Source organism: Odocoileus virginianus, unplaced genomic scaffold (genome assembly GCF_023699985.2).
Source record: "Odocoileus virginianus isolate 20LAN1187 ecotype Illinois unplaced genomic scaffold, Ovbor_1.2 Unplaced_Scaffold_28, whole genome shotgun sequence".
Classification (NCBI taxonomy): domain Eukaryota; kingdom Metazoa; phylum Chordata; class Mammalia; order Artiodactyla; family Cervidae; genus Odocoileus; species Odocoileus virginianus.
In genome coordinates this window covers 306,017-450,195 of record NW_027224290.1, presented here as the reverse complement: position 1 = coordinate 450,195, position 144,179 = coordinate 306,017, and the positions used below count along the sequence as shown (strand labels likewise).

Sequence of the window (144,179 nt, the reverse complement as noted above, 5' to 3'; positions counted from 1 at the left end):
TCAAAACAAGAAACACAGTTCTTAAAATTTGGAAATCTAAAAATGTAGCTTATGTAAACATATATGCACACATAGCATTAACAAATATCCTTTAAATTGGTCATGACTACAGTAATTATTAATTAGGAGAAAACAAAAATAAAATTAAACTAATCATTTAACTCTAAAATGTACTGATTATCAAACGAAGGATTCTCCAAACAATTTAATCCCACACATCCTAACTCATCAACACTAGCCATTCCTGTTGGTCCCTTTATCCTGAAAAGCTGGTTATTATTGTACTAATTTACTTGAATGGACATCCTCAATTTTACAATTGTAGCTGATATTATTTATGTCTGAAGGACTTTACTTACTGTGCAATGAATGACTTTTTCACTCTTGGGTGTGCCTGCTGGCAGGACTCCCTGTAAGGCACAGAAGCCCAAAGGATGTTTTGTATGAAGAACCTTATGTCTAGTACTGGGCTGTCAAATGGCACTTTACAAATCACAAGAGGGTCTCCTAGGGCCTAAACCTCTGCTAAAATTTAAGAAGCCCTGGGAATTCCCAACTTTCTGAGCCAGGGGCTTAAATTTATTTTCAACCCGAGGGATCTTTGAGAAACAAGTGAGCATGTAATAAATATTATACATCACAGAGCACCTTCTGAACTGGAAAAACCAAAAGCTCTCATTTAATTGGAACCCATTGGGTCCATTTCTTTCTATATTGTATGAAAAACAAATTGGAATGACAGCATACAAATAGAACTATATGGTATTGACTGTTTCTGAAACAGTAAGCTATTTAGTAAATAAAATAATAAATGCCTCAAGAATATGCAACGAGAACAAGGCAGTCTCTTCAGCAAGTGGTGTTGGGGAAGTTGCACAACTGCATATAAAGCAATGAAGTTAGAACACATTGCCGTATCATACCCAAAAATAGACTTAAATGGAATAAAGACTAAAATACAAGACACGACACCATAAAGCTCCTAGGAAAGAACATAGACAAAGCATTCTGTGCCATAAATTGTCCTGATGTTTTCTTAGGTCCATTTCCCAAGGCAATAGATATACAAGTAAAAATAAACAAACAGAACCTAATCAAACTTGCAAGCTTTTGCACAGCAAGGAAATCATAAACAAAATGAAAAGACAACTTATGGACTGGGAGAAAATACTTGCAAATGATGTGACAAATGAAGGCTTAAATCCCAAAATATACAAATGGCTCATACAATTCAACAACAAAAAAAACAAGCAACCCAATCAAAAAACCCAATCAGACATCTCTCTGAAGAAGACATACAGGTGGTCAGTAGGCACATGAAAATATGTTCATCAATGTAATTTGTTAAAGTGCAAATCAAAACTAAAATGAAATACCACCACACCCCAGTCAGAGTGGCCAGCATTAAAAAGCTTACAAATCAGAAATGCAGGAGAGTATAAAGGGAACCCTCTTACACTGTGGATGAGAATGTAAACTGGTGCAACCATTTTGGAAAACAGCCATTTTGGAAAGGCGCCTCAAAAAACTGAAAATAGAGTGCCATATGATCCAGCAATCCTACTCTTGGGTATATATCCAGACAAAACTATAATTTGAAAAGATACATGCACCCCTACATTTATAGCAGCAGTATTTACCTAAATGTACATTGACTGATGAATGGATAGAGATGTGATACCCACCCACACACAGAATATTATTCAACCTTAAAAAAGAATAAAATAATGCCATTTGCAGCAACATGGATAGACCTAAAGATTATCATACTAAGCAAAGTAAGTCAGAAAGAGAAAGGCAAACACCACATGATATTACTTATATATGAAATCTAAACATGACACAAATGAATATATCTAAGAAATGGAAACAGACTCACAGACATAGAGAACAGAACTTGTGGTTGCCAGGGGGGTGGGGTGGGGGAGGGAAGGATGGGGAGTTTGGGATTAGCAGATGCAAATTATTATATATAAGATGGATAAACAGTTATCCTACCATATAGCACAAGGAACTATATTCAATATCCTGTGATAAACCATAATGGAAAAGAATATAAAATGTATATGTGTATATATATATATATATATATATATATATATATATATATAAAACTGAATCACTTTGCTGTACAGCAGAAATTAACACAACATTGTAAATCAACTATACTTCAATAATATAAAAAATAATAACTGTCTAAAAGTATTCTGTACAAATATGCACTTGCACATTGTCAAAATTTAAAATATGCAGGATTGCTTCATGTAAGTTAGGGGCAAAAACACCAATGATTTTCCCCAGAAGTAACAAAACAAAACTCTCTAAATTTATTTTCCTGAGTAGATAATAAAATATATTAAAGTAATTTAGTACAGGACATCATTTGTATTCTTCCAAACCTTGTTTTTTTCTTCTCTCAAGAACTTATCATAGATGTATTTCTTGATAGTATAAAAAAAAGTCCCTGTGAGTTTTAAAAAGATACTAAATATTGCATAACAGGAAAGAAATATAGTGCATTAACTATTTTCCTGAATTTTAAATTGTTTCTAGTTCACCAATATGATAATTATGGAATCTTGGTACATATAATTTTTGTGCACTTTTTGTATGTTTCTGTGGGATAAAATGTTCAAGTTAAATTGCTGGACCAAAGTATATCCATTTTATAAATTCAATTTTTGTTCACTTTCCTTTCAAAATTGTTAGTCAATTTTAAAAAATATTAAAATATAGTATATACACAAGTATAAGTATTTATCTAATTTCTTTCATATTTGTCAAACTCTTAACTTTTCTATCATACTAGACTGAAAAAAGTACAGTGTTATTCCCTTAATTTATATTGTTGTATTGATTATTAGTGAAGTATTGTTGGACATTTTTGCATTTTCTTTTGTACATTGCCTGACCAGGCATTTCAAAAGATTAAAGTATATGGTTCATCTTAGCTCAGGTCTACTTTTTTAAAAAACTTAATTAATTAATTAATTTTTTGCTGTGCTGGGCCTTCGTTGCTGCTTGCAGATTTTCTCTAGTTACAGCGAGCAGTGGTTACCCTCTTCGTTGTGGTGCATGAGTCTCTCACTGAGATGCCTTCTCTTGTTGCAGAGCATGGGCTCTAGGCACACGGGCTTCAGTAGCTGCAGCATGAGTGCTTCAGTAGTTGCAGATCATGGGCTCTCTAGATTGTGGACTCAGCAGTTGTGGTGTACCAGCTTAGGTGCTCTGAGGCGTACGGAATCTTCCCAGAGCAGGGCTCGAACCCATGTCCTCTGCATTGGCAGGAGGATCCCTTTCCACTGTGCCACCAAGAAAGTCTAGGTCTTCTTTTATATTACAAAATAGAGGCATGTCAATTATTTTTTCAAAAAATGAGTCCAAAACTTATTTGATTAGGGAGCATGCTTAAATCCAGACCTCAAAACCAGGACCCCCTTCATAATCGACCTCACAATCATTTTATATCTTCATATCCTTGTCTTGATTCTGCCTCAATTGTGACAAAATATTTGCATTTAAGATTATCTGTGGAACACTGTATGATAAAACTCACAGTTATTATTTTTTCAAGAGCAGTTTATTTAGACATAAATTAAATATAGTAAATCTCAGTATTTGTAGGTGCACAATTCTGACCCTTAACAAATATGTACACTTTCACATAAACATCATTAATTTCAAATGCATATTTTAATCACACCAAAAATGCCCTATGTGCTATTTTGAGGAACCCATTGCCCCACAGACTCTAGGGTTTGGAAACCACTTCTTCCGTTTCTGTCTCTACAGCTTTAGTGTTTTCAGAATATCATATAATGGAATTCTACAGTATATAGCTATTCTATTTTTATTTCTTCACTTAGCCTTATGCTCTTAAAATTCATCCATGTTGTTGCACATTTAGGAAATTCACAGATTTTTTTTCCTACCTAATAACATCACAATATTAGCTACAAAATGATTTGTTTATTCATTCACCATTTGATAGACATTTGCATTGCTTTGAGTTTGGGACAATTATGAATATTTGAGTAACAGGTGTATCAATGAACATGATTTGATTTTAGTTGGTTAAATACCAATGAGTAAGGATACTATTTCTGACATACCATTTTGCATTCTTATCATAGATATGTAAGTGTGAGAGGTGCTCTAAATTCTTTTGAGAATTTATACACTGTAAAATTTGAGCACTGCAAAGAGGTATCAGTTTTAATTTGTATCTCTTTAATGACTAACAATATTGAGTACCTTTTCATGTCTTATTTTCTCTTCATACCTTTGCTACTGAGCAAAGGGCTGATAGAAGCCAATACTACAGCACCATCTGTTGAGGGAAGAAAATACTTTATTGAGAGGTCAACCCCAAGGGAGACATGAGACAAGATTCCATCAGAGGTTCAGTCAAACTTTCATGATTTAGGGGAGGAGGATTGGTATGCAGAAGTATTGGCTGGGCAAGTTCTGATTGAAGGGCTTTGGGACCTTTCATTTATGGTAAGGTGTGGTAAAGGGACTTTGGCACAGATTCTTCCTGGACAATGGACCCTTTGCTGCTGGAAGGATTTCAGTGTTCATATTCAGGCCATGTCCCAGTTCTTTGAATCCTTGCAGAAGAAATTTTGGTTCCAATTGTTGTTTGAGGTCAAAATTTTCTCCTCTTGCTCATTCTATGTCTTGCATGACTTAAGCTTTTACTCCGTTGAGTCAGAAAAAAATATCAGCATCTTATTAGAATCAGGATATGGCCAGCTTGGGGCTTGTTCTGCAGGTAAACCTTTTCTTTGGTAAACTGTTTTTTGTTTTTTGTTTTTTTTCCTTTTTGCCATTTTACGGTATTTATTTTCCAATTATTGATTTGTGACATTTTATTACATTGGGTCGGTCAAAAAGTTCCTTCAGATTTTAAGTAAAAAAGACACATTTTTCATTTTCACAAAAAACTTTATTGAACAATGTATTTACTATTTTGTTCTACTATCTTCTGCCATTTCTCAGGCAACTTGATAACTCCATGTTCCCAAAAGTTTTTATCTTTTTGAGTAAAGAGCTGTCCCAGGTGCCTTTTCTAGTTTTTCCAGGAATTGAAATTATTATTATTTTTTCTTCACAGTGAGAATTTTGTAAAGATCAAAATAAATGGAAATCCAAAGTTGCAATGTCTGGTGAATATGAATGAATCAGAACTACCCAGGCAAGCTGTAACAGTTCTTGCCTGGTCATCAAAGAAACATGTGCTATCCTGATGGAAGATATGTGTTTTCTGTTGACTAATTCAGACACCTTTTGTCGAATACTGCCTTCAGTTTGGTCTAGCTAGGAGCAGTACTTGTTGGAATTAATTGTTTGGTTTTCTGGATAGTGAAAATGAAGTCGCTCAGTCGTGTCCGACTCTTTGCGACCCCATGGACTGTAGCCTACCAGGCTCCTCCATCCATGGGATTTTCCAGGCAAGAATACTGGAGTGGGTTGCCATTTCCTTCTCCAGGAGATCTTCCCAACTCAACGATTGAACCTGGGTCTCCTGCATTGTAGGCAGATGCTTTACCTACCTACCACATTGTAGGTAGACGTTTTCTGGAAGGAGCTCATAATAGAGGACTCCCTTCCAGTTCCCACCATATACACAACATTACCTTCTTGGATGAAGACTGACCTTTGGTGTGGTAGATGGTGGTTCATTTTTCTTGTTCCATGATATCTTCTGTTCTACATTATTGTACAATATCTGCTTTTCATCACCCATCACAATTTGTTTTACAAATGGAACTTTTTTTTTTAATGTTTAAGTAGAGAATCACATGCAGAAATATGGGCAAGAAGGTTTTCTTCACTTAACCTATGTGGAACCCAAACATCAACACAATGTATATAACCAAGCAAACAATTTTCTTTTTTTCTTTTTTAAAATATTTATTTATTTATTTGGTTCTGTTGGGTCTTAGTTGTGGCATATGGGATCTTCCTTGTGTTTCACGGATTCCCTAGTTGTGCTCTGTGGGCTCCAGAATTCAAGGGTTCACTGGTTGTGGCACTTGGGTTTAGTTGCTCCACAATATGTGAGATCTTACTTCTCTGACCAGTGATAGAATCAATGTCTCCTCATTGCAAGGTGGATTCGCAACCACTGGACAACCAGGGAAGTCCCCATTTTCTGTATTCTTAATAAAGCAACTTTGCAACAAGGGAAAGCATTCTAATTCATTAAAGTATGAAAAGTTTACTTAAAAACAAATGTTCCTCATTTATAATAAAACAAATAATCTCAGTATCTGGGAACAAAATGCAAAGAAACTGGACCTTGCACACATGAGATTTAACCCACTATTACATCACGGAGATACCTAGACAAGTGACTCAAGAGTATGGCTCTTGAATCACAGTAGGAAGGCAAATATAAATTAGATCCATAATTTGGTAATTGCACTAAGAGGGAACACTTTAAAAAATAACTTGTTTATTTTTAATTAAAGGATAATTGCTTTACAATATTATGTTGGTTTCTACCAAACACAAATATGTATCATCCATAGGTTAATCCATGTCCCCTTCCCACCTAAATATCCCTTCTCGTCCCTCTCCATTTCACCCCTCTATCTGGTTACTGAGCCCCAGTTTGACTAAGGGAACACTTTTCTAACATAGTTTCATTAGTGTTTTAGAAGAAGGTGGTCAGGTTCAGATATTTGTAAGTTTTGGGAATCTGAGCTCAAGACCTGAGATATCCCTTTTAATGTGGGAACTGAATGGCAGTGGATAAAGTTTATGGCATAACAGCTGAGACTTGGTGGATATGATGTGCTCTGGAAAGTGAAGGTCATCTTGATAAATTAATTAGCTGTTGTCTAAGTGAAATGGCAACCCACTCCAGTACTCTTGCCTGAAAAATCCCATGGACGGAGGAGCCTGGTAGGCTGCAGTCCATGGGGTCGCTAAGAGTCGGACACGACTGAATGACTTCACTTTCTCTTTTCACTTTCTTGCATTGGAGAAGGAAATGGCAACCCACTCCAGTGTTCTTGCCTGGAGAATCCCAGGGAAGAGGCAGCCTGGTGAGCTGCCGTCTATGGCAGTTGGGCACGACTGAATCGACTTAGCAGCAGCAATTGATAAGCTGTTTTTCTATCTTTTTATTTTTTTTAAGCTCTTCTATGTGAGAAATCTGTTATTCTCAACTAATTTTCACTTGCCCAGAAAAGCATATTAAGTATTTGAATAAATTTATATTCAGGAATTCAATGAAATAAATGATACTATTTTTTTTTTCGGTGATACTATTTATTGTTTGACATCTATATCATTTTGGGCAAGAATTTTCTTGAACAAATAAGAAAGTTGACACAAGTATCATAAATTCATAATCTGGTTACAATCTATGTGGGTGTGGGTGGACTCAGTTCTGTTTATCATTTCATTGATAGGAACAGGAGTTTTTACATTTAGTAGAGATGGAGTTGGATGGTATGTTGTCTGTCTTTGTATATCTTTAGTTATTCTCAACAGCTTCCAAGAGGTTAAATTTATTGATAAATTCTGCAGTGCTATTTCATACAGTCATTATTCACTGCAACGTCTCAAGTACGGTCATATTATTAATACACTAATACACAGAATACTTCAATACATGTTGTGAATAATATATTCCTGAATTTGTAAGTATCAATATAAAATTTAATATCTTCTCTGTGCTAGGCCTTGTTATATCTGATAAATCAACAAAATAAAAAAATATAGGAGTAAGAAATATTTCTTTTTTTGGAGGTGATCAAACTCTATAAATTTGAACATCTAATCAAAGAATTTGTCCTCACATTTTAGGAAGAACTTATACGGGAAATCTCTGCCTTGTACCCAGTTTTTTATTTAACTTATACTTTTTCCAAAGGTCATGGGTCCTCATCAACTTTGAATAGAAAGGAAATTATTTATTTATTTTACTCTAAGGCATGAAGAAAATTTAATGAGTTAAGAGTTTATGAATATAATGTATATTTCAATATGGCTAACTTTAACTAGAAAAATGGCAACAAAAACACCTTTAAAAATGGCAAGTTGTTTCTTCTTTTGGGATGATACACATTTCTCAGTGGTTTCAATACTTTATTTTACATATGTTAGTGGCTTCAATTCCAGTGTTAATACGGCCATAGAAAGCCTCAGCTTGAGAAGAACCAAGCTTGAGGATAACTATTCAGCCTACATTTTCACTGATTTCCTTATAATTATTTCTGCTCCACAAAAGAGAAAAATAAGTACTCTGCAATCAAGGAGGAGATACTTTACCAATAACATTCAGACCTGCACCAATGATAATATCGATGTTATTTTAAAGTATATTTTGATAGAAGGGAAAAAATGCTCTGGATCATGAATGACCTTTAAAACCTAGACTGCCTACATATTAACTGTCTGACATGAAGTAAATGAATTAAATTGTTTTAATTTTTGTTTCTTCAAATATTGCAATAATTTGTTTGGTTGATATGAGGAGAAACAGTGACTTTGTATGTAAAAAAGTAAATGATAAAAGACACATGAAAGTACCTTTTAAGTCCCTGGTGTGACTCATAAGGAGGGTCTACTGCTATTATTACAATATTCCCAGCTGAACCCATGAAAATTTAAACAGCCCTGTTACTGAACTGTAGGTTTTGCTAGCCTAAGAGGTTATTTTTATTTTAAACAACATAACAAAAGTCTTTTAACATTCAGTTGTGTGTTAGTGTTTGTGTAAAGTGAGTGGTGTGTATATGGATAGGGTGTGGCATAATGACAGGAAAGTATATATATATAGTTTATCCTTTCATAAGTCTAAGGCAATTTATATATATATACATATTCAATTTGGTTTCATATCTTAAAACATATAATATGAATTTTAAAATATGTGGTGTGCTTTGGACTGTAGCCCACCAGGCTCCTCTGTCCATGGGATTTTTCAGACAAGAATACTGGAGTGGGTTGCCATTTTTCTCCTCCAGGGAATCTTCCTGACTCAGAGATAGAAACTGCATCTCCTGTGTCTCCTGAACTGCAGACAGATTCTTTACTTGCTAGGTTATTGGGGAAAGGAGAGTTCAAATGCCTGTAATTCAATTAACTTTTGAGAAATCTAAAAATATATGATAGAAAATATTAATAACTCCAAAAAATAGATATTACAGTTAAAAAGCAACTTCAGAATAAACTGAGATGACACCAAAACTTAATGAATGATTTTCAATCTACTTGATTTTAAAAACTACCCAGTACTGGGGCCATTTGTGGAATATTCCCTGCTAGCAATGAAAGGTAGACTTTAAATCAAGAAGGGGACTTCCAGGAGATTACTATACTCAGGGGATAGCTGCATCAGTAATAAAGAAATTCAAATTGGGGGACAGGGATTCTTGATTTGAATTTGGAAGAGAAAGCTGCTCCTATAGGACTATAGCAAACACCCTGCCTTGAGATGCCAGGTAAGATAGAAAACATTATTTACCTGGATTTGGGGGAAAAAAAACAGAAAGCAAAAAACTAAGATTAAAGATATTTTGAATAAATTAGTGAATAGAGAAAATCTAGCCTGCTATACAAGGAATTACAAAGGCCTAGAGGTGTTTCTTTCTGTGAAAGTATCCCTAAATTATTTCTTTCAAGAGCATGAGGTATTAGGACAATAAAATTGAACCAAATAAAAGGAAGCAGGTTTAGTGTAGTCCTGAATAGGGGAAGTGCAGAATTATCCAGACCCATGTCATCAGTGAACCTGGTATTCGGTCTTATCCCGGAACACCAACACCCTTCTACTGGAATATAGATCCAAAAAATCCTTAAAGATTCATGGATAAGCAAAGGCATTGAAAAGACATCTGTCCCCAAATCCTTAACACTGGAAACCACAGTGAGTTATCTGAGCAGAATGTGCTCTTATCCAACAATGGGTGCACTTCCTAGAGCCTCCCTCACCTTTTCCACTTATTGCAACAAAAGTCAAGATTTAAAAAAAAAAAAAGAAAGAAAGAAAAAAACTAATAAGGATTTTGAGGTTAATTCTAATTTTCTTATTTTCTAAAGATAAATGTGTAGAATTTTATTTTTTTAATTTTTTTAATGTGTAGAATTTTAATGGATACCTTATTATTTCTGAAAGTCTCATTCAAATTGACTCAGATTGACATTTTTGAAAACATGACTAGCCTATCATGTAAAGCAGGAACAGGTAGACAGGACCCTTATGTTTCTTGTCCCCAATATTAGAGCAAGCAGTGAGACTTAAAAAAAAAAAAAGATTTTGTTTTGTTTTGTTATTTTTCCCAAAGATCTTATCCCCACCAAAGATTAGACTCGTGGAGAAATTTCAACAGGAGCACCTGGGAAATACTCAGGCCACCACAGTGAAAGTCTGTATGCTCCATGCTGGGAACAAAGATTTCAAATTGTTTATCCCTACAGAGACTCGGGAGTAATATAAAGAATGACATTAGTGAGTGAGAATAGGTGAGACTTGGAACAGTTTGTATAAGCAAACTTTGTAATGTTATTATTTAATTTCATAAACACAGAATGTGGTGAGGGATGGTCTCAGAAAAACATGTGTACTTTGCTGTCTGTGGGAAGAGCATTCAGTATGCCCACAGTTGATTTTATCTGGATAAGTATGTATGGGTAAAATAGACTGTGAAAAAGGTCTCATCTCTGACATATGGCATATTACATTTGAATGTTAAACAGATTTCTTGCTTAATCAAGAAATTGATTCTTGCTGTCTATGGGGTCACACAGAGTAGGACATGACTGAAGCGACTTAGTATGCATGCATGTATTGGAGAAGGAAATGGCAACCCACTCCAGTGTTCTTGCCTGGAGAATCCCAGGGACGGAGGAGCCTGGTGGGCTGCCATCTATGGGGTCACACAGAGTCGGACACGACTGAAGTGACAGCAGCAGCAGCAGCATCTAATATATATCATGGTTGATGAAGGCAATAAGAAATACCCTAGAATGTTATACTACTGTAATTAAAATTACAGGTATGAATTTGCATAAAATAAATTTATTTAATGGGCATTATTTTTGGCATATCACTTTAAAATGCCATTATATCAATTAAATAACTTAGGTACATTAAGTATCAAGTGTATTTTTCTCATTTTTATTCAATAAATTGCAATATCTGTGGAAATTGATCAAAACAAAGTCTCACTTTCTAGTCCAAAGCCTCAAGTGCTCTATATTGGGAAACATCATTTACTCTCATATTAGACACATATCAGGGCCAGCTTAAAAGAAGCAGTATTATAAATAGTCAAATGCTCAAGTAAAATTTTAGCATCTGTGGAGACAATGCATTTCATTTCAGGAAAGACATGCAGTTCTGGCGTCAATAGCACCAGCTCCACATTCTCCACCTTCCTGGTGACGGGCATACCTGGGCTAGAAGCTGTTCACATCTGGATCTCCATGTTTCTGTGCCATGTTCTTGGTAACCCTGGTGGACAAAGTGACCATGACAGTTATCTGGAAGGGATATGCCTTCCATGTGCCTATGTACCTCTTCCTGGTCACACTAGCTGCCTCCGATCTGGGTCTGTAGCTCTTCACCTTCCCCACAATGCTGAGGATCTTCTGGCTGGATGCTAGAGAACTCACCTAATCTGTTTGCTTCACCCAAATGTTTTTTATTCACACTTTGCAGAATTTTGAGTCAGTTATCATACTGGCAATGCCTTTGACCACTATGTGGCCATTTCTCGTTCTTTGCACTATTCTTCCATTCTCACCAGCAGTGTAATTGCCAGGATAGGTTTGGCCATTGTAGGGAGAGCCACAATGCCCAAGTGCCCCTTCCTATCCTCTTGAGGAGGCTGTGCTTCTGTCATTTTAATGTACTTTCTCATTCCTACTGCCTGCATTCTTATGTCCTAAAGCTTTCTTGCTCCAGCACTAGGATCAATAGCATTGTTGGACTCTTTATGGTGCTTTCCAACATGGGCATTGATTTTCTCCTTTCTTACATATTGATTCTGAAAACCACCCTGAGTATTTTATCCCATGATTGCTACCTCAAAACTCTCAACACCTGTATTTCCCACCTCTCTGCTGTAGCCCTTTTATTCACACCCATGATCTGCCTGTATATACTTTACCAATTTGGCCCAAGATTTTCTCAAACATCTTTGTACTCATGGCCAACATGCATTTTCTCATTCCTCCTGTGATGAACCACATTGTCTATGTGGTGAAAATCAAGCAGATCCGAGATAAAATCTTAAAACTCTTCATCCGGAAAAGACCTGAAGAATCCTGAACAAAATTTATAACATGAATTTTGAAAAATAGATACGAGTAAATAGTCACTATCCCAACTCTTCCAGCTGAAATTGGTTTTCTTCATTGCTGTATACATAAGGAGGCAAGTAAAATGGCTAAATGTGTTTTATTTTCACAACTTACACTGACCATGATTCTCCCTTTCAGCACCAGCCTTTGGCTTAATTTATCATGATAATTTTCTGTGCCCAATTACTTTATGAATTGATGATTACTTTCATTTCAAACTTTGGAAGTTGTTAACAGTTTTTTGTGTTATTCCAGTTCTATAAAAGATACTTTTTTTTTCATTATCCCTTGTCCCATGCTTCTTTATCATTCTAATATAATAACAGTTCCATTAAATACTTCAGTATTTCAATCCAGATTTTCTACACATGTAAAATTCTCTCTTTCTTGAATTTTTGCTATTCATGATAATTAAGTTTGAGACATCTCATAAAGCAACACTGATTGATTAGATCAGGTAAGTAGAAGCTTAGGATATAGCGTAGTTATGTGAAGTGAAGTTGGGATGGTTAACTCTGGTTGGGACAAAATGGCAAGGTAAAAGTAACAGAAGAACTCAAATAACAGAAAATTGTTTCAAAATGATAATAAAGTCAATTACACAAAAATTGTAGTCTCTTTATATTTGATCAAAAACAAAAAAAAAAAGAGTCTTGATTGTACAGTAACATTTGTCACATTAGATGTGGCCTGGTTATTTCCATAATTGCATCAAGAGTATTAATTTATTATATGTATCTTTTAAAACCACCTTAATGGAAGTTTTCAGAAGTAATTTCAGGTTGGACTTTTGAAATCCTCTTTATCTGCTATACTGATGCTAGGAAACCGAGATAAGAATTTGTCATCAGATTCCACCTACCGTATAAGTAAAACTGGCAAAATTACTCTTTTCTTGCAATCCCCCAAATACTCTGAGATTTCAATGTTTGAGAGACAGCAAAATTCCTTAACTCACAATTTAGGCTAGAAACTCTGTATGTCGAAACACCTGCCAACTAATGTAAGATACCTTTGCAAGCATTGGCTACCTAAAGTTATCCTTAGCTTCTTAAAAGCTTCTTTTCATACCTGATTAAATAAGAATCATTTCAAATATGATATTTTAGCAATGGAGTGATTTCATTGCCAATATTTCCAATTCAGTTCAGTTCAGTTCAGTTGCTGAGTCGTGTCAGACTTTTTGCGACCCCGTGAACCGCAGCACGCCAGGCCTCCCTGTCCATGACCACCTCCTGGAGTTTGCCCAAACCCATGTCCATCGGGTCAGTGATGCCATCCAACCATCTTATCCTCTGTCATCCCCTTCTCTTCCTGCTCTCAATCTTTCCCAGCATCAGGGTCTTTTCAAATGAGTCAGCTCTTCGCATCAGGTGGCCAAAGTTTTGGAGTTTCAGCTTCAACATCAGTCCTTCCAATGAACACCCAGGACTGATCTCCCTTAGGATGGACTGGTTGGATCTCCTTGTAGTCTAAGGGACTCAAGAGTCTTCTCCAATACCACAGTTCAAAAGCATCAATTCTTTGGCACTCAGCTTTCTTTATAGTCCAACTCTCACATCCATACATGACCACTGGAAAAACCATAGCCTTGACTAGATGGACCTTTGTTGGCAAAGTAATGTCTCTGCTTTATAATATGCTGTTCAGGTTGGTCATAACTTTCCTTCCAAGGAGTAAGTGTCTTTTAATTTCATGGCTTCAATAACCATCTGCAGTGATTTTGGAGCCCAGAAAAATAAAGTCAGCCATTGTTTCCACTGTTTCCCCATCTATTTGCCATGAAGTGATGGGACCAGATGCCATGATCTTAGTTTTCTGAATGTTGAGCTTTAAGCCAACTTTTTCACTCTCCTCTTTCACTTGCATCAAGAGGCTCTTTAGTTCTTCTTCACTTTCTGCCATAAGGGTGGTGTCATCTATATATCTGAGGTTATTGATATTTCTCCCAGCAATCTTGACTCCAGCTTGTGCTTCCTCCAGCCCAGCGTTTCTCATAATGTACTCTGCATATAAGTTAAATAAGCAAGGTGACAATATACAGCTTTGACGTACTCCTTTTCCTGTTTGGAATCAGTCTGTTGTTCCATGTCCAGTTCTAACTGTTGCTTCCTGACCTGCATACAGGTTTCTCAAGAGGCAGGTCAGGTGGTCTGGTATTCCCATCTCTTTCAGAATTTTCCACAGTGTATTGTGATCCACACAGTCAAAGACTTTGGCATAGTCAATAAAGCAGAAATAAATGTTTTTCTGGAATCCTCTTGCTTTTTTGATGATCCAGTGCATGTTGGCAATTTGATCTCTTGTTCCTCTGCCTTTTCTAAAACCAGCTTGAACATCTGGAAGTTCATGGTTCATGTATTGCTGAAGCCTGGCTTGGAGAATTTTGAGTATTATTTTACTAGCATGTGAGATCACAACAAACTGGAAAATTCTTCAAGAGATGGGAATTCCAGACTACCTTACCTGTCCCCTGATAAACCTATATACAGGACAAAGAAACAATAGTTAGAACTGGACATGGAACAATAGACTGGTTCCAAATTGGGAAAAGAGTACATCAAGGCTATATATTGTCACCCTGCTTATTTAATTTCTATGCAGAGTACATCATATGAAATGCTGGGCTGAATGAAGCACAAGCAAGAGTCAAGATTGCCAGGAAAGATATCAATAACCTCAGACAGGCAGATGACACCACTTTAATGGCAGAAAGTAAAGAGGAACTAAATAGCCTCTTGATGAGGGTGAAAGAGGAATGTGAAAAAGCTACTTTAAAATTCAACATTCATAAAAGAAAGATCATGGCATCTGGTCCCCTTACCTCATGGCAAACAAATGGGGAAGAAGTGGAAACAGTGACAGATTTTAGTTTCTTGGGCTCCAAAATCACTGCAAACAGTGACTACAGACATGAAATTAAAAAAAAAAAAACACTTTCTTTGTGGAAGAAAAGCTATGACAAACCTAGACAGCATATTAAAAAGCAGAGACATCACTTCACTGATAAAGGTGGATATAGTCAAATCTATGGTTTTTCCAGTAGTCATGTACAGATGTGACAGTAGGATCATAAGCTGAACACCAAAGAATTGATGCTTTTGAACTGTGGTGCTGGAGAAGATTCTTGAGAGTTCCCTTGGACTGCAAGGAGATCAAACCAGTTAATCCTAAGGAAATCAACCATGAATATTCATTGGAAAGACTGATGCTAAAGTCGAAACTCCAATACTTTGGCCACCTGGTACAAAAAGCTGACTCATTGAAAAAGACCTTGAGGCTGAAAAATATTGAGGGCAGGAGAAGGGGGCAACAGAGAATATGATGGTTGGATGGCACCACTGAGTCAATGGACATGAGCAACTCTGGGAGATAGTGAAGGACAGGGAAGCCTGGTGTGCTGCAGTCCGTGGGGTCACAAAGAGTCAGACATGACTTAGCCACTGAACAACAACAACAACAACACAAAGAAGACAGACACTTACTGAACCTGTACAAATAATCACTGCCCTGAAAATAAGAATATTCACTGGTCAATATTTGACAAGATTGACTGTTGACTTGTTCTTAGATATCTGTGCTTTCTCAGCAACTCCAACACCTCTCTATGCTGGTTATTCTCTGGTCTCTCTGGATAAATCTACTCACTGTATTTTCTGGTCAGTCTCCAAATACATATGTTGCCTTTTTCAATTCCAAGCACCTCTCTCTACTAGGCTACACACAAATTGAGAACTGACTTGGGGATAATTACATGTGTCTGCTATACAGAAACCTTAAATCCCACAAGCCCAAGATAGAATTTCTTCCCTGCTGCTCCATCCTCAACTGCTACTTCCTCCTGCTCCAACTTTGGAGTCCTCTCTTTAGGTGAATGGCATGTCTGTTCTCTTCTTCACTCCAATCAAACTATATGAACTATTGGCCCTAGATGATCTTCATTTTCCCATAATTTCCAATCACTTACTAATATTATAGATTCACTTTCTTAATATTTCCCATAAATCTTCACTTCTACATTTCCATTGCTCATGCCTCAATTTTGATAGGGAACAGTTGCCTCAATTTAGATATTGAGCCATTCCACTGGTTGGTTTCCTTGTCTGCATGCTCAAACCACTCCAAACAGAACTGAAAAATCTAAGCATGATTATGCTGCACATGTATTTAAGCTCTTCCATCATTCCTCTTCCCTTGCATGTTTCTCTTTGCTCACAACTACCACTACTATTCATTGATAATTTTCTAGCTCAAAATGTTCATTTCTGATTATGTATTCTATGCTCTGAAATAAATAACCTGCCTATTTACCCTTCTGATGATCTCTAGCAAGTTACTATAATTGTTCCTGCTATACTCTCTTCTTTAAATATATTCCTTATTATTTAGGGGTCCATAATATTACCCATCTAGCTTTGAATTGATAAGCCATATTAATTCATGGTCCTTGACCAAACTCTGAGAATGAATCCTCTGAAATATTCATATAGTTATTAAGTAATAGATCATTATCTATGTCCAAAATAGTAACCCAGGATGATCCAGATTGGTAGCATGTTTAAGATAAATACAGAATTTATTATGTGTACTTGTTGCTTAGTTTGGGGCATATAACCAGAAACTTTTAAGAGCTCTCTCACTCTGGGCTTACCTGGATAGAGACATTTCTCATATGTCTCTGAGATTTGCTGATAGACTGATCCTTCAAGAGATAGGAACACCGAGAAGACGCTTATGTGACCTCTCTAGGCTTCCCTGGTGGTGGTAGTGATCAAGAACCAGCCTGTCAATGCAGGAGATGTAAGAGATGCAGGTTCAATTCCTGGGTCAAGAAGATCCCCTGGAGGAGAGCATGGCAATCCACTCCAGTACTCTTGCCTGGAGAATCCCATGGACAGGGGGGCCTGGGAGGCTACAATCAATAGGCTTGCAGAGTCAGACAGGACTGAAGTGACTGAGCACTCATGCATGAGACTTCTCTAGCCTTCACCAAAGTATATCTTTTTCCCACTGTCCTATGGAGTGTCCCTTGCTACATTAAATCTCAGCCACAAGACTAGGTTTATGATGAGTTTCACAAGTGCTTTTAGTGAATCACTGAACTCGGGAGTGGGTGTGGGACTCTTGAGATGGCCCCTCTATATCATGTGCAATTTGGTCCCTACATTACTTGCCAAACCACTTCTATAAGCTCCACACATTCTGTGACCAGGATCTGTATCTTATATCTCTCTCCTTTAAAACAAAACCCAGACCCCATTTCATATGCTCCTGGTGAATCCTTTTAATCACTTTCACCATCATAATCATATGCTCCTGGTGAATCCTTTTAATCACTTTCACCATCATAATCATTTCTTGGGAAAAATAAAGAACTCACTTTTAGGAATGAGGGAAGAGGATAAGGAACTCACAATGGAAAAGTAAACATATATTATTGTATCAAAGATCAAGCAGTACTAAATGAATTTATTTTGGAGGATATCTATTAAGATAATCACTTATGGAAGTAATGCTCTAGATATTCAACTCTCATCCTTCTGGATATTTATAAGTTAAGAAAATATTATCTGGATTTGGAGGAGGAGGGTTGGAGGATATAAAGGATTATATTTACTGCAGATCTAAAATGTATATGCTAAGTCACTTCAGTAGTATCAGACTCTTGCAAGGACTGTAGCCTGCCAGACTCCTCTATCCATGTGATTCTCCAGGCATGAATACTGGATCGAGTGGGTTGCCATACCCTCCTCCTCAAGGGGATCTTCCCAACCCAGGTATCAAACGTTCATCACTTATGTCTCCTGTATTGGCAGGTAGGATCTTTACCACTTGCGCCACCTGGATCTAAATATGATGTCAGATATTTCTGGGGCCAGAAAGCTATGATCTGTATGATAACTTTCATCTGCATGGACTTAAGAAAGTAAGCCTAAAGCACAGCTGGTTGTGTGTTCTAATCTTATACCGTACATCCTTTGGAGAGCTGGCAAAGATTTACAAAAATTAGCAATGGACAGTTCTGTCTGCCACATGCACATGTGATGCTTCTCTGAGAACCGATACCACAGGGACTGAATGTAAGCCTCCAGGGAGGGCCAGAATCAGTGTTTTATAAACCTACTCACTTGAAACTATGCTCAAGGCAGGAGCCAGACAAGGTTCCAACTGCACTTGATTTGCAGAAGTTGCGTCCCTGCACAGGGGTCAGGTGAGTGATCAATAAATCTTGAGCTAATTTAGCTGAAATCACACTATGTATATTGGGAATGGCAGTCAAGAGAAGTCATGGGCTATCCTAAGTATAGTTGCAAACTCGATTGTGAAGATTTCTGAGGCAGGATGGACATTTGTTGGAGGTATACAGCATCTCTTTTTCTCAGGTATGATACAATCTATATCTTTGGGAAACCATCCCTGGCCCCTCTTTTCTCACCCAATAATCACTCAATTCTTGCCATTTAGTTTAAGATCAAATGCAAGTCCATAATTAATGTAAGGAAGAAGTAATACCTAAAAGAAAAGAAAAGGAAGGCAGGGAGGCAGGGAGGGGGGCTTTCCAGGTTACTCAGTGGGTAAAGAATTTGCATGTGGTACAGGAGATGCAGGAGACATGGGTTTGATCCCTGGGTTGGGAAGATCCCTGGAGGAAGGCATGGCAACCCACTCCAGTATTCTTGCCTGGAGAATCCCTATGGAGAGAGGAGCCTGGTAGGGCCACAGTCCATAGAGTCGCAAAAAGTAAGACATGACTGAAGCTACTGAGCATGAATGAGGAAGAAGGAAGGAGGCAAAGAAGAAAAACAGGAAATATGGTTTGTAATTCTCACACTACATTGTAATAGAGGTGACACAAAGCATTTACCAATGAAGCCTTCATGATGAAGAGCTATGTAGAGGTCTTGTCTTCAAAGAAATCATTTATAGGACAGATAATATTAAATCTATTCTATAAGATTCTTTAAAAGTTCAATAGCTCTGCATTTATGCTTTGAAGAACTGATATGGTTTAGTTTATCTAGTGTTTCTCACGGCAGTGCAAGAAACTCCAGAACTCTGTGCAGTTTTAGTGCTCTGAAGCAACACTAACACCTTTAAAGATCTGTATGGCCAGAAAGCCACTTAGCATATTGGCAATGTAGCAACATTTCTCAGAAAGTTGAACATTTGGGGAAAAAAAAAAAAGACTTTTCAAATTCAACTTACACTATTTTCTATAAATATTAGACACAGATCAAAAAAATGTCATAACCCTTTGGTTTATAATGATGAGATACTTAAAGAAGAAACTATGGGTTATCCAGAGACAAGCATGCATTGGATTGTATTGCAAACTTACCTTTATATAGATGTGCTCTGTCTTCCATTGTTTGGTAACTCCTGTCATTTTAGCATTTCTTTGTGAGAAAGTCCAGACATTTTTAGTGTCTTCTGAAACTGTTCCTTTTGTGTATGTGTGTGTGTGTGTGTGTGTGTGTGTGTGCCTGCCTGCCTCCACTTTCCATGGAATTCTCCAGACAAGAATATTGGAATGGATAGCCTATCCCTTCTCCAGGGGATCTTCCTGACCCAGGAATCAAACCGGGGTCTCCTGCATTGCAGGTGGATTCTTTACCAGCTGAGCTACCAGGGAAGCCCTTGTAGAACTACACTTCTTCAGAATTTGGCTTCATATATACCATTACCTCTCTCAAAGCCCAGTTATGTGGCAGACCCATAATAATCTCTGAATTATGCTGGAAGAACTAGTTCATACCACTAACCAAACGCAGTACCCACTGCTGTTTTTCTTTCATGTATTCCTCTCTCTGGTAATTCTCTGCATTCCTAGTGTTTCTGTGATTTTAAACATAATGTGATTAAAACCATGTGTCCCACAGGGAATTATACTCAAGGCACTGTGGTGTCCTCAATGGGAAGCAAATCCAAAAGGCAGAGAGATGTATATATATATATATATTTATGGCTGATTCATTTTGTTATCCAGTAGAAACTAACAACATTGTAAAGCATCTATCCTGAAATAAAAGTCAATTAATAAAACAAAACTTATAAGTAAAATTTGTCAAAGGGAGGTGGATAATACTAAGTCCACTCATTGCCCATCTCTCCCTCTGTAACCACAACTGAGAAAAGTTTTACTAGGACAGTATAGATGAATCATAGCACTCACCCACCCTCCCATTTCAGAAGTTTACCCATTAAAAAAAATACAGCTTTCCTTTTTCTGTTACAGATCCTTTCTCAAATACAATAGCTTGACACATGCCATCTTTGCCTTTCTTACAGGTGTTTCTCCCTCTTATTCTCCTTCTCTTTCGTCTTATTCATCCTCTACTTGTCCTACCATCAGTGCCAAAATGTTTTCACTATTCAATTGCCATGCCTTGTTCTGGTTTTTACAACATTGCTCACCTTTCACAGAATATCTTTTCTGGATTTTCCCTAGACTAAGAGTTAACATGTGAAGTGGGGATGACAGGTATTCTTCATGACTTCATCGAGCAGCATTATAGTTGGTTTATGAAAAAGAAATAGACTATAATGAAGATTAACTGTTCATAACCACCACATACATAAGACGGCCCAAGAAGATGTTGACAAAGAGAAGTATCATTCAATGTGAACAAAGTCTCATTTGAACTCCATGAACTGAGATTCCACACTTTATTCCTTTCTTTAATAATCATCTGTGAGGGATCCAGTATCATTAAAAAGGTGAGTCATGGAGAGCAGGATGTAGATACAGATTTGGAATCTTTTACGTGTCCCATGGTCAGTGCCCTCATGAATTAGTTTATGGATGTGCTCTGTTGACCCATTGGTTACTGGACCTTCAAAAACATAAGCTATACATCATCTGTCAGTATATTATTCAAACTGAGTACATAGCAGGAGCTCAGTAATTGTGCAATGGCATTGAGAATATACTGTATTTCTAATGACAAATATTATTTAGTTTTGGCTTTCCTACTCTCTCATGTCTATACCAGATATTCAAATACTTTTTAGAGAACTGTAACTAGGATTAAGAAGGGACATAAATCCAGGAAAAGCACAGATAAAACTCAAACTCTTCCTGGTATTTGTCACAGGTATTAGTTCTGATGTCCTAACTGTCAGAGCAAAAGATAGATCTGGTTATATCAGGAGTTCAGAGTTACTATTAACATTCTTATACACTTTATTTTGTTGGAGGTATACACATTTGTTGGAGGTATACAGCATCTCTTTTCCTCAGGTATGATAACATTCTATATCTTTGGGAAACCATCCCTGGCCCCTCTTTCCTCACCCAATAATTACTCAATTCTTGCCATTTAGTTTAAGATCAAATGCAAGTCCATAATTAATGTAAAGAAGAAGTAATACCTAAAAGAAAAGAAAGATAGAGCAAAAGATAGATCTGGTTATATCAGGAGTTCAGAGTTACTATTAACATTCTTATACACTTTATTTTCTAACTCCCAAAAAGTCATTAAATACAATTATACAAATCTCAATTTCTTTAGAACCCTATTATTATGGTACAAAAACTGATTTATATTATGTACAAGGACCCTGCACTCTCAATACAGAGTTTCTCTTTGCCTTTTTTATCCATTAAAACATCTGAATATGAGGAAGAAATTTTCTATAAATAAAAGGTCTAATTTGCTTCTGCAAACTAGAACAAACCACCCAGAAGAGAGTGTAGCATTATACCCTAGAGAAATGTCTAAAGGAATAGGATTCAGTGTTGTGAGGAGAGAAAAAGAGCAATGTTAATCTGAAGGCATGGACCAGGGGTACCACATGGGATGAGGTGATAGAAAATGCTACGAAGGAATAAATTTTTGCTGTCTCCATAATTTCTAAAGGGCAAAAATCTCTCAGAGTTATGACAATTCCTATCAACAATAACGCCAGCAGTTTCTTCTTCATACTGATGGATTTCCCAGGACTGGAGACTGCTCATTGCTGGACAGCGATTCCTGTCTGCGTCATCTATGTTCTCTCTCTGCTGGGCAACACCACCATCCTGCACACTGTCAAGTCTGTTCCCAGCCTCCACACTCCCATGCACCTCTTCCTCTCCATGCTCTCAGTGGCTGACTTGGGGCTCGCAGTTTCCACACTGCCTTCCATGGCAGCTGTTTATCTCCTGGGCCAGAGGAAGGTGGGAGCTGCAACCTGCTTTGTGCAACTTTTCTTCATCCATACATTCACAGTAATTGAATCTGCTGTACTGTTGGCCATGGCTTTTGACCGCTGTGTGGCTATCCGAGCGCCCTTACGCTATGCCACCATCCTGACAACCAAGCGCATCGGGGCCATTGGGCTGGCCAGTGTGACCCGTGGTGCTGCCCTCCACCTGCCCCTGCCTGTACTCCTTGGAAGACTGCAATTCCAACCTGTGAATGTACTGTCACATTCCTACTGTGTTCACCCTGATGTTCTGAGGCTGGCCAGTTCCAGCACAGTTGTGAACAGTGGCCTTGGGCTCTTTGTGATGCTCTCCACACTGGGGGTGGATGCAGTCCTCATTCTCCTCTCCTATGTGATGATTTTGAAGGCAGTATTGAGTATTGCTTCCAATGCTAAGAGACTCAAAGCCCTCAATACTTGTATTTCCCACATTTGTGTTGTATTATTATTTTATACCCCACAGGTCAGCCTGTCCATGATCCATCGCTTTGGGAAAAAGAAGCTGCCAGCTCAGGTATACATGCTTCTCTCCTATTTGCACTTTCTTGTACCTCCAATGCTCAACCCAATTGTTTACACTGTCAAAACCAAAGAAATTCGAGTATGGATTCTGAAGATGTTTCAACCCAGAAAGTTCTGAGTCTCAGGGATAAAACGCTGGTTATGACAGCCAGCCTGCTGACTGAAGATTTTTCAGAGAGGAGGCAGAGATTTCCTTCCATCTGGCGTGTCAATTAATTTTTTAAAAACACTGACTGAAATACATTGTAATGTTTTTCTAGCCATCAAAACAGTGCCTGCTTAATGAAAAAAAAGAATATGTTTCTTGTTTGAGATAGTCATTACCAGTCTGTTAAAAAACTCAAAATTGTTATAGAGGAAACTGACAGCCTCCTGAGAGTATCATTTTCATGTAAAAGCAAGCAAATTAGATAGGATTCAAAAATTGCCTCTAAGATTTCATCCAACTAAAAACCTAGAATCATACAAAATTAAACTCAAGGGGAACTCACTTGGTTTACTATCTGAAAATCTGTCAAAAAAGTGAAATCAAACTATGTTTTTCTATTATCTGCATACTAACTTTTTAGAGAGATGAGTTACACTGGAAAATGTAAACCCAGTGGAATTCTTCAAAAATTAAAGTGCACATAATAAAATGAAGTGTGTTACAATGTGAATATTATGTAGCCCAGAATTTATTTAAACTCTAGGACATCTGAAAAGCAGACACACTCTTAGTATTTTCCAGCCCTTAAGCACTGCTCCTCACTTCCTAATAGAGACATAGGATATTTTGTGCCCTCAGAAACTATCATGTTATAATCTTTGAATGATGAATACCATGTATAAGTGGATTGTCTCTGAATTTTAAGGAAGATTTTAAAAAATTAGCAAAGTTGTCATCCTGTGAGGCCATTTTTATGAGAACTGACTGGATTTTTATAAACAAGTCAAAGCTAGAGAAACTGACTTACTTTGTCAGAGTCTCTTTCTTTCTGGACTAAATCATTAGCTAACTTCTCTGATGGAACTTATCTTTGCCAAAATAAACATTATCAGGTCAAGTAAGTCTGTCACTCACATGCTAATATTTTCCATCAAGTTGTACCATATTGGGGCTTCCCTGATGGCTCAGATGGTAAAGAATCTGCTTGCAATGTGGGAAAACTGGGTTCAGTCCCTGGGTAAGGAAGATCTCCTGGAGAAGGGAATGGCTACCCACTCCAGTATTCTGCCTGGAGATTTCCATGGACAGAGGAGCCTGACATTCTATAGTCCATCGAGTCGCAAAGAGTCAGACACGACTGAGTGACTTTCACTTCACTTTTCTGTACCATATTAATAGTTTCTTACAATGTTGGGATGGAAAGGAAAAAGGACAGACATTACCCATATTTTATTTCTCCCTACAGAGTCATTCATTTAAATCATATTTATTTACCTATGCTGAGCTAATCCCGAGTCAAAGTACAAGGAAACCAAATTGAAATATGACTTTCTCAGTGTGAAAGTTTAAGTCATCAGAGGAAATAATATTGTAAACAAATAATTCTCCAGTAATTTAAGGTGCTTTGGTGGCAGACAGTACAAATTAGAATGAGGACACACAGAAGAATGGGTCCATCTCCTTATTGGGATATGAAGAGACACACCTTTGAACATTTACTAAGATGTCTCAAAATCTGGAGGAGTTAGGTGTGGAGAATAAGATATCACTTACAAATATTGCATTTCAGCTTACAAAAATTGAATTTACTAAATTAGTGTGACTTACAGATAGCTTGAGAAGAGAGAAAAGATTTTAGTATATATCCAGAATACCAAATTATGAAACATCAACAATATTTGAGGAAAAATCTAAAATCATCCCTCACCAGTATATTTAGTCCTGTGTAACTAATTCTCACTCTGCTGGAACTTGGATTGGCAAACTCGTGGCTCCATCTGCTATACTAATGTTCCGGAGATTGTTATTCAGTTCCTCAGTAAAATCTCAAAATTGTTTAAGTAATGTCATCAGAACCCTCTACTCAAGAGTATAATTGATACAGTCATTCATGGGCTTCCCAGGTGGCTCAGTTGTAAAGAATCTGCCTGCCAACATAGGAGAGAGTGGTTCAATTTCTGGGTCTGGAAGATCCCCTGGAGAAAGAAATGGCAACCCACTCCTGTGTTCTTGCCTGGGAAATTCATGGACAGAAGAACCTGGCAGACTGCGGTCCATGGGGTCACAAAAAGTCAGACAAACTGAGTGGCTAAATGTGCACTCACAGTAATTCCTGGGGGCTCTGAGACAGTCTTTTTTAGTTGAAGAAGAAGCATCTGTCCTGTGGTTGATTTCAAGAGCTCCCAGGAAAGTGTCAAACAACAACTAAAACAACAAAACAATTTGCAAATAATGAAATACTTAAAATGTCTATATTCATTTTATTATTGACATTTTTCAAAAGGGAAAGATCAGATAAGAGGTCATGATAACACAAGGAAGTTTGTTAGTTCCTGTGGCATTCAAAACAAATATAATAAAGTGAACTTAAGCAAAAAAAAAAAAAAAATGGGTATGAGTTTGGGCAAACTCCAGGAGATAGTGCAGAATAGGGAAGTCTGGAATGCTGCAATCCATGGGGTCACAGAGATGGACATGACTTAGAGATTGAACAACAAAAATCTAGACAAAATGTCTATATGGATGATAATTTTACCTATTTTCAAAGGTATAATATCTAATTTATTAAAATGAATGAACGCAATATTTACTGAGAAAGAAATCTTGAGCTGTAACAATATTATACTGAGACATAAATATGTATAATTTATAAAAATTTATTAAATACATATCCAAGACATAGAAGTTCAGAATTTCAGAATATCTTTATAGGTACTAAATGCCTGCATTTTAATTAAACTGCCAACTGAAAACTACTGCTACATTCAAATTAAAGAAGTAGGTCATGACCCAATAAACATTTTTTAAAATAAATTTAATTACTATTAATACACTGTAGTTCCCTTCTATCAGGCAAAGCACCTTTAGGTTTCTGACAAATAGATATGGATTATGAAGAGCAAGACATTAACAAATCTCTAGGAACTACCATATATACAGAATAGAACTTGTGAGATATTTATATTAACAACATTTTAATTGTACCAATTTAACCTAGAGAAAACAGAGCATCTCTTCTAATTTGACAATTCTTCCTACTGAATCCATCCATTGTAACATACCAAATAAACTTAAATACTTCTAGCACCTCCCTTTTTATAAGGTGAAATAACAAATCTTTGTGATTTTCCAGTGGCCAATGGGAAATCTGAAAGATTGTTTTAAGAGGAAATATATTCTGAAGTTTGTTTTTTTTTTTGACTGCAGTAAAATTGAAAGCTTTAATTTTATTTTACTTTTAAGATTCAATTTTGGAAAGGCAAAAGTCAAAACTTGTAAAATATTTGTACATTTAACATAGGATCCTAGGTACTTGAGAAACAATACTTGCTTATTTATTTGCAAATGCCAACAAAATTAAAAAAAAATAGAATGTAACTGACTGTAAAGAACCTTAGCTGTTTTCTAACTGAGGAATTTTTTTAATAATCAAAAACATAATAAAGTCAGCATAACCATAGAAGGTTATTCTGTCAATAAAAATAATTTTTCCTATATAGGGAGATCATATATGTTAAAAGTATGAACCTTTATACTGCAGGTTAAGTAATGAACATAAAGAAATAAAACTCATCAAAATCTATATTTAACCAAATTGAACTATAATTCTGACTAACTTGTGTTTTATTATATTTTGTAGTATGTCTCTGAAAGATACATTTCCAGAATATGGAAATATTGAAATCCTAGTATCTTGCCAGAGGGAACATAAAATAGTGCAGCTACTGTGGAAAAGAGGTCAATGGTTCTTCAAAAAGTTAAAAAGAATTTCCATGAGAGCCAACCATTCCATTCAGGTATATACTTGAAAGGATTTAAAATAAGTATTCAAATGACACTCATATGTGAATGTTCATTGCAGTATCATTCTCAAACGTCAAATGATAGAAACATCACAAATGTTCATCAACTGATGAATGTTAAACAAACTGTGGTATACACAAGAAATGGGATGTTATCCAATTAAGAAACGGAATAAAATTCTGATACATTTTGTAACATGGATGAACCTTGAAAACTTTATGCTGCATGAAACAAGCCAGATATAGGAAAAGAAATACCGTATGATTGAAACTGAGCAGGACCCCGAGGGAGCCCTCTTGGATGAAAAACAAAACAAACGGCTCAATTTCCTGTTTACAGAAAGAAAACAGAAAGAAAGAGAAATAAAAGACTTCAGTCTCTTAGGCCTTCTGCGATTAGAATGCTCAAGCAGTTACTGATTAGGACAATAGTCACAGGACTCCTAGTTCCTTCTGAAGGGATACAGATAACAGTCTGATGCACATCTTTGAGCAGTTCTATAGAAACCAAGGCTTCCCTGGTGGCTCAGCAGTAAAGACTCTGCCTGCCAATGCAGGAGACACAGGTTCCATCCCTGGGTCTGAAAGATCCCCTGGAGAAGGAAATGGCAACCCAATCCGTTTTTCTTGACCCAGACCCGCTCCCCCTGCAGGTGGAGGATGTGACTACATGCTGACCTCTGAGAGCATGATTGGAACCAGAAGTTGATGATTGAGATTCCAGAAACAGCCCGGTGTTGCTATACCACCAATCAACCAGAAGGTCCATAAGCTGAACACATGTCTTAAGACCCTCTACCTACACTTTTTGCCTTTAAAAATCTTGATCCTGGGCCAGCCAGCAAAATGGATTTGAGATAAGCCTGTGTTTCCCATGGGCTTCCCTGATAGCTCAGTTGGTAAAGAATCCACTTGCAATGCAGGAGACCCTGGTCTGCACTTTTCCCGTCTTCAAAATTGGTGTCTACTTGGCTAATGAATTTGCTCCAGGCTCTGGTGCTGCAGTTTTCTTGGTCTCGCTGTGCATCAGGCACACAAACCTAGTTTCAACAACATGATCCAATTTATATTAAATATTTAGAATATGGAAATTTATTATTCCACATTGGGGATATACTTATTATTACTGAACTGTATAGCACTTAAAAATGTGAAATTCTAATTTGAAATATTTTGAATATGAAGATAGAGAGACTATATCTGACTTGTAGTGAGAAATTAAGTTCAAATAATCCTTCAAAATAATTTAGGTCTTAGTTAAAAGGTAGATAAAATTCCCTTCTTAGTTACTCACACCATTTGACTATCTCCTTTCACATTTTTGTAAAAAATTAACTCAAAGTCTACATTTATAATGCAACACTTGGGATTTGGGTTTGGTCACTTACCCATTTTAAAGTGTAATCCAAAGAAATCCTCCCAAATTTTTGAATTAATAAATAATTTCATAAGTAATTGTACTTTCCAATTTAAATAACTTATGCAGTCTCTTATTTTTTTATTTCTCCACTTTGCTTAAAATTTGCAATGTCAGCAATCTGTTACTGAATTCATTATTATCAAGATTTTGATTACAAGTTAAATGTCATCATTGTTAAAAATGAGTGTAAACCTCAAATCCAGTATATCAATCTTTGTCATTATTTTCTATCCTTCAAGCACGTTCACTCCTTGACTTCATAACATCTGGACTTTACCCTTTTCTCTAGTCCCAGTTTTTTTCATTGTCTTTCATATTCACTCAGGATCACACATACTCCTAAAAAAGCTCCATCAGTATCCTTTCTTTCTTGTTTTTTATACTTTGCAATTCTCAAGTTTGGAACCATTTCAAATAGCTTTATATTTTCTACTCTTAACACCTGAATGTTTTAATTCTAGTTAAGAGTAACGTTAGATTCTTTCATATTGCAATAGATAAAAGTTAATAATATTAAGTTTATTTAGTCATTTGGTGCCTTAAATGTATATATTTGAAACCCTTGATGACTTTTTTCATAATTCACAGTTTAATATCAAATGTGAGCAATTCTTCACTTCAAATGCATAAAAAAGTCTGTATCTAGATATGCCATCAAATTCTTCTTTCCAATATCAAAGAAAAATTGTAATCTCCTATATTCAAAGAATATCAAACTATCATTACTTTCAAATGTATTTATTTTAATATTATCTGAGATGTTGAATTTTGCCCTCAATACAATCCTCTTTTTCTCTTGTTTATATATTATTAGTATTAGAAAATATTTCAAGCATGCAAAAATGCAGAAAATGATACAACAAACCTACATATTTTTTTTACTTGATTCTTCTGAATTATAATTTTTTGCCACAATTGAATCCAAACTTTTAAAATAGAAAGAGTTACAATAAAGGGAAATATTTCTTGCTGAATCAGACCTCAAACTCAGTTCCCAAAAGTAACCACACCAATTTCAGTTTGTTGATTATTTTTCCCTTCTCATTGAAAGTGAAAGTGTTAGTCATTCAATCATGTCCAACTGACTCTTTGTGACCCCATAGACTATATCCCACCAGGATCCTCTATCCATGGAATTCTCCTGACAAGAATACTGGAGTGGATTGCCATTTCCTTCTCTAGGGGATCTTCCCAACATGGGGGATCGAACTCAGGTCTCCTGTATTGAAGGCAAGTTCTTCACTGTCTGAGTCACCTGGTTAAGACTATATTTAGTGAATATGTATGTATATATAATAAGCATATCCATTGTATATATAATAAGCATACACATGGTACATAAAATTGTTTAAAATGCTTTCCAGAAAAGTCACCAAATTTTTTAGCATAATTGTCTTTGAGATTTGCCAATATTATTATATGCAACTTGAATATATTCATTTTCTTAGTTGTAAGCTTTTGTTTGTTGTTCAGAATATAAGAAAGAGCTCCAGAGATTTAGCTCTTCCAGTTAATCTTGCCTTTCTTTACTCCACATACTACAGTTAATAGGATAGAATAGGCTTCTAGAATGCTACGTATTCTTTCCATTTCCTTAATATCCTCAGACCCAAACACAATCTCTGCATGGGAACTTCTGGAGTAATTTCCTTATAACTGCTACCCTTATATATATGAGACACTCATATCATCTCTTGACTTTAATTCTCATATGGAAACATAAAATTCCTTTTTAATTTTTTTTACTCTTTTTTTCATTTATTTATATTAGTTGAAGGCTAATTACTTTACAATATTGTAGTGGGTTTAGTCATATATTGATATGAATCAGCCATGGATTTACATGTATTCCCCATCCTGAACCCCCCCTCCCACCTCCCTCCCCATCCCATCCCTCTGGATCATCCTAGTGCACCAGCCCTGAGCACTTGTCTCATGCATCAAACCTGGACTGGCGATCTGTTTCACAATTGATAATATACATGTTTCAATGCTATTCTCTCAAATCATCCCACCCTCACCTTCTCCCACAGAGTCCAAAAGTCTGTTTTATACATCTGTGATTCTTTTACTGTCTTGCATATAGGGTTATTGTTACCATCTTCCTAAATTTCTATATGCATTAGTATACTGTATTGGTGTTTTTCTTTTTTTTTTTTCCATTTATCTTTATTAATTGGAGGCTAATTACTTTACAATATTGTAGTGGTTTTTGCCATACATTGACATGAATCAGTCATGGATTTACATGTGTTCCCCATCCCGATTCCCCCTCCCACCTCCCTCCCCATCCCATCCCTCTGGGTCTTCCCAGTGCACCAGCCCTGAGCACCCGTCTCATGCATCCAACCTGGGCTGGTGATCTGTTTCACCCTTGATGGTGTTTTTCTTTCTGGCTTACTTCACTCTGTATAATGAGTTCCAGTTTCATCCACCTCATTAGAACTGATTCAAATGTATTATTTTTAATGGATGAGTAATATTCCATTGTGTATATGTACCATAGTTTCTTATCCATTCGTCTGCCGATGGATATCTAGGTTGCTTCCATGTCCTGGCTATTATAAACAGTGCTGTGATGGGGTACCCATGTCTCTTTCAGTTCTGGTTTCCTCGGTGTGTATGCCCAGGAATGGGATTGCTGGGTCATATGGCAGTTCTATTTCCAGTTTTTTAAGGAATCTCCACACTGTTCTCCATAGTGGCTGTACTAGTTTGCATTCCCACCAACAATGTAAGAGGGTTCCCTTTTCTCCACACCCTCTCCAGCATTTATTGCTTGTAGACTTTTGGATAGCAGCCATTCTGACTGGTGTGAAATGGTACTGCATTGTGGTTTTGATTTGCATTTCTCTAATAATGAGTGATGTTGAGCATCTTTTCATGTGTTTGTTAGCCATCTGTATATCTTCTTCAGAGAAATGTCTATTTAGTTCTTTGGCCCATTTTTTGATTGAGTCGTTTATTTTTCCAGAATTGAGCTGCAGGAGTTGCTTGTATATTTTTTGAGATTAATCCTTTGTCTGTTGCTTAGTTTGCTGTTATTTTATCCCAATCTGAAGGCTGTCTTTTCACCTTGCTTATAGTTTCCTTTGTTGTGCAAAAGCTTTTAAGTTTAATTAGGTCCCATTTGTTTATTTTTGCTTTTATTTCCAATATTTTGGGAGGTGGGTCATAGAGGATCTTGCTGTGATTTATGTCGGAGAGTGTTTTGCCTATGTTCTCCTCTAGGAGTTTTATAGTTTCTGGTCTTACATTTATATCTTTAATCCAGTTTGAGTTTATTTTTGTGTATGGTGTTAGAAAGTGTTCTAGTTTCATTCTTTTACAAGGGATTGACCAGTTTTCCTGGCACCACTTGTTAAAGAGGTTGTCTTTTCTCCATTGTATATTCTTGCCTCTTTCGTCAATGATTAGGTGCCACAGGTATATGGGTTAATCTCTGGGCTTTCTATTTTGTCCCATTGATCTATATTTCTGTCTTTGTGCCAGTACCATACTGTCTTGATGACTGTGGCTTTGTAGTAGAGCCTAAAGTCAGGCAGGTTGATTCTTCCAGTTCCATTCTTCTTTCTCAAGATTGCTTTGGCTATTTAGGTTTTTTGTATCTCCATACAAATTGTGAAATTATTTGTTCTAGTTCTGTGAAAAATACCATTGGTAGCTTGATAGGGGGAGAAGGCAATTACACCCCACTTCGTACTCCTGCCTGGAAAATCGCATGGACGGAGGAGCCTGGTAGGCGGCAGTCCATGGGCTGCTAAGAGTCAGACACGAATGAGTGACTTCACTTTCAGTTTTCACTTTCATGCATTGGAGAAGGAAATGGCAACCCACTCCAGTATTGCCTGGAGAATCCCAGGGATGGGGGAGCCTGGTGGGTTGCCATCTATGGGGTCACCCAGAGTCGGACACGACTGAAGTGATTTAGCCGCAGTAGCAGCTTGATGGGGATTGCATTGAATCTATAGATTGCTTGGGCAATATACTCATTTTCACTATATTGATTCTTCCAGTGCATGAACACGGTATATTTCTCCATCTATTTTTGTCCTCTTTGATTTCTTTCATCAGTGTTTTATAGTTTTGTATATATAGGTCTTTGTTTCTTTAGGTAGATATATTCCTAAGTATTTTATTCTTTTCATTGCAATGGTGAATGGTATTGTTTCCTTAATTTATCTTTTTGTTTTCTCATTGTTAGTGTATAGGAATGCAAGGGGTTTCAGTGTGTTAATTTTATAGCCTGCAACATTACTATTCATTGATTAGCTCTAGTAATTTTCTGGTAGAGTCTTTAGGGTTTTCTATATAGAGGATCATGTCATCTGCAAACAGTGAGAGTTTTACTTCTTCTTTTCCTATCTGGATTCCTTTTATTTCTTTTTCTGCTCTGATTGCTGTGGCCAAAACTTCCAAAACTATGTTGAATAGGAGTGGTGAGAGTGGGCACCCTTGTCTTATTCCTGACTTTAGGGGAAATGCTTTCAATTTTTCACCATTGAGAATAATGTTTGCTGTGGGTTTGTCATATATAGGCTTTATTATGTTGAGGTATGTTTCTTCTATTCCTGCTTTCTGGAGAGTTTTTATCATAAATGGATGTTGAATTTTCTCAAAGGCTTTTTCTGCATCTATTGAGATAATCATATGGTTTTTATCTTTCAATTTGTTAATGTGGTGTATTACATTGATTGATTTGTGGATACTGAAGAATCCTTGCATCCCTGGGATAAAGCCCACTTGGTCGTGATGTATGATCTTTTTAATATGTTGTTGGATTCTGTTTGCTAGAATTTTGTTAAGGATTTTTGCATCTATGTTCATCAGTGATATTGGCCTGTAGTTTTCTTTTTTTGTGGCATCTTTGTCAGGTTTTGGTATTAGGGTGATGGTGGCCTCATAGAATGAATTTGGAAGTTTACCTTCTTCTGCAATTTTCTGGAAGAGTTTGAGTAGGATAGGTATTATCTCTTCTCTAAATTTTTGGTAGAATTCAGTTGTGAAGCCATCTGGTCCTGGGCTTTTGTTTGCTGGAAGATTTCTGATTACAGTTTCGATTTCTGTGCTTGTGATGGATCTGTTAAATTCTTCTATTTCTTTCTGGTTCAGTTTTGGAAAGTTATATTTTTCTAAGAATTTGTCCATTTCTTCCAAGTTGTCATTTTACTGGCATAGAGCTGCTGGTAGTAGTCTCTTATGATCCTCTGTATTTCAGAGTTGTCTGTTGTGATCTCTCCATTTTCATTTCTAATTTTGTTGATTTGATTCTTCTCCCTTTGTTTCTTGATGAGTCTGGCTAATGGTTTGTCAATTTTATTTACCTTCTCAAAGAACCAGCTTTTGGTTTTATTGATTTTTTTATATGGTCTCTTTTGTTTCTTTTGCATTTATTTCTGCCCTAATTTTAAAGATTTCTTTCCTTCTACTAACCCTGGGGTTCTTCATATCTTCCTTCTCTTGTTGCTTTAGGTGTAGAGTTAGGTTGTTTTGACTTTTTTCTTGTTTCTTGAGGTAAGCCTGTATTACTATGAACCTTCCCCTTAGCACTGCTTTTAAAGTGTCCCATAGGTTTGGGGTTGTTGTGTTTTCATTTTCATTCATTTCTATGCATATTTTGATTTCTTTTTTTATTTCTTCTATGATTTGTTGGTTATTCAGAAGCATGTTATTTAGCCTCCATATGTTGGAATTTTTAATAGTTTTTTTCCTGTAATTGAGATCTAATCTTACTGCACTGTGGTCAGAAAAGATGACTGGAATGATTTCAATTTTTTTGAATTTACCAAGGCTAGATTTATGGCCCAGGATGTGATCTATTCTGGAGAAGGTTCCGTGTGCACTTGAGAAAAAGGTGAAATTGATTGTTTTGGGGTGAAATGTCCTATAGATCATGTTAGGTCTAGCTGGTCCATTGTGTCATTTAAAGTTTGTGTTTCCTTGTTAATTTTCTGTTTAGTTGATCTATCCATAGGTGTGAGTGGGGTATTAAAGTCTCCCACTATTACTGTGTTATTGTTAATTTCCCCTTTCATACTTGTTAGCATTTGTCTTACATATTGCAGTGCTTCTATGTTTGGTGCATATATATTTATAATTGTTATATCTTCTTCTTGGATTGATCCTTTGATCATTATGTAGTGTTCCTCTTTGTCTCTTTTCTCAGCCTTTATTTGAAAGTCTATTTTATCTGATATGAGTATTGTGACTCCTGCTTTTGGTCTCTGTCTGCATGAAATATTTTTTTCCAGCCCTTCACTTTCAGTCTGTAGCTGTCCCTTGTTTTGAGGTGGGTCTCTTGTAGACAGCATATATAGGGGTCTTGTTTTTTTATTCATTCAGCCAGTCTTTGTCTTTTGGTTGGGGCATTCAACCCATTTACATTTAAGGTAATTGGTCCCGTTGATAGATATTGATAAGTATGGTCCCGTTGCCATTTACTTTGTTGTTTTGGGTTCACGTTTATACAACCTTTCTGTGTTTCCTGTCTAGAGAAGATCCTTTAGCATTTGTTGAAGAGCTGGTTTGGTGGTGCTGAATTCTTTCAGCTTTTGCTTGTCTGTAAAGCTTTTGAATTCTCCTTCATATCTGAATGAGATCCTTGCTGGGTACAGTAATCTGGGTAGTAGGTTATTCTCTTTCATTACTTTAAGTGTGTCCTACCATTCCCTTCTGGCCTGAAGAGTTTCTATTGAAAGATCAGCTGTTATCCTTATGGGAATCCCCTTGTGTGTTATTTGTTGTTTTTCCCTTGCTGATTTTAATATTTGTTCTTTGTGTTTGATCTTTGTTAATTTGATTAATATGTGTCTTGGGGTGTTTCACCTTGGATTTATCCTGTTTGAGACTCTCTGGCTTTCTTGGACTTGATTATTCCTACCTCATTTTAGGGAAGTTTTGAACTCTTATCTCCTCGAGTATTTTCTCATGGCCTTTCTTTTTGTCTTCTTCTTCTGGGACTCCTATGATTTGAATGTTGGGGCATTTCACATTGTCCCAGAGGTCCCTGAGGTTGTCCTCATTTCTTTTGATTCTTTTTTTTTTTTTTCTTTTTTCCTCTCTGCTTCATTTATTTCCACCATTCTATCTTCTACCTCACTTATCCTATCTTCTGCCTCCGTTATTCTACTCATGGTTCCCTCCAGAGTGTTTTTGATCTCATTTATTGCATTATTCATTATTGATTGACTCTTTTTTATTTCTTCTAGGTCCTTGTTAAACATTTCTTGCATCTTCTCAATCCTTGTCTCCAGGCTATTTATCTGTAACTCCATTTTGTTGGATCACTTTTATTATCATTATTCTAAATTCTTTTTTCAGGTAGATTCCCTATCTCCTCCTCTTTTGTTTGGTTTGGTGGGCATTTTTCATGTTCCTTTACCTGCTGAGTATTTCTCTGCCTTTTCATCTTGTTTAGATTGCTGTGTTTGGAGTGGCCTTTCTGTATTCTGGTGGCTTGTGGTTCCTTTTTATTGTGGAGGTTCCTCCCAGTGGGTGGGGTTGGATGATTGGCTTGTCAAGGTTTCCTGGTTTGGGAAGCTTGTGTTGGTGTTCTGGTGGATGGAGCTGGATTTCTTCTCTCTGGAGTGCAATGGAGTGTCCAGTAGTGAGTTTTGAGATGGGTCTATGTGTTAGGTGTGACTTTGGGCAGCCTGTATATTGAGGCCCAGGGCTATGTTCCTGCACTGCTGGAGAATTTGTGTGGTATGTCTTGCTCTGGAACTTATTAGCTCTTGGGTGGTGGTTGGTTTCAGTGTAGGTATCGAGGCTTTTGGATGATCTCTTATTAATTAATGTTCCGTGTAGTCAGGAGTTCTCTGGTGTTCTCAGGTTTTGGGCTTAAGCGTCCTGCCTCTGGTTTTCAGTCTTATTCTTCCAGTAGCCTCAAGACTTCTCCATCCATACAGCACTGATAATAAAACTTCGAGGTTAGTGGTGAAAAGATTCTCCACTCCTTTCAAAGACAATGGGCTGTTTTTCTGGGTGCCTGATGTCCTCTGACAGAGTTCAGAAGTTGTTTTGTGGAGTTTGCTCAGCATTCAAATGTTCTTTCGATGAATTTGTGGGGAGAAAGTGGTATCCCTGTCCTATTCCTCTGCCATCTTAGCTCCTCCTCTACCTTTTTATTTTGTATTCGGGTATGAAGTGAAGTGAAGTGAAGTCCCTCAGTCATGTCCAGCTCTTTGCAACCCCGTGGACTGTAGCCTACCAGGCTCCTCTGTCCATGGGATTCTTCAGGCAAGAATACTGGAGTGGGTTGCCATTTCCTTCTCCAGGGGATCTTCCCAACAAATAATGTTGTGATAGTTCCAGGTGAAGGGCAAAGGGACTCAGCCATACATATACATGTATCTATTCTCCCCAGACTCCCCTCCCATCCAGGCAGTCACATAACATTGAGCAGAGTTCCCTGTGCTATATAGTAGGTCCTTGTTGGTTATCCATTTTAAATACAGTAGTGTGTACACATCCATCCCAAACTCCCTAACTATCCCTTCCCCCCATCCTTCCCCCTGGCAACCATAAATTCATTCTCTAAGTCTGTGAGTCTCTTTCTCCTTTGTAAGTTCAATTGCAACAATTCTTTTTGGATTCCACACATAAGGGATATCATATGATAAGAGTTGGGCCAAAAAGAAAGTTAAGTGCCAAAGAATAGGATGCTTTTGAACTGTTCTGTTGGAGAAAACTCTTGAGAGACCCTTGAACTGCAAATAAATCAAACCAGTCAATCCTAAAAGAAATCAGTCCTGAATATTCAGTGAAATATTCACTGAAATATGCTGAAGCTGAAGCTTCAATACTTTGGCCACCTGATGGGAAGAGTCCACTCATTGGAAAAGACCCTGATGCTGGGAAGGATTGAAGGCAGGAGGAGAAGGTGATGACAGAGGATGAGATGATTGGATGGCATCACCAATTTGATGGACATGAGTTTGAGCAAGCTCCGGGAGATAGTGAAGGACAGGGAAACCTGGAGTGCTGCAGTTCATGGGATTGCAAAGAGTCAGACATGATTGAGTGAACAAATATGATATTTCTCCTTCTCTTTCCGACTTACTGCACTCAGTGCATAAAATTCCTTTTGACCTATATTCTGGTGTTTCAACCAAATTTTTACTCTCACTCAATGTTTTTTCTTCTCAAACATTAGACTGAATTTTGGCCCATCAAATATCCCTACATTTAACCTGTGAATAAATATATTACCTTATGTGGCAAAAGGAACTTTGCAGATGTCATTAAACTAAAGATCTTGAGTTGAGGACATAATCCTGAATTTTCGGAGTGGGCCTGAGGCAATCACAAGATTTTTGTAAGAGGGAGGCAGGTTGTCAGAAGAGAAGACACTATACTAATGGCTTTGAAGGTAGAGAAATGAGGCCATAAGCCAAGGAATGAGAACATCTGCTAGGTTCTGAGAAAGGCAAGACAGCAGATTCCTCTCCATATCCTTCAGAAAGAACTTAACCAGCAGATAACTTGGTTTTGGCCCAGGAAGATTCATTTTGGATGTTTCAGAAATAGTCTGAAAAGGAATGGTATAAGGGACTGATAATATTAAATATATAAGATTTTTGAAAACCATAATAGCTCTGTATTTATACTTTGAAGAACTGAAATGATTTAATTTCCAGAGCTGTAAGATAGCAACGTTGTACTATTTTAAGCCATGAGTTTGTGGTGATTTGATTTAGCAGTAATAGGAAATGAATATATCTACCTTACCAAGCATGAGTATCCTGTGCTTCTTTAAATATAAATAATTATCTCCAGTGACTGCTTTTCCACTAGCTGCTTAGAAACAGTTTTAAAATACATTATTAAGATTTTCCAGCAGATATGGCTATCACTCAGTACGTCATCTAAATTTTCCCTCTGGCTCAAAATCAAGCTACTTAAAAAAAAATGCATAAATGGTCTTAATAGTCTTATTCTTCTCAAATCATTTTAAAATACATTTTGTTGGAGTTTAAAACCTGCAGGGAAATAAATACACAATTTAACAAATTTTTGTAAAATTGAGCATCCACAAAAATATCACCTAATAAATAACACCCAAATTTCCTCTGCAGCCTTTCCTGAAATAACCTTACCACTGTCACCACATTAAATCACTCTCTGACTTTTATGGTGTTCAGTTCGTTATTTTTCTTTTTATTGTGATTATATAAATGTGCATCCCCAAACAACATAGTTTATTTGTATTTAAACTGAACTAAAAATCATTTTCTCAACTCCTTTTTCAATCAAATTTTGTCTCTATTGCTCTATTAAAGCTGCTTGGGCAAAGGTCCCCAATGAACTCTAAATTATCAATACCAGATCAAATAACCTATTTCAAATCCTGTCTCCTCATCCCTGAACCGCCAGTCAGTATTTGATACTATCAACTGCTGACTTCTTAGATATCTGTGCTTTCTCAGCTCTTCCAGCACCTCTCTATTCTGGTTATTCACTGGTCTCTCTGGATAATTCTACTCGCTGCATTTTCTGGCCAGTCTCTGAGTACAAATGTTGCCCTCCTCAATCCCAAATTCATTCCAGGGGAAGGGAGGGGGTGAAGAGGCAATACAAAGAAATTATTGTAACAAAGATCAATCTGTGCAAAACCAATTTATCTTGGAGGAAATATATTAACATTATCACTCATGGAAATAATGCTCTAGAGATACAACTCTCAATATATTTGCAACTAAGATATTTACAACTTAAGGAAACAATCCTCTGGATTTGGAGAAGAGTTGGAGGATATAAAGGATTGTAAATCCTGGGTATATAAATACAATGCCAGATGTTTCTGGGGACAGAATAGCTATGATCAGTGTGATGATTTTGATCTCTATGGACTTAAGAAGAGCTTAGGCTGGAAACAGAAGAAAGGAAGCCTGAAGCAGAACTGACTGTGTGTTCTAAGTTTATACCATAGATCATTTGGAGATCTGGCAAAGACCCACAAAAATTAGCAATGGGCAGCTCTGTCTGGTATATGCACACCTGATGTTTCTCTGAGACCCTATACCACAGGGATTGCATATAAGCCTCCAGGGAGATCCAGAACCAGTGCTTTATAAACCTGCTCATTTGGTACTATGCTCAAGGCAGGGAGCCTCAGGAGGCTCCAGCTGCACCATGATCCACAGAGGTTGTGTCCCTGCCTCAGAGTCTGGTGAGTGTCCAAATCACCTTGGTTGAGTTTAATGCAAATCACACTGTTTGTATACTTGGGATGGAAGTCAAGAGAAGTCATGAGCTATGCTAGATATGGTTGCAAACTTGACTGTGAGAATTTCTGAGGCAGAGTGGACATTTGTTGGAGGTATCTAGTATCTCTTATCCTCTCATGTACATTGTACAGTTTTGGGAAACCATCCCTGACTCCTCATTCAAAAATCAGTCAATTTTTTAGATTAATTTTTAGGCTTCCCTGGTGACTCAGATGGTAAAGAGCCTATCTGCAATGCAGGAGACCAGGGTTTGATCCCTGGGCTGGGAAGATCCCCAAGAGAAGTAGATGGTAGCCCACTCCAGTACTCTTGCCTGAAAATCGCATGGACAGAGGAGCCTGGTAGGCTACAGTCCATGGGGCTACAAAGAGTTAGACATGATTGAGAGACTTTTTAAGATTAACTGCAAGATATGTTTCATTTATGTAAAACATACATTAGATAATTGATAATAATTAATGTAAGAAAGAAAAGGAAATAATGAAAACAGAAAGGAAGGCAGGAAGGCTGGGAAGCAGGGAAGGAAGAAAGAGCAAGAGAATAAAAACTGGAAATACAGTTTCTAATTCTCACACTGCATTGTAACAGAGGTGACTGCAAGTATTTACCAGTGAAGCTCTTACAATGAAGAAATAGTCTGAAAAGGAATGGTATAAGCGACTGATAATATTAAATCTATCGGATTTTTGAAAAGCATAATAGCTCTGTATTTATACTTTGAAGAACTGAAATGATTTAGTTTATATAGCATTCCTCAGGTCAGTGCAAGTAACTCCAGGACTCTGTGCAACTTAGTGTTTTAAAGCATCATTAACACCTTTAAAGATCTGTATGGCCACAGAGCCACCTAGCATCTGGACAACATAGGAATGTTTCTCAGAAAGTTGTATATTTTTGAAAAAAGAATTTTAAAATTCATATTTCCATAATCTCCTATAAATATTAGAAAATGATCAACAAAATGTCATAACCACTTTATAACAAAGAGACAGTTAAAGATGAAACTGTCGAGGGAAACATTATCCAGAGAGAAGCAAGTATTGCCTTATGCTGCAAGCTCTGGCCGTTGTCCAGAGGTGTTCTCTTCCATTCTGTGCTATCTCCTGTCATTTTAGCATTTCTTTGTGAACAAATCCAGACATTTTGTAATGTGTGTCTCTTCTCTGTGTACATGTGTCAAAAATGTAGAGCTGCTCCTTACTAAATGTTAACATTCAAAAATCCTTTAAGACTGTGGGAGAGAAGAAAATATCCAGGTGTCTCATTTTATCAGACAAGAATACAGACTGGAATATTTCAACACAGAGAAAGTCTAGACTCAGTTATTTAGTGAGGGCTTGGAACCCTTCTCCTTCATGCATCAGAACCAATACAGGATGCTACATTTCCATAATTACTCAAGTATCACAATAAAATGAACTTGCTTTCTGAGACACAAAGTTTTACATTCCTTTTAGGGATGTTGCAGAATCTCTTTTATTCATTTGTTGTTGTTGTTATTGTAGTCTATAAATCGTGTCTGACTTTTTGTGACCCCCTGCATTGTAGTCTGCCAGGTTCTTTTGTCCATGGGAATTCCCGGACAAAAATCCTGTAGTGGGTTGGCATTTCCTTCTCCAAGGGTTTTTCTGATTCAAGGATCAAACTTGCATCTCCTGTTTTGTAGGCAGTTTCTTTAGCAATGAGCCACCTGGGAAGCCTATATTGTTCACAATACAGTTTCATCTTTATCTGTCTCATCATTATCAAGTGAGACATTTTGTTGAACAGTTTCTAATATTTATAGGAGGTTATGGAAGCCTGAATAAAATATTCTCCCACAAATAATAATGCTGAATTTCAGTTGATTTTTTAAACTTTTATTATCTATACTTACAGGAATTTCATTTTATTACTTTTGAGGGGGATGCTTTTCCTCTCTGTTGGAAATATACTGTGATTAATGGTGTATAAATAAAATTTGTTAGTAGGGCAGTTTGATGGATACAAAGAATACTCATTGCCCACCTCTCCCTCTGTAACTGCAGCTCAGAGAGTTTTTCTTTTTTTCAGAACAATATAGGTAATTTCTAGGACTCATCCGCCCTCACATCTCAATTAGTGTACTCACATAAAATTTCAGTATTATTCTTTGGATCACAGATCCATCTCAAATATGATAGACCTGCTTCTGCTTTTTGCTGTCTTTACAGATAGCTCTTCTCCTTTTCCTTCTTTTTCATCTTCATCATATTCCTTCACTACTTGTCCTATAATTGCTGCCAATATTTACTATTAAATTACCCCACTTGTTTTGGTTCTGATCATTGTTGCTCACCCTCCACAGAAATTCTTCTTTAGTTTTTCTTTAGACTAACAGAATGGGGATTGTAGGTATCTTTTATTACTTTATCTGGTAACATTACAGTCAGTTTATGAAAAAGAATTAGAATATCATGAAGATTAGTTAGGGCTTCTATAGTGGCTCAGATGGTGAAGAATCTGCTAGCAATGAAGGAGACTTGGGTTCAGCTCCTGGGTGGGGAAGATCCCCTGGAGAAAGGAATGGCTATTCTTGCCTGGACAGAGGAGCTGTGTGGGCTACAGTCCATGGGGTCAAAAAAGCTGATCATAACTGCCACATACATGACTGCCCAAGAGGATGTTAACAGAGACTCATCATTCAATGTGAACAAAGTTTCTTTAGAACTCCATGAACTCAAATTTTTCACTTTAGTCCTTTCTTTAATAATTGTCCTCAAGGGACCCAGAATCATTAAAAAGGTGAATCATGGAAAGCAGGATACAGATTCACAGTTGGGATTCTTTATCCATCTCATGGCCAGTGCCCTCGTGAACTAGTTTGTGAATGTGTTCTCTGGTGACCCATGGGTTACAGGACATTCAGAAACCCAACTTATATATCATTTATCAGTATATGACTTAAATTGAGTACATAGCAGGAACTCAGTAATTGTGTAAGACCACTGAGAATATATTGTATCTCCAACAACAAATACTATCTAGTCTTCAACTTCTTTTTCTCACATGTCTGTACAAGCTATTCAGATATTTTTAGAGAGCTAGAAGTAGGATTGAGAAGAGACTTGAGTCCAGTAAACAAACGCATCAAGCTCAAACCCTTCCTGGTGTCTTCCTGTCACAGATATTACTTTTGATGTCCTGAGTGCCACAGCAAAATATACATCTGGTAATATCAGTTCAGAGTTAATACTAACATTTCTATATACATTATTTCCTAACCCCTGAGCATTCATTAGATACAATTATCTGAATCTTGGTTTCCTTACAACCCTATTATATTATAAAAACTGTTTTAGATTATGCAAATGGACTCTGTGCTCTCAATACAGAGTTCCTCTTTGCATTTTTTATACCTTGAAACATCTTCATATGAGGAAGGAATTTTCTATATGTGAGGGGCCAAATTTGATTCTGATAACTAGGACAAACCACCAAGAAGAGAGCACAGCATTATTCCCCAGGCAAAGGTCAACAACCCTTTTGGCATCAAGGATGGTTTGCCTGGAAGGCAAATTTTTGCCTCCCAGACCAGGAGGGTGGGTGGGTGGTTTAGGGATGACTCAAGTGCATTACATTTATTAAGAACTTTATTTCCAATATTATTACATCACTTCCACCTCAGAAGATCAGGCATTAGGACCCTGAGGTTGGGGAATCCTGTCCTAGCGAAATTTCTACAGGATTACGATTCAGTATTATGACCAGAGCAGTATTACTGTAGGCATGGGCCAGGGGTACCACATGGGATGAGGTGATAGAAAATGCTATGAAAGAATAATATTTTGTTGCTTCCACAATTTTTAAAGGGGAAAATTCTCTCAGAGTTATGACAATTCCTATCAACAATAACGCCAGCAGTTTCTTCTTCATACTGATGGATTTCCCAGGACTGGAGACTGCTCATTGCTGGACAGCGATTCCTGTCTGCGTCATCTATGTTCTCTCTCTGCTGGGCAACACCACCATCCTGCACACTGTCAAGTCTGTTCCCAGCCTCCACACTCCCATGTACTTCTTCCTCTCCATGCTCTCAGTGGCTGACCTGGGGCTCGCAGTTTCCACACTGCCTTCCATGGCAGCTGTTTATCTCCTGGGCCAGAGGAAGGTGGGAGCTGCAACCTGCTTTGTGCAACTTTTCTTCATCCACACATGTTCAGTAATTGAATCTGCTGTGCTGTTGGCCATGGCTTTTGACCGCTGTGTGGCTATCCGAGCGCCCTTACGCTATGCCACCATCCTGACAACCAAGCGCATCGGGGCCATTGGGCTGGCCAGTGTGACCCGTGGTGCTGCCCTCCACCTGCCCCTGCCTGTACTCCTTGGAAGACTGCAATTCCAACCTGTGAATGTACTGTCACATTCCTACTGTGTTCACCCTGATGTTCTGAGGCTGGCCAGTTCCAACACAGTTGTGAACAGTGGTCTTGGGCTCTTTGTGATGCTCTCCACACTGGGGGTGGATGCAGTCCTCATTCTTCTCTCCTATGTGATGATTTTGAAGACAGTATTGAACATTGCTTCTAATGCTGGACGGCTGAAAGCCCTCAATACTTGTATTTCCCATATTTGTGCTGTATTATTATTTTATACACCACTGGTCAGCCTGTCTGTGATCCATCGCTTTGGGAAAATGAAGCTGCCAGCTCAGATATACATGCTTCTCTCCTATTTGCACTTTCTTGTACCTCCAATGCTCAACCCAATTGTTTACACTGTCAGAACCAAAGAGATTCGAGCACGCATCCTGAAGATGCTCCAACCCAGTAAACTCGGAGCCTCAGGGTTGAAATCCTGGTTATGATTACCACCTTGCTGACTGAAGATTTATCAGAAAGGAGGCAGAGAGTATTTTTCACACAATCTATCAATTGATTAGTTAGAAACACTGACCAAAATACATTATGGTGTTTTTCCATCCTGCTTAACAGTGCCTGCTTAATGAAAAACAAAACAAAACAAAACTAACCAACAAATATGTCTCTTACTTGACAAAGTAATTATCAGTCTGCAGACTACTCAGATTATTGCAGAGGAAACCGACAGCCTCCTGAGAATATCATTTTCATGTAAAAGCAAGCAAATTAGAGGAGTAGGATTCCAAAGTGACATCTAATGATGTCTTCCAACTAAAAACCTAAAACCACACAAAATTAAGCTCAAAAGAGCCTCACTTTGTTGTACTGTCTGAATATTTGACAAATATGTGAAATCAAAATATGTTTTTCTTATGATTTGCATACTAACTTGAGATGTGGGTTACACTGGTTAATGTAAACCAAGTAGAATATTTCAGAAAACTGAAGTGCATTTTGAAGAAATAAATACTTTAATTATTATAATAAAATAAAATGTATTACAATGTGAATATTATGCAGATCAGTGTTTCTTTAAGCTTCATGAGGTATGAAAAGCAGATAGAGTCCAATATTCTTCAGCCCTCTGAATGTAATTAAAGCACTGCTCCTCACCTTCTAATAAAGACATGGGAAATTCTGAGCCTCCATAAGCTATTGTGTTATAGTCTTTGAATGGTGACTACCATGTACAACTGAATTTTCTCTGAATTTTAAGGAGAATTTAAAAAGTAAGCAAAGTTGTCATCTTGCAAGGCCATTTTTATGAGAACTGACTAGGCTTTCATAGAAAGTCAAAGCTAGAGAAACTGATTTGCCCTGGTGTCATGGTTTTTTTCTTTCAAAAGTAAATCTTGAGTTAACTTCTTTGATAGAACTGCTCTATTACAAACATAATCTGTACTGGTGATATAGGGAAAAGCAAATTTTGACTCTATGTTGCATCTGTTTCTTTCATTTTAACCTTTGCTTACCATTGCTTTTGTTCACTAAAATGACATTGTTTATGTATAATCGCCTGCCATAGGGAACCCTGCCCCTCTGCTGAATGTTAAACCAAAATGCCTTTGTTCAGGACCCTGTCCACCTGTGGATGGCTACAGGAAGGAAGAAATTAACACATCCCCTCCCTGAGGCTGGCCATTCCAGGAGATATTTGTAAGATTAATGACATTCTCCTTTTACTTCCTCACCTTCCCCCCTCCCCAGTCTGTGCTATATTAAAGAATCTGGCATCCCGACCCCAGTAAGATGCTATCTTTAGATAATAGTCTGCCATCTTCTATAGCAGCCAGCTTCCTATATAAGGTCACATGCCTTGCTTCAACACCTAGTCTCTTGGATTTATTGATTTGTCATGTGTTGAGCTTCCCTGATAGCTTAGTTGGTAAAGAATCCGCCTGCAATGCAGGAGACCCTGGTTTGATCCCTGGGTTAGGAAGATTCCCTGGAGAAGGGATAGGCTACCCACTTCAGTATTCTTGGGCTTCCCTTTTGGCTCAGATGGTAAAGAATTCACCTGCAATGCAGGAGACCTGGGTTCAATCCCTGGGTTGGGAAGATCCCCTGGAGAAAGGAAGGGCTACCCACTCTAGTAATCTGGCCCAGAGAATTCTGTGGACTGACTGTATAGTCCATGGGGTCCCAAAGAGTTGGACAAGACTGAGCAACTTTCACTTTCATATGTGGTAAGCAGAGGGAGCTTGGATTTGGTAACACTAGGTAACATTAGGTCAAGTAGGACTATCACTCACAGGCTAATACTTTCCTCCATTAGGAAGAGAACTGCTCTAAATTTGCATTCAATTTCCCTGTCTGAGCCTGTAAAATACAGTCAGGCAGAAAGCCCAGATGGATATGAATTTCACATCTTGTTTCCTTTATCACAAGAAATCAAAGATCTTCCTGCTTGTTTTTCAAGGTTTGGTATATTTTACATATCTCACCCAGAGTTAGAGTTATTTATTTATTAGTTGGAATATGTTTAATATCCATTATTTCTTTATGACATATAACATGAAGGTGGAAATTGAAGTGGAAAATTTTTCGAGCCTCTTTATTTTTCTGCATTCATACTCAGGGATTTGACAAGTAAGTGTGTCTACAAAAATTAAGCTTTCATTTTATTTTGCCTATACTGTGAAACAAAGAACTTTACAAAACATTATTTCATAGTAGCAATAATTGTCTTGGTTTTCAATGCTGTGGCTAAATTTCTAATTTCTATTTAACTATAGAGACATGTCCTCAAAGTTGGAAAGTCTTTCATTTTATTGAACTTTAAAATTTCTGTGGCAACAATAGAAAGTTTCTTTGCTGCATTTGTATGACCATAATTATCATATAATTTATTTAATGCTTAATATGTGCTTTTAAAATAATTTACTAGTGATTTGTGTATATTATTATATTAAAAACTCACTATAGTATTATAAAATAATAATCAGATAATTATTTGAATATTTGAATAACAACAAGCATTGATTTAATTTTTTTAATGGAGTACCTGGTTTAATCCTCAAAAATACAGTGAATTAGTTCTTTTCACTATTCCAATTATATGGATAAGGAAACTGAGTCAATGAGAGATTAAATAACATACCCAAATATTCTGAGCTATTAAGAGACAGACTTGAGATTCAATCCTAGACAGTCTAACTCCAGGGTCATTGATGTTAATCATACATCCACTACTTCCCAATGGTAGTAGTGTTATATTTTAGGGACATGAGAAATGAGGCCCAAAAGAGCCTACACATCTTAGACAATTACCAGTAAAGAATTTTTTCAACTCAGGCCTTTCTGATGTTGAAGCTTGTACTTTCAAAAATGCCAATTGCTTTTTAATTGGAATATACAGGGACTCAGTAACTGAAAAATTCAGCCTTGGCAGGTCCAAAGAACTTCCAATCACAACAAAGTCTTTGGCCCATTGCAAAACTTGTTTGGCAGTGACATGGTTAAAGGCAGTTGCTTCCCCAAAGCCCAGAGTGTTCATCAAGGGAGAAAATTCAGGAATGTACCCAGGAGAGGGGTGGGAAATGTTCTCAGATCTTATCTCCTTCTGGTAAGTAAACAATCTGTGGGGTTTGGAGTGGAAAGAAGGAGTAAAACCAATTTATCAAGTTTCCTTATTAGTGCTAGTTTAAGGACTTGTTAATATGTTTTGAATTAAGACCCTGAAAAAGGATATTATATTGAAGATTTAGAGAAAGAAAAGGGGCTCTTCATCTTCAGATACTATCTAGGAGCTATTGGATAGGTTTTTTAAAGAATTTCTCAAAAGTGTTGTCATAACAGATATAACTAATTAAATGGGCAAATAGGAGCTGGCAACTTATTTTCAAAAGCCTCCACTGTCTTAAATACAGTCTGATAAGTGTGTACCTGAATTTCTAGGCAGATGGATTCTATGCTCCTTAAGGAGATAAGCTAAAGTGAGGAAAAATTTAAGGAACAGAATGGTATGGGGATTGCTGGTTTGTGAAGACAGTTTGAAAAGATGGTCTATTTCTCCTTGCAAGATGGCAGTGAACAAAAAGATGTGAATTGATAAGCCTAAGGTGATCAAGATTAATTGCAATTTTGTCTAAATCTCTGAAGAATCAGCATTGAAAACGTGCCTTGGATTTTGATTATGGTAAGTAAATTTTCTAAATTAAAGGATGGACCAATAGTCAGTTATTATTTACTTTCTAAACAATTTATAGAATATTAGGAACTCTTCTATCCACTGTCTTAGTTTATCTTCAAGTAAAACTATCAGATTGACACACTATGAGAATTAGTTCAATTCACCCATTTCCATTCTTTAGATGATGGGAGAAGTAAAAGTAGCATAGTATATGTGAGTGTGTGTATGCAGTGTGAGAGGAGAATACTTTATGAACTTCAGCCTATTCTCTGATTATTTCCTATTACTATTATGGCAAAATATTCTCTCTCAATGCTGTTGATCTGAATCCTAAAGTGCCTAAGTATTCTATAGTCATTCCCTGTGGCTCAGCTGGTAAAGAATTCAATTCGCCTGCGATGAGGGAGACCCAGTCCTCGGGATGGGAAAATCCCCTGGAGAATGGAAAGGCTACCCACTCCAGTATTCTGGCCTGGAGAATTCCATGAACTGTATAGTTCATGGGATTGCAAAGAGTCAGACATGACTGATCAAGACTTTCACTTTAATGTGCCTGCAGAAGAAAATAAATACTGGTGTTAGAAAAATCCAGTGTGGCTTCCCACTTTATACCTTGATGCCACAGGTTTTCTCCTAGTTGGAAATCTGTGGACAAAACAAAAGGAGGAATTCCTATGATGCAATGAACTCACAGTGCATCCTTAACTCTTGTGGAAACAGCTCTTGTTTAAGTCTGAGTTTTGTCCAAGTTGCTTTGCTTGTTTATTTATTTAGTGTTTTATTGCTGGAGCCTGCACCAGAGGCAGGTACCCAGACTTTTCAACATATTATTCTCTTTCTTACAATGAAATCCCTTCACTCAGCAAATACTTTTTTAAAAAAATTAAAACAAGAAAAATCATCACATGCACATGAATACACACACAGACAAACCAAACTTTCCCTCTTCTAGGCAGTCAGTTTAGCACAAAACATAAAAAATAATAATACACACTACATATATGAGCATCTCAATACCTTTTTTCAGAGCTCCATTTCTCAAAGACTAAGTAAGTGAAATAATGCCAGGAACCCTGAATCTGCTTATTTTAGGGCACTCATTGTACTTTTACCTATACATGTAAAACCTGTGAGTGAAGCAAAGGGTCTTTCAATCTGTTAAAGTAATGTTAAAGATTCTTCTCTAACTTTGAAGAAACTATGCAGGGTGAAGATAGGATGAGAAATCAGTAATTGACAAAAATTTCACAAATCTGCATGTAAAAAGGATAAAAAAAAACATTTGCAACTTCCTACAGCAGCAGAATTTAGTGGACAGATTACCTTATTAACAATTTGATACTTTTCAAACAGATTCTTTACCCAGTGAGCCATCAGGGAAGTCCTGATTTTTTTTTTCCTTAAATAGTATCCTTGTTTATTATAATCTCTACATGTTCCTTTAATCTTTAATGATCTATGGTAAACTCATTTGGTACATCCTACTAAAACACTCTGTGTTTGTGACTGTGTTTGTTGATCCCATCTCAGAATTTACCACTAAGGTGAAAGGTTTCTTTCTTTGTCTAAGAGTGTTCCTTTTCTCCTAACTCATGACTTTTGATTCTCACCCACTTTTTTGTTTTAGTGGGACTTCAAGAGCACTGCACTCAACTGTTTACTAAGCAATACTATTCCCAAGAATGTACCACAGTGACTCTCAGACTTTGGTTTGCATCAGAATTTCCTACAGAATTGGTTAAAGCACCTTGATTCTGGGCTTCTTCCTGAGAAACCATCATTCAGTAGGCTTGGGTGGGACCTAATAATTTGTACTTATTACAATTTCTCATGCTGCTGATACCACTAGCCCAGGGTTCACACTTTCAGAGCCACGTGCTATATATTCAGCACAGAAGAGAACACCACCCTGACCCCTGAAGTCCCAGCAAATGGAATACAGTTTTCTTAAGTGATGGTATTGGTTCTAGAAGGTTCACCTAACTCTCTTATTTCTGTTGCAATTATATCTATCATAGATACCTACCTCCTAGTTAACCTGTGTGCTAACATAAGGTATTCCTTGATACATCTATATAGGACAGGAAAGACTGGCATGCTGCAATCCATGGGGCCACAAAGAGTAGGACATGACTGAGCAACTTGACAACAACAACAATAACAACAAACCCAACCACTCAATCACATATACAAAAATCTTCAACTTTCTTGTTCCTTTTCATCCTTCTGCTTTCTTCAATTGCCCCCTCCTGAGAGAACTTCAATCTAAACTGGCAGTCTAAAATAACACCCCCTTCTCTTTCCACATTGTTTATTTTCTTCACATATTTAAAATAATATTGACTCATGCATCACTTTTTATTGAGATCTTATTATTTTTCTCATCATTCTATTTCCTGGATCTTGAACGTTGCCTCAGACAGTTTAATTACTGACTGAAAATGCACGCATCTAATCTGGTGGTAAGAAAGTAGCTTATAATAGACAAACCTGATGGGGCCATTACGGAGGAACGTTAAAAAAACAGGAATTCATGAGAGTTTTTAGTTTAATTTGATTTAAAGATAAGGTTTGTGAGTACCTCAAGTTTGTTTGACTGGCCTTTGTCTTCCAAGCAACAATATTCAGAATAAAAAATACTAAGTCAGAGAGAATCACTTCAGTCCTGGATCCTCCTTTCACTGATTGATGTTTAAAATAATTCTATTTATTCCTTTATGGCTGTGTTGGGCCTTTGCTGCTGCGTGGGCTTTCTCTAGTTGCAGCAAACTGGGGCTACTCTCCAGTAGCAGTGTGCAGGCTTCTCACCACAGCAACTCCTCTTGTAGAGCATGGGCTCTAGAGTAGGCTGGTTTCAGTAGTTGCAGTATGTGGGCTCAAAATTGTGACTCCTGGTCTCTAGAGCACAGGCTCTGTAGTTGTGGACTTGGTTGCTCCATAGCATGTGGGAACTTCCTGGACCAGGAGTCAAACCCGTGTCCCCTGCATTGGCAGATGCACTCTTTACCCCTGAGTCATGAGGTAAGCCTCCCTCCTTTTATAATCTATGTAAACTTAGGAAAGTTGAGTATTTGAATTTTTCATGATTAAGTTGCTTTGTCTGGAAAAACTGATTTGCTACATTCTGAAGTTTGAATTGCTACAAAATGGTATACATGAAAATGTTCTGTAAAGTACTTTAAGTGAAATAAAAAGATAATGAACTATAAGAAAAAAAGGTAAAAGAATTCTCAAATATGCTGACTTCCTTTTCTTTCTTTTTTATTTATTTATTTATTATTTTTTTCCATTTATTTTTATTATTTTTATTAGTTGGAGGCTAAATACTTTACATCATTACAGTAGTTTTTGTCATACATTGAAATGAATTAGCCATGGATTTACATGTATTCCCCATCCCGGTCCCCCCTCCCACCTCCCTCTCCACCCCATCCCTCTGGGTCTTCCCAGTGCAACAGGCCCGAGCACTTGTCTCATGCACCCAACCTGGGCTGGTGATCTGTTTCACCCTAGATAATATACATGTTTCAATGCTGTTCTCTTGAAACATCCTACCCTCGCCTCCTCCCACAGAGTCCACAAGTCTGTTCTATACATCTGAGTCTCTTTTTCTGTTTTGCATATAGGGTTATAGTTACCATCTTTCTAAAGTCCATATATATGTGTTAGTATACTGTAATGGTCTTTATCTTTCTGGCTTACTTCGCTCTGTATAATGGGTTCCAGTTTCATCCATCTCATTAGAACTGATTCAAATGAATTCTTTTTAATGGCTGAGTAATATTCCATGGTGTATATGTACAACAGCTTCCTCATCCATTTGTCTGCTGATGGGCATCTGGGTTGCTTCCATGTCCTGGCTATTATAAACAGTGCTGTGATGAACATTGGGGTGCACGTGTCTCTTTCAGATCTGGTTTCCTTGGTGTGTATGCCCAGAAGTGGGATTGCTGGGTCATATGGCAGTTCTATTTCCAGTTTTTTAAGAAATCTCCACACTGTTTTCCATAGTGGCTGTACTAATTTGCATTCCCACCAACAGTGTAAGAGGGTTCCCTTTTCTCCACACCCTCTCAGCATTTATTGCTTGTAGACTTTTGGATAGCAGCCATCCTGACTGGCGTGTAATGGTACCTCATTGTGGTTTTGATTTGCATTTCTCTGATAATGAGTGATGTTGAGCATCTTTTCATGTGTTTGTTAGCCATCTGTATGTCTTCCTTGGAGAAATGTCTGTTTAGTTCTTTGGCCCATTTTTTTAATTGGGTCATTTATTTTTCTGGAGTTGAGTTGGAGGAGTTGCTTGTATATTTTTGAGATTAATCCTTTGTCTGTTGCTTTGTTTGCTATTATTTTCTCCCAATCTGAGGGCTGTCTTTTCACCTTGCTTATAGTTTCCTTTGTTGTGCAAAAGCTTTTAAGTTTCATTAGGTCCCATTTGTTTATTTTTGCTTTTATTTCTAAAATTCTGGGATGTGGGTCATAGAGGATCCTGCTGTGATTTATGTGGGAGAGTGTTTTGCCTATGTTCTCCTCTAGGAGTTTTATAGTTTCTGGTCTTACATTTAGATCTTTAATCCATTTTGAGTTTATTTTTGTGTATGGTGTTAGAAAGTGTTCTAGTTTCATTCTTTTACAGGTGGTTGACCAATTTTCCCAGCACCACTTGTTAAAGAGGTTATCCATTGTATATCCTTGCCTCCTTTGTCGAAGATAAGGTGACCATAGGTTCGTGGATTTATCTCTGGGCTTTCTATTCTGTTCCATTGATCTATATTTCTGTCTTTGTGCCAGTACCATACTGTCTTGATGACTGTGGCTTTGTAATAGAGTCTGAAGTCAGGCAGATTGATTCCTCCAGTTCCATTCTTCTTTCTCAGGATTACTTTGGCTATTCGAGGTTTTTTGTATTTCCATACAAATTGTGAAATTATTTGTTCTAGTTCTGTGAAAAATACCGTTGGTAGTTTGATAGGGATTGCATTGAATCTATAGATTGCTTTGGGTAGTATAGCCATTTTGACAATATTGATTCTTCCAATCCATTAACACGGTATATTTCTCCATCTGTTTGTCTCCTCTTTGATTTCTTTCATCAGTGTTTTATAGTTTTCTATGTATAGGTCTTTTGTTTTTTTAGGTAGATATACTCCTAAGTATTTTATTCTTTTTGTTGCAATGGTGAATGGTATTGTTTCCTTAATTTCTCTTTCTGTTTTCTCATTGTTAGTGTATAGGAATGCAAGAGATTTCTGTGTGTTAATTTTATATCCTGCAACTTGACTGTATTCCTTGATTAGCTCTAGTAATTTTCTGGTAGAGTCTTTAGGGTTTTCTATGTAGAGGATCATGTCATCTGCAAACAGAGAGAGTTTCACTTCTTCTTTTCCTATCTGGATTCCTTTTACTTCTTTTTCTGCCCTGATTTCTGTGGCCAACACTTCCAAAACTATGTTGAATAGTAGTGGTGAGAGTGAGCACCCTTGTCTTGTTCCTGATTTCAGGGGAAATGCTTTCAATTTTTCACCATTGAGGGTGATGCTTGCTGTGGGTTTGTCATATATAGCTTTTATTATGTTGAGGTATGTTCCTTCTATTCCTGCTTTCTGGAGAGTTTTAATCATAAATGGATGCTGAATTTTGTCAAAGGCTTTTTCTGCATCTATTGAGATAAACATATGGTTTTTATCTTTCAATTTGTTAATGTGGTGTATTACATTGATTGACTTGCGGATATTAAAGAATCCTTGCATTCCTGGGATAAAGCCCACTTGGTCATGATGTATGATTTTTTTAATATGTTGTTGGATTCTGTTTGCTAGAATAACCTAACTCTACACCTAAAGCAACTAGAGGAGGAAGAAATGAAGAACCCCAGGGTTAGTAGAAGGAAAGAAATCTTAAAAATTAGGGCAGAAATAAATGCAAAAGAAACTAAAGAGATCATAGCAAAAATTAACAAAGCTAAAAGCTGGTTTTTTGAAAAAATAAACAAAATTGACAAACCATTAACAAGACTCATTCAGAAACAAAGGGAGAAGAACCAAATTAACAAAATTAGAAATGAAAATGGAGAGATCACAACAGACAACACTGAAATACAAAGGATCATAAGAGACTACTACCAGCAGCTCTATGCCAATAAAATGGACAACTTGGAAGAAATGGACAAGTTCTTAGAGAAGTATAACTTTCCAAAACTGAACCAGGAAGAAATAGAAGATCTTAACAAAATGATCACAAGCAAGGAAATCGAAACTGTAATCGGAAATCTTCCAGCAAACAAAAGCCCAGAACCAGATGGCTTCACAGCTGAATTCTACCAAAAATTTAGAGAAGAGCTAACATCTATCTTACTCAAACTCTTCCAGAAAATTGCAGAAGAAGGTAAACTTCCAAACTCATTCTATGAGGCTGCCATCACCCTAATTCCAAAACCAGACAAAGATGCCACAAAAAAAGAAAACTACAGGCCAATATCACTGATGAACATAGATGCAAAAATCCTTAACAAAATTCTAGCAAACAGAATCCAACTTCCTTTTCAAAGAGAGAGTAATACTGGATTGCATTTCCCCTGGCATATATAATGAAATGTGATAAAGAAAAAATATCAATACCATCTGAAAAAAAGTCTCTGAGTATAAGATTAAGTAAGATTCCTCCAAATTAAATCACCGTTTTCATTGTGATTCTTTAATGTTTTATATTTCTGGAAAACTGCAGTAATCTTCCTTTGTTTATGATTAAGTTAGGAAGGAAAGTGAAAAAACTTTAAAATTGAGTTCTCTTTCACTGTATTCTCAAAAATGGAACTCATAATGGGCAAAGTATCAGAAGGTGGTTGAGATGGCATGGAGTGACACAGCAGTCAAAATTCAAGGGAGAGAACACAGAGAAAACAAAAGATCTACTTTCAGATTTTGGTACTCCTCCAGAAATTACTTTTTAAGTGAAGCCAAATCCTGATTCCTTGGCAAACAAATGTCTTTTTCTAGTTTCTATAATCTCATAAATACAATGCTGAATAGTTACTGATGATCTTTAAAGTGTCTGTTCAATATTCGATGGGTTAGGAATCATTCTGTTTATATGTTATACATATGCGCATAAGACAGTGAATCATAGACATTAGACAATGAATCATATTTGGGTAAATGCCCATAACTTGACATTTTAGATTGCATGTAGAAAGGCTTCATTTGTGTGCCTACATGGGAGTGTTAATGTGTTAAAGGGAACTATATTTTAGTATGTAAGAAGGTATCTCTCTGCAAAATTCTCATGTTCACCTTATTAAAGAAGTACTCACTGAAAAGTATGTGAAGGAGAGCCTGACAGGGAGTGAGGAAAACTGAACTATGCTTTTAGATCAGACACACTGACTTCACAGGAACCTGGATTTAATTTCCCAGTAGGGATAATGTAGAGTTAGAACCAATATGGTCTCACTCCCTTTCAAGAACCATGATCCTGATTTAGGGTTAAATTTTGTTGTGTGGCTCCCGAGCCAATCTTACTACATATGCAAGATTCCTTCTAATCATTCAAACTCACTTTTTTTTTTTTTTTTAAAGGGTTTCTGATCTATGAACTAGGGGGAATACTTGGAGAAATTAAAAGGCTGTGATTACACCATGGAATATTACTCAGCCATTAAAAAGAATTCATTTGAATCAGTTCTAATGAGATGGATGAAACTGGAGCCCATTATACAGAGCGAAGTAAGCCAGAAAGATAAAGACCATTACAGTATACTAACACATATATATGGACTTTAGAAAGATGGTAACGATAACCCTATATGCAAAACAGAAAAAGAGACTCAGATGTATGGAACAGACTTGTGGACTCTGGGAGAAGGCGAGGGTGGGATGTTTCAAGAGAACAGCATTGAAACATGTATATTATCTAGGGTGAAACGGATAACCCGCTCAGGTTGGGTACATGAGACAAGTGCTCGGGCCTGGTGCACTGGGAAGACCCAGAGGGATTGGGTGGAGAGGGAGGTGGGAGGGGGGACTGGGATGGGGAGTACATGTAAATCCATGGCTAATTCATTTCAATGTATAACAAAAACTACTGTAATGATGTAAAGTAATTAGCCTCCAACTAATAAAAATTAAAAAAAAAAAAAAAAGAACTAAAAAAACAGACAAAAAAATAAATAAATAAAAGGCTGTGATTATCAGAGAATCATTTTGGGGAGTCTTTTCAATGTATTAATTCATAGAACAGATTCTGACCCAGTAATCTTTTCATTCTAGGGCGTGTGATCGTATTTCTGTTTGGAATTCCACCCATCAGGTCACCATGGCAGACTCCAACCACACAGGCACTTCCTTCTTCCTCACAGGCCTGCCAGGCCTTGAGGCTGTGCACACGTGGCTCTCCATTCCTCTATGTGCCATGTATGTGGCCGCTCTGGCCGGAAACAGCCTGATCCTGTGGGTGGTGAGGTCAGAGCCCTCCCTGCACCAGCCCATGTACTACTTCCTGTCCATGTTGGCTGTGACCGACCTGGGCCTGTCTGCCTCCACCCTGCCCACCATGCTCTCCATCTACATGCTGGGAGTCAGGGAGGTGGCCCTGGATGTGTGCCTGGCCCAGCTCTTCTTCATCCACACCTTCTCAATCATGGAGTCCTCTGTGCTGCTGGCCATGGCCTTTGACCGTTTCGTAGCCATCAGCAAGCCCCTGCACTATGGCACCATCCTCACGAGTCCCAGGATGGCCAGGCTGGGCCTGGCCATTGTGGTGCGCAGCGTCGGTCTCCACATCCCAGCCCCCATCATGCTGAAGCAGCTGCCTTACTGCGGGGCTCGCCTGCTGTCCCACTCCTACTGCCTGCACCCAGACGTCATGAAGCTGGCCTGTGCTGACACCCACAGCAACAGTGCCTACGGTCTCTTCGTGGTGCTGTCCACGCTGGGGGTGGACTCTGTGCTCATTGTCCTGTCCTATGGGCTCATCCTCCAGACAGTGCTGTCCATTGCATCCAAGGCTGAGCGCCTCAAAACCCTCAACACGTGTGTCTCCCACATCTGTGCTGTGCTGCTCTTCTACACACCCATGATTGGCCTGTCCATGATCCACAGATTCGGCAGACGAGCTTCCCCTTCCAGCCGCGTGCTGCTCTCTTATCTGCACTTTCTCACACCTCCAGTGATCAACCCAGTGGTTTACACCATTAAGACCAAGCAGATCCGACTGAGGATGCTGCACCTCTTCCGCTCAAATGGGACCGGCATCAGAGATGCTCAGGATCATTAAGTCTTTGGTAGAGAGAGAAAAATCATGCAAGACTCCATCATAGTTTTCTAATGAGCCAGTGAACATAAAGTACGTCCTATAATGAAGAAAAGAATACAGGGATGAGAGACACAACTTCTTCCACGGAAAGTTGTCAGTTATGGGAAGAAATAACCACATCAGTGACTTATTTTTCATTAAACAAAATTCAACCTCTGTTTTGAAGAAAAGTTCATAAAATTTAAGGCTCAAGGGGAGAATTGCCATTCTAAATGGAAAAGGGATTCTAAAGAATTACTTGCAAACTTTGCAAATGTATTTTTTTTAAAAAAAGGACATAAAAAAAGGTTTTCCTGGGAGTTTAGGAGAATTTGGGGCAAATAGGGTTATGGGTATGTTTGGAATTCAGTGATATTAGAAGTATTTTGGAAAATCTTCATTAAATATAATCTTCATGAGGAAATGAATTCTTTATTTATTGTTGACAATTACATCCCCTTTCTTTAACATAGTACTTTCTATTTATTAGGTGTTTGGCTTGTATTTATTGAATTAAAGGATAAATGAATGCCTGGGTTATATTTCTGAGGAAGACTGGCAAAAATGAAGTATTCATAAGGCAATAAATGTAACTCTAGATATGTGAAAATCAAGCATAGGAATACTTCTTAGTTTCCCTTTTAGGGCATTTCAGGATTTTGCTGTTTCCCTCTATTTCTCAATATTAATTTCAAATATGGTTTCAATAGTCTGCTTTTAAATAGCAAATATCTTTGGCCAGAGTTATAATCCCATTTTTTTAATAATAAGAATGAAAGCAAGAAGATTGTTCCTTCAGAAGGCTCATAACATATAATTTTAATAAATTGAGTTTTGATCAAATATTTTAAAAGCAAAAGTATTCATAGTAGTGGTAACATGGTAAATGTTGCTACAGGCACTTTATCCTGATGTTTTTTTTGCTGTTTTTAGGACTGCATTAATGATTTAATAGGTAAATATCCTCTTAATCATGAAAAAAAAGTATTCTCAGAAACTAGTTTTTTATGATCAATAAATTAGGGAATGAGGGAGACCAGGAGAAGATTCATGGTTCAAATTGTTGCTAATTATAACTGCAAATCATCTAATAATAAAAGTATTTTCATGTCATGAACTGTGCAATTTCAGCTTATTAGTCACTATTTGTACTGAAAAATAGGAAGCAGAGAAGTGTGATTCACCTAAGAAGTGGTATTATTTTGCCACTTTTTATGATATACCATGATAATAGTCATTCTGTAATTGATGTATTCAATACACTCACTGCGCTCAATATGCCAGAAAATTTGGAAAACTCAGCAGTAGCCACAGGACTGAAAAAGATCAGTTTTTATTCCAATCCCAAAGAATGGCAATGGCAAAGAATGTTCAAACTACTACACTGTTGCACTCATCTCACACACTAGCAAAGTAATGCTAAAAATTCTCCAAGCCAGGCTTCAACAGTACATGAACCAAGAACTCCCAGATGTTCAAGCTGTATTTAGAAAAGGCAGAGGTACCAGAAATCAAATTGTCAACATCCACTGGATCACAGAAAAAGCAAGAGAATTCCAGAAAAAACATCTACTTTTGCTTCATTGACTACACTAAAGCCTTTGACTGTGTGGATCACAACAAACTGTGGAAAATTCTTAAAGAGATGGGAATACTAGACCACCTTACCTGCCTCCTGAGAAACCTGTATGCAGGTCAAGAAGAAACAGTTAGAACCAGACATGGAACAACAGACTGGTTCCAAATTGGGAAAGGAGTATGTCAAAAGTCTACATTGTCACCTTGTTTATTTAACTTATATGCAGAGTACATCATGTGAAATGCCAGGCTGGATGAAGCACAAGCTGGAATCAAGATTGCTGGGAGAAATATCAATAACCTCAGATATGCAGATGATACCATCCTTATGGCAGAAAGTGAAGAGGAACTAAAGAGCCTCTTGATGAAAGTGAAAGAGGAGAGTGAAAAGTTGGTTAAAACTCAACATTCAAAAAATGAAGATCATGGCATCTGGTCCCATCACTTCATGGCAAATAGATGGGGAAACAATGGAAACAGTGACAGACTTTATTTTCTTGGGCTCCAAAATCACTGCAGATGGTGACTACAGCCATGAAATTAAAAGACACTTGCTCCTTGGAAGAAAAGCAATGACCAACCTAGATGGCATATTAAAAAGCAAAAGCATTACTTTGCCAACAAAGGTCCATTGCCTAAGCTATGGTTTATCTAGTAGTCGTGTATGGATGTGAGAGATGGACCATAAAGAAAGCTGAGCACCAAAGAATTGATGTTTTTGAATTGTGGTGTTGGAGAAGACTCTTGAATCCCTTGGACTGCAAGGAGATCAAACCAGTCAATCCTAAAGGAAATCAGTCCTGAATATTCATTGGAAGGACTGATGCTGAAGCTGAAACTCCAATACTTTGGCCACCTGATGCAAAGAACTGACTCATTGGAAAAGACCCTGACACTGGGAAAGATTGAAGGCAGGAGGAGAAGGGGATGACAGAGGATGAGATGGTTGGATGGTATCACTGACTTGATGGACATGAGTTTGAGCAGGCTCCAGGAGTTGGTGATGGACAGGGAAGCCTGGCATGCTGCAGTCCAGGATCAGACACAACTGAGTGACTGAACTGAACTGATGATGAAAATTATCCATGAGTTTCCATTAATGTTCTGATTAAACAGTCAACTCATTGGAAAAGACCCTGATGCTGGTAATGATTGAAATCAAAAGGTGAAAAGGGCAGCAGAGGATGAGACGGTTGGATGGTGTCACGTTTTCAATGGACATGAACTTGGACAAACTCCAAGAGATGGTGAGGAAAAAGAAGGCCTGGCATGCTGCAGTCCATGGGGTCACAGGAGTCAGATACAACTCAGTGACTGAACATTACTATATATTACACTATGAGTAAGAGTGTCTCAATTTATAAACCCATGTACATATAAGATAGATGCTTAGATCATATTATTGTGAATTTAGGGGAAAACAAGAGGCCTTCCTCTTTCAATAGCACTATCTATTTGCTGGAACTTCAGCTTTCATTAAAGTTTTAAAAACAAGATAGTACTTCTGCTCTCAAATCATCAAACTTGTGATCATAGCATAATACAAAATGCTATTCATTCATTTGTTTATTCAATCACTCATGTCTTCACTGACTATATTTCACTGAAAGAGTTATCTTAATTTTGAGACTATGTGTTTCCTGAATGTTTTTAGTAAAGTGTATTTTATGAATATAATGTTACTCATAATAATCTTAAGAAACATTAGAGGATAATAATATGTAAAGTCAAAAGTTGGCTAGAATATTTAGTTATTCATTTACACATTTTTCTTTGTGAGTGAAATGAAAAGTCTAAGATTCAATATTTTAAATATATTTCTGTTAGCCAAGAAAATGGTAAAAATTTTCATTTTTTGGAGCAGAAGCATTATAATAGATGTGTTCAGCAAGCAGACCCTAAAATATATTTTGAATTTGAAGGTTTTATAGAATTGCTATAGTTAAATGTTATTTTTTATGACATACAGAAGATGATAATGTTCACATTTTCTTCTAAAATTTATTTCTATTAATTTTATTTTTCTTATCTACTTCAGGAAATATTAACTAAGTCTGATGTTCATATATCTTGCTTTATTTTTACTTAATATCCCTTTGGTCAAAGTGAATATGCTGAAGGAAAAGGGTAATTAGAAATAGAATTAAGAAATAAGAAAAAGAGGGATGGGAACAGACATAATTGAATTTAAACTAGGCAAAAGAAATAAGTCATGTGAAGACATCCTTCACATGCTTGACATTTGAAATGGAATTTTAAGTTAATAATACCTCTTTTGTTATATGAAATGTGGGCTCATGACAGGTGGAATCTTTCTCTCCAAGACTTCTTTAAAATCCAATAGAACTAGTTCTTCTATATCCAATGATTGATTCATTTCTTAATCAATTATGTATTCAATAATTATTAAGTTCATAATTTAATTAAACTAGTGTTCACTCTCACAAGTAGCAAGGTGCATGAGAAATAGTTCCTACAGTAGATAGAATAAGATTTGAGAAAACATATTACTTATTATTAAAACCAATATACATACTGAAAGTTATAAAGCATTCTTAAAATCTTTTTTTCTGCTTAATTTACTTGTCTTTGAAAAAGTGTAGACATGTGAATTAAGAAATTTCAACGAGAAGTGTGTTTTTTATACAACTCTATGCACACCTGCTACTAGATCATTTGAGTTATATGAAATGAGTTTGTATGCTAAAAGAGTTCTGGGCAAAAAGATTTATATTTTATTTCTTGGTATCACAAATGTAAGTGGCTATTCCTTAGTGACTTAGAATTTTTATATTTGAATACTATATCCTAAATTATTCTTAGATACATTTAATCCAATGGATTATAAACACTGACTTCACAAGACATTATCTCAGGGATTTCAAAAGGTTCTGAGTTGCAGATTTCTGTAAGAATAAAATTATTTCTAAAAATTAAGTAAAAACAAACAGACTATGAAGGTTGACTGTTTCTATTCCTGGTGAAACTAAATTTCCTCAGAAAAGACTGAACATGTGTATAAAATTTTAAAATATGCTACTGATGTACCATGAAAATAGATAAAATGCTGTGAGCTCTAATAAACTCTTACATCAACATATGATTTTTTTCAATCTTTAATAAAGGTAACTTCAGCAGATTTATAAAGACACTTATCAGAAAGGTAATATAATAATCATGGACATATACAGTATGTTAAGAAGCAAAAAAAAAAGAAGTGTTATTCTAGAATACTCAGGGAAAACATCATGGATGTTTAAACATCATGGATGACTTAATCACAATTAAGATTAGAAATGAGAGACAATAGATGGAAATGATTTCCAAAACTCCAGTCCAACAATTTCATACTTAAAGGAGATTTATGAAGCACATGCTAAGTCAGTCTTTATAATTCCAGTGGACATCAACTCTCTCCTTTAGATCTACTGTCAGTTCTATTTCTGTTTATAAAGTAATATTTAATTGGTAACTCTGGTGCCAATATAGAGTGCAGACATTCACTATGTATTTTCACACTTAGGGTTGATGCCATCATTGACTTGAGGACGTGTCTACATCATAGAAGAATTGATTCTTAGGGGGAAAAGCAGGTTGAGAATTCCTTGACGGATCTGCCTTGTCTTCACACTATAGATGATTGGGTTGAGCACAGGTGGAACTAGCAGGTAGATATGCGCCATGAAGATGTGGATGAGGGGGGATGAGTGTTTGGCAAAACGATGGACAATAGAGAGCCCAATCATAGGCACATAAAGAATAAGTACAGCACAGATGTGAGATGCACATGTGTTAAGGGCCTTAAATCTCCCCTCCTGAGATGAAATTTTTAATACTGAGTGAAGGATGAAAACATAAGACACAAAAATACCCAGAGAGTCCATTCCCCACAGCAAAGTGATCAGAACTAACCCATAAATAACATTAAACTTAGTGTCAGCACAGGCAAGGCGGATCATGTCCTGATGTAGACAGTAAGAATGAGAAAGGATGTGGGAGTGGCAGAAGGGAAAGAAAGCCAGCCGGGCCAGAAGTGGAATCATGGCAAAGGCACTTCTAAGCAGGGCTGCAATTCCAATTTTAGTGATAAGTGTTGGAGTGAAAATGGTAGCATATCTTAGTGGGTGGCAGATGGCCACATATCGGTCAAGGGCCATGGCCAAGAGCACAGATGATTCAGTGAAGGAGAAAGTGTGAATGAAAAACATTTGGACCACACAGGTGTTGAACTGGATCTCCCTGGAAATGGACCACAACACCCTGAAGAGTGATATCATTGTGGGCAAGGACATGCCCATGTCAGTGAGAGAAAGCATGACCAAGAAGTAGTACATGGGCTGATGGAGCCTGGGGTCTGTCCGGACAATATGTAGGATAGTACAGTTACCCATGATTCCAACAAGGTAGAGGAGACAGAATGGGATGGAAATCCAGTGGTGAAATTCCTCATATCCAGGGATACCTGTGAGACAGAAGGTGGAGGAGAGGATATTGCTGGAGTTTGCAGTTGCCATAGGGCTTATTGTTAAACCACAATCCAGATTCACAATCACACTCCAGAGGGGGAACAAATGAGAAGATCAGCACCTGTGTCACAAAAGCAAAACAAAACTTCAGTCTGTCCTATAATCACTCCTATATTTACCCTCACAGTTTTGCTTTGTTTTTCTTCATTTCATTGCTGAGTGTCATCAATTAAGAAAAACATTCACTTTTATAACTGTAAGGACTTTCCCTTCTCCTCAGATGAAGAACTATTAACAAGCTGTCTGAATATACACATTTTCCTTCAAAGACACTGCCCCCAGAGCAGCACACACAAAACCATTATAGAGTACATTATTAATTTTATACTTTTCTTTAGAACAATCTTGGCCAGAGTTACTGGTCTTATGTGCTATGCTGTGCTTAGTCGCTCAGTCATATCGGACTCGGTGATTGCATGGACTGTAGCCCTCTAGGCTCCTCTCTTCATAGGGATTCTCTAGGGAAGAATACTAGAGTGGATTACCATGCCAAAAGGAATCTTTCCAACCAGGGATCAAACCCAGGTCTCCCACATAGCAGGCAGATTCTTTACCATCTAAACCACCAGGGAAGTCCACTGGTCTTATGCTGCTGCTGCTAAGTCACTTCAGTCATGTCCGACTCTGTGCAACCCCATAGACGGCAGCCCACCAGGCTCCCCCGTCCCTGGGATTCTCCAGGCAAGAACACTGGAGTGGGCTGCCATTTCTTTATATTGGACCTTTAAAAACAAATGACTTCTAGGTTGCTTCCATGTCCTGGCTATTATAAACAGTGCTGCGATGAACATTGGGGTGCACGTGTCTCTTTCAGATCTGGTTTCCTCGGTGTGTATGCCTAGAAGTGGTATTGCTGGGTCATATGGCAGTTCTATTTCCAGCTTTTTAAGGAATCTCCACACTGTTTTCCATAGTGGCTGTACTAATTTGCATTCCCACCAACAGTGTAAGAGGGTTCCCTTTTCTCCACACCCTCTCCAGCATTTATTGCTTGTAGACTTTTGGATAGCAGCCATCCTGACTGGTGTGTAATGGTACCTCATTGTGGTTTTGATTTGCATTTCTCTGATAATGAGTGATGTTGAGCATCTTTTCATGTGTTTTTTTGCCATCTGTATGTCTTCCTTGGAGAAATGTCTGTTTAGTTCTTTGGCCCATTTTTTGATTGGGTCATTTATTTTTCTGGAGTTGAGCTGGAGGAGTTGCTTGTATATTTTTGAGATTAACCCTTTGTCTGTTGCTTCATTTGCTATTATTTTCTCCCAATCTGAGGGCTGTCTTTTCACCTTGCTTATAGTTTCCTTTGTTGTGCAAAAGCTTTTAAGTTTCATTAGGTCCCATTTATTTATTTTTGCTTTTGTTTCTAAAATTCTGGGATGTGGGTCATAGAGGATCAGCAGACGAATGGATGAGGAAGCTGTGGTACATATACACCATGGAATATTACTCAGCTATTAAAAAGAATTCATTTGAATTAGTTCTAATGAGATGGATGAAACTGGAGCCCATTATACAGAGTGAAGTAAGCCAGAAAGATAAAGACCATTACAGTATACTAACACATATATATGGAATTTAGAAAGATGGTAACGATCATCCTATATGCAAAACAGAAAAAGAAACTCAGATATATAGAACAGACTTGTGCACTCTGTGGGAGAAGGCGAGGGTGGGATGTTTCAAGAGAACAGCATTGAAACATGTATATCTAGGGTGAAACAGATCACCAGCCCAGGTTGGATGCATGAGACAAGTGCTCGGGCCTGGTGCACTGGGAAGACCCAGAGGGATGGGGTGGAGAGAGAGGTGGGAGGGGGGACCGGGATGGGGAATACATGTAAATCCATGGCTAATTCATTTCAGTGTTTGACAAATACCACTGCAATGTTGTAAAGTAATTAGCCTCCAACTAATAAAAATAAAAATAAAATAAAATAAAATAAAATAAAATAAAAGTTTATGTTGTATATCAAAAACAAAACAAAACAAAACAAAACAAATGACTTTCCACAATACTCCAGTATTCTTGCCTGGAGAATCCCGTGGACAGAGGAACCTGGCATGGGGTCGCAAGAGTCAGACACGACTTAATGACTAAAGAGAGAGAGAGAGAGAGAGAGAGAGAGAGAGAGAGAGAGAGAATGACTTACATGAATGTCTTTGAGCTTGAAAGATTTTTCAGCAATACTCAAATATCATGCAAGGCATCATTACAGTATTCAGGTAAGATTTGGTCAGGATGGTTCTTATTCTTACTAAACATAAGTTTGACTACATAATTGATACCACAGGGATGGTATCCACATGTGTATGCTAAGTTGCTTTAGTCAAGTCCAACTTTTTGGGACCCTATGGACTGGGACCAGGCAGGCTCCTCTGTCCATGGGATTTTTCAGGCAAGAATACTGGAGTGGGTTGCCATTTCCCCCTCCAGGGGATCTTCTTTAGCCAGATATAGAACCCACCTCTCTTAAGTCTCCTGCATTGGCTGATGGGTTCTTTATCACTAGTGCCACCTAAGGATTATATCCACATAGAGTCAACTCTAATATCAATATGTTCTGTGATAAGCATCCCCCTGAGGTAAATACAGGTTAAGATGATTTTGAAGAATATGTGGATTTTAAAACTTTTAATTATAAAATATATAATATATGGAATGTTAAGCAAATTATAATTGATTTTGAATCTGATTTGAAAGATTCAGAACATTCTTCCTCTTATGTTCCAGAACTGATTAATCATTCAGACACTTTTTTTCTATAAAAAATTGCAAACAATAGTTATAGGGGTTGTTGAGAGATTAGAAACTTATCCATCAAAGCAAAAATAAGAGAAAACAACAAAAGTAAACTGCATAAAAAATGCCTACTGCCATCTGACCTTCACACTAAAACTTTTATGCTCAAATGAGAAAATATATCTTCCCCCACTAGATTCTAGGATTTCTTCTGTGGTCAAGAAAGACATCTCTGTATTAAGAAAGGTGAGCCACTTCTCAAAACCCACTTGCTCATCAACCGCCCAGCCTCCATGCTCACCAAAATATAGGTTTAAGAATTTAAAGTCTATGGGACAAATTACTTTCCACTGTAAACTAATAAATCAGCATCTTCTGTCCTGGAAAGTCTCTTTTGATGTTCTGGGAAATGAAATCCCCTCAGTCTCCTCTAGTTCCATGTAAATAAACTTGATTATAGAAGATATTTCCCCAAATTGTTTAATAATTTTCTAAGAAATGCAAGATACATAATCAAAACATCAAATAAGTAAATTCAAGAAACAAATTCAATCTTCCTGACCGTTCATATTACACTTAAGTTCTAGCCACTTACTGTATGAACTGAAACTTCTTATGGCCCTGCTTTAATTTAACTTCTCAAATTCCTGTCTATATCCTCAACTTCCTATCTAAAATTGCACTGGTTATTACTTTCAATGCTCAGATTTTCCAATATTATCCCTTCTTTTTGTTGATTCTTTCCCAATTTATATTCTATAATCAAAATTTTAAAATATGGTTTTTATCTCACTGCTTAGTCAATTCAGACCATTTTTAGGATTTTATAAATGTTCTCTCCCATTGACATGAAGTAGAAAACATGAAGTTTCATTGAGGACTGAAAGATACCTGATCTAGAGGTCATCTTTCATCATATCACTGACTTTTTTCTGAAGTTTTAAATAGACAGAAAACCTCTTGATGAAAGTGAAAGAGGAGAGTGAAAAAGTTGGCTTAAAGCTTAACATTCAGAAAACTAAGATCATGGCATCTGGTCCCATCACTTCATGGGAAATAGATGGGGAGACAGTGGAAACAGTGTCAGACTTTATTTTTTGGGGCTTCAAAATCACTGCAGGTGGTGACTGCAGCCATGAAATTAAAAGACGCTTACTCCTTGGAAGGAAAGTGATGACCAACCTAGATAGCATATTAAAAAGCAGAGACATTACTTTGCCAACAAAGGCTCATCTAGTCAAGGCTATGGTTTTTCCAGTGGTCAAGTATGGATGTGAGAGTTGGACTATAAAGAAAGCTGAGCGCTGAAAAATTGATGCTTTTGAACTATGGTGTTGGAGAAGACTCTTGAGAGTCCCTGGACTGCAAGGAGATCCAACCAATCCATCCTAAAGGAGATCGGTCCTCAGTGTTCATTGGAAGGCCTGATGCTGAAGCTGAAACTACAGTACTTTGGCCATGTCATGTGAAGAGTTGACTCATTGGAAAAAGCCCTGATGCTGGGAGGGATTGCGGGCAGGAGGAGAAGGGGACAACAGAGGATGAGATGGTTGGATGGCATTACCAACTCGATGGACATGGGTTTGAGTAAACTCTGGGAGTTTGTGATGGACAGGGAGGCCTGGCATGCTGTGATTCATGGGGTCACAAAGTCGGACACGACTGAGCGACTGAACTGAACTGAACTGAACTGATGTAGAATCTGTTTCTCTGGTTCTGCAATCACATTAACTTAAGTTATATTCTGGTTTCAAAGTTTACTCACTTTAATTTAGATGAAATGACTCTTTTTTTCTCTTTACCAAAGTTGCTTTCTCTTTAAACTGAAGATACTAATAATTTGATGGGATGTGCTAATGTGAAGGAGATATTATGTGTAAAATACTTGGTACAGAGCCTTTTCTGTGATGATGATAGTGATGAAAATGAGAACAATGATGATGACAACATCAACAATGATGATGATAACAATAATGCCAACAGTGACTGAAGTATAATGAGAGGATGAAGACAAGGGAAGACTATTAAGTATTCTCCTCTAGAGGAAACACCATGAGTGGCATCTTACAAGTGACCTAGATGCTCTGAGAAGTAGAAAATGAACTGTATCAATTTAATCTCCTTTTCCTCCACTAAAATTTCAGTATAGCAAGAAATATGAATTGCTCCTTAGTATTTTTTCTATGCAGAAATTCCTCTGATCATCATGATGAAACTACATATACACATTTCATTTTAATCAGTACCAATATTGGGGGGTGGTAAGAAGAGTCCAAAATAGAGTGAGAAATCTCACCAAGAGTAAGAATGAGATTTTGGGGACTTCAGTGAACTGGAGCCTGAATGAACTGGAATCTTCAGTGAACTGGAATATGAGCAGTCACATTAGCATTCTGTTACCACAACATAAATATTCATTACTCTCCATATTCACTAGTATCTGGTCCACCTATTATTTCACAGCCCCCATGTTTTAGCTCCCGTTTGATTTGACCATCCAATACCTTTTTGTCCTGATACTGCAATTTCAAATTCCTTCACATAGTTTTTGATATCTTCCACATCCCCTGAGAAGGAGGTCTGTGGAGTTAGGTAACAAATTAAAAAATCTGTAAGTCTTAAGATTTAGAACATAATTAATAGAGTGAGTGAAGCCACTCAGTCATGTCCGACTCTGCGAACCCATGGACTGTAGCCTACCACTCTCCTCCATCCATGGGGTTTTCCAGGCAAGAGTACTGGAGTGGGTTGCCATTTCCTTCTCCAGAAGATCCTCCTGACCCAGGGATCGAACCTGGGTCTCCCAAATTGTAGGCAGATGCTTTACCGTCTGAGCCACCAGGGAAATTTTTAATTAAAAACTTTTTTTTAATTTAAAGTTTTTTTTTCCCCATTTATTTTTATTAGTTGGAGGCTAATTACTTTACATCATTGCAGTGGTTTTTGTCATACATTGAAATGAATTAGCCATGGATTTACATGTATTCCCCATCCCGGTCCTCCCTCCCACCTCCTTAATATCATGTTAAAAATCACTGATACATGGGATTAGAAGGGACCTAGAATTTTATCTGCTGTAATCCCACTCTTATTTTGGATTCCTCTTCTGTTACATCTGGTAATATTCATTTATGCTGTGTAAACAGTCATGTCCACGGACAGACAGGGGACTACTTGCCATGAAAGTCTAGGGTATATTAGGCAAGTTCTATCTGAGAAACCTATGTCTGGCTTGAATCCTCTGTCTATGGGTACAGACAATAAAGATTTGGAGAAAGCATGCCCTCTAATAACCTGAGAACCTCTTCCTTCTCAAACCATTCCCCTGGCCCTTCTTCTCACACTTTGGGTGTCTGCCCTACTCTCTTTGATCTCTCAGACCCCCTCTGTATTTTCCTATTACCCCCCAGTTTTACTTTTCCCAGTCATTACCTACTTGGTAGAATAGTTGCTCTTGTCATGAGTGACTGCTCTAATTCTCAAGGAAAGAAGGATGAGTTAATAAGTCTTCCTCCAGCCTTTAGAGATATGAGTTCCCATGAGAAATTCAAGACTGCACCTGTAACCCTGTCTGTGCCACCCTTGTAGTTTATGGCCCGTCTCCAAATCCTCTGTTTTCCATTCCCTAAATCAGTCCTGAATATTCATTGGAAGGACTGATGCTGAAGCTGAAGCTCCAATATGTTGGCCACCTGATGTGAAGAACTGACTCATTGGAAAAGACCCTGATGCTAGGAAAGATTGAAGGCAGGAGGAAAAGGGGATGGTAGAGGATGAGGTGATTTGATGCCATCACCAGCTCGATAGACATGAGTTTGAGTAAACTCCAGGAGTTGGTGATGGACAGGGAAGCCTGGGGTTCACAGTCCATGGGGTTGCAAAAAGTTGGACATGACTGAGCAACTAACACACACATAGCCTTCTTGCCTTTGCATTCCCAAACTGCATTATCAGTTCAGTTCACTTACTCAGTCATGTCCGACTCTTTGTGATCCCTGGGACTGTAGCCTGCCAGGCATCTCTGGCCATAGAATTCTACAGGCAAGAATACTGAAGTAGATTGCCATTCCCTTCTCCAGAGGAACTTCCCAACCCAGGAATAGAACCCTGGTGTCCTGTATTGCAGGCAGATTCTTTACCATTTGAGCTACAGGCAAAGAACCATGAAGGCTATAGAGTCTCAAATATTGATCACCTTGAAATCTGGAACAAATGTGGTAGTGCAACATGTGATGAAATAGTAGCTTGTATCCAGAATGTGGCTGGGTAATAAAGATGTTGGACTTCCTAGGTGGCTCAGTGGTAAAGAATCCGCTGCCAATACAGGAGATGCAGGTTCGATTTCTGGGTTGGGGGGATCCCCTGGAGTAGGAAATGACAAGCCACTTGTATTCTTGCCTGGAAAACTCCATGGACAGAGGAGCCTGGAGGGCTACAGCACATACAGTCACAAAGAGTCAGGTAAAATGAGTCACTGACAGGCATGCACACATGTGATAAAGAATGTTAGCTATGGAGAGCCAATGAGAAGGACTTTATTAAGGACTTAAACTGTTGAGGGACATAGAGTCTACAACTTAAAGGCTGGGAATGACTCTAGTTCAGTTCTGTTACCAAATACTAGGTAAAAATGAAACACTTCTGTGAGTCAACTCCCTCAAAACTGTTACGGTATGGAATATGTGAGAAATGTCTGTTAACTTCAACTCAATTTTGCTGTACTCTTAAAATTACAATAAAAAAATAAAGTGTATTTGAAAGATAATAAACAGTAAAGTCAATGTGATCACTCAAATCTTGATTCTCTGGAGTGGTACTTTCTTCACTGTGTCGTTGAGTTCTTCCTGTTGAACAGACTATATACACTGGATTAGACTATGAACAACTTTCACTCAATGAATAAGGTTCACTATGTCTGTCAACAATATCGACTTCTAAATGTCTATTGGTGATTATACCATGCAACAGGGTTGGCATGCGGACTACTCAGGGTGAATAAAACTGTGTCCATCAACAATACTGACTTTTAAATGCTTAGTACAGGAACTCTTTTTAAAATGTGTTCTACTGTTAATCTTTGCAATTGTGGTTTTGAGACTGGTAATATTGATTTAATTATAAGTCTTAACACTATTACTGATTCACTCAACTAAGATACTGTAGATTGCACATATGTCATGGCTTAGTAATCTTCCAGTATTTAAGATACTCATTGAGACCTGGCTCTTTCAGGAATTGGAAATAGAAGTAATTATGTCAATAGAAGCAATAGCTCTCATAATGAAAAATTACTTATTAAGAAATTCACCATCTACTAATAGTCTATGAAAATAATAGGCTATTTCTATCATACCACTAGAAACCCTTTGGAACTACAAATTAACACATCTTTTTTTGAAATTACCAGAAAAAGATTTGAATTTACTTGATTTCATTGGCACCAGTTGCCTTATACTTTTCCTTATACTTACTTTTTAAATATGAACTTAAATCACTTTGACATCATCTAAGTTTGATATGATCAAAGATCCCAAATTCAGAGGATTATTAGTACAACCATATTCATTTATCATGATGTCTATGTATTTCTAATGTATAAAATAGAGGAAAATCAAAAAGCAATTTCAACCTCTCATTGCTGAATTCTTTGGCAAGCTAGGTATAAGCTCAATTATGAATGATTCATTCTGATGATGAGAAGGTAATGGGCAAATGTTCACATTAATGGGGATATAGAGAGCACTACCTAGACCACAAAGCCCTAGAATAGATAAAACTATGAAAGGAAGACTGGTTTCTCTGGTTACAGGAAGAAAGGCATCCTTAAGCTCTTTTCCAGATCTGCTATGTTCTGTGTCCTGACCACAGTGAGCTGCCTCAACAGGCCACTTTGCCCTCTGACTTCTGGTTTGATTTGATCAACAACAGAAATGGCACAAAACAGGAATACAGAAAAAACCTACAGCTGGAGGGTTTACTCCTTTGATTCCCCACCAACCCTCACTGTGGCTTCCCCATGGTGGCTGCATCTTTCTATAGAAAGGGAAAGCTCATGCTGAGTGTCCTTCTCTATATCCTTCCTGTCCCTTCCATATCTTGGTAAATTTTTTTTTTTCCTTGACACTTTAGGACTAGTGTTGGCAGCAAATTCCCTTCTGTAATACTATAATACATACATCATGTATATATTTATAAGACATACAAATAAATATTTCTTTTTGGTTCTCATAAATCCTGCACACATATTTTCAATCACCCCCTGATGCCTTTATCAAAGTCCTTACACAGTTTGGGAATACTTTTCTTCCCCTAACAGAACCTTAATTAATAGAAAAGACAAATTTCTACCTTATATATAGGTGTACACCTCTGTCAATTTCTATCTCTGTCTCTGGTTTATCACCATGACTATCTACAAACTTATTATATATTCAAGTTTTAATATGTGCAATTATCATTTTTTAAAAGGAAGCTTAATGTTCATTTTTTGGTTAATCAGAACAAAAAGTTGTTTTTCTCCCAAAATGGGGTGATTCAACTCAAAAGCATCAGTTTCCCAAGTGTAAGAGAGAAAGCATCAGGTAAATCTTTGCATATTTAGTTTTTCTACATATAACAAAGAGAAAAAACTGCGACTAATGAAGAGTAAGGAGAGGACAGAGTGCAAGTAAGCCTAGATATGAAGGAGAAAAGAAGACTCTTTTAGAAAGGGAAGTCAAGCAAATTCCTTAGTAGGCAACGCACATATGACAGGTTTGCCCAGGAGCTCAGCCTGCACATAGTTAGGATGAAGAAACAATGCTACCATCATGTGTAAATCTTAATAGAACTTTTTTTAAAAAAAAAATTCTTTTTGGTATTCTCCAGTGTTCAGTGACCCACTTCGGTTAAAAATCTGTCTTCTTATCTGATTTAATTTCAAGGTATATTTTGGCAGAATTTTTTCTATTTTCAATTTATTTGGAACTGCAGAGTTTATTATCTATTTTAACTATGTTTCCTGAGTTTATTTTACTTTTTAAAATAATTTTTGAAAACTATGGTTCTGTACAGTTTTATTTTTAAAGTTACTTTCTGTATTTTTCTGCTTTCCAATTATCTAGCCATTGTTTTTCAGTCATTCAGTTGTGTTTGACTCTTTTTGGCCCCATGGCAGGCTTCCCTGGCCTTCATGATCTCTCGGAATATGCTCAAATTCATGTCCACTAAGTTGGTGATGCCATCCAAACATGTCATCCTTTGTCATCCCCTTCTCTTCCTATCTTCAATTTTTCCCAGCATCAGGGTCTTTTCTAATGAGTCAGTTCTTTGCATCAGGTGGCCAAAGTATTGGAGCTTCGGCTTCAGCATTAGTTCTTCCAAAGTATATTCCAGTCATACCCTTGCATAAAATATTGATTTATGATTTTTGGCTTCCCATAATTTAACAAAGGGGGGTGTAAGGATGATTTAAAATAGTGTTTGTACAAAAATTATTAGGATTCTCTTTAAATTCTCTAATTTTCTTAGATCCATTTCTATCCTTTCATTAAAATGTGTACTTTAAGCTTAGCTGTTGAAAATATCTTTCTTCTTATTTTCTAGGGAATTGTGAGAGACAGCAAGGGTGGTGGGCAGTTACAATTCATGGTGATCTGGAGGGAATCTCTCTTGCTTTATTTTTGTTCAAAGTTCTGAACATGTTATATTAGATTTAATAAGAGTGTACATTGACCAAATGATTTTTACATTTTTTCTTTCCTATTACACTAGTAGAAAGCCCCTTTTGTGTGAAGTCTGGATTCATCTTGTGAGTTTTCTCCACTGATGAAAAGTAAGTCTATGCATTTACTGTCTAGCTTTTTTCTGACAATCATTTGAGTATATGTAAAGGAGACAAATGCAATATTTTCATTGATCCCATCTCTAAAATCAAACATTTATTTGACTATTATGTGACTTAAAATATGGAGAATGAAGTCTAATTTGCCTCAATGGAAACAAAATGTAGCTAGCCATCAACACCAACTCTACTATATATTATCTCTTTTTCCTTTGAATAGTTAACTTCTCTGTCTTAGTTTTAACATGGAAACTTGATTTTATCCTAAAATCTAAATGGAAAATATCACCATAAAATAGCTGAATGAAATAAATTCCCTCTTACTAAATCTCCTGACACAAAGATTTTGAGATGATTTAAAACAAGCAAGTAATGATAGAAACAAGTAAAATTATTTTTCTTGAGGTGACATGTAGAATTTATTGACTATCATGGAACTATACGTGCAAAATGTGTCTAAGAATTTCTGACAGGTTATCTTCAGGATGAAGAAAATGAATGTAAAGGTTGAAAGGGGATCAAATATCTTCTAAGTGTGAGCAAGCCCAATCCTTTTGGATAATAATATCCTTAGCAAGCCTTGGTGAATCTGCTTTGTCTTGATGCTATAAATAATTGGGTTGAGAACTGGTGGAACTAACAGGTAAATATCTGCCATGGTAATATGAATAATGGGAGAGGAATGCTTTGCAAAACGATGCACTAAGGACAATCCTATCATTGGCACATATAGAACGAGCACAGCACAAATATGGGAGACACATGTATTGAGGGCTTTGAGTTTCCCTCCCCGGGATGCAATGAGCAACACAGAGCGGAGGATGAAAGCATAAGATAAAAAGATTCCTAAAGAATCTACACCCCAATAAAATGCAACAACAAACAAGCCATACAAAACATTGAATGAGATGTCAGAACAGGCCAATCGGATGACATCTTGATGTAAGCAGAAGGAGTGGGAGAGAACATGGGAGTGGCAGAAAGAAAATGTGGGGATACGAACAAGAACAACAGGGAGGACAGTGGAGCATCTGATTATGATGAAGACCCCAATGTAGACGATGCGCTGTGGGGTAAGTTTGCTGGAATACCTCAAAGGATCACAGATGGCAACATAGCGGTCAAAAGCCATAGCTAGGAGCACAGCTGATTCCATTAGAGAAAAAGTGTGAATAAAATACATCTGGGCTACACAAGTATTCATCTCAATCTCCTTAGCATCAAACCAGAAGGTTCTCAGTACTGTGGGCAGGGTGGAGATGGACATGCCCATGTCCGTGAAGGACAGCATGGCCAGGAAGTAGTACATGGGCTCATGGAGACTCTTGTCAGTGTGGATGATGTGAAGAACTGTACAGTTGCCCACTAATCCAGTCAGATAGAACACACAAAAGGGGATGGAAATAAAGTGTTGAACATCCTCGTATCCAGGAATCCCAGAGAGGTAGAATGAAGCCAACTGTCCAATACTCGAATTAGAGCTTGTCATGAGGCTGTCCCATGGAGCCATTTTCCTACCATAAAAATGTGAACTCCTAAAAGGAATAATAACACACAACCTTAAAGCATTCATTTTCTCTGAAAAGGATACTTGGTGGAAACATTTTAGAATGTATGACAGAAAAACCTAAAGCAATGAATGCATGGATTTAGTTTTAACTGATGGATAAAGCCCACAAGAATAATTAAGTAACATTATAAGGTATGAACTGTGCAGCAAGTGTGCATAGTTGAAAGAGGCACACAGACAGGCCCTCAAACTTGTTTAAATGGGAATCAGATCCAAAAGCATCTAAGGGTAAATAGGGTTGACTTAATTTACAGTCTAGAGTATTTGGAATTTGGTTTCTCTTTCATATTATCCACCAAGGTTTCTTTATGTACTTACCCCCAAATGATCACTCAGATGGTAAAAAATCTGCCTGCAGTGAGGTAGACCCTGGTTCAATCCCTGGGTCAGTAGGTCAGGAAAATCCCTTGGAGAATGGAACGGCAATCCACTCCAGTATTCTTGCCTGGAGAATTCCATGGACAAAGGTACAGTCCATGGGGTTGCAAAGACTAACAGTAATACCCTGCAATGAAGCAAAAGTTTTATTTAAGTGAATTTCAATCATTTATTCCACTGATAATAATTGATATGAGAGTTATGTCAGTTTGTTGATTGATCCCTTTTATTGTCGCTGGAACTCACAAGTTTTCTGATGTTGCCATCTGTGGATATGGCCTTTGGCCATCTCTGACAGCTACAAGAAAAATATCAACAATCACAGTCTCATCATCCCTAGATATCAGAATGAAATTGATTCACCCACAGACTGTGATTCAGTGGTCCACTATAATTGCAATAACATAGTGCCATTCTCTTGATATGTATATTTTTTGCTCCTCTGCTCATTGTTTTAATGTATTTCATTGAAAAAGATAACAAGCCTGTCCCACAATATTGTATAGACAATTAAATAATTTATAAAAATGCTTACCACAGTCCCCTTCATTTTGAATTTTTACATTTTGATAATCATATTTGTACCATAAAGTATCTCAGTGATGTCAACAAAAAGAAATGTTATAGATAAGTAAATGGAGGCTTAGAGACTCAAATGGTTTGCCCAATACCCCATAAGTACAATAATAGCTTTAATGAATATCAGTTTTAAGGTTCTGCTCTAGTGGGTGGTGATTTCCCAGAACAGTGGCTAACTCATCTAGATGGTTGCTGCAGTTATGTGACTGGCTTGGTCAGTGCTTGAAGATTCAGTCATATGCCTGACGTCATGTGCTAGTCCTAATGCCACAATGATATTAAAATAAACAAAAAAAGCAGTTGCCTCAGACATTTAAATAAATTAGTACTTAACTAGTCTATATGTTTACTGCCAGGCTGTCTGTCACAACAGCCATATAGCATCTTAGGCCTATTACCAAATCCCCTGAAATTTAATCATCTGGGCTTTTTTCTGCATGATTCAATGACTCTTTCATGAGTAGTTCAGTTCAGTCACTCAGTCATGTCCAACTTTTTGTGACCCCATGGACTGCAGCGTGTCAGGCTTCCCTGTCCATCACCAACTTCCAGAGCCTACTCAAACTCGTATCCATTGAGTTGGTGATGCCATCCAACCATCTCATCCTCTATCGTCCTCTTCTCCTCCTGCCTTCAATCTTTCCCAGCATCAGGGTCTTTTCCAATGAGTCAAGTTCTTCACATCAGGTGGCCAAAGTATTGGAGTTTCAGTTTCAGCATCAGTCCTTCCAATGAATACTCAGGACTGATCTCCTTTAGGATGGACTGGTTGGATCTCCTTGCAGTCCAAGGGACTCTTAAGAGTCTTCTCCAACACTACAGTTCAAAAGCATCAATTCTTTGGCGCTCAGCTTTCTTTATAGTCCAACTCTCACATCCATACATGACTACTGGAAAAAGTACAACTTCGACTAGATGGACCTTTGTTGGTGAAGTAATGTCACTGCTTTTTAATATGCTGTCTAGTTTGGTCACTTCTTTTCTTCCAAGGAACAAGCGTCTTTTAATTTCATGAGTAGAGATCTCTCTTATTAACACAGATCTTTCCATAGCTTAAGAAAAACAGGCACTATTATTCAATTCCATAAGTTTTATTCATGAATCATATTCAGGTCCTAATATCTAAGAGAACTTTCAAAATCTTAAAACAATTTGTGTATTCATTATCTTATTTAAGCCACTGAATATTTACATGAGATCAACATGCATTGTCCTTTGTTATTCAAATCCACTAACATGTCCTCTTGTTTCGATGCCCAAAATATTTTAACTTATTCACTTCTGCTGTTTACCACTATCATGATTTCTCTTCTATTTTATTAGCCACTTACCTCATCTAATACTTCCTACTTTTGTGTCATTCTCCTCAAACCAATTCTCCTTAGAGCAGTGAATTCTTAAAGACAAAAACAAGTCAGTTCATTTCTGTGTTTACTGATCTCTGAATGAAAGGGAAGCCATTTCAGGACTTATAAGATCCTTCTTCCCTGTGTATGGAAAAAGAGAGGTGGATTATACATGTGATTTTTCCCTTTCCTGTCCATCTTTGTGCTCTCATTCTCAAATCCCCTAGATTGCCTCTTACACATTTTACTACTTTTGACCTCATTGCCACTCCTGTTCACTAAACTGCAGGCCTTCTTTCCTTCTTTCAATTTGTATAATCAAGTTACTTTCCTCACCACTCTATTCAAATTCTCTTTTCCACAGTATTTAAAATAACTAGAACACATTTCGTCTCATATTATTGCATCACATGATATATTTTTTCCCTGTAAAATTCACTATTTTTTCACTTCATTCAAATTCTCTATCTCCAACTACCCAAAGCCAATCTTTTACTTTTGACCCACAGTTTCTTCCCTTCTTTCCACTGAGAAATTGAGAGTGATTTTCCCTCCCAGATCTGCCCTCCTCCCCCATAATGGACTTACTCCTATATCTAGGCCAGTTGTGTTTCTCTGTCACCGGATTAACTTTCACCACTTTGCTTTCTTGCTCATAGTTAAAGTGCTCAAATTGGAAATACTGTTTTCTAAGGAGTGTAGAATGTTTCCAGCTTATACATCTGTGATAAAAGAAGCTCTTCATTTTTCCTGGTTTTATGGGTCTCTGGAAGCCTGAGGGAATCACAGACACTAGTGGTACAATAAGGAATAGGGACCTGTGAGCCTAAGGGAGTGATATTGTTCATGATGAGACAGCAGGAATTCCACAGGAACAGAGAAAGCTCAAGGGAGACACAAGTGGACAAATGCAAGGAAACTCTGACTCTACCTCTCATGGCTGCTGAGCTTAGATACACAATGGGAAGCTGGAGGGTTCCAGCTGAAAAACTCCTTGGTGGAAAAAAAGAACTATGAATACTAAAACTATACAATAAAATAAAAGGACTACAGACTAAAATAGATATTAGTACTGGACAGGTGCTAGCGATTACCCAGGTCCTAGAGAATACCTAGACCATATGGGATCTTCCCTAGATGTACGGGTGATTCACAAATAGATAAATTCTTAGAGGGGCTAAAATAGGTGAAAATAACCTCAAATTCTGATTTTATTAAAGAAATATGAGATTATCAGTGGCAATAACCATCTACCAGAAGTGTATACATATCCTGGAAACTTGTATAATATTATATGACATTATCCTAGGCTTAAATTACTTCTAGTTTATTTTTACACATAATATTTGGCCATAGCATAACCAAGCAGAAAAAGAAACAAGTATATGTGTTATAAGCTTAATATTAAAAATAATAATAATACAAGGATAAACATAGAGGATCCAAAAATAAAAATTTTAGATAAGTTTTAAAATAATTATGAATAAACATAGTGAAAAAAACAGAAAGCAAGATTTAAATATTCAGGAAGAAACTGGAATATTTTTTAAACATTCAAATGAAAAATGTATAATTGAAAATTAAAAGCACAGATTAACAAATCAAGTCTTCAATGCTATGAGGGAGCTATAAAATTGAAAAGGTAAGTAAATGCCCAAATCACGGGATTCTTATGTAGTAAACTCTAGATTTAAGTTCAGGCAGTGGTGTTCAGGATGAGACAGCAGGATTTTTCACAGGAACAGAAGAACGCCTAACAGAGACAAAAGTGGACAAATTAAAGGAAATCCTGACTCTACCTCTTCTGGCTGCTGAGTTTAGATACACAATAGGAGACAGGAGGGTTCCAACTGAATAAATACTTGGTGGAATAAAAGAACTATGAATACTAAGACTATACAATAAAATAAAGGGACTACAGAACTAAAAAATAGACATAGAACTGGGCAGGTCCTAGGGATTGTGCCGGTCCTACAGAATACCTGCTGCCAATGCAGGAGGCACAGGAGATGTGGGTTCAATCCCTGGGTCGGGAAGATTCCCTGGAGAATGGAATGGCAACCCACTCCAGTATTCTTGCCTGGAAATGTCATGGACAGAGGAGACTGGCAGGCTACGTACAGTCCATGAGGTTGCAAAGAATTGGACACGACTGAGCAGATAGGCATGTATGTCAACTATATCGCAAAAAAACTAGAAGGAAAAAACTGCCATTACGTGTCATTTGAGATCCATACATGAGGGAACACTGCCATCTTGTGCTTGTTAGCAAGAAGGAACCCTTAAAATTTTGCAATTATCAAACCAGTACCCCTTTATCACTATATAAACCAATGGAAATTATTCTGTTCCCTAAATGAGGTATCTATGCAAGAATGGTTATTACTCTTCTCTAACTTAGATGACACCTGAAAGTGAAAGTGTTAATTGCTCGGTTGTGTCTGACTCTTTGTTACCCCATGAACAGTAGGATTTCCCAGGCAAGACTACTGGAGTAGGTTGCCATTTCCTCCTCCAGAGGATCTTCCCAAACCAGGGATCCTTTTGTTTAAAATCACTATTAAGATAACATCTCTATAACATCTCTTAACTTTCTTCTCTCAATTTTATACATTCATATATGATACTTGATAACATCTTAGTGCATTATCATCTCTATGTTATTATCATTTGTGTATTAATCATTATATTAGTACTTATCACACCTATCCTGCTTCCTTATTTGTTCAGCACTAGATATTTTTTGGATAGCTACTATCTAGTAGCTTTCTACTTTGCAAATTTTGTAAATGAAACACAACTTTATTGTCAATAATGGCAATGTTGATTATATATTTCCTATGTCTTCTCCACTAAGTTTTAAAACTGCTTTATTGAGATTGATTATATTTTTGCACTGCAAGATTTAGAAGCTCTAAACAATCAGCAAAAACAAGACCTGGAGCTGACTGTGGCTCAGATCATCAGCTACTTATTACAAAAATCAGGTTTAAGTTGAAGAAAGTAGAGAAAACCATGAGGTCATTCAGGCATTGTTATAGCCATGCTTTCTGGGAAACAAACTCACTCAGAAGGACAATGCAGATAGTGGAGTACAGTTTATTACACCGGCGGGTCCAAGGCAGAGTCTCCTCTTAGCCAAGGACCCCGACCAGCATTTGTGAAAATCTTTTATACCCCATGTGTACATGTCCAAACCCACCACCCCAATTCCCTTGAGATTTACATAAACAAAACTAGGGTAAATGCAACTACAATAACCCCATCATTCACGTGTTATGTGTTCAAACAGTCAATAATCAATAAGCCCGCAGTTACATTCCAAACAGTTAATAATCAATAAGCTTGTAGTCACGTTCCAACCAGTTAATAATTGATAAGCCTGTGATTACATCCTGATGGATACGGAAAATGTTTATGACTTGTCCAGAGACAGGGGTGATTACGGTATGTTTCCTCTTAGGCAATGAGTAACCTGGATGTGATCTTCAAGATTCCCCTGTCTGGAGGGGGTCTTATCCTTCCATTGTCGTTCCCACAGGCACTAAGCAGAGAGTTCAGAGTCCACTGGAGAGGCAGCCGAGCATGATCAGCACAGATAGGCCTGAGATGGAGTCCTGGCCCTATGAATTCCTTCTTCATTCCCCCTCTTGATGCTCTTAGTTTCCATAACGAGCATCATTCATTGAGATATATTGTACCTTAGCCCTCCTGCCACCCACATGAGAGAATGCTATCAACCTCTGGGTCACAAAATTCACAAGGCATTGTGGGAAGCAGGGCCCACAAAGCAGTATGATCAAGATTACTATAGCAACAGTTACAATGGTTTCCACCATCTCCCTTCACCCAGAGAGGACTGAAGTCCAAAAGGGAATATTTTTATTGCCTATCCTCCAAGGCAGTAGATACATTTCCAGACAGGTCAGGGATGTACACACAATATTTGACTTTAATTTTGGCACAAGTCTCTCTTTGGGCTGCTGTAAGTATGTCTAATGCCATCTTATTTTGAATTACTGCCTTCCTCATCTGAATCTGTTCTTCGTTAACGGTTTCACGCCCTCTTGAACTCTCTCTTCAAAGTTCTTTTCAACTTTCCCTTACGGTACTTGTTGACTATCGGTCTCGTGCCGGTATTTAGCCTTAATGGCTTTAGTACTGTCTAAGAGGGCCTGTTTAGTGAAATTAGTTAAGGCCTCTACCTTAACCATGATATCCGTTGTCCCTACAGAGGGTACAAACAAGGCAGCAAGATAGTCATACCATTGGAACACGGATGTCCATCTTGCATGCAGATAAGGCAGGTTTACTGGAGGCTGGTGTAGGCTAGGCTTAAAGCAAATACTGCCATAATGTGCAACGCCCCACCCAGCCAACTGGTAACCATGGCCATAAGTTAAGCCCACAGAGCCACTGGGTCCCATTGGGGGCTACCCAGCGGATTCCAGGATTATATTTCCAGTCGGAACCACCACTGAGCAGACTGATTGGGGTGATAGGTTTCTGGGAAACAAACTCACTCAGAAGGACAATGCAGATAGTGGAGTACAGTTTATTACACCGGCGGGTCCAAGGCAGAGTCTCCTCTTAGCCAAGGACCCTGACCAGCATTTGTGAAAATTTTTTATACCCCATGTGTACATGTCCAAACCCACCACCCCAATTCCCTTGAGACTTACATAAACAAAGGTAGGGTAAATACAACTACAATAACCCCATCATTCACGTGTTATGTGTTCAAACAGTCAATAATCAATAAGCCCGCAGTTACATTCCAAACAGTTAATAATCAATAAGCTTGTGGTCACGTTCCAACCAGTTAATAATCGATAAGCCTGTGATTACATCCTGATAGATACGGAAAATGTTTATGACCTGTCCGGAGACAGGGGTGATTACGGTATGTTTCCTCTTAGGCAATGAGTAACCTGGATGTGATCTTCAAGATTCCCCTGTCTGGAGGGGGTCTTATCCTTCCATTGTCGTTCCCACAGGCACTAAGCAGAGAGTTCAGAGTCCACTGGAGAGGCAGCCGAGCATGATCAGCACAGATAGGCCTGAGATGGAGTCCTGGCCCTATGAATTCCTTCTTCAGCATGACCTGTATAAAATTCTTTATGATTATACAGTAGAAGTGACAAGTAGTTTTAAAGGATTAGGTCTGGTAGACAGAGTGCCTGAAGAACAATGGACAGCAGTTCAAAGCACTGTATAGGAGGCAGTGACCAAAAGCACATGAAATAAAAAGAAATGCAAGAAGGCAAAGTGATTGTCTGAGGAGGCTTTACAAATAGTTGAGGAAAGAGAAGTGAAAGCAGGGAGAAAGGGAAAGATATACCCAAATGAATGCAGAGTTCCAGAGAATAGAAAGGAGAGAGAAGGCCTTCTTAAGTGAAAAATGCAAAGAAATAGAGGAAAACAATAGAATGGGAAAGACTAGAGATCTCCTCAAGAAAACTGGAGATATCAAAGGAAAATTTCATGCAAGGATGGGCATGATAAAGATCATGGCATCTGGTCCCATCATTTCATGGGGAATAGAAGGGGGAAAAGTGGAAGTTGTACAGATTTTATTTTGGGGGGCTCCAAAATCACTGTGGACAGTGACTATAGCTATTAACATTGAAAGACACTTGCTCCTTGGAAGGAAAGCTATGACAAACTTAGACAGCATATTAAAAGCAGAGACATCATTTTCATGACAAAAGTCCATAGAGGCAAAGCTATGGTTTTTCCAGTAGTCATGTAGGGATGTGAGAGTTGGACCATAAAGAAGTCTGAGCAACAAAGAACTGATGCTTTCAGACTGTGGTGCTGGAGAAAACTCTTGAGTCCCTTGGATAGCAAGGAGATTCAACCAGTAACTCTAAAAAAGGAAATCAATTCTGAATATCCATTGGAAGGACTGATGTTGAAGCTGAAGCTCTAATACTTTGGCCATTTGATGCAAAGATCTGACTCATTGGGGAAGACTGATGTTGGGAAAAACTAAAGGCAAAAGGAGAAGTGGGCATCAGAGGATGAGATGCTTATATAGCATCACTGACACAATGGACATGAATCTGAGCAAAACTCCAAGAGACAGTGGAGGACAGAGGAGCCTGGCGACCCTCATGGGACCACAAAAAGTCAGACACTACTGGACAACAACATTGAGATACCTATGCCACAAAATACATCCATTTTAATTGTACATTTTCATGCATTTTACTTTATTGAAAGACTTATTCAACTGTTGCTGCTGCTAAGTCACTTCAGTTGTGTCTGACTGTGCGACCCCATAGACAGCAGCCCACCAGGCTCCTCTGTCCCTGGGATTCTCCAGGCAAGAATACTGAAGTGGGTTGCCATTTCCTTCTTCCAATGCATGCATGCATGCTAAGTCGCTTCAGTCGTGTCTGACTCTGTGTGACCCCATGGACAGCAGCCCACAAGGCTCCTCTGTCCACAGGATTCTCTAGGCAATAATACTGGAGTGGGTTGCCATTTCCTTCTCCTCTGTTTTGCTAATGTCCATTATATCATAATGCATACTTACTTGTTTACAAAAATCCCACAAAAGTGAGTTGATGGGGGCAGTAGCCCTGGAGGCAACAGTTCTGGAGAAGAATTTGGCACCATGTGTCCAAAGTCTTCAAAAATACAGACATTTGACCCAGAGTTCACTTCTTAGGAATTTAACTTAAAGAAATAATTAAGAATCTATGCAAATATTCAACTATTACCACACTAATTTTAAGGTATTTCCATCATTCCCAAAATGAACCACTTGTCCATTAGCAGTAACTTTCCATTCTCGTCCTCAAGCCTAGGTAACCACTTATCTACTTTCTGACTCTATATATTATCCTTACTGGATATTTCATATAAATAAAAGCATATAATAGCTGGTCTTTGGTCTTTAGCTTCTTTTGCCTACTGTAATGTATTTGAGGTTCATCTATGTTATAATATATGTTAATACTTTGTTCTTTTTTATATCAACAAGAAACATTTAATTTTGGGAGTAGATCACATCTTATTTATCCATTCACCAGTTGATGGACAATTGGGTCACTTCCTCATTGGGACTATTATTAACAATACTCCTAGTAAAATTAAAACACAAGTCCTTGTGAATGTATCTTTTAATTTCTCTTGGTTAGATACCTAGAGGTGGAATTGTGAACTGTGTGGTCACTCTGTTTAATATTTTAAAAAACTGTCAACATATTTTTCCAAGTTGGCTTCACTCTTCTATATTCATAGCAGCAATGAGTATTTCAGTTTTTTTCATAGTTAACAATACTTTTCTGTCTTCATGATTATAGGCATTCTAATGGGTATGAAGTAGTATCTCACTGTGATTTATATTTGTATTTTCCTAATGACCTATGATGTAAACAGTCTCCATTTGATCATTTGTTATTTTGCATTCTTTGGGAAATTTGGATTAATGAATTTTAATGCCATTTATTTATAATAATTTTTAAAGATTTGAGTGAAATTTAACAACAATTTAGGAATTTTTAAAAATGTATTAAGTGTATAAATCATGCTATATTTTCTCTTAGCACAGCACAAGATATTCTGAGAAAGGATGGACATGGTTTAAACTTTCATGTTCAAAAGGGCATAAAAATTCATAGTCATGGTAGCAACTCTTCAACTCTCAGCAGGGAAATAGTATATGTATTGATTACTTACTGTACTCCTATATAGAGCTGTAGGGGGAAAAAATGCTTCAGGGATAGCTTATTATGTCTTTGGAAATAGAAATTAGAGAAATAAATATAAAATACTGATGAGTTACATATGAAAGTCAGTTCTATAAAAGACATAAATTGTAATGGTTTTAACTAGCCTTGAAGGTTAGTCAGGGAGGGTCGCTCAGATGTATGGTGGAACAGACCACCATGTATCATTATGTCTGGCATATGAAAGGAAATTTTAAAGTTGGTGAAAGAAATAAAAAAATGAGGGACATGAAGGAGGAAGGGAGGAAGAAAAGTAGAGTCTGTAGATGAAAATGCAGCCCAGCAGACACTGACAGCAGCCTTAGAGATTTTAAGTAGAGAACCCAGCTAAGAGTGCCTGCACTCCTCAAAAGAATGGATCTGGATGAACTTGATATTCAGGATCATCTCAGAAACAAGCACCTCCAAGTTGGTTTGTTGACAAGACCACATTGTACATAGTTCCAAAGGTCAAGTCTCAGCTATTTGCGAGTTGTCCAGATATCTTAGAGAGGCTGAAACTAACCAACTGACAAGCCAATTACTTTCTCATAATAGATAGAAGGCAGCTTTCTGTTGTCCTCACTTACTGGCCTAGCTGACATTATATTATCTAGCTGCAAGGATTAACAAATCTGTGGATTAAAAACATGGCTTGCTAGGATATCAAGGATAATAAGAAAAAAACAAAGTTATATTTTGCTAACAAACTACAATGCATCTGCATACTTTGCTAAATGTTTCACATTTGCCATATTGTGAGTATAGCCCCAAAGTTGGTATGGTTTATTATGCCCCATTTACAGAAGATAAAATTAAGCCTAGAGGACTATCCATTCTCAGACATAGAGCTATGATTAGAGTAATTGCCTCTTACATTCCTGGAGAAGGAAATGACAACTCACTCCAGTATTTTCAGCAGGAAAGTCCCATAGACAGAGGGGCCTGGTGGGCTACAGTCCATGGGGTCCCAAAGAGTTGGACATGACTGAGCATACACACACACTCTTCCATTCCAAAACATAGTTTCTTCATAGAACACCATGAGGAAACAGATTGAAGCTAATAATAAAACCTCTATTAAAGTGTAATAAGTTGAGATCAGTTCCCAAATCAGAGAGGAGCAATCTCTCCTTATCTCCTACTTATCTATCTACAAAGGAAATTCCTTACACAATATTTTTTAAAGAAATGAAGACAAGATATTTTTCTCTAGGTAAATGGGTAAATTGTGGTATACCGATACAATGGAATGTCATTCAGGAATAAAAATGCATGAGTTAATCAAGCCACAAAAGGTATGGGAGAAACTTAAGTGTATATTGCTAAGTAGAAGAAGCCTATATGAAAAGCCTACGGTGCAGTGTGATTCCAATCAACTACAGGACATTGTGGGGTGGGCGGGAAGCTATAGAGAATGAAAAAGATCAGTGGTTGTCAGAGGGGTTAAAGGGAAGGAAGGATAAATAAGTAGAATCCCTACAGGGGATCCGTGGGGCAGTGTAACTATTTTGAATGATGCTATAATGGTAGATGCATGTCATTATACATTTGTCAACACTCATAGAATATATAACACAGAGTCAATCCTAATGTATAAACTATGGATTGTAGTTAGTAAAGTGTCTATATTGTCTCTTCAGTTGTAACAAATGTATCACACTGATGTAAGAGGTTAAGATTAAGACAGAGCTTGGTGGATGGGGTATGGGGGACATACATAAAATCTGCAGCTTCTCATATTTTCTGAAAATCTAAAACTGCTCTATAAGGTAATATATGTGAATTTTTAAAAGCTTTATTTGAAAAGTGAGAGTTCTTCAAATATTCTATGATACTTTTACCTCAGTGAAATATTAACACATCCCGATAAAAGAACAAGTGGTAATGTACTGACATATATTTTGTCTTTGTCATGAAAGTAATGAAAGTGAAAGTCGCTTAGTCGTATCCAACTCTTTGAGACCCCATGGACTATATCTAATCCATGAAATTTTCCAGGCCAGAATACTGGAGTGGGTAGCCATTCTCTTCTCCAGGGGTCTTCCCAACCCAGGGATCAAACCCAGGTCTCCCACAGTGCAGGAGGATGCTTTACCAACTGAGCCACCAGAGAAACCCTCGTGCCTAACTCTGTGCAACTCCATGGACAATACCATGGAATTCTCCAGGCAGGAATACTGGAGTGGGTAGCCATTCCCTTCTCCAGGGGATCTTCCCAACCCAGGGATCGAATCCAGGTCTCCTGCATTGCAGGCAGTTTCTTTACCAGCTGAGCCACCAGGGAAGCCCCAGGGAAGCTTATGTTGCAGAGAAGTCAAGCAATAGGAAATCCACCCCCCCCCCTTTTTTTTTGTATTATTTCAGGCTTGCATATTAAGCTGGCAAAAATGGCAGAGCTGTTGCTCAGAAGTGGCTCTGGGATGGAAAATTATCAAATGCAGTTTAAAACTGGAAAACCTAATTTCCCAAGAATGAAAGGAAAATTTTGTCAGCTAATCCAAATAATGACTGTGGGTTTCAGTTAGAAAAGGAGTTACTCAGCATGTAAAATACCCAAAAGACTTCTCAATCCAGAGGTTATTCCCTGGTCTGTTTTCCTGGATATCTATGCACAATATAGATGAACCTATAAATATTTTTCTGTATCCTCATAAGCTACACATTTCCTTTTGTCTATGACCTGGCAATACCACTGGGAATATACAAAGAGGAAATTTAAGACTGTCTTTTTTTATGTTCTAATCATTTAGAAAAACCATGCATCTAAAAGGTAAGTTAGAACAGTTTCGTGGTTATAACTATAAATTCTGTCATTAGGATCCCTGGATTTTAAAGCAGGCTTTACATACTCATTAGTGATGTGACCTTGAGAAAGTCCTCCAATGTCTGAGTTCCATTCTGTGTAAAACTGGGATACCAATAATAACTAGTTTATCGGGTATTTGTGACCATTAAATTAGATAATCCATGTAACGTGGTTAGAAAAGATTTTAGGGAAATACTTAGCACATGATAAGGCTTGATACCAATTTGAAATTATTATTTGTACCAGTACTGTTGTACTGTCCATTCCTTTGCTGGTATCTGATATGTCTTTCAAGTAAACATGCTGATATTTTCTGTGTGTGTTATACAACAAAGCCAGGAACTATTAGGACATAGCCGCAGAAATGAAGGAAAGCTTCAGTCTAGTGAAGTTAATAAAATTATGAGTTTTATTATGAATTTTAATGAAATAACCGTTCAAAATATCCTTTCTTGGAGTTTTTGTTAAAAGCTCCTTTACCTAATCTGTGTGTTTGCTTCTTGATGAGAAGTTTTGTTTTTCCTTCCTCACTTGAATTTCATGAAAGGAGGGAGAGAAAGAGAGAGAGAGGAGGATAAATTTATGTTGATAATTTGGTAATGTGCCCTACTTCCTTCATAAGGATTGGGATAATGTGAAAAGGATTTCAGTTAACTCAAGAGAGGATTGTCAGGTGTCTTGAAGTGCAGGGTAGTTTTCCATCAGCTAAATGGTGTGACAGCCTCACATGAGAGTGAAGCATGGACAGATTCCAGATTTTTTTTGTTGTTGTTCTTTTTGGATGAAATAATGTTTATTATCCATCACTTTAAACACGCTAAGAGTTGCAGTCAGAAAGTGTTGACTTACATATATGATTCATATTTATATATATGATCATATATATATATATATATACACCAAATGTACCACTTTGGGCTACAAACATGACCAACTGAATTTATGTTCTATGAATTTGAATAATGGATAATTTCAAATGAGGGATTTTTGAAAATCTTCTTTATACTTTTTGATATATTAAGAGCAAGAACTGCTGCTACTAAAGAAAAGTAGCTGAAATTATGTCTTAATCTTTTATTTGTGAATAAAAAATTTCAGTCACTCTATCTACTCTTTGGAAATTTCTTTCAAAAATAGGTAATGAATAACAGTGGGCTATGACTTTTTTCAGTGATCTACTTGCTCTAGTAAGATCATTCAGTACTCTGAGTTTCATTTGTGTTCTCTGACTCCATTTCCTGATCCTTGAGAGCTAGTCTTATGTTGGTATGGATAACGCTACAATTTTTTCACAACAGTTTATTTATTTTTTATTTTTTTCCATTTAATTTTTATTAGTTGGAGGCTAATTACTTTACATTATTACAGTAGTTTTTGTCATACCTTGAAATGAATTAGCCATGGATTTACATGTATTCCCCATCCCGGTCCCCCCTCCCACCTCCCTCTCCACCCGATCTCTCTGGGTTTTCCCAGTCACAACAGTTTAAATGTCATGTTAATATGAACAATATCTTCAAGAGTTCAGATGGGAGACAGATGAGTAAATCTTTTTTTTTTTTTTTTTTTTATTGTGGGAAAACTTAAACCAAGGGAAATATCTCATCCCCTCAGGATGGAAAACAAGAATTCAACCTTTCATGCTGCCTTCAATTCTTTATCAGTCTACCATCCAACCCATCTCCTCCCATTAAATTTGTCCACTGAAGAATAGAATATTAATTCTCTCTAAACTTCTGTTCAGTGTCACAAGACAAAGGAGAGAGAAAAATTGCCTTTTCAGTATTTAAGAATTTATTACCAAATTAGAGGGAAACACTATACCCACAGAACTGTTAAAGGTTCAAAAGACATGCATAAATTGTATAGTTATAACAACTGGCATTACAAAAATTTAACTCAACTCTTTTTTGGTTTACAAATTTTTTTCACAGAGAAAAAGATGTTCCATAAAAAGGAACTGGTTTGCCCATGATCATTCATTTTTTTGAGTACTTTGCTTTCATCCATTATCATGCCAAAATTAATGCTTTGGATTTGACTAAGCTGAAGGAATAAATGCTCATTTTTGCTGTTATTTACTCTGGCTCTTTTCCTTCTGTTTTTCACATAAAAGACTTCTGCCACTTCTCTACAACAACATCAAACTGTACATCCACTCCCCTCAGTGCCTTCTTGCTGACTGGTATCCCAGGATTAGAAGACTTCCAAATTTGGATTTCCATCCCTTTCAGCTTCATGTACCTTTTGGCTGTGATAGGTAATGGCCTGGTTATGACGATGGTGATCTGTGACAGAAGCCTCCATGAACCCATGTATCTTTTCCTGGCCATGCTAGCACTCAATGATGTTCTCCTTTGTACTGTCACGGTGCCCAAAATGCTTCTTATCTTTTGGCAGGGCCCTTCCATATCAACATTTCCTGCCTGTCTCACGCAGATGTTTTTCGTTCATGCTCTGTTTCTCTCTGAATCTGCTGTCCTCCTGGCCATGGCTTTTGACCGCTATGTGGCTGTCTGTGCACCACTCCATTACGCTACCCTCCTTACAGGCTCTCTCATTAGCAAAGCGGCCCTGGCTCTGGTGGCTCGAAGTGTGACTGTGGTCACCCCTGGCGTCCTACTCATTCTCCACCTGCACTTCTGCCAGAGCAACGTCATTCACCATACTTACTGTGAGAACATGGGCATTGCCAAATTGGCTTGCAATAGCAATGTCCCTAATAGCATTTATGGGCTCACTGCTGCTCTCCTCACCACAGGACTGGACTTTGTCCTTATCTCCCTGTCCTACTGGTTAATCTTGAGAACAGTCTTCCAACTGCCTTCTAGGGAAGCCCGGACAAAGGCCTTTGGAACTTGTGGAGCGCATACATGTGTCATCCTGATATTCTACACTCTGGCCTTCTTTTCCTTCTTTACCCACCGCTTTGGACACCATGTACCCAAGCATGTCCTTATCCTCCTGGCAAATCTCTACTTACTGGTACCACCTACCATGAACCCCATTGTTTATGGGGTAAAGACAAAAGAGATAAGGATGCGAGTGCTAGGACTCTGTGCCCAACCTAAGTGATCCAAGAGTAATAAAACAACAAGGAACAGGGGAGTCCAGGATTGAGATACAGGTTTAAATGTCAAGTCTAAATCAATCTGGACAGATTTATTCCTACAACACCTACGCAATGAATAAAGCTTTAAAAATTTGTATTTCCAAATGTTATCTTCTTGATATTGGGTAAAAAGGAAGCTAACAAGGAACTGCTCAAGTACCACCAAGAATTATTTCAACATACTAAGGTAATGTGCCACTGTAGTTGCATATGGCATTTAAATATCCTTTTGGTAATAAACCATGCCTCTTCACTTCAATTTGCTATAGACAGGATGATATATAAACTGTATGTACTCAGAAATTAGTTCTGATTCCACTCTTTACCATAACATCTGCAGGGCCCAAAATACGAAAGAAAGAAAGTGAAAGTGGCTCAGTTGTGTCTAATTCTTTGTGACTCCATGGACTGTATAGTCCATGGAACTCTCCAGGCCAGAATACTTGAATGGCTAGCCTTTCTCTTCTCCAGGGTATCTTCCCTACCTAATGATTGAACCCAGGTCTCCCACATTGCAGGCAGATTCTTTACCAGCTGAGCCACAAGGGAAGACCTCAAAATATACAAATAATTAATAAATACTTGTTGAATAGATAAATAATTAATCAAAATAAATGCTAATGATTTTATGTAACAACCCCCGATATATCTTTATGTATTATGTATGACCTACAACTAAAACATTCATTTCCTTTCCTCTCAAAAAACTTTCCTTTAGTGTCCACAAAGTATGACTTTCTTATCTCTTCAGTACCTTAGTGTACTAAAGATTCTTTTGGTGACAACGAATAGAAATTACCTTTGGTTAGATAAAGGAATCAAAAAGCAGGATATTTCATGGTAACATTCTGTGGGATGTTATGACAGCCAAGGATAACTGCATTTCTATTTCTCAGGTAGGACTAAAGTCAGGCTGCTATTAGACCTCACCAACAGGAATGGATAGCTTCTTGATTGAATTTGGGCTTCCCTGGTACCTTAGCTGGTAAAGAATCCTCCTGCAATGCAGGAGAACCCAGTTTGATTCCTGGGTTGGGAAGATTCCCTGGAGGAGGACATGGCAACCCACTCCAGTATTCTTGCCTGTAGAATCCCCATGGACAGAGAAGCAAAGAGGGCTCCAGTCCATGGGGCTGCAAGGAGTCAGACATGACTGAGTGACTAAGCACACACACCTGGTCTTAGTTACAATAACTGTGGGACAAAATATATGATTTCTGTATATAGGATCAATTGCTAAACCTAGATCAAACTGTTGTATTTCTTATTCTGATTTAATGGGGATGAAATTGTGTCAGGGTAATTCTGAAGAAAAGGGAAGTATGATAGTGGTCTGGATTCTGTTCACTGGATTCATTTAGCACATGCAATCATCCTAGTTTAGCTCTTCCTACAGTAAATATTCTATTGCATTCCATAGTACTAGGACAAACTTTATCATCTATGAACTCTCATAACATAATTAAGTAAGTAAGTGAAGTCGCTCAGTTGTCTGACTCTTTGCGACCGCATGAACTGTAGCCTATCAGGCTCTTCCATCCATGGGATTTTCCAGGCAAGAATACTGGAGTGGGTTGCCATTTCCTTCTCCAGGAGATCTTCCCCACCCAGGGATTGAACCCAGGTCTCCCGCATTGTAGACAGACACTTTACCATCTGAGCCACCAGGGAAGTCTAACATAATGACTGCAATGTAATTCCTTATTTCCACTAGGAAATATTCACCTCTTGATTTACAAAGGAGCTAAAATACTTCTCTGGCATCAAACAGTAAAGAAGTGCATCATGAACATAATAGAAACATATACATGGCCAAGTGGTTGCAGTAATTTGACTGTCTTGAAAATATTTATATTATTATAATTCTTTTTATAAATACATATGGCTGTTTATAGAGGCTGTTTATAAATTATCTGTATAATCATGTAATTACCCATGTAGTAGGTTTTTTTAAAAGGAAATTATGTTTTAATAGCTATTCAATTGAATGATTAAATGACTAAGTGTGCTAATGAAATATTTTGCAGCAATATTTTATATAGATGAAAATGCTAAACACTTAGGTGGTGAAAAGGATACTGACCTCCTCTGCTCTGATTTTTTGCTTGCTATCATGTTTTTCCACAAAGTGTTTTCTGCAGCATGTTGTTGCTCAGTCACTCAGTTGTGTCTGACTCTTTGCAGCTCCATGGACTGCAGTACTCCAGGCTTCCCTGTCCTTCTGGAGTTTGCTCAAACTCATGTCCACTGAGTCAGTGATGCCATCCAACCATCTCATCCTCTGTTGCCCCTTCTCCTCCTGCCTTCAATCTTTTCCAGCATCAGGATCTTTTCCAGTGAGTCAGCTCTTTGCATCAGGTGGCCAAAGTATTGGAGCTTCAGCATCAGCATCAGTCCTTCCAATGAATATTCAGGAATGATCTCCTTTAGGATGGACTGGTTGGATCTCCTTGCAGTTCAAGGGACTCTCAAGAGTCTTCCCAAAACCACAGTTTGAAAGCATCAGTTCTTTGATGCTCAGCCTTCTTTATGGCAAGAATACACAGAAGGACTATACAAAAAAGATCTTAATGACCCAGATAACCATGATGGTGTGATCACTCAGCATAAAGATGATCAATGCATAGCACAAAGGTTAATGTTTGATATAATGAAAATGATTGAATTGCATTTTTGCTTAATAATAGGGAATTGGAACACAAAGATGAATTATTATTTGGCCTTCTGGATATTTACACATTCTTCATGTAGGCAGAGAAGGCTTTTAGAAGACAAATAAATATTCATGACTTCATAAAACAACATAAAAAGCAAAGCCATCACTTTGCTGATAAAGGTTCATGAGATGTGATAGTTGGATAGCATCACTCATTCAATGGACATGAGCTTAGGTCAATCCCAGGAGATGGTGAGGGACAGGGAGGCCTGGTGTGCTGCAGTCCATGGGGTCACAAAGAGTCAGACAAGACTTAGTGACTGAACATTACTATATATTACAATATGAGTAAGAGTGTCGTTAATTTATAAGTCCAAGTACAGATGAGATAGATGCTTAAATCATATTATTGTAAATTTGGGGAAGGACAAGAGGCCTTCCTCTTTCAATAGCATTATCTACTTGCTGGGACTCTAGCTTTTGTTGAATTTTTAAAAACAAGATAGTGCTTCTGTTCTCAATTCATAATACAAACTTGATATCCATTCATTTGTATATTCAATCGCTCATGTCTTCAATGACTATATTTTATAGGGAGAGTCACCTTAATTTTGATAATATGTGTTTTTTGAGTGTGTTTAGTAAAGTACTTTATGAATATGTGTGTTGACTGCTCAGTCATTTCTGACTCTTTGCAACTGCATGGACTATAGCCTGCCAGGCTCCTCTGTCCATGGTATTTTGCTGGCAAGAATACTGGAGTGGGTTGCCATTCCCTTTTCTAGGGGATCTTCCCAACTCAGGGATCAAACCTGAATCTCCTGCATTGCAGGCAGATTCTTCACTGTCTAAGGTACAAGGGACGCCTTGTTTATGAATATAAAGTACCCCTAATAATATATCTTAAGAAATATATAGAGGATAACAATTTGTAAACTCAAAAGTTGGCCTGTATATTTCATATTCATTTGTATATTTTTGTATTTGCATGAAATGCAAAATCTAAGATTCAATAGTTTAAATATATTTGTTAGCTAAAAAAAACAATAAAACTTCATTTTTTGGAGCAGAAGCATTATGATAGATGTATTCAGCAAGCAGACACTAAAAATATATTTTGAATTTGAAGGTTTTATAGAATGGCTATAGTTAAGTGCTACTTATATGGTATACAGCAAATGATAATGTTCACATTGTCTTCCAAAATTTATATTAATTTTATTTTATTTATTTACTGTAGGAAATATTATCTAAATTTGATTTTCATATATCTTGCTTTATTTTTACTTGCTATCCCTTTGGTCAAAGTGAAAGTGCTGAAAGAGAAGAGTATTTAGAAGTAGAGTCAAGAAATAGGATAAGAGGGATGGGAACAGATATAACTGAATTAAAACTAGGGAACAGGAATAAGTCATGTGAAGTCTTAGATTTCCTTCACATGCTTGATATTTGAAATGGTAATTTTAAGTTAATAATACCTTTTTTGTCTTGTGAAATGTGGGCTTATGACAAGTGAAATCTCTTTCTCCAAGATTTTTTTAAAAATCCAATAAAACTAGTCATTCTTTATCCAAAGATTGATTCATTTCTTTCACTTATGCAGTCAATAATTATTAAGTGCATAATTTAAATACACATAGTGCTGGTTCTCACAGGTAGCAAGCTGCATGAGACACAGTTGCTAGTGTAGATAGAATAAGACTTGTAAAAACTTATTATGTATTATTAATATCAGTATACATAAAGTTATAAAGCATCCTTAAAGGCTTTTTTCTTCTTCATTTATTTGTCTTTGAACAAGTATAGACATGTGAATTAAGAAATTTCAACTAGAATTGCAAGTTTCTTATACAACTCTATGCATAGCCATGCACTAGATCATTTGAATAATATGAAAAGACAGTTTATATGCCAAAAGAATTGTAGAAAAAGTAAAATTTATATTTTATGTTTCTTATTGTCACAAACATAAGTAGCTATACTTCAGTCAGATTTTTTATGCTTAAATACTATATCCTAAATATTGTTTGATACACTTAATCCAATGGATTATAATTACTGGTTTCATAAGACATCTCAGGGATTTTAAAAACTACGGAGTGTCAGCTTTTTGTAAGATTAAAATTATTTCTGAAAATTAAGTAAAAACAAACAAACTATGAAGGTTGCCCATTTCTATACCTCGTGAAATTCAATTTCCTGAGAAAACACAGAAGAAGTGAAGTCGCTCAGTTTGCGACCACATGGACTGTAGCCTACCAGGTTCCTCCATCCATGGGATTTTCCAGGTAAGAATACTGGAGTGGGTTGCCATTTCCTTCTCCAGAAGATCTTCCCAACCCAGGGATTGAACCCAGGTCTCCCACACTGTAGGCAGATGCTTTACTGTCTGAGCCACTAGGGAAGTTCGAGAAAATGCAGAGCATGTGCATAAAACTTTAAAAGATGCTGCTGATGCACCATGAAGATAGATAAAATGCTGTGAGCTCTAATATACTTTTATATCAAGATATTATCATTACCATCTTTAATAAAGGTAACTTCAGCAGATTTACAAACACACATAACAAGAAGAGTAGTGTGAGATTCCCAGAGAAATGCAGTATGTCACAAAGCACAGAAATATGAGTTTAGAATAATCAAGGAAAACTTCATGGACAGGAAACCATGAATCACAATTAGGATTAAAAATGAGAGACAATAGATTTAAATGATATCTAACACATTGCATTCCAACATATTCATGTCTAGAGGAGATGTAGGAAACACGTGTTAAGTCCATCTGTATAAATCCTAGTGGACACCAATTCTCTACTTTAGGACATCTGCGCAATGTAATGTCAATTTTATTTCAGTCCTTTTCAGTAATATTTTGTTGGCAATTCTGGTAGAAAAATCACTATATATTTACAAACATAATATTGATGCCATCATTTTCTTGAGGGTAAACCTACATCACAGAAGAACTGAGTTTTAGGGTGAAAAGCAGGTGGAGTACTCCTTGGCGGATCTGCTTGGTCTTCACACTATAGATGATTGGGTTGAGCACAGGTGGAACAAGCAGGTAGATATGTGCCATGAAGATGTGGATGAGGGGGGATGAGTGTTTGGCAAAACGATGGACAATAGAGAGTCCAATCATAGGCACATAAAGAATAAGTACAGCACAAATGTGGGATGCACATGTGTTGAGGGCCTTAAATCTCCCCTCCTGAGATGAAATTTTTAATACTGAGTGAAGGATGAAAACATAAGACACAAAAATACCCAGAGAGTCCATTCCCCACAGCAAAGAGATCAGAACTAACCCGTAAATAACATTAAACTTGGTATCAGCACAAGCAAGGCGGATCACATCCTGGTGCAGACAGTAAGAATGAGAAAGGGTGTGAGAATGGCAAAATGGAAAGAAGGCCAGCCGGGCCAGAAGTGGAATCACAGGAAGGGCACTTCTAAGCAGGGCTGCAATTCCAATTTTAGTGATAAGTGTTGGAGTGAAAATGGTAGCATATCTTAGTGGGTGGCAGATGGCCACATATCGGTCAAGGGCCATGGCCAAGAGCACAGATGATTCAGTGAGGGAGAAAGTGTGAATGAAAAACATTTGGACCACACAGGTGTTGAACTGGATCTCCCTGGATATGGACCACAACACCCTGAAAAGTGATATCATTGTGGGCAAGGACATGCCCATGTCAGTGAGAGAAAGCATGGCCAAGAAGTAGTACATGGGCTGATGGAGCCTGGGGTCTGTCCGGACAATATGTAGGATAGTACAGTTACCCATGATTCCAACAAGGTAGAGGAGACAGAATGGGATGGAAATCCAGTGGTGAAATTCCTCATATCCAGGGATACCTGTGAGATAGAAGGTGGAGGACAGGATATTGCTGGAGTTTGCAGTTGCCATAGGGCTTATTGTTAAACCACAATCCAGATTCACAATCACACTCCAGAGGGGAACAAATGAGAAGATCAGCACCTGTGTCACAAAAACAAAACAAAACTTCAGAGTGTCCTATAATCACTCCTATATTTACCCTCACAGTTTTGCTTTGTTTTTATTTATTTCATTGCTCAATGTCATCAGTTAAGAAAAACATCCACTTTTATAACCATAATGACTTTCCCTTCTCCTCAGGTGCAGAACTATTAACATGCTGTTTGAACATGCACAAAATCCTTCTAAAGACACTACCCTCCAGAGAAGCACACACAAAACCACTGTAGATTGCATTATTAATTAATGCTTTTCTTTTCTTTTTTTAAATGCTTTTCTTTAGAACAATCTTGACCAGAGTTACTGGTCTTATATTAATCCACTTTGGAAAAAAAAAAAAAAGACTCCTGAAATGACTTATATGAATGTCTTTGTCTAAGCTTGATAGCTTTTTCAGCAATACTAGAATATCAGGCAAGGCATCTTTATGGTATTCAGGCAAGACTTGGTCAGGATGTTTTTTATTCTTACTAAACATATCTCTGACTACATAACTGATACTACAGTGATGGCATCCATGCATGCGTGCTAAGTTGTTTCAGGCATGTCCTACTTTTTGTGACCCTATAGACTGGGACCTGCCAGTCTCATCTGTCCAGGTGATTTTCCAGGCAAGAATACTGGAGTGAGTTGTCATATCCTCCTCCAGAAGATCTTCTTGACCCAGAGATTGAACCCACGACTCTTAGGTCTCCTGATTTGTCAGGCAGGTTCTGTAACACTAGCGTCACCTAGGTAATTGATAATAAGGGAATGGTAGCCACATAGAATCAACTCTGATATCTGTATGTTCTTGGATTAGCATCTCCTTGAGGCAAATACAGCTTAGGATGATTGTGTAGATTTTAAAATTTATAATTATAGAATATATAATTTTATATGTGATGTTAAGCAAACTATAATTGATTTTGAATCTGATTTGAAAAATTCAGAACATTCTTCCTGTTGTTTCAGAACAGATTAATCATTTAGAGACTGATTCTTTCTACCAAAAATGCAAAACAAAAGATATAGGGGTTGTTGAGAGAGTAGAAATTTATCCTTCAAAGCAAAAACAAGAGGAAAAAATTACAACAACTACAACAACAAAAGTAAAATGCACAAAAAAATGCCTACTGGCATCTGATCTTCACACTAAAACTCTTCTGCTCAAATGAGAAAATACACTTTCCCCCTCTAGATTCCAGGATTTCTTCTGTGGTCAAGAAAGACATCTCTGTATTAAGAAAGGTGAGCCATTTCTTAAACTCCACTTGCTCATCAACTGCCCAGCTCCATGCTCACCAAAATATTAGTTTAAGAATTTAAAGTCTATGGAACAAATTACCTTCCACTGTAAACTAATAAATCAGCATCTTCTGTCTTGGAAAGTTTTCTTTGACATTCTGTGACATGAAATCCCCTCTGTCTCCTCTAGTTCCATGTAATATCTTTGATTACAGAAAATATTTCCCCAAATTGTTTAATAATTTTCTAAGAAATGCAAGATCCATAATCAAGACATCAAATAAGTAAATTCCAGAAACAAATTCAATCTTCCTGACTGTTCATATTACACTTAGTTCTACCAACATACAGTATGAACTGATACTTCTTATGGCCCTGCTATTTAACTTCTCAAATTCTGGTCTATCTCATCACCTTCCTGTCCAAAATTGCACTGATTATTACTTTTAATGCTCAGATTGACTAATATTATCCTTTCTTTTTGGTGATTCTTTTCTAATTTCTATTCTATAATTAAAATTTAAAAATCTGGTTCTTTTTATCTTACTGCATAGTCAATTCAAACCATTTTTCCAATTTTATAAATGTTCTCTCCCATTACCAAGAAGAAGTAAACATGAAGTTTCATTGAAAACTGGAAGATACCTGAACTAGAGGTCATTTTTCATCATATCACTGACCTTCTTCTGAAGTTGAAAGGAGACTGCTATCTAACACCTCTCTTATGTAGAATCTATTTCTCTGGCCCTGCAATCACATTAACTTAAGTTATATTCTGGTTTCAAAGCTTACTCACTTTAATTTAGATGAAATGACTTCTTTTTCTTTCTCTCTTCTGTAGAAGAGTTGTCTCCTCTATAAACTGAAGATAATAATAATTTGATGAAATGTGCTAAGGTGAAGGAGATAATGTGTGTAAATTTGTCAGCATAGAGCCTTTTCTATGATGATGATAGTGATGAAAATGAGAACAATGATGATGACAACAATAACAATAACACCAATGACTGTTTGAAGTATAATGAGAGAGGAAGACAAGGGGAGACTATGGAGTATCCTTCTCTAGAGGAAACACCATGAATGGCTATGTTCAAAGTGACCTAGATGGTCTGAGAAGTAGAAAGTGAACTGTATCAGTTTCATTTCTTTTTTATCAACTAAATATTCAGTATAGCCAGAGATATGAATTGCTCTTTAGTATTTTTTCTACCCAGAAATTCCTCTGATCAATATGATGACACTGCATATATACTTTCCATTTTATTCAGCACCAATTTTGGGGGATAAAAGAAGAGTCCAAAATAGAATGAGAAATCTCACCAAAAGTTAAAATGAGATCTTTGGGACTTCAGTGAAGTAGGAATCTGAGCAATCACATTAGCATTCTGATGTTACTGCAACATATATATTCATTATTCTCCATATTCATTAGTATCTGGCCCATCTATTTTTTTTTTCACAACCCCTATGTTGTAGCACCTGTTTCACATTGCCTTTTGATATCTTCTACATCCCCAGAGGAGGAGGGTGGAGTCTGGAATTAGTTAATAAACTCAATAATCTGAAGGTCTTAAAGTTTAGAATATAATTATTAGTTAATATCATGTTAAAATCACTGATACATGGGATTGGAAGGGACCTGAAATGCTATCTGCTGTAATCCCACTCTTATTTTGGATTCCTCTCCTGTTATGTCTGGTAATATTCCTTTATGCTGTGTAAACAGTCATGTCCATGGACAGACAGGAGACTACTTGCCATGAAAGTCTAGGATATATTAGGCAAGTTCTATCTGAAAAACCTATATCTGGCTTGAATCCTCTGTCTATGGGTACAGACAATAAAGATTTGGAGAAAGTACGCCCTTTAATAACCTGAGAACCTCTTCCTTCTCAAACCATCCCCCTGGCCCTTCTTCTCACACTTTGGGTGTCTGCTCTGCTCTCTTTGTTCTCTCAAGCTCCCTCTGTATTTTCCTATTACCTCCCAGTTTTACTTTTCCCAATCCCCACCTAATGATAGAATAGTTGCTCTAGTCATGAGTGACTGCTCTAATTCTCAAGGAAAGATGGGTGAGTTAATAAGTCTTCCTTCAGTCCTTAGAGATGTGAGCCCCCATGAGAAATGCAGGACCATGCCTGCAACCCTGTCTGCACGACTATTTTACTTTAGGGCCCTTCCCCAAATTCTCTGTTTTCCATTTCCTATAATGCAGTTTGGGAATACAAAGGCAGGAGGCTATAGAAAGTCCCAAATATTTATCACCCCTATGTCTGGAACAAATGTGGTAGTGTGACATATAATGAAATACTATCTTGTATCCAGAATATGGCAAGGTAATAAAGATGCTGGGCTTCCCAGGTGGCTCAGTGGTAAGGAATCTGCCTGCTAATGCAGGAGGCACAGGAAACGTAGGTTTGTTGGTGGGTCAGGGAGACCCCCTAGTTAGGAAATGGCAACCCACTTGTCATTCTTGCCTAGAAAATTCCATGGACAGAGGAGACTGGTGGGCTACAGTGCATACAGTCACAGAGAGTTGAGAGGATCAATTTCTAGGTAGGTTGACAAGAAGTCAAGTGTCCTGGAGGAGGAAGAGGAGGAGGAGGAGGAGGAGGAGAGGGGGTCTGGGGCTTTCAAAGAGGAGATACGGGTCTGGAGTTCCCAAGGAGGAAACAAGGGCAAACATTTTTTTCTACATTGCTTTGTTTTAGTCAATATAACAATGTATCTTGCTGGAGGACATGTTTCTCCTTCTTAAGAACCTTCTGACTAATCCTGTCATCTTAAAATGTATATTATGGGAGTGGGTCTGGTAAGATCTTTCTATTGTTAGTTCTAATCCTGTTATCTTAAAATGTAAATTGTGGGAGTGGGTCTGGTAAGACCTTTACAACCTTGAGACATTCTTTTGATTTACTGTAATAACCAATTGAAAAAGTATATAACTCCCTTGCTAAGACTAGCAAGGGGGGCACTCTCCGTCCCCCTTCTGATGTCTATGTCAGAAGCTTTCTCTGTCTCTTTTTATACTTTAATAAAACTCTGCTACACAAAAGCTCTTGAGTGATCAAGCCTGGTCCCTGGTCCCAAAGCTAAATCTTCTTTGGAGATCATGAATCCTTCACCATGAGCTATCAGAGTCAGATAAGCCTGAGTGGCTGACAGACATGCTTGCACTCAATAAAGAATGTTAGCTATGGAGTAGCCAATCAGAGGGACTTATTAAGGACTTAAACTGTTGAGGAACATAAAATCTATAACCTAAGTACTGGGAATGACTTGAGTTCAGTGCTGTTACTCTGCTTAGTTACTTACTTGTGTCCAACTCTTTGTAACTCCATGAACTGTAGCCCACCAGGCTCCTCTGTCCATGGGATTCTCCAGGCAAGAATACTGGAGTGGGTTGTCATGCCCTCTTCCAGGGAATCTTCCCAACCCAGGGATCAAACCAGGTCTCCTGCATTGCAGGTGGATTCTTTACTGTCTAAGCCACCAGGGAAGCATGCCACTTGGCTAGCCTATCCGACACCTGCAAAGCAGGACACTTCATTGAAATATTCTGCAAATGTCTTGACAGCCAAAGGTAATCTGAATGTCTACAACTTAGGTAGGAAAAAGAGCCAGGCTGCCACAGGACCTCAACAGCAGGAGAGGATGAACTTTTTTAGATTTAGTGACCCTATCTGGTCTCAGCTACAATGATTGTTGGACAAGGAGTTTAACTGCCCTATATTGGGTCAGATTGCTAATTTAAATCAATATATTTTATTCCTTATTCTGATTTAATGGGGGTGAAATTATGTCAGGACAAATTCCGAAGAAAATGAAATTTGTGGTAATGATCAGGATTATGTTCACTGGATTCATCTGGCACTTTTATGTATGCACATGCATTTTCCTAACTTAACTCTTCTTATGCCAAACATTCTTGCAAATTGTATTTTATGGTTCATGGGGCAAGTTTTATCATTTATAAACATTTGTCATAATTCCTATAATGCAATTTCTTATCTCCACTATAAAACATTTACCTATTCATTTATAAAAGAGCTAAAATATTTCTTTGGCATTAGACAATAAAAAAGTACATAATGAATATAATAGAAACCTATATATGGCCAAGTGGTTGAATTAAATGAATTGGGTGTCTTAAAAATATCTGTACTATTATTCTCTTTATAAATGCATATGGCTTTTTCTAGACTGTATAATGAGGTGGTTATCCACACTGTACTTTTTTAAAGGAAATAATGCTTTTATGGTTTAAGTTATTCAATCAAGTGACTGAATGACTAAGTGTGCTAATGATGTATTTTGGAATAATGCATGCATAAAGGAAAACACTAATCACTTAAATGGTGAAGAGTATTATTCTGTATTCTGATTTTGTGCTTTTTAAATTTTTTGTGTTTTGCCACAAAGGACTTTCTGCAAATAAAGAAGATAAATGCATAATCCAAAGAATAACATTTGACATCATGAAAATAATTGCATTACATTTTTCCTAATGATAGGAGACTGGAAAAAATGAATTATTATTTGGTCTTCTGGATATCTTGCAGATTTTTCAGATAGGCAGACAATGCTTTTAGGGCACAAGCAAATACTCATGGCTTTATGAAACAAAACAATATGTGTAAGACTGTCTCAACTTATAAGTCTATATAAAATTGGGATAGATGTTTATATCATATCATAATTCTAGGCAAGAGTAGGAGGGTTTTCACTTTAAGAGAGCTAGCTACTTGCTGGAGGGCTGGGCTGGACAAAATAAAGCTTCCCTCTCAGTTCATAATATAACTGTGGCATCTATTTATTCATTCAGTCATTCATTCCTTTGTATATTCAAAATTCATCTCTGATTCAATAATTCTACTCCTGGGCAAACACCTGGAGAAAAACGTGGTTGGAAAGGCCACATGAACCCCACTGTTCACTGCAGCGCTATTAACAATTGCCACGACATGGAAGCAACATAAGTGTCCATAGAGAGATGAATGAATAAAGAAGATGTTGTACATACATAAAATGGAATATTATCCAGCCATTAAAAAATAACAAAATAATGCCATTTGGAGCAACTTAGATGGACCTCGAGATTATCATACTAAATGAGGTAAATTAGACAAAGGCAAATATATGATATTACTTACATGCAGAAGATAAAAAAAAATACAAATGAGCTTATTTACAAAAAGAAACAGACACACAGACTTAGAGAACAAACTCATTGTTACAAGTTGGGGGAGAGTGGGAGTTTGGGATTGACATGTACACACTGCTATTTTTAAAGTAGATAATCCAGTATAACACAGGGACTTCTGGCCAATATTCTATAGAAACCTAAAGAAAAATAATTTAAAAAAGAATAGATACATGTGTCTGTATAACTGAGTTACTTTGCTGTACATCTGAAACTCTCACAACATTATTAATCAAATATACTTCAATAAAAATACAAATTAAAAAAATGAAAAGAGTAGCGTACTTAGGAATAAATTTGCTTAAAGAAACAAAAGACCTATATACAGGAAAAACTATAAAGCACTGATGAAAGAAATCAAAGATGACACAAGTAGATAAAGAAATATACTGTGTTCATGGATCAGAAGAATCAATACAGTGAAAATGAGTATACTAACCAAAGCAATCTATAGATTCAATGTAATCCCTATCAAGCTACCAACGGTATTTTTCACAGAACTAGAATAATTTCACAACTTGTATGGAAACATAAAATACTTCGAATAGCCAAAGCAATCTTGAGAAAGAAGAATAGAACTGGAGGAATCAACCTTCGTGACTTCAGATTATACTACAAAGCTACAGTCATCAAAACAGTATGGTACTGCCACAAAGAGAGAAATATAGGTCAGTGGACCAGAATAGAAAGCCCAGAGATAAATCCACACACCTATGGACACCTTACCTTTGACAAAGAAGGCAAAAATATACAATAGAGAAACAACAATCTCTTTACAAGTGATGTTGGGAAAACTGGTCAACCACCCGTAAAAGAACCATACACAAAAATAAACTCAAAATGGATTAAAGATATAAATGTAAGGCCAGACACTATAAAACTCCTAGAGGAAAACATAGACATAACACTCTGACATAAGTCACAGAAAGATCCTTTATGATCCACCTCCCAGAATATTGGAAATAAAAGCAAAAATAAACAAATGGGACCTGATAAAAATTAAAAGCTTCTGCACAACAAAGGAAACTATAAGCAAAGTGAAAAGGCAGCCTTCAGAATGGGAGAAAATAATAGCAAATGAAGCAACTGACAAAGAATTAATCTCCAAAATATATAAGCAACTCATGCAGCTCAAAACAAGAAAAATAAACGACCCAATCAAAAAATGGGCCAAAGAACTAAACAGACATTTCTCCAAAGGAGACATACAGATGGCTAAGAAACACATGAAAAGATGTTCAACATCACTCATTATCAGAGAAATGCAAATCAAAACCACAATGAGGGACCATCAAACCCTGGTCATAATGACTACCATCAAAATATCTACAAACAATAAATGCTGGAGAGGGTGTGGAGAAAAGGGAACCCTCTTACATTGTTGGTGGGAATGCAAACTAATACAGCAACTATGGAGAACAGTGTAGAGATTCCTTAAAAAACTGGAAATAGAACTGCCATATGACCCAGCAATCCCACTGCTGGGCATACACACCAAGGAAACCAGAATTGAAAGAGACACATGTACCCCAATGTTCATCACAGCACTGTTTACAATAGCTAGGACATGGAAGCAACCTAGATGTCCATCAGCAGATGAATGGATAAGGAAGTTGTGGTACATATACACAATGGAATATTACTCAGCTATAAAAAGGAACACATTTAAGTCAGTTCTAATGAGGTAGATGAAACTGGAGCCTATTATACAGAGTGAAGTAAGTCAGAAAGAGAAACTCAAATACAGTATATTAACACATATATATAGAATTTAGAAAGACAGTAATGGTGACCCTATATGTAAGACAGCAAAAGAGACACAAATGTAAAGAACAGGCTTTTGGACTGTGTGGGAGAATGTAAGGGTGGGATTATATGAGAGAATAGCATTGAATAATTATTAAGTGACTCTTTTACACTAAACATAATGTTGATTTACACAGGTAGCAAAATCCTTGAGACACAGTTCCTACAGTAGACAGAATAAGATTTGTGAAAACATACTACTTATCATTAAGACCAATATAAAAACTGGGAGTTACAAGGCATTCTTAAAGTTTTATTTTCTGCTTCATTTATTTCTTCTCTTTCAGTAAGTATAGACATGTGAACTAAGAAATTTCGATTAAACTTACAAGTTTGTAAATACAACTCTATGCACAACTATGCACCTTTCAGAGAAAGGTGAAGACAGTTTATATATTGAAAAGAGTTCTAGATAAAAATTGAGATCTGTATTACCTGTTTCCTATTACTATAAACTTTTAAGTATCTACACCTCAGTGAGTTAGATTTTTTTAATGTTTAAATACTATATCCTAAATTATTATTGGATACATCTAATCCAGTAGATTATATAATCACTGCCTTCACATGACATTATCTCAGGGACATAAAAAATCACTGAGCTTTGGCTTTCTGAAAGAATAAGCTTATTTCTAAAAATTAAATAAAACTATGATAGTTGCTCCTTTCTATTCCTGATGAAACTAAATATCCTCAGAAAGAATAGAACATGTGAGTAAAACTTTAAAAGATGATGCTGATGGGCCATGAAGTTCGAAAATTTCCTTTTGGAAACTTAATATGCTCTTACATCAAGGTAAGGTTTTTTCGACTTTAAGAAAGTTAGCATAAGTAGATTTACAAACACACTTACATGATGCAAAAGGTAATATAAGATTCCCTGAATAATACAGTGTATCAAGAAGCAAAGAAAATGGGTTTAGAATAATAAAGGAAAACTTCATAGACAATCAGCATTGAATCAGATTAGGATTAAAATGAGAAACCACAGATGGAAGTGATTTCCAGCTCACTCTGCTCCAACATGTTCATACTTTGAAGGAACTTGGAAGTTCATGTTAAGTCAGTATATTATAAATCCAGTAGACACGAACCCTCTTCTTTAGGATTTTTAACAATGTACTGTCAGAACTATTTCTGCTTTTTTTTTTTAAGTAATTTTTTTTTGTAACCCTGGTGCCAACATAGAGAGGAGACAAATCACTATATATTTACAAAATTATGATTCATGTCATCACTGTGTTGAGGACATGTCTACATCACAGAAGAACTGATTCTTAGAGGGAAAAGCAGGCGGAGAATTCCTTGGCGGATCTGCTTTGTCTTTACACTATAGATGATTGGGTTGAGCACAGGTGGAACTAGCAGGTAGATATGTGCCATGAAGATGTGGATGAGAGGGGATGAGTGTTTGGCAAAACGATGGACAATAGAGACCCCAATCATAGGCACATAAAGAATAAGAACAGCACAAATGTGGGATGCACATGTGTTGAGGGCCCTAAATCTCCCCTCCTGAGATGAAATTTTTAATACTGAGTGAAGGATGAAAACATAAGACACAAAAATACCCAGAGAGTCCATTCCCCACAGCAAAATGATCATAACCATTCCATATATAACGTTAAACTTGGTGTCAGCACAGGCAAGGCGGATCATATCCTGGTGCAGACAGTAAGAATGAGAAAGGGTGTGAGAATGGCAGAAAGGAAAGAAGGCCAGTCGGGCCACACTTGGAATCACAGGAAGGGCACTTCTAAGCAGGGCTACAATTCCAATTTTAGTGATAAGTGTTGGAGTGAGAATGGTAGCATATCTTAGTGGGTGGCAGATGGCCACATATCGGTCAAGGGCCATGGCCAAGAGCACAGATGATTCAGTGAAGGAGAAAGTGTGAATGAAAAACATTTGGACCACACAGGTGTTGAACTGGATCTCCCTGGAAATGGACCACAACACCCTGAAGAGTGATGTCATTGTGGGCAAGGACATGCCCATGTCAGTGAGAGAAAGCATGGCCAAGAAGTAGTACATGGGCTGATGGAGCCTGGGGTCTGTCCGGACAATATGTAGGATAGTACAGTTACCCATGATTCCAACAAGGTAGAGGAGACAGAATGGGATGGAAATCCAGTGGTGAAATTCCTCATATCCAGGGATACCTGTGAGACAGAAGGTGGAGGAGAGGATATTGCTGGAGTTTGCAGTTGCCATAGGGCTTACTGTTAAACCACAATCCAGATTCACAATCACACTCCAGAGGGGAAACAAATGAGAAGATCAGCACCTGTGTCACAAAAAACAAAACAAAACTTCAGTCTGTCCTATAATCACTCCTATATTTACCCTCACAGTTTTGCTTTGTCTTTCTTAATTTCTAACTGAGCATTGTCCATTAAGAAAAACATCCACTTTTATAACCACAAGGATCTTCCCTTCTTCTTCTCAAATGCAAATGTATTATCATGTTCTATGAATATAGGTAATCCCCTTCTAAAGACACTACCCAGAACAGTACACACAAACCCCACTTTAGACATTTTTCATTTCATATTTTTCTTCAGGAAGATCCTCAACCAGAGTCACTGTTCATACATTAGCACTTTTTGTTTAAAAAAAAAAATGACTTTGGGGTGGAGAGGGAAGTGAGAGGGGGGGATTGGGATGGGGAATACATGTAAATCCATGGCTGATTCATGTCAATGTATGACAAAAACCACTACAATATTGTAAAGTAATTAGCCTCCAACTAATAAAAATAAATGAAAAAAAAATGACTTTGGCAGTGACTTGTATGAAGTGTCTTTCCTGTCTTAGCTTGATAGGTTTTTCAGTAATACTAAAACACCATGCAAGGCAAGTTACAGAATTCAGGTGAGTATTGATCAGCATAGTTTGTGCTCTTACTAACCTATCTCTGGCTATGTAAGTGATGCCACAGGGTTGGTACCCACTGAAAATCAACTCTAACATCAATTTAGTCTCAGGCTAGTATCCCCAAGAACTAAATATAAGTTAAGATAGACAGAAGAATGTATGATTTTTAAAGGTTATAAATATGTAATTTTTCTATGTAATATAAGCAAAGTACAATTGACTGACTCTGCATTTAAAGATTCCAAACCTTCTTCCTGCTATGTTTAGGAACTGATTTATTATTTGGAGACAGGCTCTATCTGCAAAAAAAAGCAAAATGATAGATATATAGGGGTTGGGGAAAGATTGAATAGAAACTCATGATTCAAAGCAAAATCAAGAGAAAACAAAATAAAAAAAAATCTAAAGACCAAAAAAAAGCCTACTGTGTCTAATCTTGACACTAAATATTTTCTACTTGGATGAAAGAGTTAATATATTTTTGCCTGTTAGATTCCAGTACTTCTTCTGTAGTCAATGCTTCTGAAGTAAGAAGATGAGCCACTTGCCCTTCTTTTGACAAGCATCCATGCTTACCAAAATTCTAATCCATGGGACAGATTGCCTCTAACTGTAAACTAATAAATTGTCATCATGCTATCTTGGAAAGTCTACTTTAGCCTTTGGGAGGTCAAAGCCTCTCAGTCTCCTCTTGCTGTTTTTATTTTAGTTGCTAAGTCATGTTGGACTCTTTTGTGACCTCATGGACTGTAGCATCTCAGGCTCTGTCCGTGGGATTTTCCATGCAAGAATACTGGAATTGGTTGCCATGTTCCCCTTCAGAGGATTTTCCTGACCTAGGGATCGAACCCATGTCTCCTGCATTGGTAGGAGGATGCTTTACCACTGAGTCACCTGGAAAGAGTGCAGTCCCCTCTAGTTACAGGTAAATAAACCCTGATTGCAAAAGATTCTTGCCTTGGATGTTTAATAACTTTCTAGGAACTGAAAGATTCATAATCAAGACACCAAATATGTATATTACAGAAACAGATTCATGCTTTTTAACTCTTATTACAATTAAGTTCTAACACATATAATATGAACTGATACCTCTTATTGACCTGCAATTTAACTCACCAAATTCCTATCTACTTCATCTTCCTGTCTACCCCTGCACTAATTATTACATTTAATGCCCAGCTTTTCCAATATTATCCCTTCCTTTGTTCTTTTCCAATTTCTACACCATAATCCAAATTTAGAATTATGGTTTTCAGTTCACTGCCCACTCGATTCAGACACTTTTTCTGATTTCAGAAGGTTTCTTTGAATCATCAAAAAGGAGTAAACGAAGTTTCATTGAAAACTGGGAAGATACCTGATCTAGAGTATGTGTTTTGTCATCTTACTGACCCTTCACCAAGATTTTAAGGAGACAGTTATTCAACATCTTCTTTATTTAGAATCTGTTTCTCTGCAATCACTTTAACCTAAGCTGCGTTCTGGTTTCAATGTTTTTCTCAGTTTAATTTTGACCAAATCACTTTTTCTTCTCTCTGTACCAAAGTTGCCTCCTCTCTGAAATGAAGAAAGTAACAATTTGAAAGGATGTGCTAAGATGAAGGACATATTGTGTGTAAAATACTTAGCAAAGAGCCTTTTGGATGATGATGATAATGACAACAATGATGATGACAACAGTACTACCAACAAGAATTGTTTAAAGTATAATAGGAGGAGGAACATACAGGGAGACTACGAAGTATCCTCCTTTGGAGGAAAACATCATGAACAGGCATCTCACAAGTGACCTAGGTAGCCTGAGAAGTAGAAAGTGAATTGTATCAGTTTCATTTCCTTTTCATCCATAAATTTCAGTATAGCCAGAGATATAAATTGCTTCTTAATATTTTTTTTCTATCCAGAATCTCCTCTGATCATTATGACACCACATATTCACTTCTCATTTTATTCAGTGACAGATTTGGAAAAAACAACAAAAAAAGCAGACTCTAGGATAGAGGGGGAAGTCTCATTAAGAGTAAGATGAGATCTTTGGGACTTTAGTAAACTAGGAATTTGAGAAATCATATTAGCATTCTGAAGTTACCACGACATAAATATTCATTATAGTCCATATTCACTAGAATCTGGTCTGTTATTTCACAACCTCCTTTAGGTAGCACCTGTTCATTTTGATAATCCAATTCCTATTGTTACTGATCTTAACAATTTTAAATGCATTTACATTGCGTTGTGCTATCTTCCACATCTCCACAGGAGGAGGATGGAGTTTGTGGAGTTAGTTATAAACTCAGAAATCTGAAGATCTTAATGTGAATTTAGGCCATAATTAATTTCATATTAAAATCACTGGTAATTAGGATTAGAAGGGACCTCAAAGGTTATCTGGTATAATCCCACTCATATTCTGGAATTCCTCTTTGTTATGTCTGATAATAGTCCTTCACCCTGTGTAAGCAATCATGTCCTGACAGAAAACAGACCATGTGTCATGCAAGTCTAGGGTATATTAGGCAAGTCTTATCTGAAAACTCTGTGTCTGGCTTGAATGTTTTGCACAGGGTATGAATAATAAAGATATTCGGAGAAAGGATATCCTCTAATAAACTAAGAATCTTTTCCTTCTTGATCCATTCCCTTGGTGTTTGTTCTCACACTTTGGGTGTCTGCCCTTCTCTCTTGTCTCTCAAGCCCCACTTTGTGTTTTTCTATTACTTCCCACTCTTTCTTTTCCCAGTCCTTACCTGCTTGGTAGAATAATTCCTCTTCACATGAGAGATTATTTTAATTCTCAAAGCAAGATGCATGAGTTAATAAGTCTTCCTCTAATCCTTAGAGATATGAGTCTCCATGAGAAATGCAAGACTGTGCCTATAACCCTGTCCCTGTCACTATTTCAGTTTATAGCCCTTCCCCAAATCCTCCCTTTACCATTGCAGATATTGCAGTTTGGAAATTCAAAGGCAAGAAGGCTACAGAGAGTCTCAAGTATTTATCACTTCAATGTCTGGAACAAAGTAGGTAGTGCAACATGAGATGAAATACTAGCTTGTATCCAGAATACGGTAGAGTAGTAAAGGTTGTTAGCTATGGGGCCAATGAGAACAACTTACACAGGACTTAGGGGTTTGAATGGCTCTAAGTTGGTACTGTTATCACATACAATATAAAAATGAAACTTACTTATGCGAATTGCTTCCTTCTAAACTATTGAAATGAGTGTATGGGAAATCTCCATAGCTTTCACTCAAATTTACTGTAACCTTAAAACCACAATGAAAAAAAGAAACCCATTTTAAAGATCATAAGCAATAATGCCAAGTGTGATTCTCTGTGGCATAGAGTTTTTACTGATAAAAGAGACTGTATAAATTTGATTTGATTATGTATAGATGCTTTCTTTCACTGAATGAAGGGCCATATGTCTGTCAACAATTTTGACTTCTAAATATCTACTGGTGATTAAGCTATGTAGTAGAGTTGGCATGTGGGCTACTGAATGATAAGAAATTTCCTCTCAGGGTGAATAAAATTGTCTTAAAAATATTGACTTCTAACTGTCTAGTACAGGGATTTCTTTTAAAAATGTGTTTTACAGTTAACCTTTTTTGTAGTTTTGAACCTTGCAATACTAATTGGACATGGGTTTGGGTGGACTCCGGGAGTTGGTGATGGACAGGGAAGCCTGGCATGCTGTGGTCCAAGGGATCGTAAAGAGTAGGACACAACTGAGTGACTGAACTGAACTGATACTAATTTAAATCTTAACAAATCTATCATCAATTCAATTAAATAAGATATTGCTGATTACACATGGCAAAGCTTGCTAATCTTCCGGTACTATATAAGATACTCATTGACAGTTAGCTTTTTCAGGAGTTGAAAAATACAAGTAATTACTACAACAGAAGAAATAATTCTCATAAATAATATTTACTCAGTTATTAAAATAAATTCACCATCCAATAACAGTCCATGAATATGAGGCTATTTTTATCCTGCCACTAGAAAAACCTTCACACTTCCATCTTCCCATATCTTGTTGTGAAATTACCAGATAAGTGATTTGAACTTACTTCTTTCATTGGCATGGGATACCTCAGAATTATCCTTACACTTAACTTTTTGTACTATTAAATTAAATCACTGGAGAAGGAAATGGCAATCCACTACAGTATTATTGTCTGGAAAATCCCATGGACAGAGGAGCCTGGGGGGCTACAGTTCATGGGAGTCACAAACAGTCAGACACAACTGAGCAACTGAGCACATTTAAATCACTTTGATATCATCCAAGTTGGATATGTTCAATGACCTCAGATTTAGAGGATTGTTTTTAGTAAGTGCAACCACACTCCTTTACTATATGGTCTGTATATTTCTCATGTAAAAAAAAAAAAGGAATACGTTAAAAACAAACAAAAAAAAAGCAATTTCATCTCTCACTGCTAAATTCTTTGTCAACCAAGACCATAAGCTCAATTTTGAATGATTTACTTGAATGATTTACAAATATTCACATTTATAGCTACAAGATAAGCACTACTGAGACCACAAAGCCTGAACTATATGTGTGTAGTTGACAGCAGATACAAATATGAAAGGCAGAATGCTTGCAGAAGGGCATCCTTAGGCTGTTTTCCAGATCTGCCCTGCTCTGTCTTGACCACAGTGAGCTCAATCAACAGGTCCCTTTGCTCTCTGACTTCTGATTTGACTTGATCACTAATGGACAATACAGGAAGCAAGAATCCAGAACATACAGTTGGAATGTTTACCCCCTTGACTCCCCAACAATCCTCACTGTGGCTTCCTCATGGTGGCTGCATCTTTCTACAGAAAGGGAAAGCTCAGGCTGAGTGTCCTTCTCCACATGCTGTCCTTCCCATGTTCTGGTAAAAAATTTTGTTCCCTTGCCACTTCAGGACTAACATTGGCATCAATTCCCCTTCTGTAGTACTATAACATATACATCAATGATATATTTATAAAATATGTATATAAATATTTCTTCTTGGTTTTACCAAATCTTGTCCACATATTTTCAATGACCCCTGATGCCTGTATCAAAGTCTTCATATTATCCAGTTTGAGAACAACTTTATTTTTTCCTGACAGAACCTTAATTAAGACAAAGGAGAGGTGTCTATCCCATATATATATATATATGGGATATATATATATGTATACCTCTGTTACTTTCTATATCTGTCTTTGTGTTTATCACCATCACTATCACTACTGGCCAGCTTAATATATGTTGAAGTTCTAATAGGTGTAATCCTCCCCTCTTTTTTTTTACAGGAAGCCTGATGTTCATTTCTTGGTTAATCAAATGAAAGTCTTTTTTCTCCCAGAATGGGGGATTCACCTCAGAAATGCCAGTCGCTCAAGCATAAGAGAGAAAGTGTCAGATAAATCTTTGCATATTAAGTTTTTCAACATAGTTGAACACAGCTCAGTGGATCCTTTTGCTATAAAATCTACATTCATATCTCATTTAATTTTAACATAATTTTCACAGATTATTTTTTCTATTTTCAATTCACTGGGAACTGCAGAGTTTGTTCTCTATTTTTATTCTGTTCCCTGAGCCGGTTTACTTTCTAAATGAATTTTTTAAACTATGATTCCTAATAGCTTTAATTTTTTAAATTATTTTATGTATTCTTTCCTCTTTTCAGAGTATCTAGCCATAATCCTTAAAAAATGTATTTATTATGTTTTTCAGCTTCCCTTTATTTAACCAAGGGGGTCTTTGAGGGTGATATAAAATAGTATTTGTACAAAACAAATATGTTCTCTTTGAGCTCTCTTTCTAACTACCTTAGATCCATTTCTATTCTCCCATTAGAATATGTTGAAAACTTGTTTCCTCTTATTTCCTAGGGAACTCGGACAATTACAGTTTATGGTGATGGAGCAGGGGTTCTCTCTTGCTCTATTTTTGTTTATATTTCTGTACATGAGATATTACACTTAATAGGAGTGTACACTGACCAAGGGATTTTGATGTTTTCACTACATTTCATGAATATAGAGTCTCTCTATTGTAAAGTTTGAATTGCTTTTCTAGTTTTCTCCATTGAAGAAAAAGAACTTTATTTACTGTGCAGATTTTTTTCTGACAATCATTTCAATAGAAGTAAAGGAAATAAAGAAATGCAATAGTTTCATTTATTCCATCTCTAAATTTAAACATCCACTTGAATACAATTTGACTCAAAATATGGAGTGTGAAGTCTACTTTGACACAATTCAAAGAAAATATAATGAGTTATCAACATCAGTTCTGTTATGTATTACCTCTTTTACCATTGAGTCGTTAGTGAATTTTTCTATTTTAGTGAATTTTTCTATTTTCATAAGATAGAAAATTGGACTTCTCTTCAAACTTGAATGGAAAATATCTCCATAAAATATTTGAATGAAATTATTCTCTCTTACTAATTCTCCTGACACGAGGGTTTTGAGATGCTTTAAAGCTAGGATATAGTGATAGAAACTGAAATGATTTTCTTGAAGGGACATATGGAATTTGTGAACTATCATGGAATTATTATATACCAAATATGTCCAAGAATTTCTAACAGGCTTAGTCTTCAGGATGAAGGTGATGGATGCAAAAGTTGAAATAACAGAGAATCTAAGTGTGAGCAAGCCCTATCCTTTTGGATAATAATATCCCTAGGAAGCCTTGGCAAATCTGCTTTGTCTTGATGTTATAAATAATTGGGTTGAGAACTGGTGGAACTAACAGGTAAATATCTGCCATGGTAATATGTATAATGGGAGAGGAATGTTTTGCAAAATGATGCACTAAGGACTATCCTATTATTGGCACATATAGAATGAGCACAGCATAAATATGGGAGACATATGTATTGAGAGCTATGAGGTTCCCTCCCTGGGATGCAATGCCTAGTACAGAGTGGAGGAACAATAGACTGTTTCCAATTAGGAAAAGGAGTACATCAAGGCTGTATATTGTCACCCTGCTTATTTAACTTATACGCAGAGTACATCATGTGAAATGCCAGGCTGGATGAAGCACAAGCTGGAATCAAGATTGCAGAAGAAATGTCAATAACCTCAGATATGCAGATGACACCACCCTTAGGCAAAAATTAAAGAACTAAAGAGGCTCTTGATGAAAGTGAAAGAGGAAAGTGAAAAAGTTGGTTTAAAGCTCAACATTCAGAAAACTAAGATCATGGCATCAAGTCCATGGCAAATAGATGGGGAAACAGCGGAAAGAGTGACAGACTTTATTTTTTGGGGCTCCAAAATCACTGTAGATGGTAACTTCAGCCATGAAATTAAAAGACAGTTGCTCCTTGGAAGAAAAACTATGACCAACCTAGACAGCATATTAAAAAGTAGAGACATTGCTTTGCCAACAAAGGTCCCTCTAGTCAAAGCTATGGTTTTTCCAATAGTCATGTACCGATGTGAGAGTTGGACTATAAAGAAAGCTGAGCACCAAAGAATTGATGCTTTTGAATTGTGGTGTTGGAGAAGACTCTTGAGAGTCCCTTGGACTGCAAGGAGATTCAACCAGTCAATCCTAAAAGAAATCAGTCCTGAATATTCATTGGAAAGACTGAGGCTGAAGCTGAAACGTCAATACTTTGGCCACCTGATGTGAAGAACAGACTCATTGAAAAAGACCCTGATGCTTGGAAAGATTGAAGGCAGCAGGAGAAGTTGACGGCAGAGGATGAGATGGTTGGATGGCATCACCAACTCGATGGACATAAGTTTGAGCAAGCTCTGAGAGTTGGTGATGGACAGGGAAGCATGGTGTGCTGCAGTCTATGGGGTTACAAAGAGTCAGACATGACTGAGTGACTGAACTGAACCGAACTGAACTGCAACAAGAATGCTGCCTTATAAAGCTGTTGTGGTCTACAAAATATACACTCTCATTACTCTAGCATCCTGCCCAACATCCTCCCTGAATGGAACAGTTCTAGTCAAATCACTAAATAATCACTAGTCACCCAATCAAAAAATATTCCTGTTCTCATTATAATTCTCAGCAGTATGTGAAACTGTTGACTATGTTCTCATCTGAAAATATTTTACATATATATTATTTTTTGAAAACATGCTTTATTTTCTCCTACCCTACTAAGTGATCTATTTTATTTATTTCTTTAAAACTTCATTGGGTCCTACTCCAGTGCCAGATTTATAAATACTAAAAGTATCCCAGGTCTTCCTTCTGTTTTTATTTCTAATATATAACTACACTTTTTCCTAAGATATTCTATTCAGTAATTGCTCATAAAAAGTATCCACTGGCAACTTCACCATACATCTCTATCCTTAACTCTCTACTGATCTCCAGAGTGATATACAATAGTCTATCAGATGTCTCTGTTTTATGTCTAAAGACATAACAAAGATCACATGGCCAAGAAAGAACTCTTAGCAATGGCCTTACTATGTCCATCTTAGTAAATGTAACTCATGCTACACAATTGATCAAATGTAAAAACTAGGCTTTGTCCTTGATTATTAAAATCCACGTCCTCTCATTTAAAGGTCCAGAGTACTTTAACTTATTCACTTCCGTTGCTTACCTCTGTCAGCATTCCTCTTCTATTATATTAGTCACTTCAGTTCAGTTCAATTCAGTCACTCAGTCATGTCCAACTCTTTGCGACCCCATGGACTGCAGCATGCCAGGCCTCCCTGTCCATCACCAACTCCCAGAGATTACTCAAACTCACATCCATTGATCCAGTGATGCCATCCAACCATCTCATTTTCTGTCATCCCCTTCTCCTCTTGCCTTCAACCTTTCCCAGCATCAGGGTCTTTTCCAATGAGTCAGCTCTTTGCATCAGGTGGCCAAAGTATTGGAGTTTCAGCTTCAACATCAGTCCTTCCAATGAACATTCAGGACTGATTTCTTTTAGGATGGACTGGTTGGGATCTCTCCTTGCAGTCCAAGGGACTCTCAAGAGTCTTCTCCAACACCACAGTTCAAAAGCATCAATTCTTTGGTGCTCAGCTTTCTTTATAGTCCAACTCTCATATTCATACATGACTACTGGAAAAACCATAGCCTTGACTAGACTTTGTTGGCAAAGTAATGTCTCTGCTTTTTAATATGCTGTCTAGGTTGGTCATAATTTTTCTTCCAAGGAGTAAGCGTCTTTTTTATTTCATGGCTGCAGTCAACATCTGTAGTGATTTTGGAGCCCCCAAAATAAAGTCTGTCACTGTTTCCACTGTTTCTCCATCTATTTGCCATTAAGTGAAGGACTGGATGCCATGACCTTAGTTTTCTGAATGTTGAGCTTTAAGCCAACTTTTTCTCTTTCCTCTTTCACTTTCATCAAGAGGCTCTTTAGTTCTTCTTCACTTTCTGCTGTAAGGGTGTGTCATCTGCATATCTGAGGTTATTTCTATTTCTCCTGGCAATCTTGATTCCAGCTTGTGCTTCCTCCAGCCCAGCATTTCTCATGATGTACTCTGCATATAAGTTAAATAAGCAGGGTGACAATATGCAGCCTTGATGTACTCCTTTTCCTATTTGGAACCAGTCTGTTGTTCCATGTCCAGTTCTAACTGTTGCTTCCTGGCCTGCATATATATTTCTCAAGAGGCAGGTCACGTGGTCTGGTATTCCCATCTCCTTCAGAATTTTCCACAGTTTATTGTGATCCACACAGTCAAAGTCTTTGGCATAATCAATAAAGCAGAAATAGATGATTTTCTGGAACTCCCTTGCTTTTTTGTTTATCCTACAGATATTGGCAATTCGATCTCTGGTTCCTCTGCCTTTTCTAAAACCAGCTTGAACATCTGAAAGTTCACGGTTCACATATTGCTGAAGCCTAGCTAGAAGAATTTTGAGCATTACTTTACTAGTGTGTGAGGTGAGTGCAACTGTGTGGTGTTTGAACATTCTTTGGCATTGCTTTTCTTTGGGATTGGAATGAAATCAGACCTTTTCCAGTCCTGTGGTCACTGCTGAGTTTTCCAATTTGCTGGCATATTGAGTGCAGCACTTTCACAGCATCATCTTTTAGGATTTGAAATAGCTCAACTGGAATTCCATCACCTCCACTAGCTTTGTTCATAGTGATACTTCCTAAGGCCTACTTGACTTCACATTCCAGGATGTCTGGCTCTAGATGAGTGATTACACCATCGTGATTATCTTGGTCGTGAAGATCATTTTTGTACAGTTATTTTTGTGCTACCTCTTCTTAATATATTCTGCTTCTGATAGGTCCATACCATTTCTGTCCTTTATTGAGCCCATCTTTGCGTGAAATATTCCCTTGGTATCTCTAATTTTCTTGAAGAGATCTCGTCTTTCCTATTCTATTGTTTTCTTCTTTTTCTTTGCACTATTTGTTTTCCTCTATTTATTAGCCACTTAACTAATCTAATTTCTTCCATTTTATATCCTTCCCTCAAATCAATTTTCCTTAGAGCTGTGAATTCTTAAAGACACGGGCAAGTCAGTTCACTTCTGTGTTAAAAATGTATTAATTGCTTCCTGTGTATCCCTGAAGAAAAGGGAAGCCACTGTCGTTACTTATCAGATCCTTCTTTATTGTGTATGGAAAACGGGAGGTGGATTATACATGTGATTTTGCCCAAGCTCTCCTTTCTGTCCATCTATGTGCTCTCATGCTCAAATCCCCTAGATTACCTCTTACACCGTTTACTAGCTTTGACCTCATTTCCACTCTCATTCCGAAATTACATTTTTTCCTTCTTTCTTTTTGTATAAAATTACCCAAGGCCCTTTCTTACCATTCTATTCAAATACTCTCTTCTGCTTATCTAAATACCCAAACACATCTCATCTCACATTACTGCATTGCTTTATACAATTTTTTTTTTCCTACAAAATTCATTATTTTCCACCTCACTCAAATTCCCTATCTCCAACTACCCATAGCCAATCTCTTTCCCTGAGCCACAGTTACCCACTTCTTTTCATTGACAAAGTGATAGCTATTTTGCCTTCCAGCTTTGCCCTTCTGCCCCATAACAGACTTACTCCTGTCTGTAGCCCACTTCTGTTTATTCATCATTTAAACAACTTTCACTGCTTTGCTTTTTGCTCATATTTTAAGTGCTCAAGTTGGAGGTAGTATTTTCTAAGGGCTATAAAACATTTCCAGCTTATACATCTGTGATGATAGAAGCTTTTCATTTTTCCTGGTTATATGGGGTCCCTGGAAGCTTTAGGGAATCAGAGCCATTAATGGTACATGAAGGAGTAAGGACCTGTGAGCCTAAGGGATAGATGTTGTTTAGGATGAGACAGCAGGAATTTCTACAAGAACAGAGAAAGCTCAAGGGAGGCACAAGTGGACAAATGCAAGGAAACTCTGACTCTACCTCTGATGGCTGTTGAATTTAGATACACAATGCTACGTAGAAGGGTTCCAACAGAAAACTCCTTGGTGGAATAAAAGAACTGTGAATAGTAAGACTACACAATAAAATAAAGGGACTACAGAACTAAAGTAGATATTAGAACTGGTCAGCTTCTAATACCTGGCCTATATAGGATCTTCCCTAGATGAGCAGGTGAATCACAAATAGATATGTTCTTAGAGGGACTAAAATAGGCATCAGTAACCTCAAATTTGATTTTATTTGAGAGATATGAGATTATTAGTGCCAATAACCATCTGCCAGAAGTGTATACAAATCCTGTAAACTTGTGTAATATTACATGACATTATCTTAGGCTTAAATTATTTCTAGTTTAAATTTACAGAAAATATTTGACTGTAGCAGAACCGAGCAGAAAAGGAAACACAGATATCTAACATGACTAATATTAAAAAATAATAATACAAGAATAAACATAGAGGATTCAAAAATAAAATTTTTAGATAGGCTTTAAAATAACTGTGAATAAACATATTCAAGAAAATAGAAAGTAAGATTTAAATATTTAAGAAGAAATTGGAATTTGCTTAAATTTTCAAATGAAAATTGTATAATTGAAGAAAGAAAATTATAATTTAAGACAAAATGTTCTTTTTCACAAGCATTAGGTAACATTACTTAACTCTAATTTCTTGAAAACTTTAGTGGTATAAATATATGTTTATTAATAATTTTTTTGTCAAATGGATATTAAAATAAACATATATTTGAATCATTTTTGGAAACAAAACAAATATACATAAATTAGTTACAATTATATATATAATTAGCTATATATTATAATTATTAATCAATACATATGTGGACTGTAGCCTGCCAGGCTCCTCCGTCCATGGGATTCTCCAGGCAAGAATACTGGAGTGGGTTGCCATGCCCTCCTCCAGGGGATCTTCCTGACCCAGGGATCGAACCCACATCTCTTACATCTCCTGCATTGGCAGGTGGGTTCTTTACCACTAGCACCACCTGGGAAGCCCATAATTAGTTACAATTATATATATTATGATTATACAATAATATATTGTATAATTGCTTACATATATATAAATATATAAGTAATATACATAACAGAATGTGGTCCACTGGAGAAGGGAATGGAAAACCACTTCAGTATTCTTGCCTTGAGAACCCCATGAACAGTATGAAAAGGCAAAAAGATAGGACACTGAAAGATGAACTCCCCAGGTCAGTAGGTGCCCAGTATGCTACTGGAGATCAGTGGAGAAATAACTCCAGAAAGAATGAAGGGATGGAGCCAAAGCAAAAACAACACCCAGTTGTGAATGGGACTGGTGATGGAAGCAGGGTTCAATGCTGTAAAGAGCAATATTGCATAGTGAAGGGTTGTTGCTTAACCATGCAAAAATGCCGGGATTCTTAGTCTCTGGAGGAGAAGAATTCAATCCAGGGCCAGAGACGAGGCTTGATCACTCAGAGCTTTTGTGTAATAAAGTTTTATTAAAGTATAAAGGAGATAGAGAAAGCTTCTGACATAGACATCAGAAGATGGGGCAGAAAGAGTACCCCCTTGCTAGTGTTAGCAATGGAGTTATATACTCTCTAATTAGTTATTACAGTGAATCAAAAGAATGTCTGGAGGTTGTAAAGACATCACTAGACTTACTCCCATAGTTTACACCTTAAGATAACAGTATTAGCCAGAAGATTTTTTCCAGAGACTATCCTCAAGCAGGATACATTATTGTATATAATCCTAAGGAATGTAGAGGGACAAAAAAAGTTTGTCCTTTCTTCCTGTTGAGAATTCCAGACCCCTCTTTCCTTGGGGACCCCTGGACTTCTTATCAACCTGCCTAGGAAATGACTCTCTCACTTCCAATGAACACCCAGGACTGATCTCCTTTAGGATGGACTGGTTGGATCTCCTTGCAGTCCAAGGGACTCTCAAGAGTCTTCTCCAACACCATAGTTCAAAAGCATCAATTCTTCGGTGTTCAGCTTTCTTCACTGTCCAACTCTCACATCCATACATGATTACTGGAAAAACCATAGCCTTGACTAGATGGACCTTTGTTGGCAAAGTAATGTCTCTGCTTTTAAATATGCTACCTAGGTTGGACCACTTAGAAGGAATCAAATAAGTGAATGTATAAAACAAAATATCCTGATACTCATTCCAGATATTAATCAATTTCTAGTAATGGAGATCAAGTTATTTCACAGACTACAGTGACACTTCTTTTTGAATGACTGAAAGGAGAGAATTAGGGAAGATATCCTAAAGAGATACATTTCAATGAACTACAATTTGATGAGTTTTAGATAAAATGTTCTGGCATGCTGTGATTCATGGGGTCACAAAAAGTCAGGCACGACTGAGTGACTGAACTGAACTGAACTGAAATAACATGTAAAATCATGTGGTTAGTACATCAGCCATGATACGGAACATTTTGATCTTCCAAAAAGTTGTTTCCTGCCTATTTGTACTCAGTCTCTTTATACTCCCTTTTCATCTCTGAAATCTCTGATCTACTATCACTGATTTTGGCTTTTCCAAAATTTCATACAAATGAGATCATACAGTATGTGGTTTTTGTATTTGCCTTCTTTCACAGAGCACAAATGACCCATTCAAGCTATTGTCTCTATCAAGAATTATTTCCTTTTCAAGTTAAAGCTTATGGATCTTTGCAATTTGTTCACCCATTCAACACTGGGTGTATGTTTGGTTTCTTTCCTTTTCTTCTTGCTATCATGAATAAAGCTTATTTGACTATGTACAAGTATTTGTATGGATATGTGTTTTTATTTCTCTTGGGCAAATTCTTAGAAGTGAAATTGCTGGGTAATGTTAAATGTTTGATAAGCATGCATGTGACTATTTAATTTGAAACTACCAAGCTGATATCCAAAGAGGCTCTGTACCATTTGTATTCCATCAGAATTCCAGTTGTTCCATATGCTCACCAACACAGTATTTTCAGGCATTTTTAATTCTAGCCATTCTAATGGTATCTTGTTGTACTTTTTATTTACATTGTCCAAATAAATAAAGATGTTGAACATTTTTTCATGTGCTTAGTTGCCATTCATAATATCAAGAGGAATAATTATGAAGTTATAAATATAAACTCAATTTTGAGTTCTTCATATCTTAATTTTGTGACTCTGTGTACAGATAATCAGTTTGCTTTTAATCAGATTTCCTGCCACACAATCTCTATTTTATGGGGTGAGAAGCATCTTGGACTTCAGTCTTACCTACACCTTTCCATGTAGTCTTTTAATCACACTGCTTCTAATTGGCCCACCTTCTCCTTCGTTGGTATTCCTGGTCTGGAGGCTGCCCAAATATGGATCTCCATTCCCTTCTGCCTCCTGTACTTCCTAGCCCTTGTGGGAAATGCTCTTCTGCTTATCCTAGTTAAAGCAGAACGGAATCTTCATGAACCTCAGTTCTATTTCTTGGCCGTGCTGGCCCTTACAGACCTAGGCCTTTCATTGTCTACAATGCCCAGTGTCTTGGCTATCTTCTGGTCCAATGTCCACTACATTGGCCTGGACGCCTGCTTAACCCAAATGTTCTTCATCCACACCCTTTCCTCAGTATAATCAGGTGTCCTGGTAGCCATGACTTTTGACTGCTTGGTAGCTGTCTGCGCTCCACTGAACTACACCGGGCTCCTGACCCACTCTACTGTCGCCTGCCTTGGTGGAGCTGCTGTCATACGTGGTGCCACCCTGGTAGCCCCTCTGCCTTTCCTGCTCAGGACCCTTCCTTTCTGTGGGGCCAATATGCTCTCACACTCCTACTGCTACCTCCCTGATATGCTGAACTTGGCCTGTGGAGACGCCTCTTTTAGCGCTGTCTATGGATTGGTCTTTGTACTCTTCACATTTGCAGTAGATGTTGTCTTCATCTTAGCTTCATACATGAAGATCTTGGCCACTGTTACAAAGCTGGAGAATCAAGACAGAAACTGAAAGTCACTGCATACCTGTGCCTGTCACCTATGCACAGTCAGTTCAGTTCAGCTCAGTCACTCAGTCATGTCCGACTCTTTGTGACCCCATGAATCGCAGCATGCCAGGCCTCCCTGTCCATCACAAACTCCTGGAGTTTACTCAAACTCATGCCCATCGAGTTGGTGATGCCATCCAACCATCTCATCCTCTGTTGTCCCCTTCTCCTCCTGCCCCCAATCCCTCCCAGCATCAGGGTCTTTTCCAATGAGTCAACTCTTCGCATGAGGTGGCCAAAGTACTGGAGTTTCAGCTTCAGCATCATTCCTTCCAATGAACACCCAAGACTTATCTCCTTCAGGATGGACTGGTTGGATCTCCTTGCAGTCCAAAGGACTCTCAAGAGTCTTCTTCAACACCATAGTTGAAAAGCATAAATTCTTCATCACTCAACTTTCTTCACAGTCCAACTCTCACATCCATACATGACCACTGGAAAAACCATAGCCTTGACCAGACAGATGTTTGTTGGCAAAGTAATGTCTCTGCTTTTGAATATGCTATCTAGGTTGGTCATAATTTCCTTCCAAGGAGTAAGCGTCTTTTAATTTCATGGCTGCAGTCACCATCTGCAGTGATTTTGGAGCCCCCCCCAAAATAAAGTCTGACACTGTTTCCATTGTCTCCCCGTCTATCTCCCATGAGATGATGGGATCAGATGCCATGATCTTAGTTTTCTAAATGTTGAGCTTTAAGCCAACTTTTTCACTCTCCTCTTTCACTTTCATCAAGAGGCTTTTTAGTTCCTCTTCGCTTTCTGCCATAAGGGTGATGTCATCTGCATGTCTGAAGTTATTGATATTTCTCCTGGCAATCTTAATTCCAGCTTGTGCTTCTTCCAGCCCAGCGTTTCTCATGATGTACCCTGCATATAAGTTAGATAAGCAGGGTGACAATATACAGCCCTGACATACTCCTTTTCCTATTTTCAACCAGTCTGTTGTTCCATATTCAGTTCTAACTGTTGCTTCCTGACCTGCCTACAGGTTTCTCAAGAGGCAAGTCAGGTGGTCTGGTATTCCCACCTCTTTCAGAATTTTCCACAGTTTATTTTGATCCACACAGTTGAAGGATTTGGTGTAGTCAATAAAGCAGAAACAGATGTTTTTCTGGAACTCTCTTGTTTTTTCGATGATGCAGTGGATATTGGCAACTTATCTCTGGTTCCTCTGCCTTTTCTAAAACCAGCTTGAACATCTGGAAGTTCTCAGTTCATGAATTGCTGAAGCCTGGCTTGGAGAATTTTGAGCATTATCTTACTAGCATTTGAGATGAGTGCAATTGTGCTGTAGCTTGAGCATTTTGGGGATTGCCTTTCTTAGGGTTTGGAATGAAAACGGACCTTTTCCAGTCCTGTAGCCACTCCTGAGTTTTCCAAATTTGCTGGCATATTGAGTGCAGCACTTTCACAGCATCATCATTCAGGATTTGAAATAGCTCCAACTGGGATTCCATCACCTCCACTAGCTTTGTTTGTAGTGATGCTTTCTAAGACCCACTTGACTTCATGTTCCAAGATGTCTGGCTCTAGGTGAGTGATCACACCATTGTGATTATCTGGGTCATGGATATCTTTTTTGTACAGTTCTTCTGTGTATTCTTTCCACCTCTTCTTAATATTTTCTGCTTCTGTTAGGTCCATTTGGCCTTGGAGTATGGAATGAAGCAGGGCAAAGACTAATAAAGTTTTGCCAAGGGAATGCACTGGTCATAGGAAACACCTTCTTCCAACAACACAAGAGAAGACTCTACACATGGACATCACCAGATGGCCAACACCGAAATCAGATTGATTATATTCTTTGCAGCTGAAGATGGAGAAGCTCTATACAGTCAGCAAAAACAAGACCTGGAGCTGACTGTGGCTCAGATCATGAACTCCTTATTGCCAAATTCAGACTTAAACTGAAGAGAGTAGGGATAACCACTAGACCATTCAGGTATGACCTAAATCAAATCCCTTATGAATATACAGTGGAAGTGAGAAATAGATTTAAGGGACTAGATCTGATAGACAGAGAGCCTGATGAACTATGGACGGAGGTTCGTGACATTGTACAGGAGACAGGGATCAAGACCATCCCCATGGAAAAGAAATGCAAAAGGCAAAATGGTTGTCTGAGGAGGCCTTACAAATAGCTGTGAAAAGAAGAGAAATGAAATGCAAAGGAGAAAAGGAAAGATATTCCATTTGAATGCAGAATTCCAAAGAATAGCCAGGAGAGATAAGAAAGCCTTCCTCAGCGATCAATGCAAAGAAATAGAGGAAAACAACAGAATGGGAAAGACTAGAGATCTCTTCAAGAAAATTAGAGATACCAAGGGAACATTTCACCTATGAACAGTATTTGTATTTTATCTGCCCCTCATCAGCTTGGCGGTGCTGCATCGCTACACTCAGAACACTTCCCCAATTCTGTTTACCAGCATGAGTAATGCCTACCTCCTCATGACACCACCGCTCAACCCTCTTGTCTACAGTCTCAAATCCAGGCAGATCCAAGCTGCTCTGCGCAAGCGATTTTGGGTGCAACATGTTATTGCTGGAGAATGAGATTTTTCTCTATATCAGAAGCGACAACCAATTTACAAAGTGCTTTTCAGGATCTGCTATGTGCCAAATAGTATGTTAGGCACCATGAATTCAAAAATAAAATGACTCAGGCCTTTCCCTCAAGCTAATCTAAGTATGGAAGGAAAGAGAAGCAGAGGGCTTAAATAAATGGTCACAACTGATCATGAGTGATGACTGTTTGGTAGTGGTAAGGAGAAAGGGCGATAGAAACTCAAGTTCAGTGTTTTTGCTGTATAAGTCAGATGAAATCATGTATTCACAACTGCTAAATTGAAGTGTATGATGCTTGATTTTAAAAAATCAAAGAGGGGCTCATTTTACTGAGAAAACAAGGTTTCACCTGATTCTTAATTGCCCATGTTGTTTAAGTTGAAGCATTACAAAATTTTATATTGGTGATAAATTTATGACTATATGCTTAATATTTTTGACCATTTCTTAGGGTTGGAGAACAAGTTGATATCTCAATCTGCTTGTTTTTAACAAAAAAAATAAAGGAGCTGTTAGAAAAGAAATAATATATAAGAATGTGCTACTTCATTCAGAATTCATACTTTATTTGCATTTTGTTTGGTGTTTCACTCCATACTGAGAATATATAGGGTTACATTTTGGCTTCTGAAACAAGGATGCAACTTCTTTCTCTACCTTTCCAAAAGGAAAAATGAATTATTCTCCTGGGTCAACTCTTGAGATTAGTCATAAACAAATGAAGACTTGTCTTGCTGAATTAGCTTAGGAAACAAATAAAAGACTTAATTGTCAGTGGCAATGAATAAACATACAGTAGCTTTACAAGAATTTCAAACTAATTTATGGAAGTTCTAAGTAAAGTTCAAAATGATCTCTAAAGTTATCAAAATATTTTTCATATTTGTCTAGCATTTTTAGTAAAGCATCAGAGTCATACAGAAGGCAAAACTATAATATTCACATAGCTTCCATTCTATTAATGAAAATCATGGAACAGCAGCAGACCATGCACCTAAATACAATTAGTGACTTGGAGACTCGGTTTAAATTAAGTAAATTAGGAGGAAAGTGAGCCAGTGAAGACTGGGTTTATTAGAAACTTCTGCCTGCAAGACTGAAAAGATCACGAAAAGAAAGACAATGGAAGCTTAACATCTATCTCAGTTTCAAAAGCATTCATCTAGCCTGAAATCTGTTATATATTAACAGAATAGAGGGAGTAAAATATATATAAATGTATAATCTTTGATCTTACTGAGAGGTCATTTGAGAAATATCATGAGTACCTTCAAAACATAAAATGAAATTCTGATTCTTAGTATGTTTCTACAAGTTTTAAAATCTGATTTAATATTTTTCTTTATTAAGTCTTTCCACACAAAAGGGTTTTAATTCTGACAGTCTTAAGTATGATGATAGGGAAATGGGGATCATTTCTCAGCATTGTTCCATTTTTTGAAGACTGCAGGTAAATTTCCTTTGAGGAACTCCTTACCTCTCTGTACAGCTTGAGTGAGACCAATAATAACAATATTCTAATAAATCACTCTCCTGACCTTTCAACCACAGAGATTAAAAACTGAAGAAAAAAATTCTCCCCCTTTACATAATATGCTATAAAGAGTTTAAGATTACCCTTTCTACTGGACAGTGAAAGGACACAAAACCATTTACAGAATATCTTCCCCAGTTATGTGATTATCTACATTAGGGGAAAAAAAAAGAGTGTAAAACAAGATAAAAACAGATATAAGGGATTGCTTCAGAAAGAAAAAAAGGACATAATGACATTGAGTGCTAAAGCTTGGGTCCCTAAGATTCTTTAATTTAATCTGTAACCCATTCTGGTATTTCAGTTTACTTATAAATTGATTTATGTGTAAGTTAAATAATTAAGCAATTAATGGCACGTCTGTCTTAATGTTGCCTTAAAGTATGACAATTTTATTCCTTGGTTGTCTCACTAATAATCTAAATGAGAGCATTTTGTCTCATTCATTTGTCCCCTAATGTGTGGCATATAGTGGATGCCAAGAATAGCTATGTAAAGATACAAAATAAGGGGGAACATGAGAGAGTTTAAGAAACAAAGGACAGAAGGTGATAAGTAAAAACAATTATACATGACCATGGAATCAATGGATTCATGAATTAATGTCCACATAATTAATTAAAAATGAATGGAATAATAACATATGGCTCTACTCTGTGATAGTTAATTTTCAGGCATCATTAGCATCAATAAATAACTTAATGTCTGTCTTTGATTTAAGGTAACAATATTGAACAGATATATATATATGATATACACAGTTATAATACAGGCAATCTAGTCTGAATTCTCATAAACATTTACAAATATATACCATTTTATATTTCAACATATGAAATGTATATTAAAATGAACCTCTAAATGTGTCTTTGAACTTCAGAGCGACTGTATTATTTGCTGGTCATCTTTGATATCACCATCTGAGCAATAAAGACTTTATTCTTTTATATTTATCTTTAAATCCTGGCTTGACCCTGTCCTTATCATATTTTTAGCTTGTAATATAATGGTTAATATTTATTGAACATTTATTATATACCAGACATTGTGGTAAGCATATTAAATAAGTTATGTGTAGCATAGCACATTTCTTCTGCAATGTTCTTAGAAAATAGATACCAGTATCAAGTCCTTTTCACATTGAGGCACATTAATGGTCACTCACCATGTTCCCTGGATACATAGCAGATAAATTATAGAGTCCTGATTTTCCTTTAATTGATACATATTTATCCTCAAATTAATGTGAAATCCAATTTAATACAACCTGAGAAAATTAAGTATGATTACATAGATGGCAAATTTTAGGTACAGAAGCTTTGTTATATTTTTGCTTTAACCTCTTATTGTATTTTTGTATCAGATGAAGTTTAGATTAATATGGTTTCAGGAAAAATCATAAAATAGATTTCAATAAAAAATATAAAAATAAAACCTCTTGTCTCCCATTTGTACTATTTCCCTTTATAATATCTCAAACCCACCAAAGATAATAACTCTCTGTATAATAATATGAATATCTTGCTTTTAACCAAATTTGAGCCATATAACTATATATGATGGATCCTCATACAGAAAATATTTGTCAAACTGTTTGGATTGGAGTGGGACTCCTGGATAAGTGATATGAACTTTAGGGAAGAGAAACATAAAGCGAAGGTGAAGGAACCTTTAGAAATATATTCCTTGATCTAACATTTAAAACTAAAAGGGAATCTCCTACTTCCAAAAAGATTGTAGTAAAATTACACAAAGTGAAAGTGTTAGTCACTCAGTTGTGTCTGACTGTGTGCGACCCCATGGACTGTAGCCTTCCAGGCTCCTCTGTCCATGGAATTCTCCAGGCAAGGATACTGGAGTGGGTTGCCATGCCCTTCTCCAGGGGATCTTCCTGACCCAGGGATTGAACCTGGGTCTCCCTGCTTTGCAGGCAGATTCTTTACCATTTTGAGTCACCTAGGAAGCAAAATCACACAGAAACAAACCAAAGAGTGGACATCAACACACAAGAGATAAATGTCTATTCCTGTTTCTTTTTACAATATCCCTGGCCTTTTGATCATTTACTCAAAATACTTCTACTCTGTTCTATCTTGTCTTACATTTGAACAGTCTACCTAGTGCACTTCTAATCTGCTTTGTTTTCACACTATAAACCAATGGGTTAAGGACAGGTGTGAGAAAAAGGAAAATATTGGACAAGGTGATGTGGGGCAGAGGAGAGTGGTACCTGCCTATTCTGTGGATCAAGGCTAAGGCAATAAGTGGGACATAGAAAATGAAGACAGTGAGAATGTGGGAGACACAAGTGTTGAGCACCTTAAGGCATCCTTCCCTGGAAGCTATTCCCAGAACCGTCTTCAAGATTAGAGCATAAGACAGAACAATAAAGATGGAGTCAACCCCAAAGGAGCAGAGTACCAAGACCAGCCCATAGATAACGTTCACACGAATAGACCCACATGCCAGCTTCATCACATCAGGGTGGAAGCAGAATGAGTAGGATAGAACAATATTCCTGCAGAAGGGAAGCTGTTGGAGCAGAATGGGCAAGGGGATCATCAGTGCTACCCCTCGAGCCACAGCAGCCAGGCCCATCTGAGTAATGCGGGAGGGAGTCAGGGCTGTGGTGTAGCATAGTGGGTTGCGTATGGCCATAAAATGGTCAAAAGCCATAGCCAGCAGCATGGCTGACTCCATGGAAGAGAAGGTGTGGATGAAGAACATCTGAGCCAGACAACCATGGAACTCAATCTCTCGGTGGTTGAAAATAAAGACTTTAAGAACAGTGGGCAGTGTAGATGCTGACATGCCTATGTCAGTGGCGGCTAACAAGGACAAGAATACATATTGAGGCTCATGAAGGCTGGGAGTCTTGTGTACTATGTGAATGATGATGCTGTTTCCCAGGATGGCAGTCACATACATGATGCTCAGTGGGATGGAGATCCAGATATGAGATGCCTCCAGCCCTGGGATTCCTGACAGAAGGAAGAAGGGTGGTTGATGGTGGGTGCTGTTGAGCATAGACATGATGGTGAAACCTGAAAAAAGAGAGTATGTGTGGAAATTCAAGCAGTAAAGTTAACTCAGTTTCATTCCATAGTTGAAGAGATAATTTAGAGGCAGAGGAAGGTAATTTCTGTTGCATGAAGAGAAGATTGAATAGGGTTAAATTTAGTTTAATTCAAAAAGCCTATGTAGTATTTTTAGGTCATTAGGACAGCAGAGCCTGGTGGGCTGCTGTCTATCGGGTCGCACAGAGTCGGACACGACTGAAGCAACTTAGCAGCAGCAGCAACTGTTTGGTGAGTATATTTGTTGATGCACTGGTAACGTCCAAACACTGCCAGGTGAACTATACCAAAGGATTTTAAACAGAAAGATCTCACAGAACAAATGAAGATTCACAAATCACATAATTAATTTAGTCACTTTAAAACATGCAGTGGGGGACTTTCTTGGTGGTTCAGTGATTAAGACTTTGCCTTCTCACTCAGGAGGTGGAGGTTCAGTCCCTGGTCGAGGTGCTGGGATCCCACATGCCTTGTGGCAAGAAACAAAATAAAACAAAAACAAAACAGAAGCAATATTTGTAACAAATAGAATAAAGACTTTAAAAATAGTATGCATCAAAAAATTCTTTTATAAAATAAAATAAAACAAAACAATGTATTGGAAATGAGAGTAAAGATGGGGTTCATTAGCACATTTAAAACAGTGTACAAATGGGAAGAAAGCCTGCAGTACCTGAATGCTGGATCATGAATGTCCATATGTCCTGTCTCTCTGCTGATGGTGTTAGAAAGACGAGGTGAGGTCTGAGCAAGGGAACCCCACAAGTGAAAACTCCTTGGAGCCAGCACTCGTGCTCACTCTATCAGGCACAAGATAGCATCATGTATGCATGGCCACAGCTTTCAATTTTTACTAAGGCTGTTTGACATGCGTAAATCTGCCCATATTTCTTGGGTTGAGAACATGGGGGACCAGAGCAAAACAATAATCAATGTTATTAATGGGTGATTGATTTAGGTACTTAAAACTGTCATTCTAGGCATGGCATTATCATACCTTCTGATTTTTTTCCCCTTTTCTATCTAGAAATAATGTGTTTTGTTCTATTATATATTTCATATATTCTGTATTTAACATGTCCTAACATGACCAACCACTTAGCCACTATCTATATTTACTATAACTTATTAGTGTTGCCTATGTTTTATAAGCTACTTGTTTGTTCTTCATAATAATACTTCACATTCGGGGAGCCGGCCTGCTCAAGGCCCAAAAAGGCCCTGGGAAAGCCTTGAAAGAGGCTGTTCCCTGTCCCGCCACCCCATGATAAAGTAGTAAAACATTTGCTGGGCCTCCTTTGTTCTTCCTTGAGAAAAACGTAGTAGTGACCTTCACTTAGTAGTTTATCTTGGAATGCCAAAAACAAGATGTAAGCTTCTGCAATCACTTAAGACAAAAAATTGTATTGATGTAACAAACACCAGATGGCATTTTTTATGAACTATGTTTTCTGCTTGTACTAGTATAAAGGTAGCTGCTTTACTCAATAAAATCGCTGACTTGCCTAAAGAGCAGTCAGTCCTCTCGACCCCATTCTTTACTTTCAGCTCCTTTTTCTCAGGCTTCCGTGTTGCTGCGGTCGAGACCTGTTCACATTGCTGGCTGGTACCGGCATTCACAAATACCATGCATCCTACCTAAATCTCAAAAGGACTATATTATTCAATATCTATGCTTAATGCAGATCATAGCTTTCATCTACTTCATTGTCTTCTTTTCTATACTTGAATTGAATATTTTCCAATCATAATATTCATGACTACTTCTGGGGATATGAAAGTTCTTGCTTGAAAAGAGAGAGGGAAACAAATTGTATAAACAAAAGAAACAATAAACAAGGATTGACATAGACAAAACTGATAAAAGAGAAATAAATTGGTAACTCTTTCTGATCAAAATTCTTTCAAATAAGTACAATGAGAGACAGAACAATAGAAACCTGAGTAACACAGATATTTGTTGAGCACCTAATTTGTACCATAAAATTTGATAGGATCTCTAGGTGATACAAATGATATGCAACTTATGATCCCTTCTCTAAAGTTCCTTGCAGAGTATGACACACTTGCTGGAAGAAGCATCTATTCAAAACTAGGAACAAATAAAGACATTATAAAGTGATCTCTCACTATGTTATTTACAGACATTTATTCAGTATTTTTTCCTCCAAAATTATTTTATTTGATGACTTGACTTTAACAAAGAGGAAGCCAGATTTATTGTTTCAAAGCCCAAACAAAAATGAAAACAGAGGAAAGCAAAAACTAAAATCTTAATAGACTGTGTGTGCTTAGCCAATTAGTCATGTCCGACTCTTTGTGACCTCATGAACAGTAGCTCACCAGGCTTCTCTGTCCATTGGATTCTCCAGGCAAGAATTATGGAATGGGTTGCCATTTCCTTCTCTATAACAGACGTAGAGGGGTAAACAAATTCCCAAGGTCACATGATTTTGAGTCAGTCAGTATTAGAACCTAAATTTTCTGTCCTACTACTCTATTCCTTCAATAATACCCTTGTTAAGTTATAAAAAATAAGCACACAGATAGTAGGCATACAGAGGCAGGGGACGAAATGAGGAGTTGTAGAGTCATAGCAGAATTCAAGGAGAGAACCAAATATGAGCTCGTATTTGGGTGATGAAAAATTTTAATTAGATCAAGTTCTAGGCTGACTAATTCCAGGCTGACTCACTTATAAGAGCAAAGGTATAAACAAAAACAAAAATGAACAAACAAAAGATAGCAAAGGTATGGACATCAGAATAAGACATATTAGGGCAGGACACAAGGAATATGCTTCTGAATGAAAAGGAGAGTTGAAAAAGAAAGGAAAATAAAATAAGATATAATAGGTAGTATGGAGTCTTGTTAGAAACCATAATGTCAGGGGTAAAGAGGATGTGGTATAATTAGGGCTTTACTGAGTATCAGAATGCAAAATCATCAGTGCTAAAGACAGCTTGGATTTACTACTAACTTTTTAGCTACTTTTATATCCATTAAGAGGTCAAGTGGTGAGAACCTACACAATTGTATTTGATCCACCAGAGAGAGACATAGACAAGGGCAGTTTTAAGTGGAGGCAAAACAAAACAAGCTACAAAAACAAACAGGATTCAAATGACAAGATAAAGGAGAAGAAGTTCCCTGTCTCTCATTTTACATCAAGATTTTGAGCCTGGTTTCTGGGCTTAGGGAATGACATGAAAGGACATTTTAGATAGTTCATAACAAGAACTAAACTTTTTCAGAGAGAGGGTTCAGCTAAAAAAAAAAAAATCCATTTTAAAAACATTGTATCAATCATTTATTTTCTAGCATTATATTTAATTCCTTGTTGAGAGTTAGAAGGACTGGACTGGGCAGAGGTAGAACTTGGTTATGGAAAAGGGGACATCACTCACACAGAGGTCATAACTATTGTCAAGGAGAGGAAATTTCCCCACTTGATTTCTGGGTTCTTTTGGCTGTTCTAATAATTAAATGGTGACAAGTCAGATTAACAAGAAAAAAATTAATTTAGTGTGTATAGAGGTCTAGTAGATATGGGACATAAGAAGTGGCCATGGCAGATAGCTTTTATACTTTTTAAACAAAGAAACAGTACCTATGAGAGGAATTGACAGAGCAAAGAAATTTAGCCTTGACTGCTTAATTAGTGAAGAATCTAAACAGAGTTTGGGCTTGGGATGGTAAATTAGTAACGAAGTGGAAAGTTTTATTAACATAGTCTTCTCACCCTGAATCCCTATCTCTGGTGATAAAATAACTCTCTTGGTGAGGGAAGGATACCTTTCACATCAGAGACTTTCCTGCTTTGGGGGGCAGACAGAAAGGTTTTTTACACTGGCTGTTTCTCAAGTAACTTTAATTCAAAATAATCAATATGCCATTGTGCCATATTTTGGGAAGGCCTTCCCCGAGAGCTAGCACTAAAATTAGCAATAAGTGATGTCTATAATGCAAAGGCTAGTCAAGAGAATTAGGGCTAAAAATGCTTAGTAGATGTAGTTTTCAAGAATTAGGAGAAGGAAAAAGAGCAATAGTAATCAACTGTTTCTATTAAGAAATAATAGTAGTAAGTTAAGATTAAAAGAGAACTGAATAACAGCTCTCCTAGGAATCACAAACCAAAAGGGTTTCAGTTGTTATTGAAGGAAAATATTCTATAATTGAAGCTGAAGAACTAAGGAAACCCTAAGTATTGTAGCTGATGTTTGGAAAGATTGTTGGTAAAAGTGGTTTTAGACTAGAGCACTAGGAATCAAGTATGAGAGGTGGTGTCTAGGGGTTAATGGGTAGCACAAAATTGGTGGTGGAAAAATATAAATTATAAAGTATAAGTTACAGCAAAAACAGTACTAGATTTTTGTAAGATCAGTTCAGTTCAGTCTCTCTGTTGTGTCTGACTCTTCTCTACCCCAAGGACTACAGCACGCAAGGCTTCCCTGTCCATCACCAACCCTCGGAGCTTGCTCAAACTCATGTCCATCAAGTCAGTGATGCCATTCAGCCATCTCATCCTCTGTCATCCCCTTCTCCTGCCTTCAATCTTTCCCAGCATCAGGGTCTTTTCCAATGAGTCAGTTTTGCAAGATAGCAGGGATAAAAAAGACAATTTGGTATAGGGTTTAAGAGCTTAAGCTCTGGAATCAGAAATCCCCAAATCAGACTCCTGCTCCCACCATGCCTAAAATATATTAGATTTGTGATCTTGGTTAGCAGCTTAACCATTTGGTTTCTCAGTAAAATGAACCAGAGGGAACCTATCACATTGCCACTAAAGTAAGACTTTAAGCTAAGCAGATAAGCAAAGAGTGCACTGTTGGAAGCTGAGAGCTGTAAGAAAGAAGGAAGGTGGATAGGGCTCAGCAGGAAAGAGGGGGATTTGGAAAGCAAGGACATCTTCCTTTCAAAGCCCTAGTTTTGTAAAGTCCTTCCACTGTAGAACACAAAAGAACAACTGCACTGTTAAATCACAACTCTGTCATTTGTCACGCTGCACAATACACACATAGGAGGGCTTGCTTTTTCTCCTAAAGTTTCAGAAAATATACAGGGTATCGTATAATTTCCCTTGGGGAACCTGAAACAAAGAAGACACTTAGGAACAGAATCTTATTTTTTCTAGGTCATCTTAGAGCTGTGGAGCAGTGGTCTCTCTGAACTAGTCCTGGGGCAGGAAGACAGGAAGGACTTTACTTGTTTTTGGAAGTGGCAGAAGGCCTCCATGGACCCAGTGCAAGGAGCAATAAGAGTAACCTACCTAGTAACTCTCATCCTATATGTTATCCTCAAATATCCCTACACAATAAAGAATGTGAGAGTCTATCTCCCTTTCACAATAGAGGGTAGATAGTACTATCATAAACCATTTATGTTACATTTAATATTTAGATAACTTAGTATCAATAAAATGATTTAACTCAGTTCCTTCCATGGTAGAGAGTTAACGCTGGGAAAGATAATATTTGAGAGAAGGAAACAGTGAGTAATGGGAGCTGGTGGAAATGGAGATGTTCAAAAAATAGGAAGGATATCAGCTTCAAAGCAGTACTTCAGGATGTGGAAAGACATGAAAAATAAAGTCTAACATGATAATCATGAGAGGAAGCAATTTAAGGGCACAAGCAATATTAATGGTTCATTGACCTTAAATTCAGCCACTATGAGAACACTTTTCCTTTCAGCTTTAACCAACCTTTTCCTGTGAACTTCCTCTGAGTTGTAATAACTTACTGCCTTCAGGTCTTCATACTTCAAAGTTTAGTCAGAAAAGTCTTAGGTCACATTTGTGGCCACAGCACCTATGACAAGGAAGTTGAACTCTGGACAATGGTTGGAGCATTTATTCACATGCTATAGTATTTTGGCACTGCTGTATATGTTCTAGGTGGAAAAGCTTAGTTAAAAAGCCATCTGGCTCTTCCAAATCCCTTGAGGATTGGCCAGGTCTTACAATGACTTAGGAGATCATAGAATTCCTCAGAGAATAAGGTTGAGAAACTAAACGTGAAAAAAAAAAAAAATCAGGCCAGAAAAAAACATTCTTTCATTTTCTTTATACAGAGAAAACAGTTTCAGTGTGCAAACATTCCTTTGAAAAGATAATGGAAGTAGCTAGATCACAATAAGATTTAGTGTTGTGTCTGAGTGTGTGCATGTGTGTGTGAGTGTGTGCCTATTTGAATGGAATAGTATTAGGATAAGAGATTAGAACTTATTATTTTTAGTTAGAAATATGTTTTTCAAGCACCTTCTTTACAAATGTCAATCTCAATTATACTCAATGTTAAAAACACTGTCATAACTTTGAGACAATGCAAGCTGAGCCAGATCAATTTTGACAAAAAATTTAAAGCATGCTAGTGAGTTTTCTTTTGGATAGACTAAAGAATTCAAGATTGTTGAAAGAAGATCCCCCCAAACAGACAAAAATATACCAATTCAGTTATGATGAGTTTTTCTTAAGAGCCATATACACATAGAATGTTAGAACAAAACTGAACTGTAGATTATCATAGATTTCTCACTTATAGATATGAGTCTCTGAAGAATGGCTAGAGATGTGGTACATATATAAAGTGGAATATTACTCAGCCATTAAAATGAATGAAATAGAGATTATTCACACTGAGTGAAGTAAATCAAAGTGAAATATCATATCTAAATGCAGAATCTAAAAAGAAATTATACAAATGAACTTATTTACAAAACAGAAACTGACTTAAGGAATGAATTTATGGTTATGTGGGTTGGGAAGGAGGGCAAAAGGATAGTTAGGGAGTTTGGGATCAACATGTACACACTGCTATATTTAAAATGGATAAACAACAAGGACCTATTGTATAGTACAAGGAACTCTGCTCAATATTATGTAACAACCAAATGGGAAACAATTTTTTAAAAGAATGGATACATATATACATATAACTGAATCACTTTGCTGTACATCTAAATCTATCACAACATTGTTAATCAACTATACTTCAATGTAAAATGAACAATGCAAAGAAATAGAGGAAAACAATAGAATGGGAAGGAGGAAAGCCCTCTTCAAGAATATTAGAGATACCAAAGGAATATTTTATGAAAAGATAGGCACAATAAAGGACATAAATGGTATGAACCTAACAGAAAAAGGAGACACTAAGAAGAAGTGGCAAGAATACACAGAAACTATACAAAAAAAAGTCTTAATGACCCAGATAACCACAATGGTGTGATCACTCACCTAGAGCCAGACATCCTGGAGTGTGAAGTCAAGTGGGCCTTAGGAAGCATCACTATGAACAAAGCTAGTGAAGTGATGGATTCCAGCTGAGCTATTTCAGATTCTAAAAGATTATGTTATTAAAGTGCTGCACTCAATATGCCATCAAATTTGAAAACTCAGTGGTGGCCACAGGACTGGAAAAGGTCAGTTTTCATTCCAATCCCAAATAGGCAATGCCAAAGATGTTCAAACTACTGCACAATTGCACTCATCTCACACACTAGCAAAGTAATGCTCAAAATTCTCCAAGCTAGGCTTCAACAGTACATGAACCAAGAACTTCCAGATGTTCAAGCTGGATTTAGAAAAGGCAGAGGAACCAGAGATCAAACTGCCAACATCCATTGGATCATAGAAAAAGCAAAAGAATTTCAGAAAAATACCTGCTTCATTGACTATGCTAAAGCCTTCTTCTGTGTTGATCACAACAAACTGGAAAATTCTTCAAGAGATAGGAATACCAGACCACTTTACCTGCCTCCTAAGAAACCTGTATGCAGGTCAAAAAGCAACAGTTAGAACCAGACATGGAACAACAGACTGGTTTCAAATTGGGAAAGGAGTACGTCAAAGTTGTATATTGTCACCCTGCTTATTTAACTTATATGCAGAGTATACCATGTGAAATGCTGCACTGGATGAAGCACAAGCTGCAATCAAGATTGCAGGGAGAAATATCAATAACCTCAGATATGCAGATGACACCACCCTTATGGCAGAAAGCGAAGAAGAATTAAAGAGCCTCTTGATGAAAGTGAAAGAGGAGAGTGAAAAAGCTGGCTTAAAACTCAACATTCAAAAAATGAAGATCATGGCATCCAGTCCCATCACTTCATGGTAAATAGATGGGGAAACAGTGGAAACAGTGACATAATTTATTTTCTTGGGCCCCAAAATCACTGCAAATGTTGACTGCAACCATGAAATTAAAAGACACTTTCTCCTTGGAAGAAAAGCTATGACCAACCTAGACAACATATTAAAAAGCAGAGACATTGCTTTGCCAACAAATGTCCATATAGTCAAAGCTATGGTCTTTCCAGTAGTCATGTGTGGATGTGAGAGTTGGACCATAAAGAAGGCTAAGCGATGAAGAATTGATGCTTTTGAACTGTGGTATTGGAGAAGAGTCTTGAGAGTCGCTTGGACTGCAAGGAGATCAAACCAGTGAATCCTCAATGAAATCAATCTTTCAAATTCATTGGAAGGACTTATGCTGAAGCTGATGCTCCAATACTTTGGCCATCTGATGGGAAGACCTGACTCTTTAGAACAGCCCCTGATCTGAGCATAGACTGAAGGTAGGAGGAGAAGGGGATGAAAGAAGATGAGATAGTTGGATGGCATCACCAACTCAATGGACATGAGTTTCAGCAAGCTCTGGGAGATGGTGAAGGACAGGTAAGCCTTGCATGCTGCAGTCCATGGGGTTGCAAAGAGTCAGACACGACTGAGCAACAACCGAAAAACCCACAAAATTGTGAACTTGCTAAATGTAAGAAAGAATATGAATTGTCCATGTTCATGAAACATTGGTAGCATATTTAAAAATATAAGTGCAAGTTTTTGACTGAGTTTACAGAGTCACTGAGTTCAGTAATTAACAGCCAAGATTTTGTAGCCAAACTGCCTGGGGTCAAAGCTCCACTAAACTTGGGCACTTTGGTGTCCTTAAACAAATTATTTTAACAAAATGTGCCTTTGTTTGGTTATCTATAAAATGGGTATTTAAAGAGGTAATGCAGTACTATATGTAAAGAGTATAGTATATTTGGAAAATGGCAACCCACTCCAGTATTCTTGCCTGGAAAGTTCCACAGACAGAGGAGTCTGGCGAGCAACAGTCCATAGGGTCACAAAGAATCAGATACAAATGAGCATGCATGCATGTTATCTGAGCCCAATGACCATGGAACACAGCTGTTAATCTAAAATAATAAAGTAACTAGTTATTTTACCAGCAAAGCAGGTTTATTCAAAAGCAGCAAAGTATTGCAATTTGGTTACATGGAACAAGGGCTTCTCAGGTGGCTCAGTGGTAAAGAATCCTCCTGCCAATGTAGTAGACACAGGAGAACATGGGTTTGATCCTTGGGTTGGGATGATCCCCTGGAGTAGGAAATGGCACCCTGCTCTGGTATTATTGCCTGGAAAATTCAATGGACAGAGGAACCTGGAGGGTTTCAGTCCATGGAGTTGCAAAGAGTTGGACACACACACGACTGAGCACACACACACGAACTTGAAATTATGCCAAACAACATGCAATCCCCATAAAGCATAAGAGAGGAACCTTTTACAGAGAAGGGGAAGCTGGGGGCAGGGCGAGGGAGTATTAAAAACAAAAACAAAATAACATTGGAGGAAACCAGGAATTTGTAGCTTAGCGGCTTTTTGTCGGCTAAATGGTGACAGTCTTTCATTGACTGTGCTATTGCCAGGTAAGGAGAAAATATTTCTTACTCCTGCTAGTAATAAATTACTGTCACTTCCTGCCAGATACACAAAGCATGTCTTCGGTTCAGAATCTGTATTGACATCAAGCATGAAGACTGCCCCTTTTGGTTTTCCAACTGCATTTCTGTAAGAGTTCCCATAATTAATTTGCACTCAGCAAAGTTTGAGTTCCCTAACCTTTATAGACTAGGAAGTGGCTTACTGCAAGGAACCACCCTTCCCCATACGACACAGATGAGGTTCAGTGATGTCCTCTTCCTTACCTAAGACAAGGCCAGACACAGACCATTTAAATTCCCATTTTTTTTTAACTCATAAATGAGATTTTGTCTGAGCTGTTTTGCCTCCACTGATCAATCTTTCCTACCTTTAAAATAAGTACAGAGTTGTTTCATGTATTAAAATGTCCTAACATAGGTTAAGGACTATAAAGGTGTTACTTCTGACAATTTTTACTCTGTGATAGTATTAGAATCTTTGTAAACTAGGCTCACAGACTTTTAAAATAACTTTATTTATTTTTAATTGAATGATAATTGCTTCACAATATGGTGTTGGCCTCTGCCCTGCATCAACATGTCAGCCACAGGTGCACATACATGTCCTCCCTCTTAAACCTCCCTGGCACCTCCCACCTCCTCCCACCATTCTAGGTTGCTCACAGACTTTTAACTTAAGATTTTAAATGTATGGGTAATTTAAATTATTATAAATAACATAACTAAAATTTTAGATGGGCTAATATGAACAAACATAACAGGATTATTAAAAGTTCGGAACATTTAAAAGTGTATGAATCACTGAAAATCTCCCCACTCCTAACAAATTGTTATCACACTTGGTATCATCCTCCATCTTTTTGTAGACAGTTTAGTTTGTTATAGTTTCAATCATATACCATTTTAAGCATTCTTCAAAAACTTATGTGTTATTAATTAAAGAATAAATATACAATTCATATTCCATAATATCATTTTAAAGCATACAATTCATGGTTTTCAATATTTTCAAAAAGCTAAGTGAACATTTGAAGTAACCCTCAAGTACAGACCCCCTACTGCAACAGCAAATGAAGATAGGAGTTGATAGGTTTTTATGTCTGCTCTTGAAGGGACAAAAGATCCTGCTTTCCCCATAAATGAGATATAAACAAAAGAGTATATCACCAGAGACTTGAGTTATAGCTCCTTGAATTCCAGATGGAGGTCCAAATCTTGTGTGCTAAAGCAATTTGGAGAATGAGAAGAGAGAAAATTCTCTTCATAAATTCCACTAAAAAATCCAGAGGAAATGTTTGTAGCATCACAAACCCAAAAAACCAACCAAACAAGAAAAAATATGTATTACATGGTCTCTCAGTTTCTCAAACAGAAATATGTAAGCACAATTAAAATTAAAACTTTTATCTAAGATGAATAATACAACATACATATACAAAAATTAAAAAATATCAAAAAAAGACAGAAGACAAACACCAAGCTTCTAAGCTCAGTATTTGGCCAGGGCTGTGTGCATGGTGCTGAAGCATTTATCCTCTCACAATAATAAATGGAATTTAGTAATAATCTGAGCATATCCTTATAAAGCCTCACATTCTAATATCTTAGCTATCATTTACTTCTTTTCTGGCCTGTAAATGACTGACTGAAGTGGAAAGAGTAGTATTCTTGACACAAAACAAAAAGACATCCAGTTGTTTCTTAGAACAGTATAAGTATCACTTAACAAGGGGCTTTCCTGATGACTCATGGTAAAGAATCTGCCTGCGGAACAGGAGACTCGAGTTCAATCCTTGAGTTGGGAAGATCCCTGGAGATGGGCATGGCAACCCACTCCAGTATTCTTGCCTGGAGAACCCTATGGACAGAGGAGCCTGGTGGGCTACAGTGCAGAGGGTCACAGAATCAGACACAACTGAGCGACTTAGCATGCACTTAGTTAGGCATATTTGCTTGTCTAGCAAGCAAGTATTTCACCAAGAATTTCTCCAGAGCCCTTACCTCACAGTGTCAATTCTAATCTATTTTGTCATGAATTTTGCTCCATTTTAATCTCTGGATTATGTCTACATCTAAATCATTATTACTTTTAGATAGGGCTGAATCTTATCTAGGGACAAATTTTCTTCTATGAGGATCTTATATCACAATTACTGTGCCACTTGAAGGAAAGTTTTTAAAGTGCAGGTGGAATCATCCCTTTTTCTTGCACTCCAACAATATGACATATTTTGTCTGCCTCATATTTGACATTGACTTTATCTGTATTTTATAATTTATTTTATATAAAATTTCTGTTTGAACATATCCATTTTTGTTGATGAAGAAGCATAAATTTATTATGACCCTGTTGCTGTCTGCCAATTGTGCCCTTGATTCTATTGTTTAGGTTTCTTATTTTTTCCTTCTTTTTGAAAAAACAAAACAAAACAAATTTCCCTTCTTTATTGAACTAA

At 37.3% G+C, this 144,179-nt stretch overlaps 9 protein-coding genes and 3 pseudogenes across 9 annotated transcripts; 6 read left to right on the top strand and 6 right to left on the bottom strand.

Moving 5' to 3' along the window:
- Window positions 1-11,328: 11,328 nt before the first annotated feature.
- LOC139033658 (olfactory receptor 51G2-like) lies at window positions 11,329-12,292 on the top strand (annotated as a pseudogene).
- Window positions 12,293-22,204: 9,912 nt separating this feature from the next.
- LOC110148353 (olfactory receptor 51G1-like) lies at window positions 22,205-23,152 on the top strand. The gene has a single exon (XM_020910293.2). The coding sequence runs from the start codon at window positions 22,205-22,207 to the stop codon at window positions 23,150-23,152; it is 948 nt and encodes a 315-aa protein (XP_020765952.2).
- A 20,331-nt stretch (window positions 23,153-43,483) lies between these two features.
- LOC110148354 (olfactory receptor 51G1-like) lies at window positions 43,484-44,458 on the top strand. The gene has a single exon (XM_020910294.2). The coding sequence runs from the start codon at window positions 43,484-43,486 to the stop codon at window positions 44,456-44,458; it is 975 nt and encodes a 324-aa protein (XP_020765953.2).
- Window positions 44,459-56,457: 11,999 nt separating this feature from the next.
- Window positions 56,458-57,417, top strand: LOC110148355 (olfactory receptor 51G2-like). Its single transcript, XM_020910295.2, has one exon. It carries the CDS (start codon window positions 56,458-56,460, stop codon window positions 57,415-57,417), a length of 960 nt encoding a protein of 319 aa, XP_020765954.1.
- A 5,150-nt stretch (window positions 57,418-62,567) lies between these two features.
- LOC139033660 (olfactory receptor 51L1-like) lies at window positions 62,568-63,527 on the bottom strand. The gene has a single exon (XM_070463107.1). It carries the CDS (start codon window positions 63,525-63,527, stop codon window positions 62,568-62,570), a length of 960 nt encoding a protein of 319 aa, XP_070319208.1.
- Window positions 63,528-74,630: 11,103 nt separating this feature from the next.
- On the bottom strand, window positions 74,631-75,590 carry LOC110148356 (olfactory receptor 51G1-like). The gene has a single exon (XM_020910297.2). It carries the CDS (start codon window positions 75,588-75,590, stop codon window positions 74,631-74,633), a length of 960 nt encoding a protein of 319 aa, XP_020765956.2.
- A 6,043-nt stretch (window positions 75,591-81,633) lies between these two features.
- LOC139033657 (endogenous retrovirus group PABLB member 1 Env polyprotein-like) lies at window positions 81,634-86,297 on the bottom strand (annotated as a pseudogene).
- Window positions 86,298-88,452: 2,155 nt separating this feature from the next.
- Window positions 88,453-93,942, top strand: LOC110148357 (olfactory receptor 52Z1P-like; the record flags this gene model as incomplete). The annotated part of the gene is made up of 3 exons (XM_070463101.1): window positions 88,453-88,465; window positions 90,618-91,548; window positions 93,933-93,942. Coding segments are annotated over exons 1-3 (954 nt in total), but the record flags the coding sequence as incomplete, so codon positions are not given.
- A 3,277-nt stretch (window positions 93,943-97,219) lies between these two features.
- On the bottom strand, window positions 97,220-98,179 carry LOC139033659 (olfactory receptor 51L1-like). Its single transcript, XM_070463106.1, has one exon. It carries the CDS (start codon window positions 98,177-98,179, stop codon window positions 97,220-97,222), a length of 960 nt encoding a protein of 319 aa, XP_070319207.1.
- A 9,580-nt stretch (window positions 98,180-107,759) lies between these two features.
- Window positions 107,760-108,719, bottom strand: LOC110148358 (olfactory receptor 51L1-like). The gene has a single exon (XM_070463105.1). It carries the CDS (start codon window positions 108,717-108,719, stop codon window positions 107,760-107,762), a length of 960 nt encoding a protein of 319 aa, XP_070319206.1.
- A 15,342-nt stretch (window positions 108,720-124,061) lies between these two features.
- Window positions 124,062-127,365, top strand: LOC139033656 (olfactory receptor 51H1-like; annotated as a pseudogene).
- A 3,634-nt stretch (window positions 127,366-130,999) lies between these two features.
- LOC110148350 (olfactory receptor 51I2-like) lies at window positions 131,000-131,944 on the bottom strand. Its single transcript, XM_070463100.1, has one exon. It carries the CDS (start codon window positions 131,942-131,944, stop codon window positions 131,000-131,002), a length of 945 nt encoding a protein of 314 aa, XP_070319201.1.
- Window positions 131,945-144,179: the final 12,235 nt, after the last annotated feature.

What these genes read in the sequence shown, in the direction of transcription:
- LOC110148350 (XM_070463100.1), bottom strand. Translation starts at nt 131,944, where the DNA reads ATGTCTATGCTCAACAGCACCCACCATCAACCACCCTTCTTCCTTCTG.
- LOC139033659 (XM_070463106.1), bottom strand. Translation starts at nt 98,179, where the DNA reads ATGGCAACTGCAAACTCCAGCAATATCCTGTCCTCCACCTTCTATCTC.
- LOC110148355 (XM_020910295.2), top strand. Translation starts at nt 56,458, where the DNA reads ATGGCAGACTCCAACCACACAGGCACTTCCTTCTTCCTCACAGGCCTG.
- LOC139033660 (XM_070463107.1), bottom strand. Translation starts at nt 63,527, where the DNA reads ATGGCAACTGCAAACTCCAGCAATATCCTCTCCTCCACCTTCTGTCTC.
- LOC110148354 (XM_020910294.2), top strand. Translation starts at nt 43,484, where the DNA reads ATGACAATTCCTATCAACAATAACGCCAGCAGTTTCTTCTTCATACTG.
- LOC110148353 (XM_020910293.2), top strand. Translation starts at nt 22,205, where the DNA reads ATGACAATTCCTATCAACAATAACGCCAGCAGTTTCTTCTTCATACTG.
- LOC110148358 (XM_070463105.1), bottom strand. Translation starts at nt 108,719, where the DNA reads ATGGCAACTGCAAACTCCAGCAATATCCTCTCCTCCACCTTCTGTCTC.
- LOC110148356 (XM_020910297.2), bottom strand. Translation starts at nt 75,590, where the DNA reads ATGACAAGCTCTAATTCGAGTATTGGACAGTTGGCTTCATTCTACCTC.